Source organism: Sus scrofa, chromosome X, assembly GCF_054392235.1.
Source record: "Sus scrofa isolate SSC_HxYL_T2T_F1_AM1 chromosome X, Sscrofa_HxYL_maternal_Yorkshire_Landrace_v2.0, whole genome shotgun sequence".
Lineage (NCBI taxonomy): Eukaryota > Metazoa > Chordata > Mammalia > Artiodactyla > Suidae > Sus > Sus scrofa.
This window is the reverse complement of record NC_139401.1, coordinates 45,997,284-46,140,767: the sequence shown is the minus strand read 5'-3', so window position 1 is coordinate 46,140,767 and position 143,484 is coordinate 45,997,284. Positions and strand designations below refer to the sequence as shown.

At 42.4% G+C, this 143,484-nt stretch overlaps 2 protein-coding genes and 1 long non-coding RNA gene across 12 annotated transcripts; 1 reads left to right on the top strand and 2 right to left on the bottom strand.

Moving 5' to 3' along the window:
* Positions 1-30,620: 30,620 nt before the first annotated feature.
* SPACA5 (sperm acrosome associated 5) lies at positions 30,621-32,685 on the bottom strand. The gene is made up of 4 exons (NM_001177930.1): positions 32,541-32,685; positions 31,956-32,114; positions 30,824-30,902; positions 30,621-30,720 (listed from the first exon to the last, which is right to left on the bottom strand). The coding sequence occupies exons 1-4, from the start codon at positions 32,683-32,685 to the stop codon at positions 30,621-30,623; spliced, it is 483 nt and encodes a 160-aa protein (NP_001171401.1).
* A 3,441-nt stretch (positions 32,686-36,126) lies between these two features.
* On the top strand, positions 36,127-64,895 carry ZNF182 (zinc finger protein 182). 9 transcript variants are annotated; one of them, XM_085007806.1, is made up of 6 exons: positions 36,127-36,252; positions 37,576-37,598; positions 40,653-40,658; positions 56,299-56,425; positions 56,743-56,838; positions 62,000-64,882. In XM_085007806.1, exons 2-6 carry the CDS (start codon positions 37,584-37,586, stop codon positions 63,628-63,630), a joined length of 1,875 nt encoding a protein of 624 aa, XP_084863932.1. In that variant the 5' UTR covers positions 36,127-36,252; positions 37,576-37,583; the 3' UTR covers positions 63,631-64,882. The 9 variants fall into 9 exon arrangements, with proteins under 9 accessions (XP_084863932.1, XP_084863928.1, XP_013846338.1 ...); XM_085007802.1 differs by lacking the exons at positions 36,127-36,252; positions 40,653-40,658 and adding an exon at positions 36,461-36,646 and having other exon boundaries at positions 37,540-37,598; positions 56,746-56,838; positions 62,003-64,895; XM_013990884.3 differs by lacking the exons at positions 36,127-36,252; positions 40,653-40,658 and adding an exon at positions 36,461-36,646 and having other exon boundaries at positions 37,540-37,598; positions 56,746-56,838; positions 62,000-64,895.
* Positions 64,896-100,782: 35,887 nt separating this feature from the next.
* Positions 100,783-119,562, bottom strand: LOC106508228 (uncharacterized). 2 transcript variants are annotated; one of them, XR_014835336.1, is made up of 4 exons: positions 119,437-119,562; positions 118,276-118,405; positions 102,525-104,666; positions 100,783-101,685 (listed from the first exon to the last, which is right to left on the bottom strand). It is a non-coding gene; the product is annotated as an uncharacterized LOC106508228 (long non-coding RNA). The 2 variants fall into 2 exon arrangements; XR_002340752.2 differs by lacking the exon at positions 100,783-101,685 and adding an exon at positions 118,877-119,040 and having other exon boundaries at positions 102,859-104,666.
* Positions 119,563-143,484: the final 23,922 nt, after the last annotated feature.

Genomic DNA, 143,484 nt, shown 5'->3' with positions numbered 1-143,484 from the left:
AAATTATATAAAGTTGCTAGAAATTTCTCATTGTGTTCACTGTGATATATTTCTGTTTATTAGAGTCCTCATGCCACTTTGCTTTACCTTAGGTAGCAATAACACCTTTTTTTTTTTTTTTTTGGCTGCGCCTGTGAGCATGTGGAAATTCCTGGGCCAGGGATCAAACCTGTGCCACAGCAGTGATCCAAGCCACTGCAGTGACATGTCAGATCCTTAACCTGCTGTAACACAAGGGAGCGCCATTTTTTCTTTTTGGGGGGCCACACCTGTGACATGCAGAAGTTCCCTGGCCAGGGAGCGAACCTGAGCCACAGCAATGACAACACCGGATCCTTAACCCACTGAGCCATGAGGGAACTCCCAGAAACTTATGAATGTAAGTCCTATCCTAGTGAGAAAGCAGAAGCGATAGCCTCCTTTAGTTTATCTACTGTTTGTTGTAGCTCAGGTCTTCACTCAAAGTGGAAGACTTAGGGGTGACTCAATCGATAGCGTCTAGCAAATGTGTTGGCACCAGAATCCAAACTTTTCTACCAGATGTTGGGCCTCCTTGCCGGTGTGGGAGGTTGGGGCACTAGGAGCTTTTATTTTACTGGAGCGGGGAGAGTTTGCCCTTTTTTAATTTTAATTTTTATTTTTATTTTGTCTTTTTGCTTTTTCTAGGGCCACTCATGCAGCATATGGAGGTTCCCAGGCTAGGGGTCGAATAGGAGCTGTAGCCGCCGGCCTACACCACAGCCACGGCCACGTGAGATCCTTAACCCACTGAGCGAGGCCAGGGATCGAACCCGCAACCTCATGGTTCCTAGCCAGATTCATTAACCACTGCGCCACGATGGGAACTCCTGCCCTTCTTTGTTCTGAATGTGGCCCCTCAATTTAACAGACTGGTGGAGGTCTTGTACCTCCTGGGGGGGGGGGTGCAGTTGCCCATTCCCTCTCAGTGAGGAGTTCACCACCCATCCCTCAGTGCTTTGCCCAGATCTGGTACTGTGGCGCAATTAGCATCCACACCAGTAATGGACTGTTAACTGGTTCCCAGTGGGTGGCGCCCACCAATAGTATAAAAGCCTTAGTTTTGTTCCATAAGGTCACCGGCTGACTGAGCTGGTCTGGTCATGGGAACAGGGATCATCTCCAAGGGAACCACCAAGAAAGAAATATCTTGTAGCAAATCTGGGCCAATTTGAATAGTTAAGTGGGTAATTTCCCTTTTCATTCATTGTCCCTCTCGAGCCAGTCACCTCCTTTGGGGGGAGGGTCCCTTTAAAGGGTGACACTCCCCTGGATTAGGGAGGTGTGAGCACCCCTGTCCAACAGCGCCAGCCAGTGAGCTTATGTTTTGGAGCCCAAACTACAGTTAATGTGATGCAAGGGCAACTGCCTTCCAGATGAGTCCCTGCTTCTGTGGCTGCTGGATCCCTAGATGCGGGCTGTCCTGCCTGCTGGTAGAGATGAGAGGCACATACTGAAGATGAAGCCGCCTCTGAAGAGGAAGTCTCTGCAGCTCCTAATCTAACCCTAGTAAGTAGTACCATTCCTCTACTGATTTATCAGAGGACATCCAATGTGGGACCTTCTTGTCCCTAATGGTTCAATATGACCCATGATGGTTAAGTTAATGTGTCAGTTTGACTGGGTCACAAGTGCCAAGACATTCAGTCAAACATTATTCTGGGTGTGCCCATGAAGTTCTGGATGAGGTGAACATTTTTTCTTCCTTCTTTTCTTTTTAGGGCTGCAGCTGCAGCATATGGAGGTTCCTGGGCTAGGGGTCGAATCGGAGCTGCAGCTGCCAGCCTACGCCACAGCCACAGCAATGCAGGATCTGAGCTGCATCTGCAAGCTACACTGAAGCTTGTGGCAATGCTGGATCCTTAACCCACTGAACGAGGCCAGGGATCAGACCTACAGAGACAATGTTGGGTCCTTAACCCACTGAGCCACAAGGGGAACTCTGAGGTGAACATTTTTTTTTTTTTTTTGTATTTTCAGGGCCATACCCACAGCATATGGAAGTTCTCAGGCTAGGGGTCAAATTGGAGCTGTAGCTGCCAGCCTACATCACAGCCACAGCAGCGTAGGATCCAAGCTGTATCTGCAACCTACACCGAAGCTCACCGCAACACCAGATCCTTAACCCACCGAGTGAGGTCAGGGATCAAACCTGCGTCCTCATGGATCCTAGTCGAGTTTGTTATTGCTGAGCCACGATGGGAACTCCCGAGGTGAACATTTGAATTGGTAGACTGAGTAAAGTAGATCGCCCTCCCCAATGGAGTGGGTCTCATCCAATCAGCTGAAGCCTGAATAGAACAAAAAGGTGAAGCTCCCCAGTAAGAGGGAATGTCCCCTTGCCTGACTACTTTGAGCTGGAACTTTGGTTTTCCTGTTTGGGGACTCAAACTGACACACTGGCTTCTCCCAGGCCTGTAGCCAGCGAGTCTTTGAACCGGGACTACCTCCCTGGCTCCCCTGGGGCTCTAGCTTGAGGACTGCAGGTCTTGGGACTTGCCAGGATAACCCCGTGAGCCAATTCCTTACAACACATCTCTTTTTATATATACATCTTGTCCGTTCTGCTTCACTGGAGAATTCTGACTAATATATAACCTGTCTTGTTTTCTCAGAGTTCACGCTTAAGCAGAGGCCAAGCCGTAGGTTTGTTTGGCTTAGGAGCAGGGGCGGCTTTGCACTTGATCGTAATTTTGATTTAGGCTAGGTGGCCTCACCGCTTGGTTCTCCCTTTTGTGGTTTGTCTTTTGTGAGTTTCTGTTAAATTCAGGGCAGCTATGGCTTTGGAACTGTTTTTGCATTAACCATCATTGCCAGAACAGAGGACGTAGCTTTGTCAGGAGCCCCTCTGAGAAACAACTCTGTGGACTCAGGACTCAGTTCGCCCTCCTCCCCCTTGCGCAGTCATCCTGCTACACACCATCTGTTTCCTGATAAGCCCACTCCAGCATCCCTAGCTGAGGGAAGAGATCTTTGGCCTCAGCGGGTGTTTTCCGTTGACAGTCCACCCAGGTGATCATGAGCCATAAAAATCCATGTCAACAAGGTATATGTGAACCAGCATCCGAAGCTGCCTCAGGGGGTCCTTCCCGCCTTCTCCACTAATCGTGCAGGATCCCCTAGCAGGGAACCCATTTTTCCATCCCATTCCGTGGCACCAACTGTTTAACTCCAGCCCCTGCTAGGTAGAGCTCGATCTCTGCCTGATACATTCTATAGAGCCAGGCATTCCCTTTTGCACTTGGTTCCCTGGCTCTCTCCTTAAAGAGGGACTGGACCTCTGGGCGAGAGAGGATGTGTCTTCTCCCTTAAGTGAAAACTGGTCCCTCTTTCTGGACCTTCTCCTCTTATCTCTTCTGTCTTTTTAAAAAGATTTTTCAGAACATTTTAAGTAAAATAAATAGAACCAAACAGAGACTAAACAAGTGAAACCAGGGAATGTTGAATACATATATAACTTTGCCTTTCTGTCTTTTTTACTCTGCGGCTGGTTCTGTGTGGTGGATAGTCTCCACCGTGCTGGCAGTGTGCTGCCTGGGCCACTAGAGGGCGCCAGTCCTCTTCTCCAGGGCCCTTCCCTCCATCTCGTCTTCCAGTGTGTAAGCTCCTGCTTCCACTCCAGGCTGTCTCCTGGTAAGAAATCGCCAAGAGGAAGTTTATCCTTTTTTAAAAAACTTTTTTATTTTATTTTTTTAGGGCCGCACCCACGGCATATGGAAGTTCCCAGGCTAGTGGTCTAATTAGAGCTGCAGCCTCAGGCCTACACCATAGCCACAGCAATGCAGGATCCAAGCTGTGTCTGTGACCTACGCTACCGCCAGAGCAATGCTGGATCTTTAACCCACTGAGTGAGGCCAGCGATTGAACCCAATTCCTCATGGATAGTAGTCGGGTTCATTACCATTGAGCCACGACGAGAGCTCCAAGAGTAAGTTTAGCAGTATAGCCCCCTGTTTGGGAGTCTGAGCAGGAGGTGTCGGGGGCGGGGGGGGGCAGTATTTGTCACTTTAAGTAATGCTTTAGCTGCCTCAGTCCAAGGATTGGGTGTCGGGATACCCCTCCAGGGAAGGGCTAGAATCATGCCACCTGTAACAGCAGAGCTGAGTGTGACGGCATCAGAGTCAGGCTGTTTGCAAAGGTACCTCCCCCAACTGCATTTAGGGGACTAAACTTGGCTTTATGCCTCTGCCTTGTAGTCTTGTTTAGCTGCCATAATGGTTCCTTAGTAACAAGGATGTCCTCCTCTCCTCTCAGAGTATTCCCCAATCACTGGCCAGTGTCAGGGAGCTCCTCCCATCATAGCTCATTATGGGGCCAGGGGTAGCCCCGCTTCAGTCCAGGAGAGTGTACCCCTCCCCTTTTTCTGTGCAGGCCCACAGGTGTTACAGTGGTGGTGGGCATCTGACTTCCTATCCCATGCAGCTGGGCCCTTTGATTCTCCTAAATCGGTTCCAGTGGCATATGTTCACTCAAATACCGATGCTATCGCTTGGCCAAGGTATTGAAGCACAAGGAGATAACCCCCATAATGTAATACAGTGTACAGCAGTGCCATGCCAAACTGACACAGTGACATTCCAAATTTTCAATCCCAACCGTTTGAGTCCATGCAGAATTTTTGCTGATTGATGGTTCTGCCGACTGGGTGACCCCTATATCTATTTCCTAATCATCCCTTCTCTTCATCCCTAAATTCTTCCCTTCTCATTGCTGCTTGCCGGGGTTTGAGATATTTGGGGGGGTTGATGGAGAAAAAATGTATGACCACAAGGTGGCAGTAGCACATAAAGCTTTACTGGGTTTGCAGGCAGGGGAAGTGCCCCACCACAAGAGCCTGTTCAGAGGCTATGGCCAAGGGTCACTATTAAGAAGAGGAGGGCAAAGCACCTGCTGGAGGCTGGGGGTTTAAGAGAGGGAGCTTATGTGTCTAGGTGATGTCACTCAGCAGCAAAGTGAGTGCCTTTGAAGGGCAGCAGCAACTGGGATTTTTTATAGCCCTTGGGCTTAGTTTATCTATTGCCAGCAGATGTAGGGTGAGGTTTCATGGGGTATGCAAGGCAGGTAGGCTCTAAATGATGGAAAATCTGCTTGTTTGGGCAGTTTATAAAATGATTGGATGTGTAGAAATCTAAGTTTGGCACAAGCAGACTTTTGAGCTATTGGGTCTCAACAATCTAGGGGCCAATGCACAAAGGCTATTATTATTATTATTGTTGTTGTTTTAGGGCCACAACCATGGCATATGGAAGTTCCCAGGCTAGGGGTTGAATCGGAGCTGTAGTTGCTGGCCACAGCCACAGCCACAGCCGCAACAACGCAGGATCCTTAACCCACTGAGCGAAGCCAGGGATCGAACCCACTTCGTCATGGATATTAGTTGGGTTTGTTACGGCTAAGGCACAATGGGAACTCCCACAAAGGCTATCTCTGACCTAGCTATATAACAGGCGAAAGTACAGTCCATCTCATTAGGGGTCTTAGTAATTCTGACATAAAGGTTTATTTATTTATCTATTTAATTTTTCCTTTTTTTTTTTGTCTTTTTGCTATTTCTTTGGGCTGCTCCCGTGGCATATGGAGGTTCCCAGGCTAGGGGTCTAATCGGAGCCGTAGCCGCCAGCCTACACTAGAGCCACAGCAACGCAGGATCCGAGCCGTGTCTGCAACCTACACACCACAGCTCATGGCAATGTTGGCTCGTTAACCCACTGAGCAAGGGCAGGGACTGAACCCGCAACCTCATGGTTCCTAGTCAGATTCGTTAACCACTGTGCCACAATGGGAACTCCTCTTTTTTCTTTACTTTTTGGCTGCACCTGCAGCACATGGAAATTCATGGGCCAGGGATCGAATCCAAGCCACAGCTTCAACCTACACCACAGCTTCGACCTATGCTACAGCTGCAGCAATGCTGGATCCTTAATCCACCGTGCCAGGCCAGGATCGAACCCATGCTGCCGCAGAGGCCCCATGGGACCTTCACCCACTGTGCCATAGCGGGAACTCCCTGCTGTAAAGGTTTAAAGGTATACTTACAGTTTCTCATTTAGGGATCATCCCTATTTCTGGCACTTGCCGTTGTAGTCCTGGTCTCGGGACCCCTGCCTCAGGTAGGAAAGAAGAAAGTGGAGGAGATGCAAGGGAAGAATTGTGTAGTGGGAACGACATCTTCCCTGCCCTTTCTGCCTCAGACCTCACAGAGAAATGGAGGAATCTATCTAGTGGGGACTCTGCCTTGGCCTATGTCACGTTAAATGTGAGCGTACACGCATGCAGGGGTGTAAGCCAGCTCTTCAGGCTTTATCTCTCCCACTTTAGACACCTTCCTGTTCCAATTCTCCATCTAACCAGTACTCTGAGGTTTATGTCCAACATGATGTATTCATTTAATGTCATGGGGTTTTTTTTGTTTGTTTGTTTTTTGTTTTTTTTTTTGCTCATTTTTGGACACTCGGAGCTGTGAAGTGTGTTCTTTGGTTTGAAAAAGAAATGTAACTCTTTGGTCCCAGCTGCTACACTAGCTTCTATTCCCATCCTTTTCTAGTATTTTCTAGTGTTCTGAGTATTCGCATCTGCAGAGTATGCAAAGCCCAGTGCGGAGTGGGCTATTCCTCTCAAGATTCATTTATAAAAGAAATGATAATTATGAGCTGATAGAGGTGGTAGCTAATATTAGAGTGGTAATCAGATTGCAATATACAAACTATCAAAACAAAGCATTGTCCTCCTTAAAACTTACATAAATATTATGTGTCAATTATATCTCAATTAAAAAAAACATTTGGGAGTTCCTGTTGTGGTTCAGTGGTATCAAACTCAACTAGTATCCATGAGTACGTGGGTTCGATCCCTGGCCTCGCTCAGTGGGTTAAGCATTCAGTGTTGCCGTGAGCTGTGGTGTAGGTCGCAGACGTAGCTCGGATCTGGCATTGCTGTGGCTGGGGCATAGGCTGGCGGCTGTAGCTCCTGTTAGACCCCTAGCCTGAGAACGTCCATGTGCCATGGGTGTGGCCCTAAAAGATAACAACAAACAAGTAAACCAAAAAACCAAACAAACAAAATACAAAACCCCAAAACAAAAAACCACATTTGTAGCCTTCTGGAACTACCAGTGCTAGTCTATATAGGCTACTTGCCAGCTATGTGTGGGGCCTTCCCCCAGGGATCTGCCCCATAGTCACCTGAAGTCTCTGCCTCTTTTGCCAGACAGGCCAGTTCTTGTTGACATTTTGCGTTGCAGTGGGTGCGGGAGGAGTATGCCAGTGATCAGCTCGTCTCGGCATTGCTGTTTCTTTCATTTCATGGACCCAGGTGACTACCTCAAGCCTGCACTTGACGCTATCCACTTGCCAAATTTGTTGCCTCCTGGGAAGGGGTTCTTCTGATGGGCATCATCACGTTCTACATTACGACACTATTGTGCTTCTCATAGGGCTGTGCCCCCTATGGGGATCGCTTTAATAGTCCAATTTTCTTTTCTTTTTTGTCTTTTTAGGGCCGTCCCCATGGCGTATGGATGTTCCCAGGCTAGGGGTCCAATCAGAGCTACAGCTGCCGGCCTACACCACAGCCACAGCAATGCCAGATCTGAGCTGCGTCTGCGACCTACACTACAGCTCACGGCAATGCCCGATCCTGAACCCACTGAGCAAGGCCAGGGATCGAACCCGCGTCCTCATGGATACTAGTCAGGTTTGTTAACCGCTGAGCCACGACGGGAGCTCCAGTCCAATTTTCTGTTGCTCATCTTCCTGACCATATGGCCAGGCTATTGGCCATGACCCATTGATGGGTAAAAACTCAAATATGGTGGCTCTTATCTTGGTGCAATGCTCAATTATTGCAAAGAAAATAGCATGCAATTCAGACCACTGAAGTGATTTGTTCTCGTCTTCTTCAATCCAAGTTTTTGTAAGAGTCAGTTGTAGTGGAGTAGCCTTCCAAACAGGATGTTATGTGTCCACCTTGGAACTGCCACCTGTAAACTAAGTAGCCTTCTAATATTCAATAGAGAGCTCTTCATAAGACACCACACTTGTGGTAATAGGATTTGGCAGCTCCTCAGGTGAATCCACAGTCAGCCCTAAGGAAGAGTCTGCCTGCTTGTAAATACAATTTCTTGCATTCCCCGGTAACATGTTCCTATAGAAACCATTTCCATTTTATTATGAAACTCTTCTGGGCACTGCTTTCCCTCTAGCAGTGTTTTCTCCGACATTATCCAAGACATTATGAGCATTTCATATTTCAAGATTTTTTTTCTCTCTATGGCCGCACCTGCTGCATATGAAAGTTCCCAGGCCAGGGGTTGAACCAGAGCTTCAGCTGAGCCCTGTGCCACAGCTATGGCAATAGCAGATCTGAGCTGCATCTGCAAACTATGCTGCAGCTTATGGCAACATGGGTTCCTTAACGCACTGAGTGAGGCCAGGTATAGAACCTGCATCTTCACAGAGACAATGTTGGGTCCTTAACCCGTTGAGCCACAGTGGGAACTCCTCAAGATTTTTTTTTCTTTTTTGGCTGCCCTGCAGCATATGGAGTTCCCACGCCAGGGATCAGATCAGAGCTGCAGTTACGACCTTCACCACTGCTGTGGCAACAGTGGATCCTTAACCCATTGTGCCAGGCTGGGGATCGAACCTATGTCCTAGTGCTCCAGAGATACCGCCAATCCCATTGCACCACAGTGGGAACTCTTCCTCAAGATTATTTTATGTCCTTCAGTCATAGGGACACTTTCAATTAATGCATGCTAGCAAGGTAGTAATTGTCTCTCAGCTGGTATCTACTGTACTTGCCGTGTCTGGACATTTTCTGGTCCAAAATCCTAGTGTTCACCACTGGGTAGCACTCATGGACTTTCCCCATAAGCTCCAGTCTATCTCTTTTTGTTCAGTAGGTATTCCATACTATTTCAAATTAACAACCTATGTGGGCTCTGACAAGTCTATAAGTTTCCATTTAGCGTGTTCAATTACTGCTGGCTGGAGGGTGAACTTACATGCCTTCTGTTTTACAATACTAGGTAGGAGAAGTGTTCCCCACATCACCCCAATAATACATTCAGGTAAGGGAGATGCAACCACTTTACATAAAGCCCACTCACACATTTTAATTTTGATACAAACTTTCATATCAACTATTTCATCCCCATATCCTTCCAATCTAACTAAAGCCCCTGTTAGGATTTTACCATCAGATTTTGGAATAACTGTGCATTGGTCTCCCATGTCAAGGAGTCCCAGAAAGTTTCTTTTCTACTCGGCCTTGTTAGCTCATTTTATTCCCACATGTGCATATGGCCTTGGGTCTGCAAGCCTTGGATTGCTTCAAGGGAACTTGTGGCTCCTTCATCAATCCTCATCTTGATTAATTTGCCAAACCATCACCCCCAGCAACTCAGGGTCAGTTTTCCCATTTGTTAACTTTGCCTTCTGGCTTTTTAAAGTCTGCCAAACTAAGAATAGAGTGAATTTGTGTTTTTTTTAATTTTTTTTTATTTTCCCACTGTACAGCAAGGGGATCAAGTTATCCTTACATGTATACATTACAATTACATTTTTCCCCCACCCTTTCTTCTGTTGCAACATGAGTATATAGACAAAGTTCTCAATGCTATTCAGCAGGATCTCCTTGTAAATCTATTCTAAGTTGTGTCTGATAAGCCCAAGCTCCCGATCCCTCCCACTCCCTCCCTCTCCCATCAGGCAGCCACAAGTCTTTTCTCCAAGTCCATGATTTTCTTTTCTGAGGAGATGTTCATTTGTGCTGGATATTAGATTCCAGTTATAAGTGGTATCATATGGTATTTGTCTTTGTCTTTCTGACTCATTTCACTCAGGATGAGATTCTCTAGTTCCATCCATGTTGCTGCAAATGGCATTATGTCATTCTTTTTTATGGCTGAGTAGTATTCCATTGTGTATATATACCACGTCTTCCGAATCCAATCATCTGTCAATGGACATTTTGGTTGTTTCCATGTCCTGGCTATTGTGAATAGTGCTGCAATGAACATGTGGGTGCACGTGTCTCTTTTAAGTAGAGTTTTGTCTGGATAGATGCCCAAGAGTGGGATTGCGGGGTCATATGGAAGTTCTATGTATAGATTTCTAAGGTATCTCCAAACTGTTCTCCATAGTGGCTGTACCAGTTTACATTCCCACCAACAGTGCAGGAGGGTTCCCTTTTCTCCACAGCCCCTCCAGCACTTGTTATTTGTGGACTTATTAATGATGGCCATTCTGACTGGTGTGAGGTGGTATCTCATGGTAGTTTTGATTTGCGTTTCTCTTATAATCAGCGATGTTGAGCATTTTTTCATGTGTTTGCTGGCCATCTGTATCTCTTCCTTGGAGAAATGTCTATTCAGGTCTTTTGCCCATTTTTCCATTGATTGATTGGCTTTTTTGCTGTTGGGTTGTATAAGTTGTTTATATATTCTAGAGATTAAGCCCTTGTCAGTTGCATCATTTGAAACTATTTTCTCCCATTCTGTAAGTTGTCTAGAGTGAATTTGTTGAGAGCACTTCAGTGTTAGGGGACCAGCAGAAAGTCCCACTGGTCCACCTAATCTCTAATAGACCTGCATTAATGGTTGGATTTTTGGCCACATCAATGTCTTTTTATTAATCCCATTTCTTAATAACTATTTATTTATTTATTTGTCTTTTGTCTTTTGAGGGCCACACCTGCTGCATATGGAGGTTCCCTGGCTAGGGGTCGAATCAGAGCTACAGCTGCCAGCCTACACCACAGCCCCAGCAACATCAGATCTGAGCCTCAGCTCACAGCAACGCCAGATCCTTAACCCACTGAGTGAGGCCAGGGATCGAACCTGCAACCTCATGGTTCCTGGTTGGATTCATTTCCACTGCACCATGATGGAAACTCCCCATTTCTTAATAACTATTTAAAGACTTGCATATAAAGATGTATATAAAGATACTTGCCCAACCTGCTTGGACAAGTCCCTTGACTCTCCCTATTGTAGTTTCCCATTCTTTTGTGGATCACTCTAATTTTCTTAGCATCTGTAAGATCCATAAAGGGAAGCTAATGATACTGATTCACAAAACGAGGTAATTCCTGATTATGACTTTGTATGAATTGTTATGTTATGAATTTGTTAAATAGAGGACTGGGGATCTGAATGGAGAGTCTAGGTGCAACAATGAAATTGAAATAAGGAGGTTTATTATTCCTGGAGGAGGCACACCTTGATGGGCCACATGGGGAGGTCAAGACAGGATGCAGGTGGAGAGAGAGGTAGGATCTGGGGAACATGCCTTTATTAGTGTCTATGGGTAGAGTGCTTTAGTGTTCCCAGGCTAAGTCTGGATTGGTCAATTCAAACCAAAAAGAATAGGGTTTTGTAAGTTCCACAGGGTTTTATCTAAGGGGTGCACAAGGGGAAGGTCATAGGAGGCGAGAAGACTGCTTATCACAAGGGCTATTGAGGAATTCATATCAGGAACTTACATTTACTTGTGATTCTGTGGGCTGTTATCTAGTATGCATGCATGCATGAGTAGGCCAGTGTCATTTTAAGACTCCTGCTGGCTGCTTGGCCCAAACAAAATGGATGTTGAGGTAGCAAGACCATGGAGCAGCCTAACTAAATTCTCAACACTTCTCCACAATATACCCCCCTGGTTTCATTAGTTTCTTGCTTTTGCCCCCCTGTCACCTGCACTACATTCTTAGTGACCAGAGGTTGTAGAGATAGTATTCTGTCATATTTCCCCCCTTTGGTAGTGGCTCTGAGGCTAGCGGTCATAGCTTAGACTAGCTGAAATCTGAGGTTTGCACAGTGTCAGAATCTTTCCCAACCTTCTACTTTCATTTTAGCTATTAAAGATTGTATATTTAGCTTGTTTCTGGTTATTTAGTGTATCCTTGTATATCAGGTGTGATGGTTATTTGTATGTGACAACTTGACTGAATCACTGGGTGCCTACATATTTGGCTAAACATTATTTCTGGGCGTATCTGTGAGAGTGTTTCCAGATGAGATTAGTATTTGGATCAGCAGACTGAGTAAAGCAGAGTTCCATCCCCAGTGTGAGTGGGCCTAAGCAATCTGTTGAGGGCGTGACTAGAGCAAAATGGTAGAGGATGTGGGAATCTGTTTTCCTTGCCTGACTAAGCTGAGACCTTGGTCTCCTCCCTTTGGAGTGGGACTTACACCATTGGTGCTTCTGGTTCTCTGGTTCTTGGACTGGAATTTATACCACCAGCTTTTCTCAATCTCTAGCATATCGTGGGACTTCTCAGCCTCTGTATTTGCATGAGCCAATTCCTTGTAATAAATAGTGTGTGTGTGCGCATGCGTGTATTTGGTTCTTTTTTATTGTTGTTGTCTTTTTAGGGCTGCACCTGTTGCATATGGAAGTTCCTGAGCTAGGGGTGGAATTGGAGCTGTAGCTGTAGCCCACACCACAGCCACAGCGACACTGGATCTGAACTGCATCTGCAACCTACACTGCAGCTTGCCGCAACACTGGATCCTTAATCCACTGAGCGAGGCCAGGCATTGAACCCTCATCATCACAGAGACAAGGTCAGGTCCTTAACCCGCTGAGCCACAAAGGGAACTCCTATTTAGTTCTTTTGGTTCTGTTTCTCTGGAGAACTCTAGTACGTCCAGGGAGGCAGTTTTTCAGGAGGTAGTTCTGTCATTTCTAAATTCTATTGGTAACTTTTACCTTTAGTAACTGATCACAGCACAGCTGCTGTTTTATACCATGGGTGACTTGGAGGCTATTCAGGCATCAAAACTTCATCAATTCCCATCCACTCATCCCTCCTTTTCCCAAACAATACTTTTGCCATGTTTCAGTGAGTCAAGGTCATTCTAGTGAATATCACTTCTGATGTCAAATATGGGGCCTGCAGGAACACTCTCAGTTTGATGATTCACTGGAAGGACTCACAGAACTCAGAAATGTGGTTATACTCCTGATTATGGTTTACTACAGCAAAAGAACACAGATTAAAATCAGCAAAGGAAAAAATTCATAAGTCAGAGCCCAGAGGTAACCAGGCCCTAGCTCCCAGTTATCTTCTACCAGTGGTGTTGCATGATCCACACTCAATTTTTCCAGCAATGATGTGTAACATATATAATGTATTGCCAGCCAGAGAAGCATACTGGAACATTGGTATCCAGGATTTTTATTGGGGTCGGTCATATAGGCATCCTGTTCTGCTGAGGCTACCCCCCATGCCACAGCTTTCCTTTGCCCAGGAGAGGCTGATTATGTTCGCAGGGAAGCATGGCTCACCTTAACTACTTAGTTTCCAGACTTCCAGAGGTCAAACCAATACAATGTGGCCCAAAGCCCCAGACATACAAAAAATGTACATACACCATAAATCAGGTTGTTAGCATAAAATATCTGATGTGGCCCAAGATCTCCGGTCCACAAAGATGCTCTTATCAGGAAAGATATTCCAAGAACCCAGATGTTATCTCTTAGGAGCTGGTTAAAGGTCAGTCCTGAAGATGTTTGGGAAGCACAGGCCTGCTGCATTAAGTCTTTACTACACAGGATAAACAGACATCTCAGTAGGGACATTTTCTACTTCTGTTTAGAAAGGACTCAAGGGGAAGAATAGAGCATTGAGAGACCAGAGTGGCAAGCATCTTTATATTGGAAGGTGTAAAAATTTTGTTGCCCTCATGTGATCCAGCAATTCTATTTATCTTTCTAGAGCTTCATCCTTAGACAATAGTCATGGATATTCACAGAGATTTAACTTCAGGAAACTTCACCACCAATTTGTTTTTAACACCAGGAAATCCCAATTTCTTTTTCCTAATAACCTAGACTCCAACCATGGGTATTGGAGAAAGAAGTGATACCTTCAATGTGTGTAATGCTAGAGGATCGTTAAAAGCAATACTAAAGATGATTAAGATACTCATGAGACATGGAAACCAAATGAAACAAATGGGTTGAAGATTGAGGTCTAAAATAGATGAAAAATTGGTTGTGGAATAGTTTTAACAGGACCAAGTTCAAGGTAAGGCCAGAGGGACTGTATCGGTGCAATAGTAAACAAGGGCTTGGGTTCTGTTTCAGGTCTGAAAGACATGGATGTTATAATATTTAGCAAAGATTCACATTCAAGGTTAGACCAGAAGGGCATTGGTGGTGAACATCTTATTAGAAGCCTAGGTTTTAGATCAAAGAGAAAGGAACATTGATGGTGAAATGGTTAAAAGAGGCCCAGGTTTAAGATCAGAGCCAAGAGACACTGAGGGTGGAGGAGTTAATAGACAGAAAAAATTGAATCCTAAACTAGGGAGTCATTGATGCTACAGGTTAACAGTGGTCTAATTTTAAGGTCTAACACAGAGGAACACTGATGATGGAATAGTTAACAGTAGCCCAGGATTTGATATCTAGATAAGAGAGTCATAGACTATTGAGTTAACAAGAGGCATAATTTAGATACATGGATTCTATTTGTAGAAGCATTAATAATAAAAGAGCTAACAGAGGCTTAGGATCAACATCAGCTCATAGGGACATTGATGGTGGAAGAGTTAACAGAGAGATTGGCTTTATGTCTAAAAAGAAGAGGTCTTTTACTGAAGTAATTAACAGAGTTTTGGATTTAAGTTTAAAGTGGAGGGTCTTTGATGGTAGAAGAGTTGAGAGGAACCCAGATTTAAGATTAGACTAGAGGAGCACTTGAACTGAGTCCCCCTAAACCTGAGTTCCCCTGCTGAGTTTATTTTATCTTACTTTATGTGGGTTTTTGTTTTGTTTTGTTTTGTTTTTTGTTTTTTGCTTTTTTAGGGCCGCACCTGTGGCATATGGAGGTTCCAGGCCAGGGGTCTAATCGGAGCCACAGCTGCCAGCCTACACCACAGCCACAGCAACTCAGGATCCTAGCTGTGTCTGCGACCTACATCACATCACAGCACATGGCAATCCTGGATCCCCACCCACTGAGCAAGGCCAGGGATTGAACCCGCATCCTCATGGATACTAGTCGGATTCATTTCTGCTGCACCACAATGGGAACTCCCCCTGCTGAATTTATGATTAACCTCTCTATTAAAATTTTGTTCTCATTCTTGTCCCACCCCTATTCCCCTCAGGATAGAGGAGTGTCAAAGAAAGGGGGGATTGAAACTGAGCAGGACCCTGAAGGACCCTCCCAGCTACCAAAGCACCTCTGTGTCCCCTGTTTCTTGTTTGTAGAAAGAGACTTTAGTTTCCTAGACCTTCCCTGAGTCCCAAAGAGCAGACTCAAGCAGTTACTAATCAGGGAATTGAGGGAATGCAGAAACAAAGGAGGAGCAGTGAGTGACAAAATATAGAGTCCTAGTTCCTACTCAAGGGATATACATAACATCTGACACATATATTTGAGTTGTTTGGCAGGAACTAAGATGTCCCCATCCCCAACCCAGGTGGAGGATAGTGACTACATGCTGAGCACAAGCACTAGACCCTAGACTGGTCGGAACCAGAAGGTTGATGATTTAGATTCCTGAAACATCACTGCTACCTCACCACCAACAACCAATTGGAAGAAAGTCCCTGAGCTGATCCCATACCACACAACACCCACCCCTAATGGTGCCTTAAAAAGCCTTCTCTGCAAGCCATCAAGGAGTTCAGGTCTTTTGAGCATGAGCTACCCCTTCTCCTTGCTTGGCATCTGCAATTAATGCTGTCCTTTCTTTCACCATAGCCTGATGTCAGGGAATTGGCTATGCTGTACAGAAGGTGGATGAGGAGTTCCCATCGTGGCTCAGTGGTTAACGAATCTGACTAGGAACCATGAGGTTGCAGATTCAATCCCTGGCCTTACTCAGTGGGTTAAGGATCCGGCATTGCTGTGAGCTGTGGTGTAGGTCGCAGACTCGGCTCGGATCCTGAGTTGCTGTGGCTCTGGTGTAGGCCGGTGGCTACAGCTCTGATTAGACCCCTAAACCGGGAACCTCCATGTGCCACGGGAGTGGCCCAAGAAATGGCAAAAAGACCAAAAAAAAAAACAAAAAAAACAAAAAAAAAAGAAAAAGAAAAAGAAAAAGAAAAAAAAGAAGGTGGATGGATGACACACATGTAGTTTGATAGCACATTGATGGTTGAAAATATGAGCCTTGATTTGAAGTCTAACCAAATAGAACTTTATAGTGAAATTTGTTCCATATGTCCAGGAACAAGATCCAGACCAGAGGACTATTGATGGCAGAAGAATTCACAAAGACACAGATTTGATTTAAGAACTCCAGGCCGTTACTATTGAAAAAGTTAACGGAGTCCTAGAAGGTCAGTGATGGGAACTGCTAACAGTTGTGGCATATTGTTATATTAATGTATTCCAGTGAGTCATGCCTCCTGGTGTCCCTGCTCTTGGTTTTGTTTTGTTTTTAAATATAATAAGTAGAAAGGGTTTATTTAGTAAATAAAACTTGGCTATTCATGTTGGAAAAAATCTGTATATCACATTACTAAAAACTCTATTCAATATGGATAATGCTTTCAATGTAAAATATGAAGAAATATTCAGGAGACTATACATAAAATATAGGAGTACAGGATACATCTTCCTAAGAAAAGAAACCTAACATTAACTAAAAGGAAAGCAGATATATTCAACTATATAAAAGTTTAAAATGTTTGCATGTCGAAAGGTACTTTAGAGCAAATGTACAAATGATAGATTTTTTTTTTGTCTTTTTAGGGCCGCACCCACAGCACATGGAGGTTCCCAGGCTAGGGGTCCAATTGGAGCTATAGCCGCTGGCCTATGCCACAGCCACAGCAATGCAGGATCTGAGCCACATCTGCGACCTACACCACAGCTTATGGTAATGCCAGATCCTTAACCCACTGAGAGAGGCCAGGGATCGAACCTGCATCCTTATGGATACTAGTTGAGTTTGTTAACCACTGAGCCATGACAGGAACTCCTACAAAAGATAGACTTAAAGTAAGGAGACAGGAGTTCCCATTGTGGTTCAGCAGTAATGAATCCAACTAGTATTCATGAGGATTTGGGTTCGATCCCTGGCCTTGCTCAGTGGCTTAAGGATCCAGCATTGCTGTGAGCTGCAGTGTAGGTCACAGACACAGTTCAGATCTAGCATTGCTTTGGCTGTGGTAGTCTGACAGCTGTAGCTCAGATTAGGCCCCGAGCCTGGGAACTTCCATATGCTACAAGTGTGGCCCCAGAAAGCAGGGGAAAAAAAGTAAGCAGACAAAAGATATTTTTTCCTGTTTATTTTATTTTATTTATTTTTAATGTAATTTTATTGGAGTCTTGACTTACAATGTTATGTTAGTTTCAGGTGAACAGCAAAGTGAATCAATCATGCATATAAATATATCCATTCTATTTTCCCATATAGGTTATTGCAAACTATTGGATAGATTTTCCTGTGCTATACAGCAGGTTCTCACTAATCATCTATTTTATACAGTATTGTGTATATGTTATTCCTACCCTCCCAATTTTTCTCTCCTCCCAACTGTTTCACCTATGGTAGCCATAAGATTGGTTTTGAAATGTTTGAGTTTGTTTCTATTTTATAAATAAGTTCTTTTGTATCATTTTTATTAGATTCCACATATAGGTGATATCATATGATATTTATCTTTCTCTGTCTGACATATTTCACTTAGTATGATAATCTCTATGTCCATCCATGTTGCTGCAAATGGTGTTATTTCATTCTTTTTTATGGCTGAGTAATATTCCATTGTATACATGTACCACATCTTCTATGTCTTGGCTATTGTAATAGTGCTGCAGTGAACATTGGGGTGCATGCATCTTTTCAAATTAGAGTTTTCTCTGGATATATGCCCAAGAGTGGGATTGGTAGATCATATGGTAGTTCTATGTTTAGTTTTTTAATGAACCTCCATACTGTCCTTTATAGTGGTGGCACCAATCCCTGCCTTGTGTAGTCCTCTGAAGAGGCCCAGAACTGAGATTGGATCCAGCAGCATAAATAATGGAAAAGTTAATAAATATCCAAGTTTACGGTCTGTCCAGGGGAACATTAATGTTGGAACCATTAACAAGTGCCCAAATTGACAATAGAAACAGAGAAACGTTGGTGGTGGAAGAGAGCTCAGAGACCCAGGCTTTGAGATTTAGACCAAAGAGCCATTGATGGTGGAAGAGTTAAAAGTTTCCTAAACTTGCCATCAAAGCAGAGGGGCACAGGAGTTCCCATCGTGGCTCAGGAGTTAGTGAACCTGACTAGCATCCATGAGGATTCGGGTTTGATCCCTGGCCTAGCTCAGCGGGTTAAGGATCTGGCATTGCTGTGAGCTGTGGTGTAGGTTGTAGATGTGGCTTGGATCCCATGTTGCAGTGGCTCTGGTGTAGGCCGGCAGCTACAGCTCAAATTGGACCCCTAGCCTGGGAACCTCTGTATGCTGTGGGTGCGGTCCTAAAAAGACAAAAAGACAAAAAAAAAAAAAAAAAAAGCAGAGAGGCTCAGTGGGGGAAATATTAACAAAGGCATAGTGTTGTGGGCAGCAACCAGTTGGCCACCAAGGTTGCGACGAAGGAATTCACCAGTCAGGTCAGAGTAGAGAAATACAGATGTATTGAGTACACTGAAAGGAAACAGCAGGCAGAGCAACATAAGGAGAGCTGTCTGCCCCGCGATAGTAGTTTGGGCTATTTTTATAAGAGAACTGGGTTTGAACTGCCCATTCTGGTCCCATCATACAAATAAGGGATTGAAACATGGTGGTTTTGGTTGGCTGATATTTGAGACTGCTCATTGGTTGGTTCAAGGTTAACACAAATGGCTTTTGTCATATAAGATGGGTTCCACATCTAGGATTTGATATCTAGATTAGAGAATATTTGGTGATGCAATGTTAGCAAAAGGGTTTAAGAGATAGACTAGAGGGGATGGGTAGCAAAATAACAACTAGAATAGGAAGTCTGAACAGATGGATATTCACAGTGAAGAAGTTAACAGAGGCCTTTCTTGATTTCAAAGCAGAGAAGCATTGATGAGGGAATCGCCAAGGGCCCAGGATTTGAGGCCAAGACCCAAGGGTATTGATTGTTTTGTATTGCACTAATGTTGTAGAGTTAATGAGGATAGTTTCAAAGTCTAGGTGGAGTAGTTTAGAGGCTGACTTTGAGGTCAATCTAGAGTATCAGAGATACTGGAAGACTTAATGGAGACATTAATTTTCATTACAGTGCAGAGGGGAATTGAGGTAATAGACCTAAGGACAAGATCTTAAAAAGAAGGAAACTGATGGTAGTTGACTTAACAGAGATCCGAATTGGAGATAGTTTAGGGAGACATTGATGATAGAGAACCTGTTTGATGCTTGGGGTTTGGTATCCAAACCAAAGTGAAACTGATGTTGGGGTATTTAACACAGGGCCAGATATAATGTTAGCGCAGAGGTGTATTGATGGTATATTGTTAACAGTAGTCTGGATTCGGGATTTACACCAGAAGAGCTCTTATGATGGAAGAGTCCATAAAGGGCTGGAATTAATATAAGACCGGAAAACTATTAATGGCACAATATTTAACAGAGACTTGGGTTCAAGTTTAGACCAGAAAGGTGTTGATGATGAAAGTGTTAACTGGGGTATAGTTGGGATGTCAGATCCATTGGTGTTAAAATAGATAAGAGGGTCTCAGATTTATAGTCAGGAACACAAAACAGATCATGGTGGAATAGTTTGTAGAAGTCAAGATTCATGGTTAAAGCAAAGGGATTTAGAAAGTGGCTCTTTGGTGTGGCAGAACCTACCCCCACCTGTCATTCTTTTTTTTTTTTTTTTTGTCTTTTTGCTATTTCTTGGGCCGCTCCTGCAGCATATGGAGGTTCCCAGGCTAGGGGTCGAATTGGAGCTGTAGCTGCCGGCCTACACCAGAGCTGCAGCAACGTGGGATCCGAGCGGAGTCTGCAACCTACACCACAGCTCGCGGCAACGCTGGATCGTTAACCCACTGAGCAAGGGCAGGGACCGAACCCACAACCTCATGGTTCCTAGTCGGATTCGTTAACCACTGCGCCACGATGGGAACTCCACCTGTCATTCTTGACCCAAGCATTACCACCTGCAGCCCTCCTATTGGCTTCAATGCTGGTATAATTTCTCCCAGCCTCATATTGACAAAGCCTGTCCCTGCCCATCTCTTACAACCCGAGAGTCACTGCCCTCTAGGCTTTCTATTGGTCCATCAATGGTGACAAATTGTGCCCCCAGTCTGTTGTTCATAGCCCTAGCATTACTATTTCCATTGAGTCTTCAATGCCAGCAGAACTTGACCTGGCCTGTCACTCACAGTCCCAGCATTACCATTCTTTATGTCTCTTATTGGCCCTTAGATCCAGTGTCACCTCCCTACAAACCTCCCATTGGGACTTCTCTCTCTCTCTCGTTTTTTTGGCAGCATGTGGAAATTCCTGGACCAAGGATCAAACCTGTGCCACAGCAGTGATCTGAGCCACTGCAATGACAATGCCAGGTCCTTAACCTACTGTGCCACAAGGGAACTCCCCCATTGGGCCTTCATTCGGATAAAGCCTGCCTCTGCCTGTTACTTACAGCCCCTGTGTCCGCCTCCAGAATTTCCATTTGTTCTTCAGTGCTGGCAGGGCCCACCTCACCTGAACTTCAAACCCCAAACCTGCCAGCCTTCATATCTACCATTGACTCTTCAGTGCTGATAGAGCCAGCCTTCACTTGTCACTTGCAGCCCCAGGGTTATTACCACCCTCCAGGACTCCCATTGACCCTTTCATTTGGCCAGGACCCTTCCCAGTCTATCAGTTGAAGCACCAGCATTACCACTTTCCAGGCCTCCCATTGGCTTTTCAGTGTGACAGAGACCATCCCAGGCTGTCATTCACAATACCAGTATCACATTCTCACTGCCTTCTGAGCCACTCATGACTATTAAGTGGGGCAGGGTCAAATCCTGTTTGTCATGGATAGTCCAAGCATTATTGTTCCCTAAGCCTTCCATTGTATTCCTAGTGTCTATCCTAGCCTGTCACTTTCAGCCTAATGTCACTGCCCAGGTTTCCCATTTTGGCCCATCGAATGGGTACAGTTCACCTATGCCTGTCACTACAGGGTTAATATTCTCTCAGCCTCCCACTAGCTCCTCTGAGATCTGCCAAAGCCAGTCTTTGCCTGTTACATACAATCTTACTGCTCCAGTAACCTGAAAGTCTCTGACAGAATTAACAGAAGTCAGAACAGATTCAAGAACTCACTTGATCAATACTGATGGTGGAAAAGTGGACTCATAATTTGAGACCCATATACTTTGATAACAAAAGAATGAACAAAGTCACAGTTTCGTGATCCATAGCAGAGAGTCATTGATTGTGAAATGGTTGTATGAGACCAAAATTTGGTGCTCAGGCTTGCACTGGTGATAGAAATATTAAGAAAAGCCTGGGCTCTTTGCATAATTTAGAGGGGTAGTTACTGGGGGAATATAAACAATACCAAAGATACAGTTTTGGCCTTAGGGATATTGATGGTGTAAGAGTTAACAGATTCATGAGTCTGAGAAACAGAGAAACATTTTTTTGGGGGGCTGCACCTGTGGCATATGGAGGTTCCCAGGCTAGGGGTTGAATCCGAGCTACAGCTGCCAGCCTACACCACAGCCACAGCAACGCGGGATCAGAGCCGCATCTGCCACCTGTACCACAGCTCTCGGCAATGCTGGATCCTTAACCCACTGAGCAAGGGCAGGGATTGGACCTGCATCCTCATGGATACTAGTTGGGTTTGTTAACCACTGAGCCATGATGAGAACTCCAGAAACAGAAACATTGATGGCAGAAGAATTGATGGCTAACTTGATTTAAGATCCAGATCAGATGGGCATCGATATTGGGAAAGTTAGCAGGGGCCTTGTTTCTTTGTCACATGTGATAAATTAAGAAATTATTTTAAAAACAGAAACAGGAGTCCCCGTCGTGGCTCAGTGGTTAACCAATCCGACTAGGAACCGTGAGGTTGCGGGTTCGATCCCTGGCCTTGCTTAGTGGGTTAACGATCCGGCGTTGCCGTGAGCTGTGGTATAGGTCACAGACGTGGCTAGGATCCTGAGTTGCTGTGGCTCTGCCGTAGGTCAGCAGCTACAGCTCTGATTCGACCCCTAGCCTGGGAACCTCCATATGCCACGGGAAGTAGCCCTAGAAAAGGCAAAAAGACTAAATAATAATAATAAAATTAAAAAATAAAAACAGAAACAAATTCACAGATTTCAGAACCAATCTATGGTTATCATAGGTGAAACCATTGGGGGGAGGGAGGAATTGGGAGGGTGGAAATACCACGTACACATTATTGTATAAAATAGATGATTGTTTTTGTCTATTTGTCTTTTTAGGGCCACACCTGTGGCATATGGAAGTTCCCAGGCTAGGGGTCCAATTGGAGCTTTGGCTGCCGGCCTATGCCAGAGCCACAGCAACACCAGATCCAAGCCCCGTCTGCGACCTACACCACAGCTCATGGCGATGCTGGATTCCCCAACCCACTGAGCAAAGTCAGAGATCGAATCTGCAACCTCATCGTTCCTAGTCGGATTCATTTCCTCCGCACCAAGACGGGAACTCCTAAAATAAATGATTAACAAGAACCTACAGTAGAGCACAGGGAAATCTACTCAATAGTTTGTAATAACCTATATGGAAAAAAAGAATGGATATGTTTATATGTCTGATTCACTTTGCTGTTCACCTGAAACTAATACAACAGTATAAATCAACTATACTCCAATAAAATTAAACTTAAAAAAAATCACCACAGGGAGCTCCTGTCATGGCGCAGTGGAAATGAATCCAGCTAGTATCCATGAGGATGCAGCTTTGAGCCCTGGCCTTGCTCAGTGGGTCAGAGATCCGGCATTGCCATGATCTGTGGTGTAGCTTGCAGACACGGCTCAGATCCCCTGTTGCTGTGGCTGCGGTGTAGTCCGGCAGCTGTAGCTCCAATTGGACCCCTAGCCTGGGAACCTCCATATGCCATGGGTGTGGCCCTAAAAAGCAAAAAAAAAAAAAAAAAAAAAAAAATCACCACAATAGGAGTTCCCTGGTGGCTCAGTGGGTTAAGGATCCGGTATTGTTACTGCTGTGGCTTGGGTCGCTGATGTGGTGCAGGTTTGATCCCTGGCCCCCGGAACTTCTGTATGCTACAGGCACAGCCGAAAAAAAATTGCCACAAAACTTTGCAGCTTTTCCCATTCTTACATTGGGCTGGCCTTGTACTTACTTTGAATAGTAGAATGGGGCAGAAGTGATGTTATGCTTGTTACAGCCCAGATCTCAAGAGTTTCAGATTTGTAGTTTCTGCCTTCACTGTTGTAGAACTCTTCCTCCATCGTGTGGCAAAAACCCAGGGCAGAAATCCCAATGGAGAGGAGCAGCCCAGCCATTCTAGCCATCCTAGCCATCCTAGGTGATGCCCCAGGCATGTGAGAGAGGCCTTCGTTGGACCTTCCAGCTGCATGTCTGACCCCAGGGGAGAATAGCAGAGGAATCACCAGTCAAGCCTCATAATCCTTAAAAATGATAAATGGTTGGAGTTTCCTGATGGCCTAGCAGTTAAGGATCCGGCGTTGTCACTGCTATGGCTTGGGTTCGATCCCTGGCCCAGAAACGTCTGCATGCTGTGGGCATGGCCAGAAAAAAAAAAAAAGCTTGTTTTGTTGTTGTTTTTTCTTTCTTTCTTTTTTTTTTTTTTTTGGTCTTTTGCCATTTCTAGGGCTGCTCCTGCGGCATATAGAGGTTCCCAGGCTAGGGGTCGAATCAGAGCTATAGCTGCCAGCCTACACCACAGCCACAGCAACACGGGATCCAAGCCTTGTCTGCAACCTACACCACAGCTCACGGCAACACCAGATCCTTAACCCACTGAGCAAGGACAGGGATCGAACCTGCAACCTCATGGTTCCTAGTTGAATTCGTTAACCACTGAGCCACGACGGGAACTCCTTGAGTCACTAAGTTTTGTGGTCATTTGTTACATAGCATTAGATAACTGAAATCTCATATTAGAGGAGGTTTAATGGTGGGATAGTGATCAGGGGACCAGGACAAGCCAGGGTCCATTGATGGTCCAGAAAGGCATCAGTGATGCAATAGCTAATAAAGCTCAGGTTTGATTTCAAGACCGCAGGGGCAATGATTGTGGGTGAGTTAACATACATCCAGGGTAAATTTCAACTGAATAAACACTGACAGTAGAATAAAGAGTCCAAAGTTCAAATTCAGACCAGAGGAGCACTGATGGTAGAGCAGTTAGGAAAGTCCCAGGATTCAAGATCTCCACCAGTGAGATATTGATGTGGAAAACATAACGGTAGCCCTGGTTCAAGGTGAAATCCAAAGGACTTTGATGGTGAAAGAATGAATAGAAACCTAGTTTCAAGGTCATTCCCAAGAGATTTTATCTTATTTTTAAAAATTATAGTTGACTAACAGTGTTGTATTAGTTTCAGATATATAGCAAAGTGATTCCGTCATATATATATATATATTTTTCAGATTATTTTCCATTATAGGTTATTAGAAGATATTAAACATAGTTCCGGAGTTCCCATCATGGCGCAGCAGAAACGAATCTTTCTAGGAACTGTAAGGTTGTGGGTTTATCTGGCCTTGCTCAGTGGGTGAAGGATCTGGTGTTGCCGTGAGCTGTGGTGTAGGTTGCAGACAAGGCTTGGATCTGGCGTTGCAGTTGCTCTGGCGTAGGCTGGCAACCACAGCTCTGATTAGCCCCCTAGCCTAGGAACCTCCATATGCCATGGGTATGGCTCTAAAAGGACAAAAGACAAAAAATATATATATAGTTCCATGTATTATACAATAAATCCTTGTTGCTTATCTATTTTATGAGTAGCAGTATATATATGTTAATCCCATACTTCTAATTTCTGTCTCTCCACTCTCCCTCTCCCCTTTAGTAACCATAAGTTTGTTTTCTATGTCCGTGAGTCTGTTTCTGAGGAGCTAAAGATTCTTAACCACTCTCAGAATAAGGCGTCTGTATTTTCATTTCCTATGCGATTATTAAAATGTACCTTTCTAATTACTTTGAAGCCTTGAAGTCCACACAGATGGGCCCAAGTCATTATATCATTTCCCATTACAACATATGCTGTTACTAAACCAGATATGACTACCTCTGAAGAAGACAGGACTTTGGATCATAGAGAAATCCCAAGTTCAAGCTGTACAGGCAAATAAGAAATGAATAGGTGGGAGATGATGCGAGTAAGACCCCATTGGGTCAGGGAGGATTAGACATCTCTTAAAGCTCAGAAATATTATCCTAACGCATGTGGGCTTTTTTTTTTTTTTTTTTTTTTTTACTACAAATTGGTAATTTTGTGAGTTACCATCTCATGGTAATCTTGGAAGGGGATGTCGAGGAACTGGGCTTTTCCTTCTTCTCTTGGTCACCTCAGTTATTTTCAGCCTCCCTGAAAAGCCCTTTCTATTCTATTTTGAGTTCTGTCCCTCTAAATCCTAGATCTACTACCATTTCAAAAGTCCTTTTTTCCCACTCCATGGCTGCCTAAACCTATTTTCACTTTCTTGCCTCAATCTTAAACAGTCAATTTCTTTCTTTTCTTTCTTTCTTTCTTTTTTTTTTTTTTGTCTTTTCTAGGGCTGCACCTGCACCATATGGAGGTTCCCAGGCTAGGGGGTCTAATCGGAGCTGTAGCCACCAGCCTACACCACAGCCACAGCAACGCAAGATCCAAGCCACGTCTGCGACCTACACCACAGTTCACAGCAACGCCAGATCCTTAACCCACTGAGCAAGGCCAGGGACTGAACCCACAACCTCATGGTTCCTAGTCAGATTCATTAACCACTGAGCCACAACGGGAACTCCCATAAACAGTCGATTTCTTAAACAAAGTCACTTATAGTTATTGTTACTCTCCTTTTCCAATTTCTATTAGAGCAATTTGTGCTTTTCCCTCCTCAAGCTCAGGATATAGGATACACATGGTCTTTGAATTTCTTTGCGAGCGGTATCTAGACTGAAAAGAAAATAAAAACCCTTGGAGTTCCCATTGTGGTGCAGTGGTTAATGAATCCGACTAGGAACCATGAGGTTGTGGGTTCAATCCCTGGCCTCACTCAGTGGGTTAGGGATCTGGCGTTGCCGTGAACTGTGGTGTAGGTCGCAGATGCGGCTCGGATCCTGCGTTGCTTTGTCTGTGGCGTAGGCCGGCGGCTACAGCTCCGATTAGACCTCTAGCCTGGGAACCTCCATATGCCGCGAGTGCGGCCCTAGAAAAGGCAAACACACACACACACACACACACACACACACACACACACACACACACACACAAAACAAACCCTACAGAGGTCTGTTTCTGACTAAGGTGTATTCACAGGGTGTGGCTTCTCATTCTTCTTTCTAAAAGTCCAGCAAGTTGACCCACTGGAGAGGCACAAGAGAAATCAAAACAGATACCTGAGGCAAGCTATATTCATTAATGAGAAAAAATTGACCAAGGAGGGAGGTCAGGAATGTAAGAGATTAAGAAACCCACCTCCTCAGAGCACAAAGGTGGTTTCTTCATGACACACTCCGTGTATATATGACTCATATTAGAAAAGTGTTCAAGACAATTCAAGTTTACTCTGTCATAATAGAGGCTTTGCAGCTTAGAAATGTTAATGAATGTAATGGATGTGGGAAATTATTAATTCATGGCAGGCTTGAGAAAAATAATGGAATGAAAACTGATGATCATTATGTGGGTGGGAAAGCTCATAAGCGTAACCCTTTTTTTGTTCAGCATAGTATATAACTCAAGCTGGTGAGAAACTCTATGAATTTCCTAAGTATAGAACAACTCAGCAAGAATTCACTCCTTATTGCTCATCAGATCACTCATGTAGGACAGAAACCCTATGAAGGAAGGTACAGAGTTCAGAAATGCGTTTAACAAGAAGGCACACCTTAGTGTACATCAGAGAACGCACATAGGCGACAAACCCTTTGAATGTAATGAATGCGGTAACTCCTTCAGAGAGAAATCAACAATGCATGGACATCAAAGAACTCATCCAGAACAGAAACCTTATGTGTGTTCAGACTGCAGAAGAGCCTTCTTCCTTAAGCTCAGTCTAAGTGCTCATCAGAGAACTCATGCAGGGGAAAAAACTGATGGATTTATGTGGGAAAGTCATCTCCCGGAAGTCATATCTAATGTTGCATCAGAGAGCGCAAACAGGAGAGAAAGTTGAGAAATCCTATGAATGCAATGAAGGTGATAAAGCTTTCTTCCTGAAGTCATATCTCACTGTTCATCAGAGAGTTCACACAGAGGAGAAACCCTGTGAGTGTACTATATGTGAGAAAGCTTTCTCCTAGAAATCATATCTCGTTATGCATCAAAAAAGTCACCCAGGAGAGAAACCCTATAGATGTGGTAAGTGTAGTAGAACCTTCAGAGAAAAGTCAAAACTCACTGGACACTGGAAAACTCATGTAGGAGAGAAACCCTATGGCTGTCCTGAGTACAAGAAAAACCTTCCAGGAGTTCCCACTGTGGCTCAGTGGGTTAAGAACCCAACTAGTATCTAAGAGGTTGTGGGTTCTATCCCTGGCCCCGCTCAGTGGGTTAAGGATCCAGCATTGCCATGAGCTGTGGTGTAGGTCAAAGATGAGGCTCAGATCCCATGTTGCTGTGGCTGTGGTATAGTCCGGCAGCTGAAGCTCCAATTGGACCCCTAGCCTGGGAACTTCCATATGCAAGGATGGCTGTAGAAGGCAAAACAAACAAACAAACAGCAAAAAAAAAAAAAAAAAAAAAAAAAAACCAACAAAAAAAACAACCCTTCTTCCAGAAGTTGAAGCTCATCATGGAGTAAAGAAATCAGAGAAAAGGGAAGCTTTGCAAAAGAACTAAAAATGGAAAAATCCTTCTCAGAAAAGTCAAAGAAAAAGAAAGAGTTGAGGTGAGAGTGTTATGCTTTAGCTAAGGTGGTCAGGGAAGGTCTTTCTAAGAATGAGGAGCCAGACATACTAGGGGTAAGAACATTACAAGCAGAAGAAAGAGTAAGAGTCAAGGTCTTGGTGCGAAAAGAACTTGGTCTCCATACTGGTTCTCATGGGTATATGGTGAATGACTATTTTACATCAGAGAGGTTGTTCAAGCTTGCAATTCTTTGAAATTCTAAATATACAAGAGCCAAACGTCATGGTAAATCTGGGCACAGATATCAAGAGAAACCCAGTTTAATTGATTTCAATAAATATAGACATGATATTAAGGGAAATATTCCAGATTTAATGCCAAAATCTCATAGAAAAAAACCCAACACAGTTTATTATAAAAAATAGCTGTTTTGACATCTCTAGTAATGGAGAACAAGTGCCATCTACCAAAAAAAGTTTATCAGAGTTCCTGTTGTGGCTCAGTGGAAACGAATCTGACTAGTATCCATGAGGATGCATGCTCAATCCCTGGCCTCACTTGGTGGGCGGGGGATCTGGCATTGCTGTGAGCTGTGGTATAGGTCACAGACCTAGCTTGGATCCCATGTTGCTGTGGCTGTGATGTAGGCTGGCAGCCGTAGCTCTGATTGGACCCCTAGCCTGGGAACTTCCATATGCTGCATGTGTGGCCCGAAAAAGGAAAAAAAAAGAGTTTATTAAATGATTAAAATTAGAGATTTAAAATAACTACTAAATGAATAATGATGATAAATATAAGTGTGGTAAATTATTAGAAGGGATGCATAATCAGAAAACTGTAAAGGATACAACACCAGGACATCAAATCCAATTTTCAGAAGTAGCAACAGCTGATAATGCCAGTATTTCTGGCCCACCCTGTTCTATGGTCAAGATTTTGGCTTTTTCTCTGTGTGAGACTTCCTGCTGGCTGAGCTTGATCATGCAATCTTCCCAGAAACACTATGAATGATCTGATTGGCATTTAGGAGATCTGCTTTTTTTTCCCTTTCCCTTCTGTGCCATGGCATGTGGAAGTTCCCAGTCTAGGGATTGACCTGAACAACATAGCAGTGACCCGAGCCACAGCAGTGACAATATCGGATCCTTAAACTTTACCCCCCTGGGAACTCCTAGGAAATCTGCTTTTTACTTAAATCCACCAGTTTATTTCTGATGCTTTTGATGAATAACTATTCCTCCAGAAATTGGTACCCAGAGTGATGGTACCTTTTATGGACCCTCAGGGAAATGTGAGATTTGGTTATCTAGGCTGGTTGGGGCTGAAGGCAGGGGAAACACAGGTGGCATTTAAGGAAGGGGGCTCCAGTATTCCTTGGCATGTAGTGGCTTTCATGATCACCTGTGCTTATCTGGGATAAAATAAACACTGAAAACAAGGCTTTGCGTAGTTGAAGGACTCCCACTGCCACACACACCAAAAAGTACAAAGGACGTGAGGACTGCTTCCTCACCAGGGTGGCTGCTTTCAGTGGGGCTGGCCAGCACAAAGAGGAAGATCGGCAAGTTCAAATTCCTAAATTCTCTGCTCAAGCCATAGACTGAGACTCAAGTAAAAAAAAAAAAAAAAAAAAAAAAAAAAAAGGATTACCTTGTGCAGCCATTGAATTCCTGGCCTAAATTTCCAGTTTGTCACTTGAAACTTTGGTTACAGATTGTGAAAGATGTTGGGGGCTAAGAGTTAGAATGGTAATGTGTGGGAGGATGTAGCAGAAGAATACTTTACCCCCCCCCTTTTTTTTTTGGCTTTTTAGGGCCACACCAGTGGCATATGGAAGTTCCCAGGCTGGGGTGGAATTGGAGCTGCAGCTGCTGGTCTACGCCACAGCCACAGCAACGCAGGATGCGAGCCACGTCTGCAACCTACACCACAGCTCACGGCAACTCCGGATCCTTAACCCACTGAGCAGGGCCAGGAATCGAAACTGCATCCTCATGGATGCTAGTCGGGTTTGTTACCACTGAGCCACAATGGGAACTCCAAATACTTTAAACTCTTAATTCCCAATGAGCTTCCTGTGTAAGCTGTAACCAATTCCATTATCCCTCGAAGAGACTGCATCTGCCTTAATTAAAGTCCCTGTAGTTAGCACAACAGAGAATGATACTTTTCAAAGGAAGCCAATTTTCCTACCTCCTCATCCCTTCTATCTCCAGACCTAGAATCGCTTTGAGTACCAAGCACTTTATGTGCTTTGCAAACATTAATTCATTCAATTCTCCTAACAACCTCGTGAAATACTTACTCCCCCTACATCATCATTTTGCAGATGAAGAAACTGAGGCACAAAGAAATTAAGTGCCTCACTCGAGACAACCTAGCTAGTAAGTGGTACAGATGGTATCTGAACCCAGGAGAACTTATGCTCTTAATCACTACATCATCCTCCACTCCTACCCCAAATTATCTTGTGTCCCCTGATTAGAGCTTTGAATATGTGAAGGGAGGGATTGAATCGGGTTACCTTCAAGCATTGGAAAAATGAAGTGAGTCAGACCTCAGGGGTCTCTTGCATTCTTTATAGTATCATACTTTATTAAATCCACAAGAGAAAGAACAAAAAGGAAAAGAAAATTTCTATCACTGAGAATCTTAGTCATGAATGAATTCTTTTGGGGTCAGGTTTTACATTCAAATGACACCCCTTGAGCCATTCAGATAAGTCATGGCCAGAACAGTGCTGGCTCCAAGAATCCCTGGGAAAGGAAAGGAGAGAGGGAGGATGAAGTGGACAGGCTGATAGAATGGCAGTGCCACTATCCCGGTTGCCCAGGGTCCCAGCCATTCCTGTACACTTACCAGGCATTCATACCTTCCTGTGAGGACACTACCTGCTGGGCACACATGATGTCATCAAGAATATGGCGGTTGAGCAGTTCTGGGGAAGGAGAGGGACATAGCGATCTGGTATATTTGGGACAGGGCGACAGTGTATGAAAGGCCCAGGGGTTCTGGGTTCCTTAGGGCCTGAATAACTTCTATATTGTCTGATTCTGGATGACCCTGATGCACTTATCAGCTGGATATGAATTACCTCAACTGCCATGTTGGCTGGTTCTGTACAGCCTTAGCTCATTGACTAATCCTGTGTGATCTTGATTGTCATGTTGGCTGGTTATGAATAATCTCAACTACCCTACTGGCTGGTCCTGAACAACCTCAAACTCCATGTTGGGCCAGTTCTGGGTGACTTCAATGGTCATTTTTGTGTGGTTATGAATGATCTCAACTGCAATGGCTGTTGGCTGCTTGGGAAGCCACTCAACTGCAAGGCTGGTCAGTCCTGGGGGCTTCAAACACTATGTTGTCAGGTCCTGGATAACCTCAATACCAATTTTGACTGGTTACAAGCGACCTCAGTCTCCACGTTGGCTAGTCCTGTTCAATCTCAGCTACCATGGTGCCTAGTCCTAGATGACCTCTATTCTAGGTGAGGTTTGGGAGCTTTGAGTCCTCCTGACCTAGACGACATCTCAGTGTGGTCTGGTTAAGGATACAAGATGTTGTTTCTAACAGCCCAGGCAACTCTGCTCCTTCCCTTATCATTTTTCTGATTGTTACTTAAGATTGTAGCTTTGTGAGTTCCCATTGTGGTGCAGTGGAAATGAATCTGACTTGGAACCATGAGGTTGCGGGTTCGATCCCTGGCCTTGCTCAGTGGGTTAAGGATCCAGCGTTGCCGTGAGCTGTGGTCTAGGTCGCAGACACGGCTCGGATCCTGTGTTGCTGTGGTTGTGGTGTAGGCCAGCAGCAACAGCTCCGATTAGATTCCTAGCCTGGGAATCTCCATATGCCACAGGTGTGGCCCTAAAAGGACAAAAAGACAAAACAAAACAAAACAAAAAAAGATTGTAGCTTAGACAGTCTTGCTCTCTCTGTGCTGGGGAGTGGGGCCAGGCAGAGCTTCAAGATGTCCCCAGTGCTGCCTCACCATGACACTCCATGTGACAGAGGTTCTGGGTGGGTGTAACACCATTGTCACACCACCAGGCGGAGTTCAGTTGGAAAATGCCATATTCACTGCTGCCATCAGGATTGTGGTTCACAAAGGAGGTGTCAAAGCCACTCTCATAGTGCGCCATGCACAGCCCTGGGGCAGGGAGAGAGAGGGGAGGTAGCAGATAGTCATGAGTCCTGGGAATAGGGGAGGGTGGATGTGGGGGCAGGGATGGTTTTCATCTCAGTCGTAGGGGTGATGACCTTGGTTTGGTGGAGGTGTTGATGTTGGGGATTGTGATGAGATACCAGTAATGGTGGTGGTGATGGTATGCATGGTGATAACAGCAGTGATGCCATTGATGGTAATGGTGGTGGTGGTAGTAGACATGAGGGTAAAGAGTTGTGAAGGAAATGATGAGAAAGATAAGACTAGAGTTAAACTACACATCACAGTTGGGGTGGGGGGCGAGAGGATTGTTCCCTAGCCTGGGGAGGGGACAGATGGCAAGAGGGACCTGGGTCTGAGTGTGGTGGGTGGCTCAGGGTGTGGGTAGGACTTGGGGTAACAGAATCTCACAGTCTCCAGTGGTGTAGCCCTTGAAGCCATCGAGGCCCGCCTTCTCCAGCTTCGTTGCCAGCTCACAGCGTTCATAAATCTTGGCATCCACAGTGGCAGCCATTAGCATGGTGAGGGTCACCACCACAGAGCCCCAGGCTTTCATTATGACAGCCCTCCTAACTGACTTCTTTGCTCCAGACTCACCCTGCGGTGTTCAATACTCTGGTCATTCTGGAACTCTGGGTGCTATGAGCAAAGATCTAAGTGATAGGTTCTGGAACACAGAAGGAAGGGGGTTGGGCACCTCACCATCTTCCCTTAAAGACACACACAAAGAAAAAGAAAGATTCTGTATACACAGAGGCTGAATGAGACAAAGACAGGGAGAAACCTAGAGATGACAGAAAGGGACACAGGGGAAAGAGGAGCTGGGGACACACAAAGGCCAGACAAGATTGAGATACTAAGCCTCATACCTGGCCCATGTTCCGCTACATTCCTTAACACTGTCCCACTCTAGTCCCATTCACCATGCTCTAACCCTTTTGATTACCTTCATTTCCGTTCACTCTGCCCCTCATCACCTCCATCCTACCCACTACACTCTGCTGAGTAGTCAGTGCTACCACCTGAGATTCCTCCTGCTCTGTAAAATATGGCCACCTTGCCGTCAACCCCTGCCCCAAATTACCTCCATTTATATATTCTCAGCAACCCCTTCACCTCTCTTCACTTAGCATGCTCTGTTCCACCCTCGTTTACTGGAATCTGCCCCACGTTACCTCCATTCAATCAGATTCTGCCTCACATTGCATATTACACAAGATATATTACATATACATGTTCACTCTACTGCCTTTTTACCCCCATTCTCATTCTACCTTTTATTCCCCCGTCCACTTACACTGCCTCACACCCACTTATATTTGGTCTCACTGGGCCTCGTGTTACTGCCATTCAATAACCCTCTACTTGCCATGACTCAAGCTCGCTCACATCGTAGTTCTCCTTCACCTCCATTCAGTCCCACTCCGACTCACATTTCCTATTTTCATCTTCAATTCCTGACACCTCATCAAAGGACTCCCATCTACTCTCATGTGGTCCATCCTTCAGCTTTGTTCATTGACTCTGGGCCTCATTCCCTTGTGCCCTTTCTTCACTTCTCTCAAGGGCTGCCCCCCTCCCCCATATTACCGGCATTTCCTGGGACTGTATTACTCTCAAACACTCATTCAAGGTACCCACACATACTCCACGCTTGGTCACCTCCGTTCTTTCTCAAATCTTCTCTTCATTTGCCTCCATTTACTCTCACTCTGCCTCATGCTATGTCCTACATTTGCAGTCACACCCAATGTAATCCCTGTTTCCACTTATCTCTCCCATTCTGCTCCTGATTCCCGTCCAGTTGCTCCCACTCTGCCCTATGGGACTCTCTTTCTTTCTTTTATTTATTTATTTATTTATTTATTTATTTATTTTGCTTTTTAGGGCCGCACCCACGGCATATGGAGGTTCCCAGGCTAGGGGTCCAATCGGAGCCTCAGCTGCCGGCCTACACCACAGCCACAGCCACGCTGGCTCCGAGCCACGTCTGTGACCTACATCACAGCTCATGGCAATGCCTGATCCTTAACCCACTGAGCGAGGCTGGGGATTGAAACTGAAACCTCATGTATCCTAGTTGGATTCGTTTCTGCTGCGCCAAGACAGGAACTCCCCATGCGACTCTCATTCCATCACACTCTGCCTCAGATTTACCACTTTTTGCTCACATTGGGCCCCATTTCTCTCACTTTACTCGCTTTGGGCAACGTGTCCCTCCTCCCCTCTCCCCTGGCCTCACAATTACTCACCGTCTCCCATTCTCACTCTGTCCAATGTTACCTCCATTTACATACACGCTTCAGCTCATTCACCTGGGCTGATGCCTACTGGGATCTCTGCACATTCCAGGCAATGCCTTGCATTACCCCCATCTAATCCCATTCTGTCCTTCATGCACCTCTGGTCAATCTCCTCCTTCACAGTATCCCCACTCAAACAAACGAGACTCGATTCAAGTATTCACATTCAACCACGTGTTCATTTCCCTTCCCTTGTGTTCTGTCCCTTGTGCCCCCCCTTCTTCCTTCAGTGCCTCACATCTCACATTACCTTCGTTCACTTCTACTTTCCCCCTAAATTTGCCTCTCTTTACTCATACTGTACCCCCTAAACCATCATTCATTTACACTCTAATCCTTAGTACTCATACCAACTTGCACACTAATGCTTTATCAACCTCATTCACATTCGCCAACTTTCATTGCCCCAATCAACTCACAATCTGCTCCCATTTCCACTTTTTGCCATTTAGACTGTGCCTCATTTCCCCATCATTTACTCAGTCTCATTCATAATCTTATTAATTCAAAATCAAATGCATTGGAATTCCCTGGTAGCCTCGTGGTTAGGTATCCAGCATTGTCACTGCTGTGGCTTGGATCACCGCTGTGGCACAGGTTTGCTCTCTGGCCGGGGAACTTCTGCATGCCACAGGCACTCAAAAAAAAAAAAAAAAATCAAATGCATAGTCATTTACTCACTCTGCTCCACACTCCCCACATTCACTCCACTCTACTGCTCATTCACCTCCCTGACATCACCCTTTGTCTCTCCCCAATTTGTCCTTCATGCACCGTTATTCACCTGCCCCCCCATCCCATGTGTCTCCCATTTAGTGACACATTGGCCAAGACAGAAAAGTCTGCTGTATCATTGAGGAGTCAGTTTGGCTGCACATACCAACACCACCCTAAATGCCAATGGCTTCAAGAGGATGGAAGGGGATTCCTCTCTTGGAGGCAGGAAGTTCGAGGCTAGAGTGGCCCTCCACCACAAATCTCTGCTTCAGATATTTGTGTGGCTGGTTCCTTTTGGTCAGCGTAACTGTCACCCCTGACAAAAGGAGATTGTCCCTGCTCATCCTGAGAAAACAACCTGTCAGCCACTACTTAACACATCCCCATCATCCCAGGGTGTGTGTGTGTGTGTGTGTCCATCCTCTAAGTCGCCGTTTATTTATTCTTCAGCCTCTTGTTTGTCTGCACACCGTCCTTCAAAAGCTAGGCTGTAAACTTCCAGCCTTAGCCACTGGATGGAGCTAGTGAACTAAGAAGCCAACCTCCTAGCCTTTGTGCTTGTAGAGCAATTCTACCATGCACCCCCATTTCCTATTCAATTACACCTGCGAACCCGAAGCTGCCCTCGCCCTCCAGGTTCAAAAGATCAAATTTCCGCCCGCTAGCATTTTCCTTAATTGGGCACGTCTCCTTCCCGCCGTAAGGAAACAGGTTTTTGGAGTCTTAGGAATGACGGCCTCCACCGATCAAAGTAAACACCTGTTCTACACCAGCACCCGCAAGGGGAAGACACGCAGTGGGCGCGGCCATCGCTTCAGAACAGTGACGTCACCGGAGCGGCCATCTTCCCTCTGCGCCTGCGCTGCTGCCCCACCGCGTTCGCGTCGGGCGAGAGCGAGGTGGGTGTGCCCCCATGTTGACTATTGGCGGACGCAGGCTCAAAGCCCCCACTGAGCTTGCGCATACCCGGTCGCTGCAGCGCTGTGGCTGCGGAGCCCGAGTTGTCCCAAAGCGGAAGTGCTTCTCGGGGCCAGTTCTTGTAACGGTCTCCTCTGCAGCGAGCAGAAAATCTGTTGTCGAGAGAGAGGTTGAGGGGGCGAGTGGTAGGAGTGATGGGCTGAGTGATGGGGAGTTCTGGGGGAACAATGCAGCCGGTTTGTAGGGGTCGTGGACGTGGGAGGTTGTGGGATTAGTGATGGTGGACCGAGAGGTCAGCGAATGAGGATCTGTGGGTTCCGTGGCAGACAAAGTTAGGGGGCTAGTCAGGGTTGAATGGTGCTTATTAAACGTTGACTTTTACACATTTTCCAGCACAGTGACCTGCGCTAAGGGTTCATTCGCACCCCTCAAGCTCCTCCTTAGGCGTCCCCGCCTCTCCCTCTGTCCCTTTCCCTTTGCCCAAGCCCCGAGGTAGGGGCCTGGTGTGAATGCTCCAGCTGAAGTGAATCTGCACCCGAAGGCTTCCTTCTGGCTCCTGGGCAAGACGGCCCCAGTGAGGTGAGGAGAAGCAAGAAGAGGCACCTGAGAGAACTCACCTGAGAGCTTGGGGCTCGGGAGGGCTGGGCAGGATCTGGTGGTGTGGGGTCTGGGGGCGGGGATGGGGCTTAAAACGCATGGGAATAATAGTTGTAAAGTTCAGTTTCTTTTGACATTTAACAAATAACACATTCGAATTATAGATTGATTAGAAAATAGAGGAAAAGAAAATTCAAAGGAACTAATTTTATCCCCTCTTACATTTAAATGTCCGTTCTTAGACATTTGTAGTGTGTATAAGGGGCGTGCATTTTTAAACATTTAACATACGGTTTTCAAATGGGTTCCTGCAGTTTTATAACCTGCCCTTTTTTTATTTAGAAGTTACTGTGATTCAGCCTAAAAGTTTATTCTCTAACGTTTAAAAACCTTGTAATTTAGATGTATGTACAGAAAAGTACACAGATAATTGTACGGTACCATACTTTTTTTTTTTAATAACCACATAGAATTTAATCCCTTGTATTTCCTTGTTAATCCCATGTTATGGGTCATTTAGGATTGTTTAAATTTGGCATCGTTAAAAGTCAATGCTGAGATGAAGGTACTTCAGAGAAATTATGACACATTATTTCATAATGGAAAATACCTAGAAATACAACTTGTGAGTCAGAACACAAGTATTTTTAGAAAAAAAAAACAAAACCCTTTTGTGTTAGATGGTCACATGAGGAAAAGACTCAAGTATACACAAGTGGTTGTTAAAACCACATGTCCAAACTGTGGAGGTTGCCCAAACTTACACAGAGAGGCCTCACACCCAGTTGGTGTGAGAGGATTTCTAGGCAGATAATTCTGGGCATTGGAAGCCTGATGGAGTCTCTCATATGCTCTACACTTCTCCACTCTTCTAGCTCAATCCTCACACATCTCTGACTTTTCCCAAGAAGAGCAGGAAATGGCCGAACCCCAGGTAAGTATGTTGTCTGTTCCTTCTGTTCTGCCCTGGACGCGATGAGCACTGTAGGACTCTCAGACGTAGAATAGGAAATTATTTGCAAATAAGCATTAAAATCAGGGGTAATGAGAGCCAGCAGCAAGGCCAAATTTGAATGTAGACGCAAAAAAGACTTAGGGCGGAACTGCTAGTTACGCATTATAACATTAGTTGAGTTGCAAATTTCTCTTTGAGCCTCTGGCAGCCAGAGGTAATCTGGCTCCCTTAACTCAGGAGGGAGAGAACACACAAAGTCAAGTCATCTGGCAAGTAAAACTTTTGGGGCAATTGCCTTTCAGGGCTTTTCTTTGCTGAATCTTTGTGTGGATGGTTGAATTGTCTTCAGTCACAACCTGATGACAAATGCAGCCTCTGGTCTCCTGCAGGTATTTCTTAGAGCCTTCCTCAGTGAGCTGGAGCCATAATGTCAAGACGGAATGTGGGAATGAAATGGGGAACTTGCTTGTCTTTTAAATGATTTTCCTCAAGTAATTTTCTCAGTTGGACTTTGGATTCTCATTTGGTCAAGAGACAAAGTATGGCAGGCACCCACAGCCCACCATCTTTTTTTTTTTTTTCTTTCACTTAAAAATTTTTTTATTTTTAAAATTTGTGTACAGTAACATTGATTTTTGTGGTCCAGGCTGATAAACATTAACACCTGTGTAGACTGTCACGCCTAATCTATAGAATAGAGAATAGTTTCATCACACCGAAAAAGGGCCTTATGCAACCCCCTATAGTCATATCCTCCCCTAACTGTAACCTCAGGCAACCACAGATGTTTTGTATCAGAGTTGTATCTTTGCAAGAATGTCATATAAATGGAATCATACAGTATGTAGCTTTTTTAAAAAAATTATTCTTTTGCAGTAATTGACATGCAGTTGTAAAAATAATACAGAGAAATCTCATGTATCTTTGATTCAATTTCCATCAATGGTAACATCTTGCAAAATTATAACACAATGTCACAACCAGGATATTCACATGATGTGTTCAGACACAGTTCAATCATCTGTTCTCCACCCACCCCCACCCTGTTCCTAGACCTCTAGCAATTACTGATCTAGTCTCTATTTCTAGAATTTTGTCATTTCAAGAATGTGATAACATCAAATCACATAAAGTCTGTAACCTACTGGAACTGGATTTTTTTTTTTCTACTCAGTGCGATTCCCTAGAGATTCAGCCAAGTTGTGTGTGTCAGTAGTTCTTTCCTTTTTATTGCTGACTGGCTTTTCATTTTGTAGATGTACTGCAGCTTATTTATCCATTCTCTTGTTGAAAGACATGCGAATTATTTTCGGTGTTTGGCAGTTATGAGCAGAGATACTTTAAACATTCATGGACATATGCGTTCAGTTCTCTAGAGTAAATAGTGGATTGCTAGGTCATGTGGTAAGTGTATGGTTTAACTCTTTAGGAATCTGCCAAATTGTTCTCCAGGATGGTTGAATTATTTTTCATTTCCACCAGAAATGTGTAAGAATTCCAATCGCTTCACATTTTTGCCAGTACTTAGTACTGTCAGTATAGCTGACTCTTAAAAAACCCTCAGGTTGGGGGCACCAACCCTCCTAGTAGTTGGAAGTCCACCTATAGTTGGCCCTCTGTATCTGTGGTCCCAACTAACTGCAGATCGTGTAGTACGGGATTATGCATTTATTGAAAAAAATCCACGTGCAGGTGAACCCGTGCAGTTCAAAGCGATGCTCTTCCATGGTCAACTGCATTTTTAATTTCATACATTCTAGTGGTATAGTGCTATCTCTTGGATGGTTTTAATTTGCATTTCCCTAATGGCTAATGATGTTGAATATCTTTTACTTTTTGCATATCCTCTTTGGTGAGTGTCCAATCAAGGCTTCTGCCCCTTTTTAAATTGCATTGTATGTTTTCTCACTACTGAGTTTTGTGAGTTCTTTATGTATTCTGTGTACAAGAGCTTTGTCAGACACGTGGTTTGTAAATATTTTCTCCAGGTGTGTGGCTTGTCTTTCAGTTCATAGTGTTGGTCATAGAGAAAGAATTTTTAATTTTGAAAATGTCCCACATGTAAACTATTTCCTTTATGGGTTGTGCTTTCGATGTTAGATCTAAGAACTCTTTGACTACCCTAGGTGAGATTGAAAACCTCTAGCCTCCTATGTAGAGAAAAACCCAGTTCTTTTCTACTGTATCACTCCTGTGAGTCTTTAACTCACACTCTTCACTTCTGGTACTTCTGGTCACCAAATGTGTGGAGGTCTTCTCCCACAACGAGCAATTCTCTGACACCAGCTGGGTGTTCTGCAGCTTAATTCTGATACTGTCTACCTGGAGATTGTGTCAGATCTCACAGGTTAAGGGGTTCAGTTCCCTACAATTGCCCCACCTCCCAACGTAAATGCCAGTCAAAAGCCTATCACCTGTGCTTCTGACCAACCCGCTGTGGATCTGAGGTTTCAACAACCTGCTTTTTGGGTTCGCTTCATTTGCTAGAGTGGCTCACAGAACTCAGGGAAACACTAGGACATGATAAAGGATACAGGTGAACATGCAGGTGGAAGAGATGTGGAGGGGCAAGGTATAGGGGAAGAGGCTTGGAGCTTCCATTCCCTCTCCAGGTCCAGGTGTGTCACTCTCCTACCACCTGCATGTTTACCAATTCAGAAGCTCTCTGAACCCGGTCCTATTGAGTTTCTATGGAGACTGCTTCACGCAGGCATGACTGATGCACTCATTGGCCCACTGGCTTTTGATTCAAACTCCAGCCCTTCTCCCCTTCCCCAGAAGTTGGGGGTGGGACCACAAGTTCCAAACCTCTAATCAGGTGGTTGATTCTCCTGGCAGCCGGCCCCCACTCCTTAGGTGGGGTCCTAAAGTCAGGTCATTAGTATAACAGAAGACACCTGTATTGCACGCTTCACTTAAACTCCAAGGGTTTCAGGAGCTCTCTGCCAGCAGTTGGGAGCTAAAATCAATTAGTATGTTTGTTGGAGTTCCCGCTGTGGCACAAGGGATCAGCAGTGTCTCTGGAGTGCTGAGATGCAAGTTTGATCCCCAGCCGGCAAAGTAGGTTAAGGACCCGGCATTGCTGAAGCTGTGGTGTAGGTCACAACTGCAGCTTGGATCTGATCCCTTGGCCCTAGGAACTCTATGCCATGGGGTGGTCAAAAATGGAAAAAAAAATATTATAAATCACAATATCACACTAGGTCATGACAATTTTTTCCCATTCTCTACGTTTTTATCGTTTTAGATTTACATTTAGACCTAAGAGCCATTTCGCATTAGTTTTTATGTGAGGTGTTAGGATTAGGCTGAGGTTTATAATTTAGCAAATGGACTTCTATTTGTTCTAACCTCATTTGTTGAAAGGACCATCTTTTCTCCATTGAAGTGATTTTTATGGTCTTGTCAAACGTCAGTTGGCCATGTTTGTGGGGTCTCTTTCTGGACTGTTCTTTTGTTGTCTTGATCTATGTATCTAATCCTCTGCCAGTACCACACCGTCTTCATTACTGCAGCTTTACGGTAAGTTTTGAAACCAAGTAGTGTGATTTCTTCAACTTAATTCCACTTTTTCTAAATTGTTTGGCTATTCTTACTCTTTTGCCTTTGTATTTGTATATACATTTCAGAATAATCTTGTTGACATATCTAAAAATGATCTTGCCATGATTTCGATAGGAATTGAGTTAGTCCTATAGATTACTTTGGGAAGAATTGACATCATTATTTTGTTGCATCTTCTAGTCCGTGAACAAGCTATGTCTCTCCATTTATTTAGAACTTTTATTGATTTCATCAATATTTTGTAATTTTCAACATAGAGATCCTATTCATGTGTATTAGTCTGCTCAGGCTGCCATAATAAAATGTCACAGACTGAGTAGCTTAAACAACAAATTAATTTTCTCACAGTTCTGGAGGCTGGAAGTCCCAGATCAGGGTTGGTTTCTGGTGAAGCCTCTCTTCCTGGCTTGTAGACGGCTGCCTTCTCACTGTCCTCACATGGTCTTTCCTTTGTGCCTCTGCAGAGAGGGACCTCTGGTGTTTCTTCCTATTTTTAGGAGAATACCAGTCCTATTGAATTGGGCCCCAATCTTATGACCTCATTTAGCCTAATTACCTTCTAAAAGTCCCATCTCCAAATACAGTCACCCTGGGGGTTTGGGCATCAACTTAGGAATTTGAGGGGTAACATAATTCATTCCGTAACAACATGGCATGTTTCATTTTTTAAGCCATTGAAAATGGTTTTGTTGTTAAAATTTCAATTTCAAGGAGTTCCCGTTGTGGCTCAGTGGTAACAAATCTGACTAGTATCCATGAGGATTCAGGTTCCATCCCTGGGCTTGCTCAGTGGGTTAAGGATCTGGCGTTGCCTGGAGCTGTGGTGTAACTTGCAGACACGGCTCGGATCTAGCATTGCTGTGGCTGTCGTGTAGGCTGGCAGCTACCCCTCCGATTTGACCCTTAGCCTGAGAACTTCCATATGCCACAGGTGTGGCCCAAAAAAGACAAAAATAAATAAATTTCAATTTCAAGTATTCATTGCTAGTATATAGATGTATGATTGGTTTTTGTTGTTGACCTTTGCTATGGTCTGGATGTTTGTGTGCATCCAAAATTCACATGTTGGAATTCTAATGCCCAAGGTAAGTGATGGTGTTAGGAAGTGGGGATTCCTCTTACTTATTTATAGTAATATAGAATTTTTATTTTTATGGATTTTAATTTTTTCAGTGGATTTTTAAAAAAGATACAGTGTATTTTTTTATTACTCAGTGAATTTTATTATAGTTGTACAACAATCAACACAATTTTATAGCATTTCCATCCCAGATTTTCAGTGGTTATAATCCATTACTGTCATTGTTTATTTTGATGCTTAGTTGTCCCTGAGTTATCCAGTGGAAGCCCCTTTAAGCTGACTTTTCTTGTCCTTTTGTCACAGCCTGATAATTTTCTGAGCACTTCCTTAGTTTCCAACATAGTAAGATGTATCAGCCCTTTTTTTCTTTCCCTGCCCCAGGCCTAATCAGCCATTTCTCCAAGGAGCACTGGTTCCTCTTAGTAAATAATTATATATAGAAATCAAAATCTGGGTGCTAAGTATGTTCATTGCTGTTGGGGTGTCATTACTTCTAAGGCCTTTCAGAGAACAAAGCTCTGTGTATATGTCTGCATATGTATATGTGTACATATGCACACACATATAGACACATACACACATACCTTGAATTCATACAAATATCCAAGGAATCTTCCTAGGCCCCTCTCATTCCATATCCGTATCTCCCTTCATCAACAGTGAGCACTGGCTCCTGGTGTCAATATATTGACTCGTTTGCTCAGTCTTAAAATGTACAGAAAGTAGAATCAGAATTCCTGCACCCACACTTGTGAAAAACCAATGTATTGAGTACAGTACATGATTTATTTGCATGTCTTTTATACTGAGGATACGTAAGTAAAGTACCCTGTTCAGAAGTTATTTGGATTAGTTTTTCTTTTTGATTTTTTTTCCTATCGAGGGTGCTTATGTTATTTACTTGGTATATAGTTAGGTTCATTTTTTTCTGTTTGCATTCCATTTTAGGTTTTATTTCTTTCCATTTTTGTTGATTTAGTTTTATTCTTATATATGTAAAATGTTAATATGATTCGAAGAGACACAACTATTCATACATGTACACACAGAATTGTCATTTCTCCCCTGAACCTTCCACCCCATTCTCATTCTACCTTGGCGATAACAAATCTTGTTAGCTATCTTGGTAGAAGCGGACAAAGGTATATTTTAAAAATTTCCTTTTTCTCATCTAAAATACGATACAAATGAACATATCTATGAAACAGAAACAGACTTGTGGTTGTCAAGGGGGAGGGGGCTGGGAGGAAGGAAGGATTGGGAGTTTGGGATTAGCAGATGTAAGCTATTATATATATTATGGATAAACAACAAGGTCCTACTGTATAGCACAGGAGACTATAGTCAATATCCTGTGACATATCATAATGGAGAAGAATATGAAGAAGAATATGTATAACTGAATCACTTTGCTGTACAGTGCTGTGGGCAATGGCCACAGCCAGGACCAAAGGCAGCAGAGGCTAACAAGGCAGGGGGTGGGGGATAGGGGAGCAGTTCAACATTTGCCTGGCAGCATCCCCACAGGTGCAAAGTCCAGGGCACTAGAGAGACTTGGAGTCTTGTCCGTCTGCCCTTCCAGAGCGATTCTATCACCCCAAAAGGAGACCTGGTCTCCGTTAGGAGTCGCTCCCATCCCAGCCTCTGACAACAACTAATCTGCTTTTCTGTCTCTGGATTTGCCTGTTCTGGACATTTCTTGTAAATGGGATCATATACTGTGTCTGTGATATATTTTGTGTCTTGCTGTAGTTGCAACCTATGCCACAGCTTCAGCAATGCCGGGTTCTTAACCCACTTTGCCGGCTGGGGATCAAACTTGCATCTCAGCACTCCAGAGACACTGCCGATCCCTTGTGCCACAGTGGGAACTCCAACAAACATACTAATTGATTTTAGCTCCCAACTGCTGGCAGAGAGCTCCTGAAACCCTTGGAGTTTAAGTGAAGAGTGCAATACAGGTGTCTTCTGTTATACTAATGACCTGACTTTAGGACCCCACCTAAGGAGTGGGGGCCGGCTGCCAGGAGAATCAACCACCTGATTAGAGGTTTGGAACTTGTGGTCCCACCCCCATCTTCTGGGGAAGAGGAGAAGGGCTGGAGTTTGAATCAAAAGCCAGTGAGCCAATGAGTGCATCAGTCATGCCTGCGTGAAGGAGTCTCCATAGAAACTCAATAGGACCGGGTTCGGAGAGCTTCTGAATTGGTAAACACATGCAGGTGGTAGGAGAGTGATGCACCTGGACCTGGAGAGGGAATGGAAGCTCTATGCTTCTATAGGCTTGCTTTTTGGCCCAGCATGGGATCTATTGTGTATAATGTTCCATGTGTACTTGAAAAGAATGTGTATTCTGCTGCTTTAAGATGGAATATTCCATAAATAACAATCAAGTCCTTCTGGTCTAATGTGTCATTTATGGCCTACATTTCCTTATTAATTTTCTGTTTGGATGATCTGTTTGTTGATGTAACGAGAGGTGTTAAAAGTCCCCTACTATTATTGTGTTGCTGTCAATTCTTTTATGGCTGTTAGCATTTGCCTTATATATTGAGGTGATCCTATGTTGGGTGCGTATATATTTACAATTGGTATATCTTCTTAGATTGATCCCATGATCCTTATGTAATGTCTGTCTCTTAACAGTCTTTAAGTTCTATTTTGTCTGATAAGAGTATTGCTACTCCAGCTTTCTTTTGATTTCCAGTTGCATGGGATACATTTTTCCATCCCCTCACTTTCAGTCTATATGTGTCCCTTGATCCGAAGTGGGTTTTTTTGTAGACAGCATATATGTAGGTCTTGTTTTTGTATCTGTTCAGCCAGCCTGTGTCTTTTGGTTGGAGCATTTAATCTGTCTACACTTAAGGTAATTACTGCTATGTTCTTAATACCATTTTGTTAATTATTTTGGATTTGTTTTTGTAGTCTTTTTATTCCCTTCCTCTTTTGTCCTTTTCTCTTGTTAGTGTCGTGTTTGGATTGCTTTTTCTTAGGTGTGTGTATCTAGTGTAGATTTTTGGCTTGCAGTTACCATGAGGTTTTGATGGAGCACTCTAAAGCCAAAGCCGGGTTCCCTCCTCCCAATGCCAGACCCCAAGGCTGGGGAACCTGATATGGGGCTCAGAACTCTTGCCCCTGTGGGAGAACCACTGTGATATTATTTTCCAGTTCGTGGTCACCCACCTGGCAGGTATGGGATTTGATTATACCATGAATGTGCCCCTCCTACTTTCTCACTGTGGCTGCTTCTTTGTCTTTGGATGTAGAAGATCTTTTTTTTTTTTTTTTTTTGGTAGGTTCCAGTGTTTTTTTGTTGATGGTTGTTCAGCAGTTAGTTGTGATTTTGGTGTTTTCATGAGAGGAGGTGAGCTCAAGTCCTTCTACTCTGCCATCTGTCTCCAAGCTGCAACCACCATTCTCCTGTGTATGAATTTTGGTTGTTTCCAGTATTGTGCAATTAAGAATAATGACAAAATGAAATATATTATGCATATGTCGTCTCCTTTTTGTACAGATATATCTTCTATGTAAATTCCCACAAGTGGTATTGCTGGGTCAAGGGGTTAATTTTGGTTTGTTGGATATTGCCACATTCCCTTCAATAAAGGTCATGCTGTTGCACATGACCACTACTAATATATATGATAGTACCTGTTTCTCTATGGCTGCACCAACAGAGTATATTGTCTGGTTTTTAAATTTTTTCCAATCTGCTAGGTAAGAAATGATATCTCTCTATAGTTTTAATAGGCATTTCTATTATTATAAACAACGTTGAATGTAATTTCATATATATATAAACCATTTTTATATTTCTTGTTTATTGTCTTATTTTTTTTGCCTAATTTTCTATCAGGTATTCTTTTTTCCCCTCCATTTTTTTTTTTTTATCTCTCTCTCTTTTTTTTTTTTTAGGGCTGCACCCACGGCATATGGAGGTTCCCAGGCTAGGGGTCTAATTGGAGCTACAGCTGCTGGCCTACACCACAGCCACAGCCACAGCCACAGCAACGTGGGATCTGAGCCTTGTCTGTGATCTCCACCACAGCTCATGGCAATGCCGGATCCTTCACCCACTGAGCGAGGCCAGGGATCTAACCCACAACCTCATGGTTCCTAGTCGGATTCGTTTCTGCTGCGCCATGACGGGAATTCCCTTCCCCTTGATTTTTTTTTTTTTTTTTTTTTTTGTCTTTTGTCTTTTGTCTTTTTTTTTTGTTGTTGTTGTTGCTATTTCTTGGGCCGCTCCCGCGGCATATGGAGGTTCCCAGGCTAGGGGTTGAATCGGAGCTGTAGCCACCGGCCTACGCCAGAGCCACAGCAACGCGGGATCCCAGCCGCGTCTGCAACCTACACCACAGCTCACGGCAACGCCGGATCGTCAACCCACTGAGCAAGGGCAGGGATCGAACCCGCAACCTCATGGTTCCTAGTCGGATTCGTTAACCACTGCGCCACGGCGGGAACTCCCCCCTTGACATTTTAAGAGTTCTTTATATATTAAGGATATTATCTCTATTTGTGATATATGTTGTAACAAATCCCCCCCACCCCAGTTTGTCATTTGTCTTTGGACTAGCCAAAGTATTTTTTTTTTTTTGTGGTTGTATTTATTAATCTTTTATTAAAACATCTGGACTTTATTTATAGAAAGTTTTTCCCTCCATCCAGGTTATGCAGACATTCACCCCTTCATTCTTCTAGTAGTTTGTTTGGTTTCAGTTTTTTACATGTATTCCCCTTATCCATTTGGTGTTTATTCTTGTGTCTGTAATAAGGTTTGGATCCGATTTAGCTTTTTCCAAATGGTTCTCCAGTTGACCCAGCACAATTTATTAAAAAGTGGGTCTTTACCCTGTGCTTTGAGAGAACGCATGTATCAAAGTATGTGTTGGTATCTGGTAGGCACTCCATCCCTCACAGTTTTTCTTTTCCAGAGTTTTTCTAGCTATTGTTGTACATTTATTTTTTGATAGGATCTTTAGTACTACCTTGTTTAGCACCATTAAAAACCTTGTTTTAGGAGTTCCCGTCGTGGCGCAGTGGTTAACGAATCCGACTAGGAACCATGAGGTTGCGGGTTCCATCCCTGCCCTTGCTCAGTGGGTTAACGATCCGGCGTTGCCGTGAGCTGTGGTGGAGGTCAAAGATGCGGCTTGGATCCTACATGGCTGTGGTATAGGCCAGCAGCTGTAGCTCCAATTCCACCCCTAGACTGGGAGCCTCCATCTGCTGCAGGTGTGGCCCTAAAAAGACAAAAGACCAAAAACACCTTGTTTTTTAAATTGGGATCACATTGAATTTATAAATCAAGGGTAACTACATCTTTGTGACTTTGTGTCATTCTATCTAGGAAGAGTTAAGACAACTGTGAAGTTAGAGGGAACTGTCCCAATAAGAGACCACCCTCACTTCTGACACCAAATACAAGTTTGGGGGTCCCCAGTATCACACTTAGGTTTAACACTTCACTTAAGGAATTCACAGAACTCACTGAAATCTGTTATATTCATGCTAATGGCTTGTTACAGGGAGGGGACACAGATTCACTTTCTGTCCCCAGAGTCAGGATGCGTGACTTTGTGCAGCATTGATGTGTGACAGTACACATGGAGTTCTGTTAAACAGGGAAGCTCTTATGAGCCTTGGTGTTCAGAGGATTTTTTTTGTTTTTTTGTTTTTTTAATTATGGCTCCATTTTATAGGCATGATTGTCCATGTTGCTGCTATCTGTCCCTAGCCGCTCTGGGAGAGATCAAACTCTTCCCCCCCCCCCCCCTCCGCTAAATTATGTGGTTGGTCTTTCTGGTGTGGCCAGACCCCCACCCTAAGTCACATCATTATGCTAACCATGGTGACCTAAGGCTCCTATGCAGAACATCCTGCTGCCCTTCCTTCCTTCCTTCCTCCCATTCCAGTCCATCTTTTTGTCCATCGTCTCTTCTTTCCTTCCATTCTTCCATTCCAATTTGCCTTTGCTCTTAACTTCCTTCCTCCTTTCCCTTCCCTTCCTGCCATTCCTTCCATTCTAAATCCATCTTTCCCTCCTTCCTTCTTTCCTTATCTGTCCATCCATCCATCCATCTTTGGTTATTTTAAGGAGATTACTATCTATTCTAGTTTTTTTTTTTTTTTTAAATCAAGATTGGGTATTGGGAGTTCCCGTTGTGGTGCAGTGGAAGCGAATCTGACTAGGAACCATGAGGTTGCAGGTTCGATCCCTGGCTTCGCTCAGTGGGTTAAGGATCTGGCGTTGTATAAACTGTGGTGTAGGTCGAAGATGCGGCTCAGATCCCACCTTGCTGTGGCTGTGGCGTAGGCTGGTGGCTGTAAGCTCTGATTGGACCCCTATCCTGGGAACTTCCATATGCTGCGGGTGTGGCCCTAGAAAAGACAAAAAAAAAAGATTGGGTATTGAATTGTTTCAATATTTTTGTATCAGCTTTTCTTATATTAAGCGTATAAGTTTTCTCTTTAGGTCTATTTAATGGTGATTTATGTTAATGAATCTTCTAATATTGAACTGTCATTGCATATCTGGAATAGATTGTAGTTGGTCATCAAGAATTATTGCCTTAATACGGATCTATTCTCTTTGCTTATCCAGTTGACCCTTGAATCACGTGGGTTTGAACTGTTTGAGTCCTCTTACATGCAGGTGTTTTTCGATAGTAAATACTACACAGTCCATGTTTGGTTGAATCTACAGACGTGGAAGAAATACTGATATGGGGGACTGACTGTAAGTTATACATGGATTAACACCCATGTTGTTCGAGGATCAGCTGTGTTTAGGATTTTTGCCCTGTTGTTCGTAAGTGAGATTAGCCTGCATGTTCCTATTTTGTACAGTCTTAGGTTAGTTGATGTGTTAACTTTATAGTCAATTCATGTAAGAATTTGAAAGCTTTTCATTTTTCTATGCTCAGGAATAATTGGAGCAATTAAGAGTCTTCTCAGTTCTTTTGTGAGCCTGAGTTTTGTCCTAGGCATATGTGTGCCTTTCTAAATTCCCCTGTACATGGGTGCTTTCGAATGTCCTAATTGCCCAAAGAATATCTCCTCGCATTTCCTCTCAGGCCTTAGGCAGTCTGTTGTCTGTCTAGACTGTAATCTTTTGCCCCAGGCATCAGTGGGTTCTTTGTTTGCTTTGCAGCCTTTTCGATCAGTGTCTACAGCTCTGAGTTGAGAGGCGAAAGAGCAAGGAACATCTTGCGTTCATCTTTCTGGTAGCCTGTCAGCAGGTTAGAACAGACCCACACTAATTTGTGAATAAGGTCTGCTCTGCTTCCTCTAGAACTAGGGTCTGGGGTCCCACACAGGGAATACTGGCTGATGCTGTTGCTTTAAGACTGCTGGTGCTGAAAAAATGTTCAACATCGCTGATTATAAGAGAAATGCAAATCAAAACTACCATGAGATACCACCTCATACCAGTCAGAATGGCCATCATTAATAAGTCCACAAATAACAAGTGCTGGAGGGGCTGTGGAGAAAAGGGAACCCTCCTGCACTGCTGGTGGGAATGTAAACTGGTACAGCCACTATGGAGAACAGTTTGGAGATACCTTAGAAATGTATACATAGAACTTCCATATGACCCTGCAATCCCACTCTTGGGCATCTATCCGGACAAAGCTCTACTTAAAAGAGACACTTGCACCTGCATGTTCATTGCAGCCCTATTCACAATAGCCAGGACGTGGAAACAACCCAAATGTCCATCGACAGATGATTGGATTCGGAAGATGTGGTATATATACACAATAGAATACGACTCAGCCATAAAAAAGAATGACATAATGCCATTTGCAGCAACATGGATGGAACTAGAGAATCTCATACTGAGTGAAATGAGCCAGAAAGACAAAGACAAATACCATATGATATCACTTATATCTGGAATCTAGTATCCAGCACAAATGAACATCTCCTCAGAAAAGAAAATCATGGACTTGGAGAAGAGACTTGTGGCTGCCTGATGGGGGGGGGGGAGTGGGAGGGATCGGGAGCTTGGGCTTATCAGACACAACTTAGAATAGATTTACAATGAGACCCTGCTGAGTAGCATTGAGAACTATGTCTAGATACTCATATTACAACAGAACAAAGGGTGGGGGAAAAAATGTATACATGTAAGGATAACTTGATCCCCTTGCTGTACAGTGGGAGAGAAAAAGAAAATGCTGGTGCTCTTTGGGAGTTCCCGTCGTGGCTCAGTGGTTAACAAATCCGACTAGGAACCATGAGGTTACAGGTTCGATCCCTGGCCTTGCTCAGTGGGTTAAGGATCCAGTGTTGTTGCTGTGAGCTGTGGTGTAGGTTGCAGATGCGGCTCGGGTCCCGCGTTGCTGTGTCTCTGGCCTAGGCTGGTGGCTACAACAGCTCCAATTCGACCCCTAGCCTGGGAACCTCCATATGCTGCGGGAGTGGCCCTAGAATAGGCAAAAAGACCAAAAAAAAAAAAAAAAAAAAAAAAAAAAAAAAAGACTGCTGGCGCTCAGGAGAGAGGCAAGTAATGATGCAATGATGTTTTCCTCATGTCTTTAAGTTGCCTTTCTCTTGATTCCATGTGGTTGCTGCAGTCCTTTGCTTCCCAGAATTCTGACAAAGTTGCTTCTGACAGTTTCGGCTTGTTTTGTAATTTTTATTTTTGGAGTGGCGTTGGGAGAGGAGCTAAGGGCTGCGAGCTGCCTGCTCTGTCATTTTGCCGATGTCATTGTGGGATGAATTTCTTATCACTTGAGCTATTTTCTCATTTTCTGTTGTTCTCAAACTTTGAGTGGATGTTTTCCTCTATTTGAGGACAGTGTTGGAGGCTGGGGTGACTTGCCTGATTCTTGGCTCAAGAGCTCCCTCTTTAGTCAGGGAGGCAAAGTGCAGTTTCCTTAATGGTCAATTTCCTTTTGGTGCGGTGGAGGGCCACTGGGTGTATTCTGACTTATTTTAGTTTGTTTAGGTCATTCTTTGTCTCACATGACCTTCACTTTCTCCCTCTGGCTTTTTCCCTTCACAACCCAATTTCCACATGGTTCTTCCTCATTGTTTTTTACCCAATGTTCCCTTTGAGGCAGTGATTTTTTTGGGAGACTGCAATCTTGGGTCACACACTCCTCCTTATAGCTGGTGCTCTGATAGAGCAGGCCCATTTTTCAGTATTTTTATACTTTCAGTATATTTTCTCTCTTTAAACATGGTTTCAACTCATTCTTAGGTTCCCTGCTCCCTTCTCTGTTCTCTTGATTGTTTTTTTTAGACCTTTCCTGCACTCCCAGAAAGGTTTGTGGTAGTAGCTTGAAAGCCAGCTGAGCTGGAATTTGCTATTTTATTTATTTTGTCTTTTTAGGGCCGCACCTGCCCTAAAAAGGGTCCCAGGCTAGGGGTCCCAGGCTAGGGGTCCAATCGGAGCTGTACCTACTGGCCTACCCCACAGTCACAGCAATGCTGGATCCCAGCTGCGTCTGCGACCTACCCCACAGCTCACAGCAATGCCAGATCCTTAACCCACTGAGTGAGGCCAGGGATCAAACCCGCATCCTTGTGGATACTAGTCGGGTTCATGAACTGCTGAGCCACGATGGGAACTCTTGCTATTTATTTTTCACTTATAGATCATTAGGATATGTAGTAGTCTATACTTAAGATATAGGTTATATGTAGTTTTATTCTTCATATTGACCTGTATAGTTTTTTGGAGGCTGTGTGGAGAGATTGGATTTACACAGGTGCAGTTATTCTAAATTACCTGAGGCTCTTTAATTTTTTTACATTTAAATTTAAAAAATTAAGGTATCATCTGTACGTAGTAAAACAGACCCTCTGCATTATACAGTTTTGCAACTTCTCACAAACTGCACGTTTTGATACCACCACAATAAAGCTCTAGAACAGTTCTATCACCTTCCAATACAGTTGATCCTTGGACGATTCAGGGGTCAGTAATGCTGACTCCCCGCACAGTTGAAAATTTGCATGTAACTTTGGACTCCACCTAAATTTAACTCCTAATGGCCTAGTGTTGACTGGAAGCTTTATCAATAATATAGTCATTTAACACATATTTTGTATGTTATATGTCTTAATACTGTATTCTTACAACAAAGTAAGCTAGAGAAAAAAATGTCATTAAGAAAATCATAAGGAGAAAATACATTTTAGGTACTATACTATATTTACTGATACCATACATTTATGTTGTCCGTTTACAAGATGAATCATCTGTCAGCACGTGTATCAGTTTGTCTTATATGATACAAAACACTGTAGATGTTAATACAGATTAACATTAGCCATAAAAAATGAAAAGAGAGAGAGTTCCCATTGTGGTGCAGCAGAAACGAATCCAACTAGGAACCATGAGGTTGTGGGTTCAATTCCTGGCCTCACTCAGTGGGTTAAGGATCCCATGTTGCCATGAGCTGTGGTGGAGGTCACAGACGCGGCTCAGATCTGATGTTGCTGTGAGCTGTGGTACAGGCCGGCAACTACAGCTCCAATTCAACCCCTAGCCTGGAACCTTCATATGCCACAGGTGAGGCCCTAAAGAGTAAAAAAAAAAAAAAAATGTAGTGTGAAAAACAAATTCATATTTATTTACAGGTATAACAATTCATGCATTAATAATGAAGAAGCAGCAATATGATTGCTTTTCAGTAGCCTAGTTTGCTACAATTGCTTTATGGTAGCCTACTCTATACACTAATGAATGGATCATTATAAAATTTTGTGGCATACAGTATTCCAACATTGTTACTTTTTTAAAAAACCCACTTACCTGTGATGATAGGCTGATACTCAAGTTTCTCCAGTTATTAGAGTGGCATACTGTAAATATAGTAATACAGTAATATAATTCTTTAAAAGCAAAGTTATAAAACAGTACGAAAACTTAACACGTTTTAAATTTTATGTCTCACCTTATGCCTATGTAAGGATAGAATAGTATCTATGTATATTTTATGCATTCATGACATACCTAACCTTTTCTTACTATTTTCTGTATTTCTAGACTATGCAGTTCATCTGTGAGCTTTTTTAAATTGTTGCAAATTTCCAAATAAATTTTTTTTTTTTTTTGCCATTTTGTCTTTTTAGGGCCGCTCCTGTGGCATATGGAGGTTCCCAGGCGAGGGGTCGAATCGGAGCTGTAGCCGCCGGCCTACACCACAGCCACAGCCATGCAGGATCCGAGCCGTGTCTGCAACCTACACCACAGCTCACAGCAACACCGGATCCTTAACCCACTGAGTGGGGCCAGGGATTGAACCCGTAACCTCATGGTTCCTAGTCGGGTTAACCACTGAGCCGCAATGAGAACTCCAGCATGTAGCTTTTTGGGTTGGCTTCTTTCACTTAGCATAACACATCTGAGATTCATCCATGTTGTTGCATGTATCATTAGTTCTTTTATTATTATCCTTGACTCGTATTACATTGTATAAATTAGTTTGCTGATCCATTCACTGGTTTAAAAACATTTGTGTTTGTTCCAGATTTTGGTGATTACAAATATCGCTACTATATGAATGTTCATGTTCAAGAGACAGATTCACAGACCTCAAAACTGTGGTTACCAAAGAGGAAACGTGGTGGTGGTGGGGGGGGGTGGATTGGGAGTTTAGGATTGGCCCGTGTACAGTGTTGTATTTGGAATGGATGGTCAGCGGGGACCTGCGGGATAGCACAGTATTCTGTGACAACCTATATGGGAAAAGAATCTGAAAAAGAATGGATATGTGTACATGTATACCTGAATCACTTTGCTGTACAGCAGAAATGAACACACACACACACACACAAAAAATGTTCACGTTCAGGTTTTTGGGGTTTGTACAAGTTTTCATTCCATTTCAGTAAATACGCCTGTGAGGGGGATCGCAGGTGCTATGGGAGTATATGCTTAGCTTCCTCCGAAGCTGGAAAGCTTTTCTAAAGTGGCGGTGCCATTTTGCATTCCTGTCTGTGATAAATGAGGGTTCCAGCTGTTCCACATCATCACCAGCACTTGGCATTTTCTGTCTTTGCCCCCTTCTAATAGGTATGTGGGGATAGCCCATTGTGGTTTTGGTTTGCAGTTTCCTCCTGGCTAATGATGTTCAGCACCTTTGCATGTGCTTATTTGCCATTTATATCTCTTTGGTGAAGTATGTCTCTTTTGCCTTTTTTTGTAGTTTTGAGAGTTCTAGTTCTTGTAGATTCTCAGTACAACTTATTTGTCAGATATGTGATTTGCAAATATTTTCTCCCATTCCATGGCCTTTTATTCTTTTAACAGTGTCTTTTGATATCCCATCAAAGAAATACTTGACTAACCTAAGGTTAAAAAGATGTTCTCCTATATTTTCTTCTAAAAATTATACAGATTTAGATTTTACATTTAGGTTTGTGATCCATTTGGAGTTAATTTTTAGATATGCTGGAGGTATGGATTGAAGTTATTTTTTTGCACGGAGAGATTCAATTGTTCCAACCCTATCTGTTGAAATAGGAACGCCCATTTTCCATTGAAGTGCCTTTGCACTTATCAAAAATAATTTTTAAATATGAAAATATAAAGTACATTTAAATATACCATACATGAAGTGTGGGCTTTAAGTGTACAGCTTGATGAATTATCACAAAGTCAATACCCTGTGGAGCCACCCCCAGGTCAAGATTAAAACATAATCAGGACCTTCAAATCCTGCCTCATACCTTCTTCCAATCAAAAGCAGCTGCAAAGGTAATCACTCTCCTGACTTCTAACATCATGGCTGTTCTCTTGCTGTATATAAATAGAATGATGCAGTATGTGCTCTTTTGTGTCTGGGTTCTTTTGCTCATCAGTACCTCTCTGAGATCCAGCTGTGTTGGCTCTGCAGTTGCAGTTCATTCTTTTTCATCACCGCATAGTATTCCATTGAAAGACTGGGCCACAATTTACCTATTGGATTGCTGAGTTGGGTTTTCCCCACAGCTTAGTATGAGAAATAGTGCTGCCTGTGAACATCCTTGTACTTGTTTCCTAGAGCACATGTGCATGATTTTCTCTAAGGTGTGTACCTAGGAGTCGAACTGCTGGGTCACAGTGTTGGCAGAGCATTAACTTTAGTAAATCATGCCAAACTGTCTCCTCAAAAAGTTATGCAAGTTTTAATATTCCTACTAACAGTGTGCGAGCGTCCCCATTTCAATACAATCCTACGGTATTTTTCTTGGTCTCGCAATGTGGCTTAAATTTTAATTTACCCGAGGGCTAATGGGGTTGAGTACAGTTTCTTTTTCATAGAGCATATGTCCATATGTTTATTTTTTCTTTTTAGTGAAGTAGCTAGTCACATCTCTTGTCTATTTTTCTGTGTTTGTATTTTTCTTTTGATTTGTAGGGGTTATTTTATATGTTCTAGATAAGAGCCCTTTATCATTTTTGAAAGATAGAGATCATCTCCCCATCTATAGCTTGCCTTTTTACTGTTGTACTTTTAATCTTGTAATATTTATAAGTCTTTTCCTTTATGAGTAGTGCTTTTCATGTCTTGTTTTTTAAATTTTCCCCTACCCCAAGCCTATGAAAACATTCTCCTTTATTATTTTCCAGGCACTTCATTGTGTTACCTTTCACATTAGATTACAATTTACCCATAGCTGATTTTGTGTATGGTAAGGATTAGGGGTTAAATGTCATTTTCCCCCAATGGGAAATGTTTTTTGGAAAATATCATCCTCTCCCCACTGTTTTGCAGTTTCCACTTTATCATAACTCAGGTGTTCTTGCATATTTGGATTCCCTGTTTAATTCTGCTGGACTGCTTATCCATCTATCCTTGTGCTAATACCACATTGTCTGGCATTTTTCATTATTTAATGCAATAGTTTCTCTACCATGATTTGTGATTCTGCCCCCCGCCCCCCGCCGCTGCAGCAGGTCCCTAACATGCTAGGCATCCTGTATGAAGCCATCATCGTGAACTGAGAACCCAGTCAGAAGTTGTATCCATCCATCCTTATCACCCCGTGGTCAGCATTTTAGAATAAACGAATGTGCCATTCCAGGGACTCATGACATTTGAGGATGTGGCTGTGGATTTCACCCAGGAGGAGTGGCAGTACCTAAACCCTCTGCAGAGGACCCTGTACAGAGATGTGATGCTGGAGACCTACAGCAACCTGGTCTCTGTGGGTAAGAATGGCTTCCTCGGGTAATTTTGCTGTTCGTGATTATCATGTCTGATAGAAGGCGTTTCCTTTCTCCATCTGGGAAACTTGCCAAAGGCCTCTGAACTAACTGAAGAGTTTGATGTTGAATTCCAGGGATCAGAGTTCCTCTCCACCACCCTTTGCTTTCCTGACAAGGTGTGTGTGAACCCAAAACCCAGGCGAATTGGGTTGACTACCATTGTATCAAGTGATGCATCCCTTGTGCTGCCCCCAAATGCCACTTTGCTTCTTCTCAGAGGGTCTCAAGACCAGGGAGGTATTGCTCTTATTTCTCATCAGCAGGGCAGCATGTTACCAAACCAACTCTCATCCTCAAATTGGAGGTAGAAGAGCCGTGCCTGGCAGAAGGGAAAATCCCAGTTTGGAACTTTCCAGGTAAGTGGGCTTGACCCAAGCCATGGGGACATGAGGTCCCAGCTTGTCAGTCAGGGGCTTTGAAAGCCTCTGAAAAGGCTTTGAGGAATATCTTGAGAATGGTGGTGGCCCTTTGATGTTGGAGGATGGGGACGTGAACAGCTTAGACTGACACCCCCCGCCCCAGTCCTATATTTACCAGATCACTCTCCTTAAGTTGGTGCTAACCCATAAGTTTGTGCACCCATTTTCCGGTATATAGGTGGCTTGTACATGCCAGTCCCTTGGCCCCAAGCCCTGCCACTTCCATCATTCTCATTTCCCACTGCCTCATCTGAAGCCAGGCTCATCATGTTAAGTCATAGGCCGGGGTGCTAATGCTCTAATTCTGGATTGGAGACTACCTGATTGCATTCAGCTTGGATTTTTCTATCCCGTTTCGCTCTCCTAAAGCATCTTGATTATCTCTTTAAAAATTATTCAGGAGTTCCCACTAGTGGGTTAACATCTGCCTTGTCTCTGTGGAGGCACCCGTTCAATCCCTGGCCTGGCACAGTGGGTTAAGGATCTGGTGGTGCCGCAGCTTTGGTATAGGTCGCACCTCTGGCTCAGAATTGATCCCTGGCCCAGGGAACTTCCATATGCCATGGGGGTGGCTGAAAAATTAAAAAAAAAAACAAAACAGATAATTCACATACAATATAATTCACTCTTTTGAACTGTACGAATTCAGTGATTTTTAGTATATTCATAGAATCGTGCAACCGTCACTATTACCTAGTTTTAGGACGTTATTATCACCCCTTAAAGAAACCCCTGTCCCTTATAAGTCACTCTCCATTCTGCATCCCCTGGCAACCACTAATCTACTTTCTGTCTCAATCATTTTGCCCTTTCTGGACATTTCATACAAATGGAACCCTACGAAATATGGAATTTTATGTCTGGTTTCTTTCAATTGGCATGTTTTTTTAAAGTTCATCCATATCATAGCATGTGTCATTCCTTTTTATGGTGTAATGGTATTTCATTGTACGTATATTCCACATTTTGTTTATCCATTCATCTGTTGATAAGCATTTAGGTTATTTCTACTTTTGGGCTATTATAGATAATGTTGCTATGAACATTCATGTAGAAGTTTTGAAATTATGTTTTCATTTCTTTTGAGTACAAACATAGGGGTAGCATTGTTAGACCATGTGATAACGTGTACTTAACATTTTGTGGAACTGCCAAAGTGTGTGACTATCCTGTTCCTTAAAATTTTTTGCCCAGTGGTTTTAACTTCCTCTGATGATTCTTGCCTGAATCAATTATTACGAAGGTGGTTGGGAAAATGGTGAATTTTCTATCATTCCCTCTACATTTGTAGGTTGGCACTTACCTGTAAAGAACTTTCCCTTACCCCATCTCCACTAATTAATTAATTCATAAATTTTAGTATCAGTATAGACTCATAGATTTTTATTTTTCCATGTGTTACATATAATTCATTACTGTCATTATTCATTTTCATGTTCAGATTGTCCTCAGTTTGGCTAATAGGAGTCTCTTCAGGCTGGCTCCTCTGTCTTTTGATGTCTCCATCATTCTTTGAGCACTTTCAAGCACAAAAATATGCTCTGGTTCACCTTATACTTTCCCCATTTCAGACCTGGAATGAGCAGCTTCTCCAAAGATCTCTGATTCCTTTTAGTGGAGAGTGGTACATAGGAATCAGGAGCTAGGAGCTGAGTGCATTCATAGCTACTTGGATCCTTTCTTAAAATGATTCCCTTCTATCTGTCTTTCTCTTTTTTATGTATTTCTTTTTTTTTTTTTTTGTCTTTCTGTCTTCCTAGGGCCGTACCAGTGGCATATGGAGGTTCCCAGGCTAGGGGTCGAATCGGAGCTATAGCCGCTGGCCTACGCCAGAGCCACAGCAGGGGAGGATCCGAGCCGCGTCTGCGACCGACACCACAGCTCACCGCAACGCCAGATCCTTAACCCACTGAGCAAGGGCAGGGATCGAACCTGCAACCTCATGGTTCCCAGTCAGATTCGTTAACCACTGCGCCACCACGGGAACTCCCCCCCCCCCTTTTTTTTAATGAATCGGTATTTAGAGCTTGACACTTGATTAGAGTCATTTTTTTTTTTCCTTTTCTTTTAGCAAGATGACCTCCTGGCTAGTGTAACGTAATCCCATATCAGGAGGCATGTAATGCATGGTTTTCTCTTTTCTGTTATGAGTCATTGATGATGACTTCTTAGATCCATTACTTCTTTAATGGTTGCAAAATGGTGATATTCTTCCATTCCTTCTTCATACTTCTATGAAGAAGGAGTGCCCTCCATCTATTACAGTTTACCCTTGAACAACATGGGTTTGAGCTGCACAGGTCCAGTCCACTTACAGGTGTTTTTCAGTAGTAAATACTATCATACTACATGACCTGTGGTTGGTTGAATCCATGGATGTGACCTGCAGACTCAGGAGGAACTATATACATGGAGGGCCAACTATTAAGTTATAACTGGGTTTTTGACTGCACAGAGGGTCAGTATCCCTAACCCCTGCATTATTCGAGGATCAGCTGTGTTTTGTTATGTATGAGCTACATATGTTTTTTCCGTTTATTGGTTTTCAAAACAAAGAGTTGATTTTGTAGCATCATTCAGGGGTGACTAATGTGTTTTTTTTTTTTTTCAGTACAATTTGTGGACTTCTGGATTTAAACACTTTATATTTTGATCCATTACCTTATCCTCATTATAAATCTAATTGCTCCATCCCTGACCAGTGGAAATCCCTTCAAGCTGGGTCCCAAGGCTTTGGTAGCTTCCTTGCTTTCTGTTATTACAAGATGTTCCAGGTTCAGTTTATATACGTTCTGTCTCTCCCTTGGAACCAGTCATTTCTTCAAGGAGCCTTGGCTTTTTTTTGGTGGCAAATGTTTTGTGATCACAATTTGGATGTTAGGGAATTGTTTCTAGGCCTTTTCATTGACATAGCCAGAAACTATGTACAAAAAAAAGATTTTTAAGAGAAAATACATCATGTTTTCAAATTGCTATTTCCAAATCAAATTCTGAACTTAAAAAGTTTTAATCAGTCATAATCTGATGGTAGTATTGTTAGTATTATTCCGAGAATGCTGAATGTGTATAGTGGGTTGAGTCAGTTGAAGTAATTATGTTGGTGCTATTGAGAATCAAGACTTTTTAGCATGGTTATTGGGAAATACAGATGAGGGGATATTTATTATTATTATTAGGGAATCCTATATTTGTTTCCTTGCCTAGAAAAACGGTAGCCTACTTTGCACATTTTTATTCACTTTTTTTTCAGTTAATTCAAGAATGTGTTAAATATATGGAGATAGTCCTTATTACTTTTATAGTACTGTAGTGACTCTTACTCATAATAGTAGTAGCTATTATTGTAGTAGTAGTGGTGGTTCTAGTAAACATTTGAAGTGCTGTGTAGCCCTGTTATAATTAATTTAATCCTATCAACATACATTTGGATGGGTATTGTTATAATTCCTATTTGTTAGGTGTGAAAGTAAGGTATAAATAGATTAGATGACATGCATAAGGCCATAGAGTAAGTTAAAGTCTGATCCAGGATTTGATTCTGGGCTAGAGAACTTATGACCCTAGCCACACGTGCTAGGCTGCTGCCTAACACCTAAGGAGGTCCATGTTCGGTAGCTCATTGGTAGAGTTTGGGTCCCATCAAATTTATTTTGTAAAAGCTTTTCCTGTGATTACGATGTTTATTCACAGTTAAAAACTATTGCTTTACTGGCTGCATGATCCATTTTAAAATTCCTTTATTACTCTTAAATGTTATTAAACTTGGGTGGTAATATGAGTAGTTATTGTATTCTTTCAACTTTTCTGTATGTTTGAAATTTTTCACATAAAATTTTAGAAATAGGTGAAAGGAAAATTAAACCACAAAAAGTAAAAATTCAGTATATGTGCAAAAAGTATTTACCATATTTTACTGACCAAGATACCACTGATTTTAAGACACACCCATAGGAAAGAAAATGTGCCACCAATTAATGACATGTCATTGATTGTAAGGTGCATCTGGATTCAGAGGTGTTAGAATGTGGAATGATATGCATATTGTAGTTGATGAAATACAGTATATTAAAGGCAAGGATTTGCAATTTTAACTGTGTAACTGAGTGGAACAGATAACTGATTACTTAAAGTCATGTAGAGGAAGATCAGAGTAAGTTTTTTTGCAAAGACAGAACTGCTTCTTAAAAAATTTTTTTCATGTTTGTGTGTGTGTGTTTGTCTTTTCTAGGGCTTCACCTGCGGCATATGGAAGTTCGCAGGCTAGGGGTCGAATCAGAGCTGTAGCCGCTGGCCTACACCACAGCCACAGCAACACGAGATCCGAGCCGTGTCTGCAACCTACAACACAGCTCATGGCAATGCCAGATCCTTAACCCACTGAGTGAGGCCAGGGATCGAACCTGCAACCTCATGGTTCCTAGTCAGATTCATTAACCACTGAGCCATGACGGGAACTCCTAAAAAATTTTTTTATTATAGTTGGTTTACAACTGAACTGCTTCTTGAATGTTATCTAGATTCTTAATACAGCAAAATATGGAAGACTGGCTATGCAGGTTATGGAACATGAGGAAGGGTTTGAGTTAATGATAGACACAGTTTTTAGTAGAAATAGTGTAAACAGGAGCTGAAGGTGGCATTGACGAACTATGAATGCAAACTTGAATGAATACAAAGGTGAATCCAGACTGGGCAAAGATCTTTAGGTTTATTTTTGTAAGGCTAATTATTCTAGATCTTTCTCTCATTTACTGAGCATGTAGATTTCAGTATTGTTGTAAGAGTCCACGAGTCATACTGTTGCATTTCTACCCAGGTGGAAATAGTATATAAGTCAGGTACAGTTAAGACTTCATAGGATAAATGAAGATAAAAGATGATAAGTTGTCTCCAGAGTGATGTAAAAGTAGAGGTAGGTTTTTGGTAACAAAAAGGCTAGGTGATGAGAATTTAGTAAGAGAACAGGATTGATAGTTCTTTCTCCAGGAACTCTGATAAAATGGGAGAACAGTATTAGCTTTCATTTGGCAGGGCATTTCTAAAGAAGGTCCATTCCATAATGTCAAAATATAAAGATGGTTTATTTACTTCTTTCTAGAAGAAGCCTGCCAGGTTGATGAACAGATTGAGAGACAGCATGAGGACGACCAAGATAAATATCTGTTACAAATTGGACTCCCAGACAAGAAAACAGTCATCACTAAGAGTGGCCATGACTATAATGAATTTGGAAGCATACTTCATCTGAGTACAAACTTTGTTGCCTCAATACAAATACCCTATAAACACGAGTCATTTGGACATAATATGGTAGATAACTTAGACTTATTTAATAGAAGTTCTGTAGGAAAGAAACACGATAATGGATGTGCAAAATTATTCTTCCATACGGAGTATGAGAAAACAACTCCTGGAGTGAAAGCCTATGGATATAAAGATTATGGGAAGACCCTCAGGCAAAAGAAAGGTCTTAGTCTACATCAGAGAATTAAAAATGGAGAGAAACCCTTTGAATGTACTGCCTGTAGGAAAACCTTCAGTAAGAAGTCACACCTCATTGTACATTGGAGAACTCATACAGGAGAGAAACCCTTTGGATGTACGGAATGTGGAAAAGCCTTTAGCCAAAAATCTCAGCTCATTATACACCTGAGAACTCATACAGGAGAGCGACCATTTGAGTGTCCAGAATGTGGAAAAGCCTTCAGAGAAAAGTCCACTGTCATTATACATTACAGGACTCATACAGGAGAGAAACCTTATGAGTGTAATGAGTGTGGGAAAGCTTTCACTCAGAAGTCAAACCTCATTGTCCATCAGAAAACCCACACAGGAGAGAAAACTTACGAATGTACCAAGTGTGGGGAATCTTTCATACAGAAGCTTGATCTAATTATACATCATAGTACTCATACAGGAAAGAAGCCTCACGAATGTAATGAGTGTAAGAAAACTTTCAGTGATAAATCAACTCTCATCATACATCAAAGAACTCACACGGGAGAGAAACCTCACAAATGTACTGAATGTGGGAAGTCTTTCAATGAGAAGTCAACTCTCATTGTGCATCAGCGAACTCATACAGGAGAGAAACCTTATGAATGCGATGTGTGCGGGAAAACCTTCACCCAAAAGTCAAACCTTGGTGTACATCAGAGAACTCATTCAGGTGAGAAACCCTTTGAATGTAATGAATGTGAGAAAGCATTCTCTCAGAAATCCTATCTCATGCTACACCAGAGAGGTCATACAGGAGAGAAGCCCTATGAATGCAATGAATGTGAAAAAGCATTTTCCCAGAAATCATATCTCATCATACATCAAAGGACGCATACAGAAGAAAAACCCTATAAATGTAACGAATGCGGCAAAGCCTTCAGGGAAAAGTCGAAGCTCATTATACATCAGAGAATTCATACAGGAGAGAAACCCTATGAATGTCCTGTATGTTGGAAAGCTTTCAGCCAGAAGTCACAGCTCATAATACACCAGCGAACACACACAGGAGAGAAACCCTATGCATGCACTGAGTGTGGCAAGGCCTTCAGGGAAAAATCAACATTCACTGTACACCAGAGAACTCACACTGGAGAGAAACCCTATAAGTGTACAGAATGTGGGAAAGCCTTTACCCAAAAATCAAATCTTATTGTACATCAGAGAACACACACAGGAAAGAAAGCTCATGGGAAAGGCCATACCCGGAAGTCCAAGCTCATTGCACATTAGAGAGTGAGTCCGTGGTGCAGTTATGTTTACTGAAGGCAAATTTCGTCAATAAAACATTTAAAAAGTATGTTATGACTTCTGGCTTAAAGAGGGGGGTCAGCCTTTTTTCATCTCAGGCTTCACCCAAAAGCTACAAGGAGAAAAGGGGCAGAATTGTAAATCTCTGTATCTGAAACCCTGCTGAGAGGGCTACTAGAGGCTGAAGAAATCAAGCCACCAGTGCAAGGAGATTTCAAAGGAAAGAGAGTGGTCAAGGCTGCAGACGTGAGACTGGAAAGGGCGCTTCGCCAAGTTTTAGGCTGTGTCTTGAGTGCAAGACCATAAAGATACATAACAATTGTAACGGAGGCCAGGAACAGGTGGGATGTTTCCTAGACTCATTTGGAGTCTCATGAGAGACAGGCAGGGGCCTCGACGAGGCATTGCTCAGACAAGCCGTGTTTGCAGAAAGTATTCTGTACTCATGAGAGGAGCAGTTGGCAGGGCCTGGGGAAAGAGAAGGGAGTGTTCTTAGGAGGAACCCAGCAGCTGCCCCTATTGACTGACTCCGCAGAAGTCAAGTCAGAAAGAACTACCAAATGGAAAACAAATCCAACTGTTAAGAAAACCCCTCTGATCTGCCTAGAATGTGGCCCCGATTCTTCCCCTGCATGAACTTCCAGCAAACAGCAAGTCCAGGAAAAACTCTTATTCAATGAGGGATCATTCCAAAGTAGTCAAAACCACAAACGAACATGGCTTCTGAGCCAGCGAATTCACTTCTAGGAATGTATATACTCATGCATGTACAAAATGACAAACACATGGAAGTATTCGATGATGCACTGTTTGTAAAAACAAAAGATTGGAAACTTTCCACGTGGCTCCTAAAGTCCTGGAATGTTCATAAGCAACCTTTTAGGTAGACAAAAAGGACTAAATCTATAAAGAGAATTTGGACACCATTTGTGTAGTGATGTGGGAGGATCTCCAACATTATTCTTAGGTGAGAAGAGCAAGTGCAAGATAGTGAGGCTTATAGGCAACCATTTGTATTTAAAAAGGAGAACAGATGGTAAGTACATAATTGAGTGTATGTGCATAAATTATCTCTGGAAAGTTACGTGAGAAGCTGGGAACCCTGATTACCTCTGGGAAGTGGAAGCGGGTGGCTGGGGGTGGGGGAGGAATTGGGAGGGGGACACCTGTATATCCTTTGATAGCTTTTGAAAATTGTACTCTGTGGATGTCCTACCTTTTCAAAAAAATAAAACTTTAAAAATTAATTTTGTTCTATTATTATTTTTTGTCTTTTTGCCTTTTCTAGGGCTGCACCCACGGCACATAGAGGTTCCCAGGTTAGGGGTCTAATTGGAGTTGTAGCCACCAGCCTACGCCAGAGCCACAGCAACACCAGATCTGAGCCATGTCTGTGACCTACACCACAGCTCATGGCAACGCCAGATCCTTAACCCACTGAGCAAGGCCAGGGATCGAACCGGCAACCTCATGGTTCCTAGTCGGATTGGTTAACCACTGAGCCATGATGGGAACTCCTGTTCTATTACTATTAGAATGAAGTCAGAGTCTAGATAAAAGATCTCACAACATTTAGTGGAGATGCGCTCAGTGTGGAGTTTAATTTTTTTAGAGTGAATAAATTGAATCAGCGGTCTGACAAAACAGATACCCAGTCAATTCCAAAGGCACGTGAACTTTTTTTTTTTTTTGATTTTTTTAAAGGGCCACACCCCATGGCATACAGAAGTTTCCAGGCTAGGGGTGGAGTTGAAGCTGCAGCTGAGGTCTACGCCATAGCCATAGCAATGCGGGATCTGAGCCACATCTGCAATCTACACCACAGCTCATGTCAATGTTGGATCCTTAACCCACTGAGTGGGACCAGGGATAGAATCTGCATCCTCATGGATACTAGTTAGGTTTGTTACCACTGAGCCACAACGGAGACTTCTGACATGAGCATGATTTTGAGGGTGCAAAATAAAGTGACTCTCAGATCAGCTGGGACCACGTTATGTAAATCTACAATGAGACTGAAACATTTCTAAATTAGTATGCACAGTGACATATGTGAAAATATCATGTACTAAAGCCCACCAGTGCCTTTCCACATCTTAAAACAATGCGGAAATCATTAAATCATTCCTGTGTGTATATGCTTTCTTATAAATAAGACATATAAAGCATAAATCCACAGAGAGACTGAGTAACTTGACTGCCAAGTCACTTTCTGGTGACGATCTTTAGGTGAGAGACATTGAAAGCTGTGGTCTTTTTGTCTTTTCTAGGGCCGCTCCCACGGCATATGGAGGTTCCCAGGCGAGGGGTCCAATCGGAGCTGTAGCCACTGGCCTACACCACAGCCACAGCAACGCCAGATCCGAGCTGTGTCTGCGACCTACACCACAGCTCATGGCAACTCTGGATCCTTCACCCACTTGAACAAGGCCAGGGATCGAACCCACAACCTCATGGTTCCTATTCAGATTCGTTAACCACTGCGCCGCAATGGGAACTCCTGAAAACTGGTCTTAATGGATACAGCTAAAGACTATGAATAGTACTTTTGCTCCAGAAGGAGAGGTCCCATAGTGTGAACAACCATATTTGTAGCCCTCACACTACTGTGGTTTTTCACGGAGGCCATCTCTGTGGTTGAACTGAGCAAATCAAGCCATGTATTTGGACTTAACAAAACAGGTGAGTGAGTCAGACCTGAAACTCTGCCTGTGCCCTCCCAGGCCTTGTTTTTTCCCCTCAGTTAGCCTGCAAGAAAATGAACAGTGGGCTGACTTTATGAACTATGGATGTTGGACATGCCATGTTGAGTACCTTTCCAGGGAGAAGGAAGCTTAGCAAAGGAATATGGGGCCAATGTCTTGGCTATTGTACACAGTGCTGCAATGAATGTTGGGGTGCATGTATCTTTTTGAATGAAGGTTTTCTTCCTTGCCCCTAGTCTGCTGAGAGGACACCTGAGGGTGCTAGAAATGAGACATTTCATGTACCTGCTGATAGAGAATACTCCTGAGGTTTTAGGCCCATCAGAGGTCACCCTGAAATGGGCTATGGACAGATCTTGACATTTCAGGTTGATCTTGGATTCCTGCTTCCTGGGACCCAGATGGCAATCTGTGGGACCATGTGGGTAAGTGGAGATGAGTGAGGCAGGGACCCAAAGGGGAAGGGGTGGGAATGAACAGCAGGATGTGGCTAAATAGTCTGGAGTTGTGGGAGAAAGACTAGGGTGATGAAGGGATGAGTGTGGGATTGGGGTGATGATGAACAGAGTGGGGGTGAACAGGAGAGAGCAGGGAGAAATAAAGCTAACTTTTTTTTTTTTTTTTTTTTGCTTTTCAGGAGCACACCCACGGCAGATGGAGGTTCCCAGGCTAGGGGTTGAATTGGAGCTAGAGCTTCCGGCCTACGTCAGAGCCACAGCAACGCCAGATCCGAGCCACATCTGTGACCTACACCACAGCTCATGGCAATGCTGGATCCTTAACCACTGAGCGAGGCCAGGGATCGAACCTGCAACCTCATGGTTCCTAGGCGGAATCATTTCTGCTGGGCCGTGACGGGAACTGCAGAAGTAAGCAGCTGAGTTGCTGGAGAAGAGACAGTTCAGCGTAAATTATGAGCAATGCCAGGGAGAGTGCGACTGAGTAGTTTGAGGGGACAGAGGGTGGAGGTTGGAAATGTGGGCAGGGTGGAGTAAATTGGGAGTGATAGGACGCACAATGGGAATGATGGTGAATGAGGCAGAATGAAGAGCGGCTAGGTGTGTTGCAAACTGTGGCTGAGCCTTAGCGGAAAGAGCAAGAGTGTAGGTAGGCAACATGGGGCAGACCCCCAGACCTGAGGAGTGCTGGGCCATCTGTGCCATGAGTGAGAAGAATATGGAGCTGAGCTGTAGGGTCTTAGAGGCTCAGTGATGCAGGATCCCCTGCTGCTGGTGAGCAGGAGTTGGTGGGGACTGTGCGTGATGGAGGTGGGAGGCTGTCTCAAAAAGCAGCTACCCCAGGCCCTAAGGTGACCACAGGTATATGTGATGGGAAGAGCTTGTGGTCTGGACAGTGCTCCTTGTTAACACGCAGAGGGTGAGGCCCTCTGATAGGTATATCCCTGCTACGTTCGCCAAATCAGCTCTGTTGTTCCCATAGACCAGCCTTGAGTCCCACCCGACTATTATTTATGCCGGTTACTAAGTTGGCTCTATTGCCATACTAAAACCTGTCAGATTACATGATGATTTTTCAGTTTGTTCCCATGGACACTCAAGACTATCCTGGGATGTCTAAGATCAGCCTTGTGACCTTTTTTTTTTTAACTTTGAAAATTTACTTTTTATTGTATATTGGAGTATATTTACAATGTTGTGTTAGTTTCAGGTGTGGGGCAAAGTGATTTTAGTGATACATATACATATATCCATTCTTTCTCAGATTCTTTTCTGATATAGGTTATTAAAGAATACTAAGTAGAGTTCCTTGTGCTATATAGTAGGTCCTGGTTGACCATTTTACATGTAGTAGTGGGTATATGTTAAACCCAAACTCCTAATTTATCCCTCCCCCCACTTTTCCCCTTTGGTAACCAAGTGTGTTTTCTAAGTCTGTGAGTCTGTTGCTATTTTAGAAATAAGTTCATTTGTATCTTTTTAAAAAAATTACTGTTTATTTTTTGCCTTTTCTAGGGCCGTTCCCGCAGAATATGGAGGTTCCCCAGCTAGGGGTCTAATCAGAACTGTACCCGCCGGCCTACACCAGAGCCACAGCAACTTGGGATCCGAGCCGCGTCTGCAACCTACACCTCAGCTCACGGCAACGCCGGATCCTTAACCCACTGAGCAAGGCCAGGGATTGAACCTGCAACCTCATGGTTTGTAGTTGGATTCGTTAACCACTGAGCCACGACGGGAACTCCTCTTTTTTTAGATTCCACATATAAGTGATATATAACATTTGTCTTTCTATGTCTGACTTAATTAATATGGTGATCTCTAGGTCTATCCATGTTCCTACAAATGGAATTTATTTTATTATGGTTCAGTAATATTCCATGGTGTGTATGTGTATATATAGATGTGTGTTATCCATTCCTCTGACAGTGGATATTTAGTTTGCTTCAATGTTTTGGCCATTGTAAATAGTGCTGCAATGAACATTGGGTGCATGTATCTTTTTGAATGATAGTTTTCTCCAGATATATACCCAGGAGTGGGATTACTGGATCCTATGGTACTTCTATTTTTTTTAGTTTTAAAAGGAACCTTCATAATGTTCTGCATCTGGTTGTACCAAATTTACATTCCCACCAACAGCACAGGGAGGGTTCCCTTTTCTCCACACCCTCTCCGGCTTTTATTGTTTGTAGACTTCTTGAGGATGGCCATTCTGACTGGTGTGAGAATGTAGGTTTTTTTTAATTTTTATTTTATTTTATACTGGAGTATAATTGATTTTCAGTGTTGTGTTAGTTTGAGATGTATAGAAATGTGATTCAGTTATACAAATATCCATTCTTTTTCAGATTATTTCTCCATGTAGGTTATTACAGAGTATTGAGTAGAGCACCCTGTGCTATACACTAAGTAGGTATTGATGATTTAAATTTTTTTTTGTTTTGTTTTGCTTTTTAGGGCCGCACCTGAGGCATATGGAGGTTCCTAGGCTAGGGGCAGATTCAGAGCTACAGCTGCTGGCCTACGCCACAGCCACGCAGGATCCTTAACCCACTGAGCAACGCCAGGGATCAAACCCGAAACCTCATGGTTCCTAGTCAGATTCATTTCTGTTTACCACAACAGGAACTCCTAATTTTTTAAAATTATAGTTGATTTACAATGTTCTGTCAATTTCTGCTGTAAAGTGATCCAGTTTATTTACATATATTTTTTTCTCACATTATCCTCCATCATGTTTCATCACAAATGATTAGATATAATTCCCTGTGCTAGAAAGCAGGATCTCTCATTGCTTGTACACTCCAAATGCTATAGTTTGCATATACTAACCCCAAACACCCAGTCCATCCCACTCCCTCCCCTTCCCCCTTGTCCATGAGTTTGTTCCTTTTCTATAGATAGTTTTATGTGTGCCATATATTAGATTCCAGATAAAAGTGATATCATATGATATTTGTCTTTCTCTGACTTACTTCACTTAGTGTGATAATCTCTAGTTCCATCCATGTTGCTGCAAATGGCATTATTTTGTCCTTTTATGGTTGCATAGTATTCCATTGTGTATATATACCACATCTTCTTAATCCATTCATCTGTCGATGGACATTTAGGTTGTTTCCATGTCTTGGCTATTGTGAATAGTGTTGCAATGAACATAAAATGTATGAATCTTTTTCAATGAGAGTTTTGTCTGGATATATATGCCCAAGAGTGGGATTGCTGGATCATATGGTAGTTCTATATTTAGTTTTCTGAGGTTCCTCCATACTGTTTTCCATAGTGGTTGTACCAATTTGTATTCCCACCAGAAGTGTAGGAGGGTTCCCTTTTCTCCACAACCTCTCTAGCATTTATTATTAGCTGACTTGTTAATGATGGCCATTCTGACCAGTGCGAGATGGGTACCTCATTGTAGTTTTGATTTGCATTTCTCTACTAATTAGTGATGTTGAGCATTTTTTCATGTGCCTATTGGTCATCTGTTATCTTTTCTTTGGAAAAATGTCTCTTCAGATATTCTGCCCATTTTTCAATTAGGGTGTTGGTTTTGTTTTGTTTTTGCTGTTGAGTTGTGTGAGTTGTTGGTATATTTTAGAGATTAAGCCCTTGTCGGTTGCATCATTTGAAACTATTTTCTCCCATTCCATAGGGTGTTGTGTTTTTTCTTTTTATGGTTTCCTTTGCTGTGCAAAAGCTTGTTTGATTAGGTCCCATTGGCTTATTTATTTTTGCTTTTTTCTTGTTTTTTTTTTTTTTTTTTGTGGGTTTTTTGGTCTTTTTTGCCTTTTCTTGAGCCGCTCCCTCGGCATAACGAGGTTCCCAGGCTAGGGGTCGAATCTGAGCTGTAGCCGCTTGTCTACGCCAGAGCCACAGCAACGCGGGATTGGAGCCGCCTCTGCGACCTACACCACAGCTCACAGCAACGCCGGATCCTTAACCCACTGAGCAAGGGCAGGGATCGCACCCAAAACCTCATGGTTCCTAGTCGGATTTGTTAACCACTGCGCCACGACGGGAACTCCTGTTTTTTTTTTTTTTTTTTTTTTTTTTTTAAGGGCTGCACTGCGGAATATGGAAGTTCCCAGGCTAGGGGTTGAATTGGAGCTACAGCTGCTGGCCTACACCACAGTCTCAGCAACACGGGATTCAAGCTGCGTCTGCAGCCTACACCAAGGATCATGGCAACACACGATCCTTAACCCACTGAGTGAGGCCAAGAATCGAACCTCCCACCTCATGGATACTAGTCAGGTTTGTTAACTGCTGAGCCATGAAGGGAACTCCTATTTTTATTTCTATTGCTTTGGGAGACTGACCTAAGAAAACAGTTATATACCATTTATGTCAGAGAATGTTTTACCTGTGTTCTCTTCTAGGAGTCTGAGGGTGTCTTGTCTTATGTTTAAGTCTTTAAGCCATTTTGAGTTTATTTTTGTGCATGGTGTGACGGTATTTTCATTGATTTATATGCAGCTGTCCAGGTTTCCCAGCACCACTTACTGAAAAGACTGTCTTTTCCCCATTTTATATTCTTGCCTCCTTTGTCAAAGGTTAATTAACCATAGGTGACTGGGTGTTGTTCTTGGATTCTCTATTCTGTACCATTGGTCTGTGTGTTTTTGTACCAGTACCACACTGTCTTGATTACTGTACCTTTGTAATATTGTCTGAAGTCTGGGAGCGTTATGCCTCCTGCTTGGTTTTTGTTTCTCAGAATTGCTTTGGCAATCCTGGGTCTTTTGTGGTTCCATATAAATGTTTGGATTGTTTGTTCTAGTTCTGTGAAAAATGTCATGGGTACTTTGATAGGGATTGCATTGAATCTGAAGAATGCTTTGGGTGGTATGGCCATTTTTACAATATTAATTCTTCCAATCCAGGAGCATGGGATAGCTTTCCATTTCTTTGAATCCTCTTACATTTTTTTGATTAATGCTTTATAGTTCTCAGCATAGAAGTCTCTCACCTCCGTCATCAGGTTTATTCCTAGGCATTTAATTTTTTGGTATGCAATTTTAAAAGGTATTGTATTTTTTTTGGTCTTTTGTCTTTTTAGGGCCACACCCACAGCATATGGAGGTTTCCGGGCCAGGGGTCGAATCAGAGCTGTAGTTGCCGGCCTATGCCACAGCCACAGGCACAGGGTATCTGAGCTACGTCTGTGACCTCCACCACAGCTCATGGCAATTCCAGATCCTTAACCCACTGAGCAAGGCCAGGGATCAAACCCACATCCTCATGGATACTAGTCGGGTTCGTTGACCACTGAGAACTTGTATCTTTATATTCCTTTTCTAATATTTCATTGTTAGTATACAGAAAGAAATACAACCAATTTATATCTTGCTACTTTGCTGAATTCATTGATCAGTTAGAGTAGTTTTTGTGTAGAATCCTGAGGGTTTTCTATATAGAGGATCATGTCATCTGCATACAATGAGAATTTTACCTCTTCTCTTCCAGTTTGGATGCCTTTGTTTGTCTGATTGCTATGGCTAGGACTTGCAATACTATGTTGAATAAAACTGATGAGAGTGATCATCCTTGTCTTGTTCCAAATTTTAGTGGGAAGGCTTTCAGCTTTTCTCCATTGAGTATTATATTGGCTGTGGGTTAATGGCTTTTATTATGTTAAGGTATGTTCCCTTTATTCCCACTTTGGTAAGAGTTTTTATCATCAATGATTGTTGGATTTTGTCAGATGCTTTCTCTGCATCTGTTGAGATGATCATGTGGTTTTTGACTTTTCTTTTGTTAATGTGGTATATAATGTGGATTGATTTGCATAGGTTGAACCATCCTTGTGCACTTGGGATGATTCCAACTTGTTCGTGGTGTATGATCTTTTTTTTATATGTTGAGAATCTTTGTGTCTATATTCATCAAAGATATTGGCCTATAGTTTTCTTTTTTGGTACTATCCTTGTCTGATTTTGCTATTAGGGTGATGGTGGTGTCATAGAATGTCTTTGGGAGTGTTTCTTCTTCAACCTTTTGGAAAATTTAAGAAGGATGGATATAAGTTCTTCTTTGTATGTTTGGTAGAATTTTCCTGTGAAGACATCTGGTCCTGGACTTTTGATTGTAGGGAGTGTTTTATGATATATTCAATTTTGTTTCTAGTGATCAGTCTGTTCAGTTGATCTCTTTCTTCTTGATTCAGTTTTGGTGGGCTGTATGTCTCTAGAAAGTTGTCCATTTCTTCTAGGTTGTCAAATTTGTGCCATATAACTGTTCATAGTATTATAAGATGTGGTGCTTTTTTTTTTTTTGTATTTCTTCAGTATCCATTGAAATTTCTCCTTTTTCATTTATTCCGTTTGAGTTCTCTCTTCTTGCTGAGTCCGGCCAGAGATGTGTCATTTTCGTTTACCCTCTCAAAGAACCAGCTCTTGGTTTTATGGATTTTTTTCTATTGTTTTTTTAATCTCTATTTTATTGATTTCCTGTTCTTGATGATTTCCTTCCTTCTGCTGACTTTAGTTTTTGTTTGTTCTTCTTCAAATTCTTTTAGGTGTTAGGTTAAGTTGTTGATTTGAGATTTTTCTTATTTTTCGAGGAAGTCTTGTATCACTATGAACTTCCTGCTAGCAACAGCTTTTGCAGCATCTCATAGGTTTTGAATGGTTGTGTTTTCATTGTCATTTGTCTTGAGATATTTTTTTTTTTGTCTTTTTACTATTTCTTGGGCCTCTCCCATAGCATATGGAGGTTCCCAGGCTAGGGGTTGAATCAGAGCTGTAGCCTCTGGCCTACGCCAGAGCCACAGCAACGCGGGCCACATCTGCAACCCACACCACAGCTCACGGCAACACCAGATCGTTAACCCACTGAGCAAGGCCAGAGACCGAACCCGCAACCTCATGGTTCCTAGTCGGACTCGTTAACCACTGCGCCACCACGGGAACTCCTTGAGGTATTTTTTAACTTTTTGGTTTCCTCATTGACCCATTGGTTTTTAAGTAGCATGTTGTTTAGTCTCTATGTAGTTAGTTTTTTTTAAATCATTTCTTTTCCTGTGGTTGATTTCTAGTTTCATGCCATTGTGGTCAGAGAAGATACCTGAAATAATTTCTATACTTAAGAGTTTGTTGAGGTTAGTTTTGTGCTCTACCTAGTATGTAGCATGTGGTCAATCCTTGAGAATGTATATTCTGATTTTTTTTGGATGTAATGTCTTGAAAATTTCAATTAAGTCTAACTTTTCTATTGTGTCATTTAGGATCTCTGCTGTGTTATTGATTTACTGTCTAGAGGATCTTTCCAGTGATGTGAGTGGGGTGTTAATGTCCCCTACTATTACTGTATTCCCATCATTTTCTCCTTTTTTGTCTGTTAGTATTTGTTGTATGTATTTTGGTGCTCCTATATTAGGGGCATATATATTGGCAGGTGTAATATCCTCTTGAATCCATCTTTTTATCATTAACTAGTGTCCTTCTTTGTCTTTCTTCATGACCTTTGTTTTAAAGTCTATTTGGTCTGATCTGCTTTGTCTTTTCAGTTCCCGTGAAATATCTTTTTCCATCTCCTCCCTTTCAATTCACATGTGTCCTTTGCAGTAAGGTGAGTCTCCTGTAGGCAACATATTGTAGGCCTTTTTTTTTTTTTATCCTGTATGCCGATGTCTTTTGATTGGAGCATTCAGTCCATTGACATTTAAGGTAATTATTGATAAATATGTATCCATTGCCATTTTAAACCTTGTTTTCCAGTTGATTCTACTTTTGTCCCTTGTTCTTTTCCTTTTTTTTTTTTTGGTTGGATGATTTTAATTTATGCTCGTGTCTTTTTATATTTTGTGGATGTGTTGTTTAGTTTTGATTTGTGATTGCCCTGTTTTTCACATTTTTTCACGTTAACTCCTTCCTATATTTGCTTCCTTTAGATTGATAGTCATATAGGCAAAAAGAGTCTAGATTTTCTTACTCTCCTTCCCTCATTTTATGATTTTGATGTCTTTTTTAAACATCTTCATGTTTTTATCCTTTTGCTATTCCTTGTGTTTATCATTGCTTTTACAATAGGTTTTTTTTTTTTCTTTTAGATCTGTGTTCTGGCTTATTTAAGTGACTACTTTCCAACTGTGATTTCTTCCATCCTATTTCTTCTTACTTCTTTCATATTTAAAGGAGAACTTCCAGTTTTTCTTTTAGAATGGATTTAGTATTACTGTATTCTTTTAGTTTTAGAATGGGTTTAGTATTACTGTATTGTTTTAGTTTTTGTTGGAGAAATTATTTTTCTCCTTGTATTTTAAATAATAATCTTGCTGGGTAGAGTATTTTAGGCCACAAATGTTTCCCTTTTAGAATTTGAATATATTGTGCCTGTAGTGTTTCTATAGTAAAATCAGCTGATAGCCCCATGGGGGTCCCCTTATAATTAACTTTTTTCTCTGGCTGTGTTTAGTATCCTCTCCTTATTTTTACGTTTTGCCATTTTTGTTATGTGTCTAGGTGTAAATCTGTTTGGGTTTAACTTGTTTGGGGCCCTCTGTGTTTCCTAGATCTTGATATCTGTTTCCTTTAGATTTGGAAAGTTTTCAGCCATATTTTCTTCAAATATATTTTCAATCTTTTTTTTTTCTCCTTCTGTAATCCCTATTATGCATAGGTTGGCCCACTTTATATATTCTCATAGATCTTATATTGATTTCATGTTTTTTCATTTGGTTTTTCTGTCTGCTGTGCTGATTGGGTGATTTCCATTGTTCTATCTTCCAAGTCACTTATTCGTTCCTCTGCATTATTCATTCTCTTCTTCAGTGCCTTTAACTCAGTTTGCGTCTCTGCAACAGAATTTTCTAATTTTTTCTTGGCTCCTCCTTATATTTTCTCATTCCTTTCTAAAGTAATCTGCGTTACTGTTTATATCTGCTCTTAATTCCTTCAGTATTTTCACTATCTCCTTCTTGAACTCAGTGTCTATTAGACTGCAGAGGTCTGTTTCATTGTTTTTTTCTTCAGGTGATTTCTCCTGTTCTTTGAACTGGGAATGGTTCCTGAGCTTCTTCATTTTGCTTATTATGTTTTTCTTATTTTGTGGGTTTAGGGCAACCAACTACTGTAGTCTTGGATGGCTATTTATATGAGAGAGTGCCCCTGGGTATTTTATGAGGGCTTACTATTTATCTTTTGGTGTGAGGGTTTGGATGCTTCCTGTCCCTTTCCTCACTGTGTGCAGGCTGTTACCCCCTTGATAGGATGCTGTGTGTGCTTCCAGGGAGATGGAGGCAGTGGGCAGGGCTAGTAGCCAGTGCCTGGTTGCTGGGTCCGTGACAGTAGCAAAGACCTGCAGGAAGGTGGCACAGGTTCCTCCTAGTTGCAAGGCTCTGGGAAGTGGCAGTGAGCCTCAGGCAGTTTTAGGCAGCACCTGGAGAATTTGGCATTGGCAGGGTGTGTGCATTCCCAGGGAAGTGAAAGCAATAATAGGTGGTGTTCAGTTGCAGTGCTCTCCTCTTTGCTGACATCTAAGGTGGCTGGGGCCACAGATTGTGCCTGTTCACAGACCTCTAGTGGTGGCTGGCCATGCTCACCTCCGGAGTCTGAAATGACTGAATTTGCCCCCACCTCCTGTAGACCATGCAAGAAATGCCCCATCATGCTTAGCCTGCACAGGAGGTGCTGCTACCCATAGCTGGTGCAAGAGGGGCCATCACCCCATAGCCTGTGCAAGAGGCACCTTGCTGCCTGTAGCCCTGCCTCTGAGAATCCACATGTATGTAGATAAAGTATTCCTATGGTAGTCTGCCCCCTCCTCCTCTTGCCCTCTCCAACAATGGTGCCTTGCTTCTCTTCTGCAGGCCCAGACCTCCTCCTGGGTTCTCTTGGCTGTGGCGCTCTGCTCCCCAGCCCTTGGTGCACTGCACCCTAGCTCCCTCAGGCTGTCTTCATACAGCCAACCCTCATCCTCTCCCTGGAACTGACCTCCAGAGCCTGAGTCTCAGCGTCCAGCCCCTACCTGAGCATCTCAGGCTGTGGTGTCTGAGGACAGTGGTACCAGTAGTTTGCACAGCTCGCACACTGCTTTGCCCTCCTCAGTTTGGCTGCTGCACTTTTCTCTGAGGCTTTGCGGTCCCACCATCTTGGCTGATCTCCCTGTCAGCGAGGTGGCTTCCCAGGGTGTGGGTTCCTTTCCTCTTCCACAATTCCCTCTCAGGTATGCTGGTCCCATCCTGATTCCTTCCTCTCTCTCTCTCTTTTTTCCTTTTGTTTTACTCAGTTATGTGGAGGGTTTCTTGCTGGTTTTGGAGGTTTAAGGTCTTCTGCCAGTATTCAGTAGATGTTCTATGTGAATCGTTCTACATATAGATGGGTTGTTTGTTGGAGAATGTGAGCACTACATCTTACTCCTCCACCATCTTGATCCCACTCCCAGAAAATGAAAGTTTAAAATGACATAACTTATAATTGCAACAAGAAATTTAAAAACAACAACTAGGAATAATGTTTTTTCTAACTTTTGGCTGCACCCATGGCACACAGAAGTTCCCAGTCCAGAGATCAAACCATGCCACAGCAGTGACCTGAACTGTGGCAGTGACAACACTGGATACTTAACCCATTGAGCCACAAGGGAGCTCCCAACTAGGAATAAGTTTAACAAAATATATATGAGACCTCTGTGGAGAAAATTACAAAACATTATTGAAGGAATGTAAGGGCATACATATATGTATATAGCATTTATTAGAATACTAAATATTATAAAGATATCGATCTCCTCATTGATCTTTACAATCCCCTCATTAATCTCTACATTCACTGTATTCCCAGAAGGCTTTCTGGAGAAATTGACAGATTCTAAAATATAGATAGAAATGCAAAGGACTTAGACTATCCCAGATAATTGTGAAGAACAAAACTGGAGGACTCAAGAGTTCCCATTGTGGCTCAATGGGTTAAGAACCTGACTAGTATCCATGAGGAAGCAGCTTCAATCCCTGGCCTTGCTCAGTGGGCTAAACGATCTGGCATTGCTGCAAGCTGTGGTTTAGGTCACAGATGCAATTCGGATCTGGCACTGCTATGGCTGTGTAGGTCAGCAGCTGCAACTCCAATTTGACCCCTAGCCTGGGAACTTCCATATGTTGCTGGTATGGCCCTAAAAAAAAAACAAAAACAAAAACCAAATGGGAGGACTCATAACCTGATTTTGAGACTTACTATAAACCTACAATAATTAAGACAGTGAAGTGCTGGCATAAGGACAGGCAAGTAAATAAACAAAACAGAATAAACAATCTAGAAATAGATCTACACATATATTACTAGTTGAACTACAATGAAGGCCACAATAAAATTCAGTGGGGAAATGATAGCCTTTTGGGATAAATGGTGGTGGAGCAACTGAATATCCATTTGGAAAATGAATTATCTTGATCATTATCTTCACATTATAAAAATTAAAGATTGTTATATAAATAATCCAGAGATGGCACCTGTACATTGGCCTTTTGTTTTTTTCTTCACAGTAGACTAAGACCACTACTTCAAAGCCTGCCTGTACAAAACTCAAATTTTCACATGTCCAACTGCTTTAAATCTAGCCAAAATAATATTTTTAGCTCTTTAGAGTCTACCTGCTTTGCACATCCTATGAAACTGTACCCAACATTTGATAGCCATGGATAAGTTAAACCTTGGGACCATAAAGGATCCTAATCGGCTGCGGTCCCTCAGAGCTCTCTGACACAGACTCCCTGTCTTGCTACTGAATGACATCACCTAGACACATTACCCATTCTCTAATTCCCCTCTCTGGAGGACTCTCCTATTATGAGGGACTTTGATCTCATGTAACCCGTTCCAGCTCTGCCAAAACAAAAACCAAAAACTGTTGAGCAATACATTTTGTGATCATGTCTTTTCTTGAATCATTTCCCAAATCCTCAAACTCACTACGAGGTGATAAGGATGGGACTTTGGTGATGATCAAGGAATTAGCATGTCTATCCAGTCAGTAGGACATTCAGTTGGCACATTGGTCCTGGATGGCGTCAAGTGGTGGGGGTTCAAATCTGAAATACCTCTGTTAGTTTGGCATGGTATTACTCTTTGCAATTGCTCTATATTTTCTGTGGTCTTCCCCTGTGCCTCATTCGCCTGGCTAAGCAGTAATGCCAGTATTTGAATGAACCCTCCCTAGTAACATGACTACAGATACCATCACTGAGCCTGGTACTCCTCTTCCCACCTCTACTGAGAGCAACACACATTCTGGCTAAGCCAGACTCTAAGACATGGTTTGTGATTCACAGGTGCCTTCTTTTAATACTGTAGATCAACTTTTACTTCAAATCAAATGAAGATATTAGCAACTAGTACCACCAATTAGAGCAAATGGTTCATGATCTATGTCTCATTTAAAGCATACCCAGAGATAGTGGGTACAGGATGCTCATGAATGGCATGATCAAAGTAAAGATACTGTATTTTAAAGCAAATACCAACAAGCCCTGTGGGATTTCAGAGATAATATGATACTTCTGACTAATATCTAGGATGATGATAAGTGTAAACTCTGCCATGAATGGATAAAGAAGACGAGGTAATAAATACACAATAAAATACTCAGCCATGAAAAAAATAAAATTTTGCCATTTCCAGCAACATGGATGGACTTGGAAGGCATTATGCTAAGTGAAATAAGTCACAGAAAGGCAAAAATACTGTATTGTATCACTTATATGTGGAATCTAAAAATGCAACAAACTAGTGAATATAACAAAAGCAGATTTACAGATACAGAGAACTAACCAGTGGATAGAAGGAATGGGGATGGGGCAGAGAGGGGTAGGTACAAACTGTTGGTTGTAATATAGGCTCAAGGATGTACTGTGCAACAAGGGGAATATGGCCAGTATTTTATAGTAAGTATAAATGGAAAGTAACCTTTAAAAACTGTATAAAAAATAGTGTTTAAAAGAAAAAATGTAAGCAACCTCTGCCCTAAATGTAAACCCTGCCAACAATGTAGGCCCTTAAAACTACTAGTATCTTTTCCTATTAATTATAATGATCTATTGGAGTTCCCATCATGGCACAGAGGAAGTGAATCTGACTGGGAACCATGAAGCTGTGGGTTCAATCCCTGGCCCCACTCAGTGGGTTAAGGATCTGGTGTTGCCGTGAGCTTTGGTGTAGGTCACAGACGTGGCTCGGATCCTGTGTTGCTGAGGCTGTGGCACAGGCCGGCGGCTACGGTTCTGACTGGACCCCTAGCCTGGGAACCTCCATATGCCATGGGTACGGCCCTAAAAGGACAAAAAGACAAAGAAATATTATAATGATCCATTTACTGAAGCAGAAAATTATACTCACCAGTGGTTAAGGGCACTTTACTATGGATTTCCTCCCTGGCCACTAATCAATACATACAAGGAAAGCAACATATACTACATCTTAGCCAGCCCAAGGCATGTCTAAAATGAGAGAATTTATTACCAGCTTGGGAACCTCTCCCCAACCTACCCTCACAGTGATGGCAAGCTGTGATATCACACTTAATGGAAGCAGGCTCAGCAACATCTGCAACACTGAATGCCATAGTGAACAAGCTGAGTTCCTGGGTGTTACAGCAAAAATTCTCACAAAACCTACATATATATGATCCCATGGTGAAATCTCCCCCTCCTTACAAGGGAATCCCTCCACCCAAATTGACAACTACTTGCTTACAGCTTTACAACATTTGCTGGGCCTACCAAGACCACAAGTAACAAGGCGTCAGAAATCTTTGAGGAAAATTGCCACCCATTGTTCATCTTCTTGTGGGTCCTTAAAAAACGTACAGAACCCCACCTTAGAGGAGATAGAAATAATCAGAAGATCAAAGACTTAACACTGTAAATCAACTACAATAAAATTTAAAAAAAAGATCAGAGGCAAAGCTACCCTGGGGGGAAATTTATTAGGGGAGTCACATCATCTTTTCCCAAGGGGCTACCACCAGAGCTGCCCTGGAAAAGTTTCCCCTGTAATGAAAGCAACAGAATAGGAAGTCTCCCACTGAAACACAGCAAAGTTGTGATAAACTGAGATGGAAATGGGCCAAATTATAATACGATGAATGTCTACTGTTGTAAGTAATTTGGTTCCCCTGTGAGAATCCCATATGTGAATGCCCAATAGTTCAGGATCTAATTTGGTTTATGTCTAAATTAACTGTTTTGTCTTTTTAGTCCTGCACCCACAGCATGTGGAAGTTCCTAGGCTAGGGCTTGAATGAGAGCTATAGCCGATGGCCTATGCCACAGCAATGCAGGATCTGACCCGAATCTTTGACCTACACCACAGATTGTGGCAACGCTGGATCCTTACCTCACTGAGCAAGGCCAGGGATCAAACCCACCTTCTCATGGATACTAGTCGGGTTCAATAACCACTGAGCTATGGCGGGAACTCCCGAACTTTTTTTTTTTTTTTTGTCTTTTGTCTTTTCAGGGCCGCACCTGTGGCATATGGAAGTTCCCAGGCTAGGGGTCAAATCGGAGCTCCAGCTGCTGGCCTACACCACAGCCACAGCAACGCTGGATCCGAGCCACATCTGCAACCTACACCACAGCTCACGGCAACACTGGATCCTTAACCCACTGAGCAAGGCCAGGGATCGAACCTGAAATCTCATGGTTCCTATTTGGATTCGTTTCTGCTGACCCATGATGGGAACTCCCGAACTTTTTTTTTTTTTTTCAACTGCAGAGAGCATCTGTGGACTCACACTGATGCTATTTACTTTTGGAAATCAGCGAAACTCAAGCACCAATGCCCACCCATCAGGAAAAGTAGGAACAGAGAGTGGGAACAAGATGGCAGAGGAGTAAGATGTGGCACTCACCTACCAAAAAACACATTAAAAAAAATCCATCCACATGTAGAACAATTCATACAGAACATCTACTGAACACTGGCAAAAGAACTTAAACTTCCAAAAAGGGCAAGAAACCCTCCACGTAACTGAGCAGAACAAAAGGAAAAAGAGAGAGAGAAGGGGGTAAAATAGGAATCAGGATGGGATCAGCACTTCTGAGAGGGAGCTGTGAAAGAGGAAAGGAATTTGTGTCTTGGGAGGCCACATAACTGACAGGAAGATCATCCAGGACAGGGGGAATCTAAATGCCAGACTGAGGAGGGCAAAGCAGAGAGAGAGCTGCCCAGACCGTCAGTACCACCACCTGGGACACCACAGCCTGAGACACCCAGGTGGGAGCCAGGCACTGATATTCTGGCTTCAGATCTTAGTTCTGGGGTGAGGACTAGGGTTGGCAGTGTGGAGACAACCTGAGGGGCTATGGAGCAGCATGTCATGGGCTGAGGAGAGGAACACCACAGCTGAGGGAGTGTGGGATGAGGCCTGGGCCTGCCAGTGAAGCAAGGCACCACTGCTGGGGAGGGTAAGAGGAGGAGAGGCAGGAACCACCATAGGAACATCTTTCTCTGCGCACGTGTGGGCTCTCAGGTGGTGGGGCACCTCTTGCATGGGCTATGGGGGCAGGTGCAAACCACTGCAGCCACCTCGGAGTCCTGAGGTGGGTGTGCCCTGCCACCACTAAAGGTCCTGTGAACAGGCACCACCTGCAGCCTCAGTCACCTCAGGAGTCACTGCTACTGAGGGCCCTGCTACCAAGCACCTCCCCTTGCCCTCACCCCCTTGGGAATATACATCCCCAGGCCATTGATGCTTCCAAGGGCTCTGAGAACCACCCCCACCTCCCTGATGGTCACTGCCACTGCTCAAGGCCCTGCAACCAGGATCAGCCTGCCACCCCCACCTTCCCATGGGTTTTCACTACTGCTAAAGGTCCAGCAATCAGGCACTGCCCACAGGTGCTGCCCATTGCCCCCACCTCCCTGGAAACACACATAGGGCATACACCTGCACACACTGAGGAAAGACACAGCAAGCATCCAAACCAAAAGCAGCCCTCATGCCAAAAAAAAGTTAGCCATCACAAGCTACCCAGGAATGCCTATAAATAGGAGCTCTATAAATAATTGTTTTTCCTAAACTCACAGAATAAGAAAAATATAAGTAATATTGAAAAACACAGGAACCATTCCCCTGAAGAAGCAAATAATGAAACAGACCTTTGCAGTCTATCAGAGTTCAAAAAGGAGGATGTGGGTTTGATCCCTGGCCCTGCTCAGTGGATTCAGGATCTGGCATTGCTGTGAGCTGCAATGCAATTTGCAGACACGGCTCGGATCTGGCATTGCTGTAACTATGGCATAGGACAGCAGCTCCGATTTGACCCCTAGCTTGGGAACTTACATATGCTGCGGGTGAGACCCTAAAAAGAAAAGAAAAGAAAAAAGGAATTAGAAAGAAGGAGTCAAGAAAAATTAGAAAATTCATTTGCAGAGACAAAAGCTGAGTTAAAGGCATGAAGAACAGAATGAATAATGCAAAGGAATGAATAAATGACATGAAAGATAGAATAATGGAAAGTACCCAATCAGGACAGCCAACAGAAAACCAAATAAAAAAATATTAAAAGCAATATAAGAGGTCTGTGGGATAATACAAAGCATGCCAATCTACCTGTAATAGGGATTCTAGAAGGTGAAGAAAAAGAAAAGGGGATTAAAAATATATTTGAAGAAATTATGGCTGAAAATTTTCCAAATCTAAAGGATACTGATATCAAGATACAGGAAGCACAGAGGGCCCCAAACAAGTTGAACCCAAACAGATCTACACCTAGACATATTATATCAAAAATGGCAAAAATTAAAGATAAGGAGAAGATTCTAAATACAGCCAGAGAAAAACAACAAGTTAATTATAAGAGAACCCCCATAAGGCCATCAGCTGACTTCTCTATATAAACACTACAGGCCAGAAGATAGTGGCAAGATACATTCAAAGTTCTAAAAGGGAAAAATTTGCAGCTTAGAATACTCTATCTAGCGAGATTATCATTTAAAATAGAAGGAGAAATAAAGAATTTCTCAAACAAAAAAAGAATACAGGAGTATTAAACCCATTCTAAAAGAAATATTGAAAGGACTCCTCTAAATAGGAAAGAAGTAAGAAGATATAGGATGGAGGATATCACAATTGGAAAGTAACCACTTAAATAAGCCAGTATACAGATCTAAAAGAAAATAAAAAACCTATTTGTGAAAGCAATGATAAATACAAGTAATAGCAAAAGGATAAACATAAAAGTGTAACAAAGGACATCAAAATCACAAAATGTGGGGAAGGAGAGTAAGAAAATCTAGACTCTTTTTAGAATGTGTGAGCCTATATGACTATCGGTCTAAAGCAAGCAGATATAGGAAACAGTTAACATATGTGAAAAACAGGGCAACCACAAATCAAAACTAAATATTCACAAAATACAAAAAGAAGAGGACACAAGCATGAATTAAAAGGAAATCATCAAACCAAAAAAAAAAAGAAAAGAAAAGAAAAAGAAAGGAACAAGGGACAAAAGTCAAATCAACTGGAAAACAAAGTTTAAAATGGCAATGAATACATCATTATCAATAATTACCTTAAATGTCAATGCACTGAATGTTCCATTTATTTTTTTTAAAAACAGACTTTAAAATAGACTCCATTTACCAAAAAAATAAAAAAACAGACTCCATTTAAGATGGAGTCCATTTTAAATAAATGGAGTCTATTTAAAACAGACTTTAAATCAAAGGCCACAAAGAAAGACAAAGAAGGACACACCATTTAATGATAAAAGGTTGGATTCAAGAGGAGAATATTACACTCATCGATATATATGCCCCAAATATAGGAGTACCCAAATACATACAACAAATACTAACAGACATAAAAGGAGAAAGTGATAGATAATAATAACAGTACAAGGCTTTAACACTTCACTCACATCGATGGACAAATCCTCTAGATAGAAAATCAATAAGGCATCAGAGATCCTAAATGACACAATAGAAAGTTAGACTTAATTGATATTTTCAGGTATTACATCCCCCAAAACCAGAGTATATATTCTTTTCAAGTGCACATGGAACATTTTCAAGGATTGACCACATACTGGGGCATGAAACTAACCTCAACAAATTTAAGAGTACAGAAATTATATCAAGCATCTTCTCTGACCACAATGGCATGAAAATAGAAATCTACTACAGGAAAAGAAATGATAAAAAAACTGATTACATGGAGACTAAAGAACATGCTACTAAAAAACCAATGGGTCAATGAGGAAATCAAAAAGGAAATTTAAAAAATACGTTGTGACAAACGACAATGAAAATGCAACCATTCAAAATCCATGGGATGCTGCAAAAGGTGTTGTTAGCTAGAAGTTCATAGTGATACAAGACTTCCTCAAAAAGGAAGAAAAATCTCAATTCAACAACCTAACCTAACAGCTAAAAGAATTAGGAGAAGAACAAACAAAACCTAAAGTCAGCAGAAGGAAGGAAATCATAAAGAACAGAGAAGAAATCAATAAAACAGAGATCCAAAAACAATAGAAAAAAATCCATAAAACCAAGAGCTGGTTCTTTGAAAGGGTAAACAAAATTGACAAACCTCTGACCAGACTCACCAAGGAGAGGGGACTCAAACAATATAAGAAATGAAAAGGAGAAATACCAACGGATACTATAGAAATACAAAAAAAAAAAAAAAAAAACCCAAAAAAACAAAAAACAAACAAAAAAACCCCAAAAGTGTAAGAGAATACTATGAACAATTATATGCCACCAAATCTGACAACCTAGAAGAAATGAACAACTTTCTAGAGACATACAGCCCACCAAAACTGAATCAAGAAGAAACAGATCAATTGAACAGAACGATCACTAGAAATGAAATTAAGTATGTAATAACAACACTCCCTACAAACAAAAGTCCAGGACCAGATGGCTTCACAGGGGAATTCTACCAAACATACAAAGAGGAACTTATACCCATCCTTCTTAAACTTTTCCAAAAGATTGAAGAAGGAACACTCCCAAAGACATTTATTGAAGCCACCATCACCCTAATAACAAAACCAGACAAAGTTACTACCAAATTGGTCAATGAATTCAGCATAGTAGCAGGATACAAGATGAACATTTATAAATTGGTTGCATTTCTGTATACTAACAATGAAATATTAGAAAAGGAATATAAAAATATAATACCTTTTAAAATTGCATCCCCAAAATTTAAATACCTAGGAATAAACCTGATGATGGAGGTGAAAGACTTATATGCTGAGAACTATAAAACATTAATCAAGGAAATTAAAGAGGATTCAAAGAAATGGAAAGATATCCCATGCTTCTGGGTTGGGAAAATTACTATTATAAAAATGGCCATACCACCCAAAGCAATCTACAGATTCAATGAAATCCCTATCAAAGTACCCATGAAATTTTTCACAGAACTAGAACAAACAATCCAAAAATTTATATGGAACCATAAAAGACCCAGAATTGCCAAAGCAATCCTGAGGAACAAAAAGCAGGAGGCATAACTCTCCCAGACTTCAGCCAACGTTATCAAGACAGTGTGTTACTGGTTCCAAAACAGACATACAGACCAATGGAACAGAATGGAAAACCAGAAATAAACCTAGACACCTATGGTCAATTAATCTTTAACAAAGGAGGCAAGAACATAAAATGGGAAAAAGACAGTCTTTTCAGCAAATGATGCTGGGAAAACTGGACAGCTGCATGTAAATCAAAGAATGTGGAACACACCCTCACACCATACACAAAAATAAACTCAAAATGCCTTAAAGACTTAAATGTAAGACAAGATACCATCAAACTCTTAGAAGAGCACAAAGGCAAAACATTCTCTGACATCAACCTTACAAATGTTTTCTTAGGTCAGTTTCCCAAAGAATAGATATAAAAACAAAAATAAACCAATGAGACCTAGTCAAACTGACAAGCTTTTGCACATCAAAGGAAACCATTAAAAAACCCCCAAAGAGACAACCTACAGAATGGGAGAAAATAGTTGCAAAGGATGCAAATGACAAGGGCTTAATCTCCAAAATATACAAATAACTCATCTAACTCAACAATGAAAAAAACTTCTAATCAAAAAATGGGCAGAAGACCTAAATAGACATTTCTCCAAAGAAGACATACAGATGGCCAACAGGCACATGAAAAAATGCTTGACATCAGTAATTATTAGAGAAATGCAAATCAAAACTACTATGAGGTACTACCTCACATTGGTCAAAATGCCCATCATTAATAAGTCTACAAAAAACAAATGCTGGAGAGGCTGTGGAGAAAAGGGAACCCTCCTACACTGTTGGTGGGAATGTAATCTGGTACAACCACTATGGAGAACAGTATGGAGGTACCTCAGAAAACTAAATATAGAACTACCATAGGACCCAGCAATCCCACTCCTGGGCATATATCTGGACAAAACATTCATTGAAAAAGATACATGCACCTCTATGTTCATCACAGCACTATTCACAATGGCTGAGACATGGCAACAACCTAAATGTCCATAGACAGATGAATGGATTAAGATGTGTTACATATATACAATGGAATACTATGCAACCATAAAAGGACAAAATAATGCCATTTGCAGCAACATGATTTCAACTAGATATTCTCATACTAAGTGAAGTAAGTCAGAAAGAGAAAGACAAATACCATATGATATCACTTGTATGTGGAATATAAAATATTGCACAAATGAACCTATATATAAAACAGAAATAGACTCACAGACAGAATAGACTTGTGGTTGCCAAGAGGGAGGGGGGAAGAAGTAGGATGGACTGGGAGTTTGGGGTTAGTAGACGCAAACTATTATATTTAGGATGGATAAGCAATGATGTCCTACTCTATAGCACAAGAAGCTCTATCCAGTCTCTTGTGATAGACCATGATGGAAGGTAATATAAGAAAGGGAATATGTATATATATATATATATATATGATATATGTATGACTGGGTCACTTTGCTATACTGCAGAAATTGGTACAACATTGTAAATCAATTATACTTTAAAAAAAATAAAAAAATAAAAATAAAAATAAATAAATAAAAAAAAAATAAATAAAAAGGATGAAGATACTATTGCCCAGCAACCTAAACTTTCATATAGCCCTATCCACAGCCACATACAAGGTGATAAGTTTACTGGGCTTGCTTCTGCCAACCTGATTTTAGTATACATAGCATAATACTCTACCTGGCCAAGCTCCTTCATAAACTTCACTTACCAAGATAAGCATATTACTCTAGCCATGGATATCCAACAACAACATCAAGAGGTTAATCTCATGAAAATCTATGGCTAACTGTGGGCTGAGTCCATAACCAATGGAGTTGGCCAAGGTGCTGAATGCAAGGTGGCTAACATGCAGGCTTGTTTGACTAGATAAACTATAATTATCCTCCTTTTAACACCCCCTGGAATCTCACTGTGCCACACAAAGTTACCTTCGGAGGAACATAGAAAATACAGGCAACAGAGGGAGACTGGTGAGCCCATCATAAGCTTCTCCTCATCCAACATGGGACAGTATTTATGTCCTTGGGTTTGGCTAAAAATTCCAGCAGATTTTTCCTCAGAAGAACTCATTAAGGACTTGCCTCGACAAATCATGCCAGCCACCACTCCCTATCACTGTAAATGAGCTTTTCACATAGTACCTCTTGTACTCACCACTCTAGGATCACTAGTAGTTTTGAAACTGAGTAGGGCCCTGTGGGGATACTGAGCTTTTACAAAAGCCTTTCTGTGTCCCCCATTTCTTGTCTGTAGGAAATAGGCCTTTCAGCCTCCATGACCTTCCCTGAGTTTCAAAGTTCAGGTTCAAACAGTTGCTAGTCAGGGAAGGGAGGGGATGCAGAGAAAAGGGGAGAAGAGTCAGGAAACAATGGTGCAGCCTTGGGGCAGGGTCCTGGTTCCTTCTCAAGGAATATATATATAACAATATCTTTGAGTTCTTCTGAAGAACTAAAACCCTTAACAAATGGAAGATGTTAATTACTTGATGAAGCATTTTTTTTGTCTTTTTTTTTTTTTTTTTTTTTTTTTTTTTTTTTTAGGGCTGCACCCTCGGCATGTGGAGGTTCCCAGGCTAGGGGTCGACTGGGAGCTGTAGCTGCTGGCCTACACCACAGCCACAGCAATGCCAGATCCGAGCCATGCCTGTGACCTGCACCACACCTCACGGGGTAAAGCTGGACCCTTAACCCACTGATCAAGGCCAGGGATCAAACCTGCATCCTCATGGATACTAGTCAGATTAGTTTCCAAGGAGCCATGATGGGAACTCCTTGATGAAGCATTTTTCATTCCAGAAAGAATGCAGACCACAAGAACCAGTTCTGGAGCCAATAAATACCAACTCTGAAGAAGAATCCACTTGTATCTGTGGCCCTATTTTCATTCCTAAACTATAAAACCACTTCCTAATCTCTCCCAAAGGAGGACATAGTATTCAGGGCATTAGCTTGCTGTGGCCTCCTTTGCCTGGCAAAGCAAAGCAATTTTTTTTCTCCTTTGCCCAAAACTCTGTTATCACACTTCTATTTGGCATTAGTGGACGGAGGCCAAGTTTCAGCAACAGTGCGGGGGCAGCAGAAACAGTATACAGTTAGGGCATCACCTAACAATGAGAAGACCACAGAGTGCTAGTCCAAACAAATTAAATAGTCCAAGGACTGGAACTCTTGGTCTCATCTTAAGTTTAGTGACTATGGTGTTAGAAAACCACATAGCCCTAAATTACTGACTGATTACTTGGCTGGGGGTGGGGGTGGGGGTGGGGTCTTGCATACTTGCCAATACATCATGCTGCATGTGGGTAGATAATACTAAGTTTTATTGAAAGTCAGGGTTATACACTATAGAGCCCATAATACCACTCTGCTGACTAAAGAAATTGAAATCCTCTAAACAAATCAAAATATTCTTCTTTTCTGATTGATTCTCCTGGCTTTCCCCACTAAATTGGCAGACTGACTGTGAAGGGGCTTTGAAATCTTAGTTTATGCCTTTATAGAATTTTGGGTCTTAAGGATGCTTTATGCTGGCCTCAAACTCATGTGTTATGAAATAACATACAACTTAGGTTATACAACAACGTGGACCCAGGGGATGGAGTGTTACATAAATGAGCCAAGGATGGCCCCTGTATATTGACTGGCTCTATGTTGTTTACTTTTTTATAGCAGGCTGGTACCATTAGCTCAAAAGTTGCTGGCACCAAACTCAAATTTTTACACATGCATTTGTTTTTAAATATAACCCCAATAAGTAGACTTTTAGCCATTTAGAACCTGGCTGCTTTGTAAACCCCATAAAACTGCAGGTGACATTTGCTAGCCATAGATAAGATAAATCCTAGGTCTATAAAGACCCCAAACCAAAACACTGCTGCTCTTTAGTGCTCTGACACAGAGACTCCCCATCTTGACACATAAGTCTCCTCTCAGATACACATCGCCTTGGATTTCACTTATCTTCCTCCCCTCCTGAGTGGTGTGGTCCCTGGACGGTCTTTTGCCATGAGGATATCCCATTGCCTATCCCCTTTCAAAGCATTATTTTAAAGCTGGTTGTATGCTACTGCCACTTTGTGGCCACATCTTTTTCCTTGATCAATCTGAAATCTCTTGAACTCACTATAAATATCCAATAAATCAATTAACGAGAAACACCATATTAATAGAATAAAAAACAAAACCATATGGTCATCAACTGCACAGACACAGAAAAAGCATTTACCAGATTTCAACACTTTCATGATAAGAACCTTAAGCTAGGAATAGAGGGAAGTTTTCTCAGTCTTATAAATGGTGACTTCAAAAAAACTACAGATGTTATCATACTAGTGAAAGACTGTTTTAAGCCTAAGATTAGGAAAAAAGGCAAGAATATCTGTTCTCCCCACTTCTATTCAACATTGCTAGAGATTCCAGCCAGTGCAATAAGGCAAGGAAAACATATTAAAGGCATATATATTTAAAAGGAAGAAGTAAAATTATTTTTATTCACAGACAACATGATCTTATATGTAGAAACTCCTGAGTAACCTACAATGAAAAATATGTACTAGAACTGATAAGCGAGTCTAGCAGGGTCACAGCATACAGGATCAATACACAAAATCAATTGCATTCTACATATTAGCAACAATCTAAGAAAGAAAACATAAAAGTAATTACTTCATAATAGTATGAAAAAGAAAAATACTTAGAAATAAACTTTGAGAAAAGAATTGCAACACCTGTACAATGAAAATTACAAGACATTACTGATAGAAATTAAAGAGGATCTTTAACAAAATCCAGAGATACACTATGCTTATGGACTGGAAGACTCAATTTTTTTGTCTTTTTGCCATTTCTAGGGCCGCTTCTGTGGCATATGGAGGTTCCCAGGCTGGGGGTCTAATCGGAGCTGTAGCCACCGGCCTACACCAGGGCCACAGAAACGGGGGGGTCCATGCTGCGTCTGCAACCTACACCACAGCTCACGGCAATGCTGGATCCTTAACCCACTGAGCAAGGTCAGGGATTGAACCCGCAACCTCATGGTTCCTAGTCGGATTCATTAACCACTGAGCCACGATGGGAACTCTGAAGACTCAATATTTTTAAGATGTCAAATCTCCCCAAGGTGATTTATAGATTCAATGCAATCCCTATAAAAAATCCCTGCAAGTTTTAAAGAATTTGACAAACTGATTATGAAATGTATGTGGAAATGAAAAAAGCATAGAACAGTCAAAATAATTTTGAAAAAGAACAAAGTTGGAGAACTTACATTACTTGATTCCAAAACTTAATATAAAGCTGCAATTACCAAGACTTATGCTTTTAGCATAAGTGTAGATATGTAGCTTATAGGAACAGAATAGAATCTAAAAATAAACCCTCAGAGGAGGATCAAGATGGCAGAGGAGTAAGATGTCACACTCACCTTCTCCCACAAGCACATCAAAAAAACACATCTACATGTAGAACAATTTGCACAAAACATCTACTGAATGCTGGAAGAAGATCTTTTTTTTTTTTTTTTTTTAATTTTCCCACTGTACAGCAAGGGGGTCAGGTTATCCTTACATGTATACATTACAATTACAGTTTTTCCCCCACCCTTTCTTCTGTTGCAACATGAGTATCTAGACAAAGTTCTCAATGCTATTCAGCAGGATCTCCTTGTACATCTATTCTAAGTTGTGTCTGATAAGCCCAAGCTCCCGATCCCTCCCACTCCCTCCCCCTCCCATCAGGCAACCACAAGTCTCTTCTCCAAGTCCATGATTTTCTTTTCTGAGGAGATGTTCATTTGTGCTGGATATTAGATTCCAGTTATAAGTGATATCATATGGTATTTGAATGAGCCAGAAAAACAAAGAAGATCTTTAAATCGCCAAAAAAGGGCAAGAAACCCTCAGCATAACTGGGTAGAACAAAAGAAAAAGAGAGAGAGAGAGAGAGAGAGAGAGAGAGAGAGAGAGAGAGAGAAGGAATCAGGATGGGACTGGCATTCATAAGAAGGAGGTGTGAAAGAGAAAAGGAACCCACACCCTGGGAAGCCACCTAACTGATGGGGAGATCAGCCAAGATGGAGGGACCTCAAAGTAACCAAGAAAAGCACAGCAGCTGGACTGAGGAGGGCAAAGCAGAGCGAGAGCCACACAGATCATCTGCACCACCAACATGGACACCACAAACTGAGATGCTCAGGCGGGGCTGGGTGCTGATACTCAGGCTTGGAGGTCAGTTCCAGGGAGAGGACTAGGATTAGCTGTGTGGAGAGAGCCTGAGGGGCTAGGGAGTGGTGTGCCATGGGCTGGGGAGTGGAACACCACAGCTGAGAGAACCCGGGAGAAGGTCTGTGCCCACAGGAAAAGCAAGGAGCCATTATTGGGGAGGGCACACACTACCACTGCCAAATGCTCTGGGTATGTCCTAAATCTGCCTAAGGCACATTACCACTTTCCAGGGGCCTGCAAATAGGAGTAGCCTGTGCCACCTTCCTGCAGATCCTTGCTACTGTCAAGAGCCCAGCAACCAGGCACTGGATAGTAGCCCTACCCATGGCCTCCTTCTCCCTGGAAAAACACTCAGCACCCTGAGGATAACAGCCTGCTAACAGCAAAGAAAGAGATAGCAAATATACAAACTCCCACACCAAACATAAATAGTACCCCCTCAGAAAATACAAAGGGGTGCTCTTGCATAGAAATAGCCCTCCAAGACTATAGTTTGGTTTCCCTAAACTCACTGACAGAGAAAACTATAAGCAAGATAAAGAAGCTCAGGAACCATTCCCAGTTAAAAGAACAGGAGAATTCACCTAAAGCTGCAAACAATGAAACAGACCTCTGCAGCCTAATAGACACTGAGTTCAAAAGGGAGATGGCGAAAATACTGAAGGAATTAAGGGCAAACATGAAGGAATTAAGAGCGGATATAAACAGTAATGCAGATTACTTTAGAAAGGAACTAGAAAATATAAGGACAAACCAAGAAAAACTAGAAAATTCATTTGCAGAGATGCAAACTGAGTTAAAGGCACTAAAGACCAGAATGAATAATGCAGAGGAATGAATTAGTGACATGCAAGATAGAATAATGGAAATCACCCAATCAGGACAGCAGACGGAAAACCAAATGAAAAAACATGAAAGCAATATGAGAGATCTATGATAATATAGAGCAGGCCAACCTATGCATAATAGGAATTTCAGAAGGAAAAGAAAAAGAAAATGGGATTGAAAATATATTTGAAGAAATTATGGCTGAAAACTTTCCAAATCTAAAGAAAATAGATATCAAGATACAGGAAGCATGGAGGGTCAAAAACAAGCTGAACCCAAACAGGCCCACACCCAGACATATTATAATAAAAATGGCAAAAGTTAAAGAGAGGATTCTAAAGTCAGCAAGAGAAACACAAGGCATTAATTATAAGGGAACCCCCATAAGGCTATCAGCTGATTTTACTACAGAAACACTACAGGCCAGAAGAGAGTGGCAAGACATACTCAAAGTTATAAAAGGGAAAAATTTGTAGCCTAGAATACTCTACCCAGCAGGAATATCATTTAAAATAGAAGAAGAAATAAAGAATTTCTCCAACAAACAAAAGCTGAAAGACTACAGCAATACTAAACCCATTCTAAGAGAAATACTGAGGAGGTCGAGTCATGGCTCAGCAGTTAATGAACCTGATTAGCATCCATGAAGACGTGGGTTCAATCCCTGGTCTCAATCGGTAGGTTAAGGATCTGGCGTTGCTGTGAGCTGTGGTGTAGGTGGAAGACATGGCTCAGATCTGGCATTGCTATGGCTGTGGCATAGGCTTGTGGCTGTAACTCTGATTAGACCCCTAGCCTGGGAACCTCCATATGCTGTGGGTGTGGCCCTAAAAAGACAATAAATAAATAAATAAATAAATAAATAAATAAATAAATAAAATTTAAAAAATAAAAGAAATACTGAAAGGGCTTCTCTAAGTAAAAAAGATGTAAGAAGAAATAGATGGAGGACATCACAATTGGAAAGCAATCACTTAAATAAGCCAGTATACAGATCTAAAAGGGGGGAAAAACCCTACTATAAAAGTGAACATAAACACAAGGAACAGAAAATGGACAAACATGAAAATTTTTAAAAAGGACTTCAAAATCATAGAATGTGGGGAAGAAAAGTAAGAAAATCTAGACTCTTTTTTTTATTGCTTTTTTTTTTTTTTTTTTTTTTTGTCTTTTTGCTATTTCTTGGGCCGCTCCCACGGCACATGGAGATTCCCAGGCTAGGGGTCCAATAGACTCTTTTTTTTTAAAATAAAGTGTTTGAGTCTATATGACTATCAGGCTAAAGCAAGCAGACATAAGAAGGGGTTAACATACTTCAAAAACAGGGCAGCCACAAATCAAAACCAAACATTACACTGACAAAAACTAAAAAGAAAAGTACAAAAGCATGAAATAAATGTAAAGCATCCAACCACAAAAAGAAAGGAACAAAGGAGAAACATACAATCAACTGGAAAACAAGGTTTAAAATGGCAATAAATACATATCTATCAATAATCACCTTAAATGTCAATGGACTGAATGCTCCAATCAAAAGACACAGAGTGGCAGATTGGATAAAAAAGCAAAAGCCTACAAGATGCTGTCTACAAGAGACTCACCTTAAGGCAAAGGACACCTATAGACTGAAAGTGAGGGGATGGGAAAAGATACTTCATGCCAATGGACAAGACAGTAAAGCAGGAGTGGCAATACTCATATCAGACAATACAGACTTTAAAATGAAGGCCATAAAGAAAGATAAAGAAGGACAGTGTTTAATGATAAAAGAACCCATTCATGAGGAGTATATTACAATCGTCAATATATATGCCCCTAATATGGGAGCACCCCCCCCACACACACAAATACTAACAGACATAAAAGGAGAAACTGATGGGAACACCCACTCACATCAATGGAGAGATCCTCTAGACAGAAAATCAATAAGGCAACAGAGATCCTAAATGACAAAGCAGAAAAGTTAGATTTCATTGACATTTTCAGGACATTATACCCGCCCCCCCCAAAATCAGAATACACATTCTTTTCAAGTGCACATTGAACATTCTCAAGGACTGACCACATACTGGGGCACAAAACTAACCTCAACAAATTTAAGAGTACAGAAATTATATCAAGCATCTTCTCTGACACAATGGCATGAAAGTAGAAATAAACCACAGGAAAAACTAACTACAAGAAGACTAAACAACATGCTACTAAAAAACCAATGGGTCAATGAGGAAATCAAAAAGGAAATTAAAAAATACCTTGAGACAAATGACAATGAAGAAACAACCATTCAAAACCTACAGTATGCCACAAAAGCAGTACTCAGAGGGAAATTCATAGCAAAACAGGCCTTCCTCAAAGGAAGAAAAATCTCAAATTGACAACTTAACCCACCTCCTAAATGAATTAGAAAAATGAGAACAAACAAAACCTAAGGTCAGCAGAAGGAAGGAAATCAATGATCAGAGAGGAAATCAATGAAACAGAGATTCAAAAAACAATAGAAAAAAATCAATAAAACCAAGACCTGGTTCTTTGAAAAGGTAAACAAAATTGACAAACCTCTGGCCAGACTCACCAAGAAGAGGAGAGAAAAAAATAAAATAAAATAGGAAATGAAAAAGGAGAAATCACAACAGATACTACAGAAATACAAAAAAAAAATGAGAATACTATGAATAATTATATGCTAACAAATATGACAACCTAGAAGAAATGGACAACTTTCTAGAGACAGCCTGCCAAAACTGAATCAAGAAGAAATACATCAACTGAACAGACCAATCACTAGAAATGAAATTGAAAATGTAATAAAAACACAAGTCCAGGACTAGATGGCTTCACAGGCGAATTCTACCAAACATACAAAAGGAACTTATACCCATCCTTCTTAAATTTTTCCAAAAGGCTGACAAAGAAGGAACATTCCCAAGGCCATTCCATGAAGCCACCATCACCCTAATACCAAAACCAGATAAAGATACTACCAAAAAAGAAAATTATAGGCCAATGTCTTTGATGAGTATAGACACAAAAATTCTCAACAAAACTTTAGCCAACCGAATCTAGCAACATATAAAAAAGATCATACACCATGACCAAGTGGGATTCATCCCAGGTTCACAAGGATGGTTCAACATATGCAAATCAATCAACAGCATACACCACATTAACAAAAGAAAAGTCAAAAACCACATAATCATTTCAATAGATGCAGAAAAAGCATTTGACAAAGTCCAACAGCCATTCATGATAAAAACTCTTACCAAAGTGGGTATAGAGGGAACATACCTTAACATAATAAAAACCATTTATGACAAACCCACAGCAAATATAATAGTCTATGGAGAAGAGCTGAAAGCCTTCCTGCTAAAATATGGAACAAGACAAGAATGCCCACTCTCATCACTTTTATTTAACATAGTATTGGAAGTCCTAGCCATAGCAATCAGACAAACAAAAGAAATAAAAGGAATCCATATTGGAAGAGAAGAGGTAAAATTCTCACTCTATGCAGTTGACATGATACTATATATACAGAAAACCCTAAGGACTCCACATAAAAACTACTCAAACTGATCAATGAATTCGGCACAGCAGCAGGATACAAGATTAACAATCAGAAATCAGTTGCATTTCTGTATGCCAACAATGAAATATTAGAAAAGGAATACAAAAATGCAATACCTGTTAAAATCACACTCCCAAAAATTAAATACCTGGGAATAAACCTGACCAAGGATGTGGAAGACTTATATGCTGAGAACTATAAAATATTAATCAAGGAAATTACAGAGAATTCAAAAAAATGAAAAGATATCCCATGCTCCTGGATTGGAAGAATTAACATTGTTAAAATGGCCATACTATCCAGAGCAAACTAAAGATTCAATGCAATTTTTATCAAAGTACCCATGAAATTTTTCACAGAACTAGAACAAACCAAAAATTTATATGGAACCATAAAAGACCCAGAATTGCTAAAGCAGTTCTGAGGAACAAAAACCAAGCAGGAGGCATCACTCTCCCAGACTTCAGGCAATATTACACAGCCACAGTCATCAAGACAGTGTGGTCCTGGTACAAAAACAGACACACAGACCAACGGAACAAAATATAGAACCCAGAAATAAATCTAGATACCTACGGTTAATTAATCTTCCACAAGGAGGCAAGAATATATAATGGGAAAATGTCTTTTCAGCAAGTGGTGCTGGGAAAACTGGAGAGCTGCCTGCAAATCAACGAATCTGGAACACACCCTCACACCATACACAAAAATAAGCTCAGAATGGCTTAAAGACAGATGTAAGACAAGACACCATCAAGCTCCTTGAAGAGAACATAGGCAAAACATTCTCTGACATCAATCTTACAAATGTTTTCTTAGGTCAGTTTCCCAAGGCAACAGAAACAAAAGCAAAAATAAACCAATGGGTCCTAATCAAACTGACAAGCATTTGAACAGCAAAGGAAACCACAAAAAACCCCAAAAAGACAACTTACAGAATGGGAGAAAATAGTTTCAAACAATGCAACTGATAAGGGCTTAATCTCTAAAACATACAAACAACTTATAAAACTCAACAGCAAAAAGCCAACAACCCAACTGAAAAATGGGCAAAAGACCTGAATAGACATTTCTCCAAAGAAGATATACAGATGGTTAACATGCACATGAAAAAATGGAGTTCCTGTCATTGTGCAGTGGAAATGAATCCGACTAGGAACCATTAGGTAGTGGGTTTGAGTTAAGGATCTGGCGTTGCTCTGAGCTGTGGTGTAGCTCGAAGACATGGCTTGGATACAGCACTGCTGTGGCTGTGGTGTAGGCTGGCAGCTGTAGCTCCGATTAGACCCCTAGCCTGGGAACCTCCACATGCCGCGGTGCGGCCCTAAAAAGACAAAAGACCAAAAAACAAACAAAAAATGCTCAACATCACTGATTATTAGTGAAATGCAAATCGAAACTACTATGAGGTACTACCTCACACCAGTCAGAAAGGCCATCATTAATAAGTCCACAAATAACAAACACTGGAGAGGGTGTGTGGAAAGGGAACCCTTCAACACTGTTGGTGGGAATGTAAATTGGTACAACCACTATGGAAAACAGTATAGAGGTACCTCAGAAAACTAAATATAGAACTACCATAGGACCCAGCAATCTCACTCCTGGGCATATGTCTGGATAAAACATTCATTGAAAAAGATACATGCACCTCTATGTTCATCACAGCACTATTCACAATGGCCGAGACATGGCAACAACCTAAATGTCCATCGACAGATGAATGGATTAAGAAGATGTGTTACATATACACAGTGGAATACTATGCAACCATAAACAAGAACAAACAATGCCATTTGCAGCAACATGGATGGAACTAGAGACTCATAACCAAGTGAAGTAACTCAGAAAGACAAATACCAAATGATATCACTTATATATGGAATCTAATATACGGCACAAATAAACCTCTACACAGAAAAGAAACTCATGGACTGGGAGAACAGACTTGTGGTTGCCAAGGGGGAGGGGGAAGGAGTAGGCTGGACTGGGAACCTGGGGTTAATAGAGGCAAATGACTGAATTTGGAATGGATAAGCAATGAGATCCTGTTGTATAGCATTGGGAACTATATCTAGCCACTTGTGATGGAGCATGATGGAGGATAATGTGAGAAAAAGAATGTATATATGTATGTGTGACTGGGCCACTTCGCTATACAGTAGAAAATTGACAGAACACTGTAAACCAACTATAATGGAAAAAATAAAAATCATTAAAGAAAAAAGCCCAAAAAACAAAAATAAGCCCTCGTCTTTTTGGTCATCTGATTTTTAACAAAGATGCCAAGGCAATTCAATGGTGAAAGGACAATCTTTTCAACAAATGGTCCTGGAACATGGCTATCCACATGCAAAACAAAATGACTTTAGACTCATATGTCACACCATGCATAACTCAAAATGGATTATAGATGTAAGAGGTAACCCTAAATAAAACTTTCAAAAGAAAACACAGGAGAAAATTCTTGTGACCGTGGCTTATATAAAGATTTCTACAATCCATACAAGATGATGAATTGGACTCCAATGAAATTAAAAAGTTGTTTCTTCAAAAGACATCATTAATAAAATGAAAAGTCAAGCCACGGACTGTGAGGAAATATATGCAAATCACACACTGCAGAGAGGAATCATATCCTGAACATGCAAAGAACCTTATAGTGCATTGGGTTAAATGCATTTTTTTAACCAAATTTTAAAAATGGACAAATGATTTAAAGAGACATCTCACCAAAAGAAGACATATGAATTAACAAGTGCATGAAAAGAAGATCATTAGTCATTTCTCTAAAATGCAAATTAAAATCACAATTGAGATACCATTTTATACGCTACAATTAAAATGACTGGCCATAGCAAATATATATAGAATTATAGAAATATAGAAATATAGAATTCCTGGAAATCCCATAATTGGTGGGAATATAAAATGGTGCAGCTACTTTGGAAAACAATTTGCCAGTTTCTCACGAAATTAAACATATACTCACCATACTACCAAGAAACTCCACTCCTAGATATCTGCCCAAGAGAAATGAAAACACATGTCCAGGAGTTCCCCTTGTGGTTTAGCGGAAACGAATCTGACTAGTATCCTAGTATCTGACTAGGTTGCAAATGCAGCTCAGATCTGCTGTTGCTGTGGCTGTGGCATAGGCTGCCACCTCTGGCTCTGATTGGACCCCTGGCCTGGGAACATCCATATGCCACAGACGCAACCCTAAAAAAAAATTAATTAAAAAATTAAAAAAAAAACCCACACGTTCATACAAAGACCTGGATGTGAAAGTTCACAGCAGCATTATTTATAATAGCCAAAATTAGAAACATTCCAAATGTCCATCAACTAGTGAATGAGTAATATGGCATATCCAAACAATGAACCTCAAAAATATTCTTCCAGAGTTCCTGTCATGGCTCATCAGAAATCAATCTAACTAGTATCCCTGAGGATGCAGGTTCGATCCCGGGCCTCGCTCAGTGGTTTAAGGATCCGGTGTTGCTATGAGCTCTGGTGTAGGTCACAGATGTGGCTCGGATCCTGCATTGCTGTGGTTGTGGTGTAGGCTGGCAGCTACAGCTCCGAGTTTACTCCTAGCCTGGGAACCTCCATATGCTGTGGGCACGGCCCTGAAAAGACAAAAAAAAAAAAAAAAAAATTCTGCTGAGTGAAAAGAAGCCAGACTCAAAAGAGTATACATACAGTTGACCCTTGAACAATGCAGGGGGATTAGGGGAACCCACTGTCCATACGGTTGAAAATCTGAGCATAACTAATAGCTATTCACGTCCATGATTCCTCATTCTCCTTGGTTCTGCATATTTGGATTCAACCAACTGTGGGATCTTGTAATCATTACACTATTTATTGTTTTGTTTTTTTTTTTTGCATTGAATTTTCCCATTTGTATTTTTTTCTTTTTTTTAATTACTCAAATGAATTTATCACCTCTGTAGTTGTATAATGATCGTCACAATCCAATTTCACAGGATTTCCATCCCACAACCCAAGCACATCCCCCCACCCTCCAAACTGTCTCCTCTAGAGACCATAAGTTTTTCAATGTCTGTGAGTCAAGTCAGCATCCGTTCTGCAAAGAAGTTCAGTCTGTCCTTTTTTCAGATTCCACATGTCAGTGAAAGCATTTGATGCTGGTTACAGTATTTACTGTCGAAAAAAAATCTGTACATACGTGAATCCACACAGTTCAACCCTGCGTTGTTCAAGGGTCAATTGTATATATAAATATTGTATGATTACGTTTATGTGAAATTTCCAGCAAAGGTAAATCTATAGAGGCAGAAAATGAATAGATCAATGGAGGCCTGGATCTGGGGCCATCATAAAGACTGCGAACTAGTACAAGGGAACTTGCTGGTAGGGTAGAAGTGTTCTTAAACTGGTGATGGCTGCACAAATTTACCAACCTTCATTGAACTGTACACTTACAACAGGCGAATTGTATGGTATGTAAATTGCAACTTCAATACAGGGTTACATTTTTTCTTTGACTTTTCAAAACTGCACTCTGGTCATGAGAGTGAAGGTCTCATTCCAAAGAGATTCACAGTGAAGTTTCTAAGGATGAAGGGTCACAGTGTCTGCAACTCATTCTCCAAAAGTTTTAAAAAAATCAGATTGAGATGAAGAGAGAAAAAGCAAATGGGGCAGAATCAAAAATTGGTGAATGCGAGGGCGTTCCCATTGTGGCTCAGCAGGTTACAAACCTAGGTAGTATCTATGAGGATGCGGGTTGGATCCCTGGCCTCGCTCAGTGGGTTAAGGAGGCGGCGTTGCCGTGAGCTGTGGTGTAGGTTGCAGACGCAGCTCAGATCCTGTGTTGCTGTGGTTGTGGCGTATAGGCTGGCAGCTGTAGCTCCAATTCGACTCCTGGCCTGGGAACTTCCCAATGCTGCAGATGCGGCCCTAAAAAGCAAAAAAAAAACCAAAAAAAAAAGTGAATGTGGATAAAGGTTATATTGTATTTTTCGGTAGGTTTGATTTTTTTTTTTTTTAGAAAGTTAAAGAAATTAATTGAAAATCATGTATTTGCATGAAAGCTTCTTGTGACCCACAGTTTCTCTATGAAGTCAGAGAATTTAGGATGTCAGTCTGTGTTCAATCTCTACTTCACCCTGTGTTATTGACTGGGACCCGAAGAGAGGGAGCAGGCAAAGGGAGATTTTAGAAAGCTGCTTTCAGAGTTCCCGCTGTGTTGCACTGGGTTAAGGATCTGACTGCAGTGGCTTGAGTCACAGTGGAGGTGCAGTTTTGATCCCTGGCCCAGTGCAGTGGGTTAATGGATCTGGCACTGCTGCAGCTGCTGCATAGGTGATAGCTGTGACTCAGATTAAATCCCTGGACCAGGAATTTCTGTTATGTCGTGAATGTTGAACATAATTTTTTTTGTCTTTTTGCCATTTCTAGGGCTGCTCCTGCGGCATATGGAGGTTCCCAGGCTAGGGGTCCGATTGGAGCTGTAGCCGCTGGCCTACACCAGAGCCACAGCAACACAGGATCTGAGCCACGTCTGCAACCACACCACAGCTCACGGCAACGCCAGATCCTTAACCCACTGAGCAAGGCCAGGGATCAAACCTGCAACCTCATGGTTCCTGGTCGGATTTGTTAACCACTCAGCTACAATGGGAACTCCCACAATTTTTTTTTTTTAAAGAAAGCAAGCTGCCTTCACAAAATATTCTATGAAAGCTCCTGTACATTCCCATGTGGAAAATGGAACCTGGGTAGCATAGGTGAAAAAGAGGAATCCTATTTTGCTAGACCAGGGTCCACGGACTATGTATGGTCCTTAAACCAAATCCAGCCCCACCACCTGTTTTTGTGAAGCCTGTGAGCTAAGAATGCTAATTTTTAGTGATTGGAAAAGATATCAAAAGAAGATTTTTTTGACATGTGAAAATTTTATGAAATTCAAATTTTAGTTCCCATAAATAAAGTTTTATTAGAACACAGCCAGGCCCATCACTTTACAAATGTTCTAAGAGCTGCCTTTCCACTACATCAGCAGAATTGAGAAGTTGTGACAGAGATCATACGTGGCCCATAAAGCATAAAATATCTACTCGCCAGCACTCCACAGAAAAAGCTTGCTGACTCCTACACTGGGCCACATGAAACACGCGGAGTTCCTATAGCTCAGCAGTTCTCAGCTGGGGACAGTTTCACCCCCTCAGGCCACTGGACATTTGGCAATGCCTGGAGACATTTTGGTTGTCACAACTCAGTGGGATGGTACTATATCTAGTCGGGGATGTGGAGATTCTAGAGAGAGAGGGAGAGAGAGATTAGAAATAGAGTTCCCTGGGCTCAGCAGGTTAAGGATCTGGTGTGGTCACTGCAGCAGCTCGGGTTGCTACTGTGGTGCGGGTTTGATCCCTGGCCCAGGAACTTCCACATGCCATGGGCACAGCCAAAAAAGACAGGCAGATGACACAGATAGATAGCGAGAGAGGTAGGTAGGTAGATAGAAAGACAGACAGATAGACAGGGAAAGAGAGATACGATGACTAATATCCTGTAATGCACAGGTCATCCCCACAGCAAAGACTGATCCAGACCCAGATGCCAATAGCGCTGGGGTTGGGAACACTGGTCCAAAGGACACAGACACAGTGACACGTTTAGGGCTAGATATCATGGCCTCACCCTGAATAAACTAAAGATTTCACTCCTGCCTTTGACCCCACCTCCGTGTCCAGTCTCTACATCCCTATGCCCACCTGCCCCCCTGCCAGGCATGTTCCCAGTAGGCCATGCACATAGCTCTGGCAGGTCCCCGTCAGCGTCCTCCCCTCCCATCCTTGCTGCCATGCCAGGCAGCCCTCTGTGATCTCATTTAATTCCATACCTCACCGTGCTCCCATCCTCGTCAATGCTCAGGCTGGTTCCGCTCAGTCTGCCCTCCTGTTTCTCCATCATTCCTCAGGCCCGGGCCAGGAGGGTCTCAGTGACAAGCCCATTTCCAAGGCCGGGAGGGGCAGAAGCTGCACCTCACACCGCAGTGATGGACCCACTCCCACCTCTTGTCCTAGGGGGTCCTTGCATGCTTGGGGCTGAGCCATCTGACTCAGGGGTACGGTATTCATGGATCTGTCCACTTCTGTCATCACCCTCCACCTAGAACCCTGGGGCTGAAAGCGAGATGGGTGGGGTCATTGGGCAAGTGGGTGCCTCACAATGGCCTGCTAGGTCTGCCTTTGGAGCTAGAGTCACCCACGTGAATCCCACCTCAGATGCTTGCAATATGTGGAAACTTGGACACCTCATCCCTAGGTCTCGCCATGACTCGATTTCCCAACTTGCAAGAAGGGAAGAGCAATCACACCCACTGATGTGGGATGGTTGTAAGGATTATAAATACCCAGGATCATTTTTCCTACAATATGATAATAAGCAGGGAGTCCAGAGGAAAGTCTGAGATCAAGGGGTCGGCAGGGTTGCTTTCATTCTTCTGCTTCTCCCTCTGGCCTGTAGATGGCCACCTTCTCCCTGTGTCTCCACGTGGTCTTTCTTCCATGTGTGCACATGTCTGTGTCCAAATTTCATCTTCCCACAAGGGTACCAGTTGTACCAAATGAGGCCCTGCCCGTAGGACCTCATTTCATCTTAATTCCTCTTTCAAGACAACATCTCCAATAAGGTCACTTCTGAGGTTCCCGGGGGTGAATTTTGAAGGGATGGATTTCAGCCCATAACAATCAAGGAAAGATTTGAAGAACTGTTCCTGATTAAGGGAATAGAAAAGAGACATGGTGGGAGTTCCCGTCATGGCGCAGTGGTTAATGAATCCGACTAGGAACCATGAGGTTGCGGGTTCGGTCCCTGCCCTTGCTCAGTGGGTTAACGATCCGGCGTTGCCGTGAGCTGTGGTGTAGGTTGCAGACGCGGCTCGGATCCCGCGTTGCTGTGGCTCTGGTGTAGGCCGGTGGCTACAGCTCTGATTTGACCCCTAGCCTGGGAACCTCCATATGCCGAAGGAGCGGCCCAAGAAATAGCAAAAAGACAAAAAAAAAAAAAAAAGAGAGACATGGTGGCTAATCCAACATGTGATCTTAGATTGGATCCAGGACTGGAACTGGTGAAAACAAATGAGATAATACTATGGGGGTATTGATATTTCCTTTCCTTTCCACCCCATTCCATTCCTTCTTTTTAGGGCCATACCCACAGCATATGGAAGTTCCCAGGCTAGAGGTTGAATTGGAGTGGCAGCTGCTGGCCCACACCACAGCCGCAGCAATGCAGGATCTGAGCAGCATCTGCAACCCACACCACAGCTCACGGCAATGTCAGATCCTTAACCCACTGAGCGAGGCCAGGGACCGAACCTACACCCTCATGTCATGGATGCTAGTTGGGTTCATTACTGCTGAGCCACAACAGGCACCCCAAATAACTACTGCACCATATTGGTGGTCGTTATGGACTGAATGTGTCTCTCACCCAATTCACGTGTTGAAGCTCTAACCCCTCAGTGTGGCTATATTTGGAGATGGGACCTCTGAGGAAGTAATTAAGGTTCGATGACATCATAAGGGTGCAGCCCTGATCGGATAGGATGAGCATCCTTACACTAATATCAGTGAGCACTCTTGAACTCTCATTCTCTGTGTGCATCCACCCAGGAAAGGGCATGCGAGGACACAGTGAGAAGACAGCCATTTATAAGCCAGGAAAGGAGCTCTTGTCACAAATGGAATCAGCCAGACTTCCAGTCTCCAAAACTGGGAGAGGATACGTTTCTATTGCTTAAGTCACCCAGTCTGTGGTATTCTGCTATGGTGGCCCGAGCTGACTAAGACAGTGGTTATGTAGGAGAATGTACTTGTCCTTGGGAAATTCACACAAAGTATTGAGGGGCATGGAGGCATCATGTCTGCAACTTCCCCTAAAGTAGGTCAGAACAAAATAATGTCTGTATGTGTAGTAATGTGTATATATATAGAGGATGGAGGGAGAGAGGGAGGGAGAATCATAAAGCAAATATGGCAAAACATGAACAATTGTTGGATCTGGTTGAAGGGGATTCTCTGTGTTACTCATGGAAATTCTCTCTCAGTTGGAAATGATGTCTAAATAAAAGGTTTAAAAAATTAACTGGTCCCTGGGAGGGGGGGTGTGGGATCATTAGGAATTTGAGGAGGATTTTCGACCAATCATATTTATGGAATCTTTCTTTTTTTTTTTTTTTTTTTTTTTTTTTTTTTTGTCTTTTTGCCTTTTCTAGGGCCGCTCCCATGGCTTATGGAGGTTCCCAAGCCAGGGGTTGAATCGGAGCTGTAGCCACCGGCCTACGCCAGAGCCACAGCAACGTGGGATCCGAGCCGCATCTGCAACCTACACCACAGCTCACGGCAATGCCGGATCCCCAACCCACTGAGAGAGGCCAGGGATTGAACCTGCAACCTCATGGTTCCTAGTCGGATTCGTTAACCACTGTGCCATGATGGGAACTCCTATGGAATCTTTCTAATCTGTCTGGTTAGGGTCACTTTATTGAAGACTATTTCCTCACCCGGGCACCATATTGGTCCCTCGTCCCCACACTCTGAGCCACCTTGTCTTCCTTCACCCTCTCCGTAGTCTTGTCCAGAGGACAAAGCAGCTTGTCATTATTCTCAAGATGAGTCTGTCGCAGTTGAGAGCGGGCTACCTGCTACCTCCCGGCCTGCAGGCCACTGCAACAAAATCCATCAAGGGCACTAGAAAGCAGTTCCTTGTTTCCCAGAGGCCTGAAGCATTGAGACATCTCCCTTTTCTTTGTGTGACACGGAGCACAGGTCCCTAAGCACCCTCACTCAGAACTTGACAATGACCCTGGGCACTTCCTCTCCTCGCCTCCTCCCTCCATCCTGACCAAACAAAAAGGCCAGTGCCCTGACCACACTCTGAGACCCCCTGTCCATCACATCTGGTTTCCTTTTCATGGGAAGGCAGACTCCAGAGTCTCTAACAACCTCCAGAATAGCTGGGGGCTGGGGGCTGGGGGCGGGGAATGGGATGTGCTCAGGGTTCCTCTGGGAGAACCCCGGCAGTCCCCAGCAGCAGGCCAGCTGTTGGCCTCCTTGTCACTGTCAAATGTCTCTGCTGATGAGGGTGAAGGGGCACTTTCTCCTGCTCCTGGAACTCAGAGGGCCTCTTAGGGCCTATTCTCTGAGGGGTCATCCAGCCCTGCTGCTTTCCCCTGCCCCCTCATGGTCCATGAAACCTCTTCTGCCCAATCCCTGTCAGAAGAGTGTGCTCTCAGCCCTTCCTGTCTGTCTGCAGTGGAATTAGCTTCTCCAGATTCTGGTGGAGTTTCCCCTTCTTGCATCCCCCTTCTCAGCTGCTGTGAGCCCCCACTTCCTCAGGTCCCCACCCTGAGCAGCGTCTGGGTGTGCTCAGCACTTTTGAGCCAAGCACTGGGTCCTGTGCTGGGCGTGAGGGGTCCCCTCTGGCCCTAGGGAGTTGAGAGGCTGCAGTGCAAAAGAGTGCCTTCTTTGACACAGTTTCCCCATGTGCCAGGAGCCCAGTCTCTGCCAGTGGGAACTTTGCCCTGGGACCCAGATGGGCCATGGCCCAGTCTCACAATGCCACAGAGGAGGGCAGTGCTGCCCAGATACCCTCCATCCACAGAGGGCTCACCACCCACCCTGGACTCTTATGGGAGGGAACAGGGACCTCTAGCTCGTTTGTGTGGAACTCAAGCCGCAGCATATTAGCTCAAACACAAACCCTGAAGCCGATGCTCCCAAAAGGCCTGGCTCTCTCCTGATAAAGAAGTAACCTGTCCTAGAAAGCTCTCCTTTTCTTGGTAAAGGGATGGCTTACTCAAGCAGACCCTTATCAGGCATGAGGAGAGTTTCAGACCCCTGTCTAATCAGTAAAGCCGCACTGCCCTTTCCCTTACTCTCTGGATATGAGAAGCAGCCAATTTCCATTGGGGTTGGCCTTCCCTGACCACCAGGAAGGCATCCCACTGCACTAGCAGCATTTCTTAATAAACTCTTCCTTCTCTTCACCTTGCTATGAGCCCGGAAATTCTTCTTCTGACCTGCACCAGGACCATGGCAGTCTGAACCAAAGCATCTGAGGTCTCTTCATTACAAGAGTTCCACCTCCACCCTCACTCCTCCCCTGTTCCAGGGCTAGCAGCCTCAGGCCACATGGCCCTCTTGACCAGAGCAGATTTTTATCTTCTTGGTGCTTCCTTGAATTAAACTCATTTGGTGATGAGGGTGTCTTTCACATTAGGGCTTTTTTGAAAAAAATATATAAAATCATAATTGATTTACAATGTTCTGTCATTTTCTGCTGTATAGCAAAGTGACCCGGTCATACATATATATATACCCATTTTTTCTCACATTATTCCACATTAGTTTTATTATTTTTTTTTTTTTTTTAGGGCTACACCCACAGTATATGGAAGTTCCCAGGCTAGGGGTCAAATCAGAGCTACGGCTGTCAGCCTACACTACACCCACAGCAACTCAGGATGTGAGATGCATCTGTGACCTCCACCACAGCTCATGGCAGCGCTGGATCCTTAACTCACCGAGTGAGGCCAAGGATTGAACCCACATCCTCATGGATACTAGTTAGGTCTGTTACCGCTGAGCCACAATGGGAACTCCCACATTAGGATTTTAAGATCCTACAGAATAAACTGAAGTTTTTTTTTGGCTGTACCCACAGCATGTGGCAGTTCCCCAGCCAGGGATCGAACCCACACCACAGCAGCTACCCAAGCCACAGCAATGACAACACCGGGTCCTTAACATGTTGAGCCACAGGGGAACACCTAAAATTCATTTTAGGCCAGGCTGACTCTCTGCACTTAGCATAATCCCAGCACACCACAGGTGGCCAGAGATTTTCATTTCTGAATGTGTGGAAGAGGAAGGAAAGTGCCTACCTGGACCTCAAAGATTTCCAGTCACTCTGGCTTATTTCTCTGGGCCCTTTCCATACCTTATCTATGATTTCTGTGATCCTTAACAAGTTAGGACAGTGACATGTGCACCTCCCTTCAATGACTCTCTGATATATTCTAAGTAAGATTCTCACGCCTATGAAGGGGCCTCACCTGGGGCTTCCTGTCTTAAGTTTCATGGATCATATTGTTTTATTATTTTTTTTTCTTTTTAGGGCAGAACCTGTGGCATATGGAAGCTCCCAGGCTAGGGGTTGAATCGGAGCTACAGCTGAGGCCTACACCAAAGCCATAGCAATGCAGGATCTGAGCTGCCATCTGCAAACCACACCACAGCTCACGGCAATGCCAGATCCTTAACCCACTGAGCAAGGCCAGGGATTGAACACACATCCTCACAGAGACAACGTCAGGTCCTTAACCCGCTGAGCCACGACAGGAGCTACACTATGGCTCATCTTAGATGAGCATCCCTTGTGCAAGCACAGCCCACACTTTCACAACTCCTCACCCTTGTCTATGTCAAGCCTCCTTCCTAGAATCTCCTGGTCTCTGAAGTCAGTCTACTGAATCCTGCTCGTTCTCTAAGAACCAGTTCAACATCACACAGCCTGAGCTCCACATCATGAGGCTCATCTCCATCTATCAGGTACTAGTCATATTCTGCTTGAAATCATTGGGATTATTTTTACCTTGTCTCCCCTGTGAGATATGATGGATTCACCTATTCTCAGAGCACTGATCAATGGCTTGCCTATTATTCTTAAACAACTTGGAATAAGAACCACCAGTGTCTATCACTCAGTCAATAGGTGCAGACACAGAGCCATAGGACTTACATGCTTCCTGTCATTTAATGCACACAGCTCCCCTGTGAGGATGGCAGGTAAAATCAGAGAGAGTCACAGGGTCTTGGAAAGAGTCCCGTAGAAGGATCTTCCCCCAGGGACCCACCTCCTTGACTGTGACCACCGTCCTTCCTCCAATGGACCAATAACATCTGCTGCAGTGACTCTGCCCAGAGCACAGAAAGGAAGTAACTGTGGGCAGAGGCTCTTCTGGGTCCCTCTGGCCCTGTTTACCACACCAGCACTGAGAATGATGGGTTCTCTGAAGCGGCAGCTTCAGTGACTCTTATGTGGCAGAGTAGCCTCCTATAGGAATTGCCCTTTTCCAGCTGAGAACCAGACTGGCCTGGGTGAACAAGGGCAGAACCAGAAGGGGGTGCTGTCGCTCTGGCCTGGGCCCTCATCAGGATGCCGGGGGCACGTCAGGGAGAGCAGGCAACCTAAGACTCCAACCCAATGACAGGGAGCCCACTTTTCGGGACATGGGTCTGTACATTAGTGTGAGACAAAACAGGCACTGAACACACGAAGGGTTGTTGGTTGCGTACTTTGAAAAGTTCTAGTGTGTAGTTAAAAAATCTTGCCCCTTCTCATATTTCTTTGTATGACTGGGGTAGACGCTGGTGGGTCCCTTTATGGGCCAGTGCATTGCCCCTCCTCCAGGGCTAGTGTTAACTGCTAAGGGTTCACGCTGTCCTTCCTTCAGAGAATTGCCTTGGTCAACAGAAGTCATCCGGCCCCACATGTCTTACCCCTCAAAGAGCCCCATCCCAAGGGTGGGGGTAACCCACGGACAATGACTGACTAATAGCGCGTTCCCAAGGACTGGCCCCCCTGCCTTAAGTCAGACCAACTCTCTGGCATCCTCCATGCTTTAGAGCTCCCTGTGGGATCAGGCTGAGGCCACCCTTCTACTCAAACCACACACCTGCTAGGCTTCTTCCTGGGACCCATCCTGCTTTCCTCACCCCTGTGCCCATTTCCCTCAGAGCTCTCCCTCCTCAGATCACCCGAAGAAGAATTTGCTTCTAGTGAACCAGCCTAAAACGGTAAGCAAGCAACTGTGGTGTGCCTTTCAGAAACTCTTCAAGGCTCCATGTCAATGTGCAGGTGTATGTTTGCATGATGTGTGCGAATAAAATAGGGCCCGTGTTTCTAGAAGAGCCTGGCTTCATCTCTCCACATTCTGTACTACATGGGCATCTGCTCCAGCCACGTTGCCTGGGAATCGCCAGATAAACTCTCATGTCAGTGCCTTTGCAGTTGCTGTCCCCCCGACGGAAATCCTTTTCCTCCAGGTACCTGCCTGACTCATTCCCTCATCTCCCTCAGGTGTTTGCTCAAATGTCTCTTTCTGTTGAGACCCCCACCACTTACGAGGACCCCCCCTCACACACCTTCTCTCTGCCCCCTCCCTGCTATAGATTTGTTCATAATGAGAACCACCCTTGAGTATACTAAGTATTTGTTTCTGTTGTTTATTGTATGCCTCTTTCCACCCCCTCCCACCCCCAGTAGAAAATAAAGTCAGTGAGAGCAGGGGGGTTTATCGGCTTTGTTCACAGCTATATCTTGAGCACATAGAAAAGTCTCTGGCATATAATAAACACTCCAGAAATCTTTTCTTTTTCTTTTCTTTTGCTTTGTAGGGCCACACCTGCGGCATATGGAGGTTCCCAGGCTAGGGGTCCCATCGGAGCTGCAGCTGCAGGCCTACACCACAGCCCCAGCAATGTGAGATCTGAGCTGCATCTGCAACCTACACCACAGATCACAGCAATGCTGGATCCTTAATCCACTGAATGAGGCCAGGGATGGAACCCGCAGCCTCATGGATCCTAGTCAGGTTCATTAACCGCTGAGCCACAAAGGGAACGCCCAAGAAATCATTTTTGACTACACCAGGTTTCCTCCCACAAACCAAGGCCATCTCTCTCTGTGTATACGGTACTGATGGCATGCCCTTGCTTTTGATCTATCCCTGTTAAGCCTAAATTACACTAGAAACTTTATTTGCAGTATAAAAATTTTCAGTGAAATACGAACTTCTGGAGTTCCCATCGTGGCTCAGCAATTAACAAAGCTGACTACCACCCATGAGGATGCTGGTTCAATCCCTGTCCTTGCTCAGTGGGTTAAGGACTTGGCATTGCTGTGAGCTGTGGCGTAGGTCGCAGACACGGCTCGGACACCATGTGGCTGTGGCTGTGGTGTAGACCGGCAGCTACAGCTCCGGTTTGACTCCTAGCCTGGGAACCTCCATATGCCGTGGGTGCAGCCCTAAAAAGACAAAAAAAAAAAAAAAAAGAAATAAGATTTTCTCCATACATTAGACCCTAGTAACCACTGCCCTCTAGAACAGACAGAATAAAATCTGAAATATCCATTTGTAAGGAGGAGTTGATTTCTTTCCATTAGTCTGTGAAGGAATTTACCTCCTTTAATATGTCACACACCAGAGCCTTCAGGGTTTATCGAACTCAGGGAGGATAATTCCTTGGTGTGGAGGGGCGGTTGAACAAATGGTCCTGACTCAGTCTTCCAAAATGTACCTTCCCCTCCTTGGGGTACTCCATGCCACAACCACGATGTTAAAAACAGTTTTTGAAATAAAGGATGGGATAATCCAGGTAACTCTGCAATTGTCCCCATTCCTGGCCCATCTCGTAGGCACACACATCTCACAAGCAAAAAGAACTCAAAGGGTGGCCACCCCAGGCCTCCCGAGAACCGTAGTAAAACTGTGGCTCACAGAGCAGAGTGGACAGCGCTGGGGGACACCGAGTTCTGCTATAATGAGCATATTTATAATGTGTGAGTGTGTGAGTGTGAGCAGAGAGCAGGATGTGGGAAATAGACACCAAATGACCCAGTGGCCAGCTCCTGAGAGGCAGCAGGGACGAGAAGAATGGCAAGAATGCTGCTCTTCTCTCTGGGCACCTGTGTGTTGGTTCGCCTCTGTTGTCTGTGTTCACATCGCCTCTTTGCGGATGACTTTGAACCAAGCTCTCCAGCTTGAGGGACTCAAGGGAACATGAAATGCAGCATAACTGAAGCCTGAGCTCATTATCTTAGGTGCCATCACTTTCTCAGGCCCCCATACTCAGTCTTGAACTGCACCCTCCCTTTCCCCACCAGTCAATCAGTGGCCGGGACCCATCCACTCTGCCTGCGCCTCTGCCCTCAAGTCCATCCTCCCAGTTATGACTTCTTTTTTAATGATTTTTATTTTTTCCATTATAATTGATTGTGTTCTGTCAGTTTTCTACTGTATAGCAAAGTGACCCAGTCTCTCTCTCTCTCTCACACACACAAACACACACACACTCTTTCTCTCACACTATCCTCCATCATGTTCCATCACAAGTGACTAGATATAGTTCCCTGTGCTATACAGCAGGATCTCATTGCTTATCCATTCCAAATGCAATAGTTTGCATCTACTAACCCCAAACTCCCAGTCCATTCCATTCCCTCCCCCTCGGCAACCACGAGTCTGTTCTCCAAGTCCATGAGTTTCTTTAATGTGGAAAGGTTCATTTGTGCCGTATATTAGATTCCAGATACAAGTGATGTAACATGGTATTTCTCTTTCTCTTTCTGACTTACTTCACTTAGTATGAGAGTCTAGTCCATCCATGTTGCTGCCAGTTATGACTTCTGCCTCCATCACCCTGATTGCCCTCCGCACAGTGCTGCTCCAGACTCCTGGCCCTGCCAGCTCCCACGAACGACTCCAGATTTCTAAGGCGAAGCTTTGGGCCCATCCCTCAACTGCTCAGAAACCTCTAATGGCTCCACAGGGTCTGCTGCACACAACCCAACCCAAATTCAGCCTAGTCACCAAAAGACAGCCCTATGCATCCTCATCCACCATCACATAGATGGTGCTCTGCTGACCTTTGAGACATTTGCCTGGATTAACACTTAGTTGTAATAGTAATCAGAAGGGTAGGGAGCCAACATTTGCTGAGGACCCACTACATTTTAAGCAATGAGTTAGGTGTCTATTAGTGCTACTTCCTTTTGATATTCATTTAGCATGTTTGTGTCTGTCAATGGAAAAGGGAACATAGTGAAAACTGTTATAGTAAAAGCTCCTGTAACACAAAACCATCAACTAACATCTCTGTGTATCTATGTGATAAGCGCAATGAGCACTGTTGAAAATAAAGAGCATCGGATGGTAACCGATTCCCGAGTGCACTTCGTTTTGAAGAACAATGAACTCGATCTCCATAGTCATATATGATTTTATAATTTCAGGCATGACTACATATGCCAGACAGATCCCGTGTGAGGTGTATTTTATGATTCTCTATGCCACACAATATCCAATAATTTTATTAAGTAAAATATTCTATTGACCAGAAAAATCTCACTCCCTGATGCTTTTGGGTACCAGCCACATACTGTGTACCTTCACTATGACATTGCGGCACTTGGCTAAGTATGGTCTTTTTTTTTTCCTTTTTAGGGCTACCTCTGCAGGATATGGAAGTTCCTAGGCTAGGGGTCGAATCAGAGCTGTAGCTGCCAGCCTATGCCACAGCCACAGCAACACCAGATCCTTAACACACTGAGCGAGGCCAGGGATCAAACCCACATCCTCGTGGATCCTAGTCAGGATCGTTAACTGCTAAGCCACGAAGGGAACTCCATTTTTAAAAATATGGTCTTTTAAAGAGGAATGCACCAAGGAAAACATACCCACAAGATTAAACACCCAGGTTTACAGCTGGGATCCCTGGAGGCCTCTATCCTGGAACTAGAGCCAATCTAGAGGCTGCCTGAGTCTCACAAACACTGCAAGTCAGCCTTGAACAGTTCAGCTTCTGACTGGTTAAGGTGATATGCCCCTATTTTGGTTGCTTGCCTGAGGATAGAGTGAATCCTCTATGGAGGAAGATATCAATTTCAAAAGCCTCTAAAATTTCTCATATATAATTTCCAGCATTCACTGAAAAATTACCATGCATATCAAGAAGCTTTACCAAGAGAAAAAACACAATAGACACCAACCTTCAATAGACCACAATTTTGGACTTATTAGACACTGACTTTAAAATACCAAGAAATTAATATATTCAAGTTAAGATATGGTAAAATGAAGAATGTCACCAGGCATTCTATGAAAAAAAAAAAAAAAACCCCACACACAGACGGTCTATAGCTAAAAATTATAGTAAGTGAAAGTAAGAACTCAATAGAGTTTTAGTAGCAGATTGGAAACAGGTGAAGCATGGATTAGTGAACCAGAAGACAATAGAAAAAATATGACTGAATTACAAAGACCTAAAACAATGGAAAAGAGACTCAGGGCACATGGTTAAAAAAAAAATCTCAAAGATGGAGTCATAGAAAGGGAGGGTGCCAAGTGTTGGTGAGGGTGTGGGACAGCAGAACTCTCTTGCTCTGCTAGAGGGGATGTAAAACTGTACAGCCACTTTGGAAAATAGCTGCTTCAAAACCTAACAATACATCTACCATATGGTCCAGCCATTCAGCTTCTATGTATATACCACACAGAAATGTGTACATGTGTGCACTAAATAGCATGTATTGGAATGTCCAGATCAGCTTTACTGATAATTGATAACAGCCAAAAAAACCTTTTTTTTTTTTTTGCTTTTTAGGGCCATACCCCATGGCAAATGGAAGTTCCCAGGCTAGGGGTCGAATCAGAGCTGTAACTGCTAGCCTATGCCACAGCCACAGGCAACGCAGGATCCAAGCCTCGTCTGCAACCTACACCACAGCTCACGGCAACACCAGAGCCTTAACCCATTGAGTGAGGCCAGGGATCAAACCAGCAACCTCATGGTTCCTAGTTGGATTCATTTCCGCTGTGCCACAACGGGAACTCCCAGCCAAAAAAAAAATTTCTTTTTTTTTGAAAAAGGTGGATCAGCTGTAGAATGAATAAAGGATCTGTGGTACATCTAGAGAACGGAATGCCAGAAAGTGATGAAAAAGAGTGAATTACAAGGAGCTGCAGCAATGCAAGTGAATCTCATAAAGATAATGATGGCTAGAAGGCTGACCAAAAGAGCACATACCACGTGATCCCATTTAACTAAAGTTCAAACACAGACAAAACTAATGTAGCTTGAGCGAAGCTGGGATGGCAATTAGCTTTGCGAGTAGGGGTAGTTACCGGGAGGAGCTGGTGGTAAAGGAGCAACTCCTGACACATGAGAGCTGGCTGGATACTCACAGCTGGGCTTCGGTGTTTCCTTGTTGAGCCAGAACAATTTCACAGAAGAAAAACATCAAATGAAATCACTCTGTGACTGATGGATCAAGACAAAGTCTGTACTCATGTCTGACTACCCATGAAAACAGGAACATTGTCCAAGCCACACGAATCATTAAACACCCGCCTTTCCTAGCTGACATGAAAAGACTGCCGCTTCTTTACAAATTACAGTTTTAGTCTGTCTTCTTCCTCCCACCGTACAGATAAGTTTTCAGATACCCCAGCTTCCTGGCAGCATCCATCCCAGAGCAAAGTCTTTCTTCGTTAATTCTCCCCCAAGTCACCTAACAGACCCACATCCTGCAAGTCTTTTCTTTTTCCTTCCTTCCTTCCTTTCGCTTTTTATGGCCACAGTCATGGCACGTGGAAGTTCCCAGACTAGGAGTCGAATTGGAGCTGTAGCCACTGGCCTGCACCACAGCCATGCCAGATCCAAGCTGTGTCTGCAACCTACACCGCAGCTCACAGCAAGGCCGGATCCTTAACCCACTGAGCAGGGCCAGGGGTTGAACCTGCGTCCCTATGCATACTAGTCAGATTTGTTACCGCTGAGCCACAGTGGGAATGCTCCTGTAAGTCTTTTCTCCTGAGACCCTGCTCCATGTGCATTCCCCCCTCACTGCAGTGAATAATAAATCGCATTTGTTTAACCACAGGTGTGTCCCTGGTGGTCTTTGGTGGGAGGGCTTTGGCACTGGTCATGCGCTACTGTTCCTTAAAACAAATGGTGGTTACATAGATGTCTTCGCTTTGTGAAATTCATCATGCTATGCATTTGTGATTTGTGTCCAAATCACAAGGAACAAAAAAGTACAACAGATCTTCCTGGTAAGTTACTCACTGTATTAAATAAAAGCATCCTAATTAAAAAAATTATATAATGAATACTGTACTATTGAGCATCCATATAACAAACCTTTTGTTTGTGTCTTTTTGGCTGTGCCCACAGCATGTGTTAGTTCCCAGGACAGAGATCAAACCTGAGTCACAGCAGTGACAATGCCAGATCCTTAACAGCCAGGCCACTAGGGAACTCCTAACAAACCTTTTTTGAACTCCTTTTATGTCCCTGGGGTTTTCCTGGGTGTTTGGGGATACAGAAATGCAGGATACACATTTCCTAATATCCCAGGTAGCTCAGACATCTAAATGCTGCAAAGCTGTGGAAAGGCTGTAAGTTTTGAAAGGAGCACTGTCTTTCAGGCTGATCTGGAAAAGGCATTTCCAGGTGGACACATCAGGAGGGACAGGGCACAGGTGCTAGATAAATGTGGCAGGTAACTGCAAATACCTGGGAATGAGAGGCGACTGGCATGGGGGGTGTGAGTGAGCTAACAGGTCACAGACTGGGGCCAAGGCAGATTGGGGAACAAGGATGAGTTTGTCTGCTCCCACGTTTGTCACGGGGAGAGCTGGTGGCATCTTGGGCAGGACAGTTCTGTGTTGGGCAGATCTATCCCACATCCTGCAGGATGTTTCATCTCCCCACCTCCACCTGATGAATGACTTTAGTCCTGCCCAGTCTTGTGACAATTGAAAGTGCCTCTTCACATTTCCAAAGCAGTACAGGTACACACCACGGGGAGTTAGAAAAGGCACTCCTGGGTCACTGGGAATGTTTAACTTCTTGATCTCAGGGGTGGTTACAAGACTGCACTCATTTTCAAAATTCATTAAGCTGTATGCATCAGATGTGTATGATTTCCTGGACAAAATGTTCGATTTTGATGAATAAGTTTATTAAAAAAAAAACAACTATGGGCTGCACCTTAAAGGAAGATATACAGAGGAAAATTTATAATCTTAAACAAATATACTGGGAACATTAATAACATATTAGCTAAGTGTCCTCCTCAAGAGGCTATAAATAGGAGTTCCCTGGTGGCCTAGTGATTAAGGACCCGGCATTGTCACTGCTACGGTGCAGGTTCCATCCCTCACTCAGAAACTTCTGTATGCTGCAGGCACAGCCAAAAATAAAGGAAGCTATAAACAGAACAACAAAATGATTTTAAATAGGAAAAAGGTGAATGAAAGTAAAAGATATTTTCTAAAAATATATATTTGATACATAAACACCCCTAAAAAAAGAAAAGGATCTATAGGCCACTCCAATCTGATTAAGATAAACAGAATCAGGACTGAGAAAGAGAACAGACTTAAATTCAGAGGAGATTTTTAAAGCATGAGAACACAGTGTGACTCTTCCAATTAAATGGGGTGGACTGACCATAAGCATTTAAGTCAGGTTTTTCCTAAGACACAAAAATATCAGCTGTAAACACACATTTGTTTTAATGTATAAACTCACCACGTGCACAAAAGGACTAGAGAGGAGCTGTCACGAGAGCACAGTAGGTTTCTGGAAAGCAGCCGAAGGAGTAGGCAGAGTTCCAGCTGAGGAGACCAGTGAAAATCAGCCTCTTGGCCGAGTGGAATTCCTGAAGGGCACATAAGGTGATAATTGGTATACTGGGGGCTCAGTGTGGATCTGAGGTGCCTCAGGGTGACCTGATAGTGATAACAGAAACCTGGGGTCAAAGGCCTGGTTTAGACGCCCAGAAGACATTGTTAATAGTATTTTGGAAGTTTTAGCTGAAAGTCAAGAAAATGAAGTGTACAGATTTGGAGGGAGTCTGGTGCTGCTCTGTGCATCCCAGATAATTGAGGAGAAATCACTATTAATACTGTTATGAAGGTTTAGGGATGGGAAATAAAGAAATGGAATAAGTGCCATCGTGTTAGAGGAAGTGCTCAATGCCCCTATTTTCTGGGTTCAGGAGAGGTCCCCAAATGAAATAACTCATGTAAATATTCGGCGTCCAGACCCTGCTCTGGTCTGAATCCAGCCTGAGAGGGGCCTATTTACTGTGGCCTTAGGTATCATGGTAGTATCACCAGGTCCGGCTGACCTTGTAATTCATGTGGGGCTTGTTCTTGTGCAGTCCCCATAGCCAGGTCACCACGTTCACAACTGCAGCAAGAAGTGCCACAGCGTCAAGATGGGTCTAATGCTGTTAGGTCACCCCCACCATCCCGGGGGGACTTGGAGGACAGACGACTCACAAGCAGGAGGCTGTGGACACAGGACGGGGCAGCAGTCAGCAGAGAGGCCCAGCACCTGAAAGTGTTTCAAGCACCGCCCTGCTTGGAATGATAAAATGAGGTTGATGGTAGTACCCACCTGGTACCTTGTCAGGACAAGAAGATGAGCTGAAAGAAGTAAAGCGCTTAGCACAGTGCCAGCACAGAAGGGCAGAATACTAACGGTTGTTATTGCTGTTAGCACGTGTCTTTCACTCCCTAATCAGGATGCCCTTTTCTCACCTTAGAAAACTCATCCCTCCTCTTTAGTCCGCTCACAGCCTAGCTCCAAACGCTCTGCACCAGTCACGGGCACATTTTCACCCCCATGTCGTCAAACGAAGAAACTGAGGCACGGAGAGGATATGGACAAAGTGCTCAAACTTACACAGGTCACAAACGTTGGGTCTGTCCAAAGCTTGAACTTCTAAAGCCTAGGTAACGCTGCCACCGCCGCCGCCAACTCACCTGCGAAGCAGCCCTCTCCCCGAAAGACACACCCACAAGAAAGCCCAAGTTAAGGCTGGATTCTAGTCCACCTATAACGTGCCAAAAGAAGCCGTGGTGGGCGGGGCTACGTACGCCCCGCCCCACGTAGACCGGCCCACACGCCCCGCCCACTATAAGAACTACCCCACAGCCCAGGCCTCTACGAATGAAGTCCCTTATGCCCCGCCCATTACGTAAACGCCCCGCCCATTACGTAAACGCCCCGCCCGGCCCGCCCACGCCAAAGAATGCTCAGAGGTAACTTTTGCCGGAGTGAACGTACCCGGTGCCGGTTAATTGGACCCGAGCAGGGGGCCCAAGTTTAGCCTTCCTAGTCCAGCGAATGGATTCACCCCTGAGACTCCCACGCCTCAGAATACCTGAGCACCATCTTTATTACTCCTCCAGGGATGGAGCGAGCCTGAGGGAAAACAGACTGACCAGTGGGGAGAAGGTCTTTACAAAATTAGATGGGATTGCGGAGAACTCTAGCATGCGAGTAGAGCTGGGAGGAAAAGAAACGGGCCAATGGAGGGGGTTGTGTACGGAGCCTCTGAGGAGCATGCCTTGCATGGGGTCGGGGCTCAGTGCATTTCCAATGGAGACGGAGAGGCGGGAGGCACAGGTGGAATCCTAGGTGGGAATGAAGCATAGAGAACATGCAGGATCGGGACGGGGTGCAAGCCTACGTATGTAATGGCAGGAATAGCACAGCAGTTGGAAATAGATGGAAACAGAAAAGTGCATCTGGGGGTCATTATCGATAAGAAAATGGTAACAGAAAAAGTATGTTTTTATGGCATTTTACAGCTGCTTTATGACTTTGGGAGAAACAATATTTCCTGTTAACTTGCAGTTGTCTTTGTGCCTGTCACACAGCCTGATTAACAGCAGGGCTGCCTTTTTCTTTCTCATTCTGAGCTGATTTTCACTCTTTGTGTCCCAGAGAAGTTTTTACTCTTTCACTCCCCCCTTTAGCCAAGGGCAGGTGAGGTCAACCATAGAACATTATTCTGCGAAGTTCACATCTTCATCATTGTCCGGATTCCATTGATCTAAAGATGATTTGAAGAACACAATCTGTAGTTGGACAGATGTCCATTCTTCACATTCCTTCAGTAGCACCTTAGTGCTGCATCATCAGAAAGGACAGTGGCTGCACAGTAGCATTTAGGACTCTGGAGGTCCCACATTTGAACACTGTAGCACAAACACTAGGAGAATGATTATAGCAAGAATGTGTAGTACAGTCATAAACCAAGAGCCAAGTTTATCCAAGTTAAAGGGAAAGAGAAGATCCCATTCTTAATCTGAAGAGTATGCAGAAGCAGATATTGGTACACTAGCAAAACTACCAAGTATATTGATTGTTCATTTCTCTGATATTTTTAGTAATCCCAGAGACCCTATTGGAATATAGGTACAACATTCTTCCACCTTGAGAGGCCAATGTTATATCTAGATTAGAGTGGCTATATGCTCAACCCACTGCTTGTCTTGTTTCACGAACCTCTTCTGCAAGGAGTTCTATGGCCTTAATGACCTTGTCTAGTTTTTCTGCTATTCTTTAAATGGCAGCATGTAGGATTTCATTATTTTTCTGGCCTCTTACAAAGCATTCAAAGAAGAGACTTGGCAACCAAAGAAGGCAGTCCAAGATTTCTCTTAAGAAGTAGTTAAGGCTTTTGAACTCAAATCAAGGTCCAGTCTCTCTCACTATTGAACAAATTATCTAAAGACTTCTTTCTCTGAAAAGGAAACTTAATGGCCTTAAAGAGGCCCTAGGTGATATCAGGGGCTATTATGAAGGCAGGCATTAGTTTATCAAGATAACAGATCCTCTGCAATTTGCAATTAATAGTCAGTAGGCATTTATGTCACAAATCTAATACAGTTCCATCAGGGGCCACCAGTGATCTGTCTTTGGTCAAAATAACCCCTATGGGATTGTCAAACAGTATTGTAAGTTTTGCACCATTTGACAAGAGTGGTCCAATGCCAAGCATTAACAATTTTAATAATAGAGACCATCAAGTAGATCTAAATCAAAAGAACTAGAGGCTGCACCTATATAATAAGCCTTTTTTGGGGTAAGTTGTGTATATGTGAGACAGCCTCACTGCTGTGTCTAGGACTTCCAATACTATGTTGAATAAAACTGGCGAGAGTGAGTGTCCTTGTTTTATTCTTAATCTCAGAGGAAATGCTTTCAGTGTTTCACTATTGAGTATGATGTTGGCTGTGGATTTGTCATACATGGCCTTTACTGAGGTGTGCTCCCTCTCTACCCACTTCGTTGAGAGTTTTTTTTTTTTATCATAAATGGATGTTGAATTTTGTCAGAAGCTTTTTCTGCATCTATTGAGATGGTCATTGGATTTTTATTCTTCAGTTTGTAATGTGGTGTATTACACTGATTGACTTGCAAATATTTAACCATCCTTGCATCCCTTAGATAAATCCCACTTGATCATGGTGTATGATCCTTTCAATGTATTGTTGGATTCAGCTTGCTAGTATTTTGTTGAGGATTTTTACAGCTATGTTCATCAATGATACTTACCTGTAATTTTCTTTTTTTGTGGTATCTTTGGTTTTGGTATCAAAGTGATGCTTGGCTGTGTAGAATGAGTTTTGAAGCATTCCTTCCTTTTAAATTTTTTGAGTAGTTTGAGAACGTTAGTTGTTAGATAGTTGTTAGCGCCTCTCTAAATGTTTGGTAGAATTCACCTGTGAAGCCATTTGATACTGGATTTTTGTTTGTTGGGAGCTTTTTAAAACAACTGATTCAATTAGATTCCACATATTAGTGATCTCATATGATACAGTAGAACTGACAAAACAGAAACAGACTTAAAGATTCAAAACCAAACTTAATGTTTACCAAAGGGGAACGGTTGAGGGGGAAGGATAAATTAGGGAGTTGGAATTGATTATATACACACTACTATAATATAGAATAGATGAGTAATGGGGACCTACTCTGGAAATTTACTCACTACTGTGTGGTAACTTATACGGGAGAAGAATCTGAGAATGAATGGATACATATATATGTATAACTGATTTACTTTGCTATATGCCTGAAATTTATACAACTTTTTAAGACACTATATTCCAATACAAGTTAAAAAAATAAAATAAATTACTGATTCAGTTTCATTACTGGTAATTGGTCTGTATAAGAATGTAAAAGAATGAAATTAGAACACTTCCTAACACCATACACAAAAATAAACAAAATGGATTAAAGACATAGATATAAGACCAGATACTATAAAACTCTTAGAGGAAAACATAGGCTAAACATTCTGACATAAAACAACAGCAACACCTTCTCAGATCCACCTCTTAGAGTAATGACAATAAAAACAAAAATAAACAAATGGGACTTAATTAAACTTAAAAGTTTTTGCACAGCAAAGGAAACCCTAAACAAAACAAAATGACAACCCAGAGAATGGGAGAAAATATTTGCAAATGGATCGACTGACAAGGGATTAATCTCCAAAATTTATAAACACCTTCTGCAGCTCAATACCAGAAAAACAAACCACCCCATCAAAAAATGGGCAGAAGATCTAAACAGACGATTCTCCAAAGAAGACATACAGATGGCCAAAAAACATATGAAAAGATGTTCAACATCACTCATTGAGAAATGCAAATCAAAACCACTGTGAGGTTACCTTACACAGGCCAGAACGGCTATCATCAAAAAGTCTACAAACAGTAAGTGCTGGAGAGGGTGTGGAGAAAGAGGAACCCTATTACACTGTTGGTGGGATTGTAAATTGATGCAACCACTGTGGAAAAGAGTACAGAGATCCCTCAGAAAATTGACAATAGAATTACCATTTGATCCAGCAATCCCACTCTTGGGCATCTATCCAGAGAAAACCATGACTCAAAAAGACACAGGTACTCCAATGTTCATTGCAGCACTATTTGCAATAGCCAAGACATGGAAACAAACTAAATGTCCATCAACAGAGGAGTGGATAAAGAAGATGTGGTACATACACACAATGGAATATTACTTAGCCATTAAAAGGAAGAAATAATGGCATTTTTAGCAACATGGATGGACCTAGAAATTATCATGCTAAGTGAAGTCAGTCAGACAATGAGACACAAACATCAAATGCTATCACTTACATGTGGAATCTGAAAAAAGGACAGACTGAACTTCTTTGCAGAACAGATACTGACTCAGACTTTGAAAAACTTATGGTTCCCAAATGAGACAGGTTGGGTGTTGGGGGAATGCATTGAAGGTTTGGGATGGAAATACTGTAAAATTTGGTTGTGATGATTGTTGTACACCTATAAATATAAAAAATTTCATTAAATAATAAAAAATTAAAATAACTGATTCAGTTTCATTACTGGTAATTGGTCTGTTCACTCTTTTTTTGCTTTTTAGGGCTTCACTTGCAGCACACAGAGGTTCCCAAGCTAGGGGTCCAATCGGAGCTACAGCTGCCAGCCTATACCACAGCCACAGCAATGCCAGATCGAAGCCGAATCTATGAGCTACACCACAGCTCATGGCAGTACTGGATCCTTAACCCACTGAGTGAGGCCAGGGATTGAACCCACAACCTCATGGTTCCTAGTTGGATTCATTTCCGCTGCACCACGACGGGAACTCCAGTCTGTTCACATTCATAACTTATTAATTTGGACCCGAGTCTCTTTTCTTCTTGATGAGTCTGGCTAAAAGTTTATTGATTTTGTTTATCTTTTCAAAGAATCAGCTCTTAGTTTCATTGATCTTTTCTATTTTTAAAATCTCTATTTCATTTATTTCTGCTTTGATCTTTATGATTTCTTTCCTTCTACTAACCTTTATTTTGTTTGTTCTTCTTTTTCTAGTTCCTTTAGGTGTAATGTTATGTTGTTTATTTGAGATTTTTCTTATTTCCTGAGGTGGGCTTGTATCGCTATAAACTTCCCTCTTAGAACTGCTTTTGCTGTGATCCATACATTTTTGGATCATTGTGTTTTCCATTTTTTTTGTTTCCAGGTATTTTTTTTATTTCTTCAGTGACCCATTGGTGGTTTAGTAGCATATTGTTTAGCCTCCAGGTATTTGTGTTTTTTTGCAGTTTTTTTTCTTTGTAGTTAATTTCTAGTCTCATAGCCTTGTAGTTGGAAAAGATATTTAGAATGTTTTTAATTTTCTTAAATTTACTGAGACTTGTTTTGTGCATGTGATCTATCCTGGAGAATGTTCCACATGCACTTGGAAAGAATGTGTGTTCTGCTGCTTTTGGGTGGAATGTTCTATGTGTGTGTGTGTGTGTATATATATATATATATATAAAGTCCATTTGGCCTAATACGGTTTTTTTTTTTTTTTTTTGGCCTAATGTGTTTTTTAAAGCTGGTGTTTCCTTATTGATTTTCCGTCTGGATGATCTGTCCCTTGATATAAGTGGGGTGTTTAACTCCCCTACAATTACTGTGTAATTGTCAAGTTCCCCCCTTTTGTCTGTTAATATTTTGCTTTATGCATCTAGGTGCTCCTATGTTGGGTGCATATATAATTGTTATATCTTCTTCTTTGGGTGATTCTTTGATCATTATGTAATGGCTTTCTTTTCTCTTGTTAAGAGTCTCTGTTTTAAATCTATTTTGTCTGGCATAAGTATTGCTACCCTGGCTTTCTTTTAATTTCCATTTGAATGGAATACCTTTTTCAATTCCCCTCAATTTCAGTGTGTGTCTTTAGATCTGAAGTGAGTCTCATGTAGGCAGTATATATATATGAGCCTTATTTTTTTATCCATTCTTCCATTCTATGTCTTTTGATTAGAACATTTAATCCATTTACTTTTTTTTTTTCTTTTTAGGGCCACACCCATGGCATATGGAGGTTCCCAGGCTAGAGGTTGAATCGGAGCTATAGCCGCCAGCCTATGCCACAGCCACGGCAATGCAGGATCTGAGACTCATCTGCAACCTATACCACAGCTCACAGCAACGCCGGATCCTTAACCCACTGAGTGAGACCAGGGATCAAACTCACAACCTCGTGGTTACTAGTCAAGATTCATTTCTACTGCACCACAACAGGAACTCCATTTACATTTAAAGTAATTATTGATAGGTATGTACTTACTACCTTAAATTTTTTTTTGTCTTTTGTCTATTTAGGGCCACACCTGCCGCACATGGAGGTTCCCAGGCTAGGGACTGAATCAGAGCTACAGCTTCCGGCCTACACCACAGCCACAGCAACGCCAGATCCGAGCCATGTCTGTGACCTACACCACAGTTCACGGCAACACCAGATCCTTAACCCACTGAGCGAGGCCAGAGATTGGACCCACAACCTCATAGTTCCTAGTCGGATTCATTTCTGCTGTGCCATGATGGAACATTGCCATTTTGGTAGTTGTTTTTGGAATTTTTTTTTGTTCCTTTCTCCTTTTGCTCTTTTCCCTTGAGATTTAATGACTATCTTTACTGTTTAGTGTTTAGAAGTCCTGGGGTTAGTGCTGGTTCACTGGTAGGCAGAGATGAGTTCTAGGGTGGATGGTTGTGGGGCTAGAGTTCCTGGATCTAGTGTCAGTCTGCTGGCAGGTGGGGCCAGTTCCTGACATGGCTGGCTGCGAGTTCTGGGGTGTCCCAAAGTTGGGGCTGGCCCACTGGTGAGTGGCCTGGATATCAGGATAGCTGGCTGAGGAATCCAGGATATCTCGGAGCTGGTGTCAGCCTACTGGTGGTGGGGGATCAGGACCCAGTGGATCCCATGGCTAATGCCAGCTCATTGGTAGCTGGAGCCAATCCTGGCCTCTTTGGCTGCAGGGCCCTGGGGGGGGGGGGGCAGCATCTCAAAGCTGGTGTGAGCCTGCAGGGGGAGGGATTGGATCCCAGAGCCACTGCCTGAAGGGCCCAAGGTATCCCAGTGCTGAAGTTGGCCCACCGGTGGCATTGCTGGGGCCTGAGGGTCCTGAGGCTGGTGCTAGCCTGCTAGTGTATTTTTTGTGTCCTCACAAGGCAAGGTAGTTTCTAGAGCTGCAATTGTCCTGGGGCTGGTGTCTGCCCACCAGTGGGTAAAACTCTGTCCTGGGACTAGTGCCTGCATACCTGTGAGTGAGGCTGGTTTCACGGCTGGATCTAGCCTAGTGGTGGGTAGAGCTGAGTCTTGGGGTTCCTGGCTGCAGAGTTCTGGGGGGGTCCCAGTTCTAGTGCCTGTATACTGGTGTGGGGTCAGATCTGGTGGACAGGGTTGTGTCCAGGGGTGGCTGTGGGCTCAGGGGTCTTTAAGGCAGTCTGCTTGCTGTTGGGTGGGGCTGTGTCCCCACCTGCCTAGTTGCTTGCTGAGGCATCCCAGTACTAGTGCCTATAGGCTGGTGGGCAGGGGTGGGGATGGGTCCCAAGGCTAATAATCTAGAGGGAAATTTCCAAAGTGGCGCTTGCCAGCACCAGTGTCCATGTGCTAGAACAAGTTCCCCCAAATGGCTGCCACCTGTGTTTATATCCCCAGCATGAGCTGAAGTTGTCTCCTGCCTCTCCAGGAAGCTCTCTTAAGATCAGCAAATAGGTCTGCCTCAGGCTCCTTTCAAGTTAGACTGCTTCTCCCCTGGGTCCCGGAGTGTGTGAGACTTTGTGTACATCCTTTAATAGTGGAGTCTCTATTTCCCATAGCTCTCTGGCTCTCTTGAAAGAAAGCCCTGCTGGTCTTCAAAGCTGAATGATGTGGGGGCTCGTCTTCCTGGTGTAGGACCCCAGGGCTGGCAAGCTCAACGTGGGGCTCAGACCTCTCACTCCTTGGGGAGAACTTCTGTAATTATTCTCCCATTTGTGGGTTGTCCACCCAGGGATATGGGTCTTGACTATACAATAACTCCTCCCCTCATACCCGCGACCTACACCACAGCTCATGGCAATGCCCAATCATTAACCCACTGAGCGAGGCCAGGAATTGAACCCGCATCCTCATGGATTCTAGTCAGTTTCATAACCTGCTGAGCCATAATGGGAACTCCTGAATAGTGCTTCTTTGAATGTTTATGTACAAGCTTTTGTTTGAACACTTACTTTCAACTCCTCTGCATCTATACCTAGAAGTGGAAGTAATGAGTCATATGATAATTCTATGTTTAACTTATTGAGGAACCACCAAACTATTTTCCACAGAGGTGGTTCAGTATTACATTCCCATAAACAGTTCAAGAGAGTTCCAGTTTCTCCATACCCATGCCAACATTTCAGAAACTATAACTTCTTTCAGAAAAAAAAAAGAGGGAGTACTTCCCAACCCATTTTATTAGGCAGTATTACCCAAATACCAAAACCAGAAAGTGGCATGCCATAAAAATAAAACTGAAGACCTATGTCCTTCATGAACATGACACAAAAATCTTCATTAAAATATTAGTTATATGTATAAATATGTCTATTTTACATATTTATATAAAAATATACAAGAAAGAAATCACACACACACATATGTATCTAACATATCACAACAATGAGTGGTTCATGCCAGGAGTGCAAGGCAAGCCATATAATTATCTTAGTAGATGCAGAGAAAGCATTTGATAAAATTAAATACTCATTTATGATAAAAACTCAAAGCAAACTAGGAACAGAATGGAAATTCCTTAACCTAAGAAATGGCATCTACAAAACCCCTACAATTTACATCATACTGAATGGTGAGAAATTGCATGCTTTCTAAGATCAGAAACAAGGCAAGGATGTCTTCTCTGACCACTCCTATTCAATATTCTACTTAAGTCCTAGATAGTGCCATCAGATAAGAAAAAGGGATAAAGGGCACTCAAATTGTAAAGTAAGAAATAAAATTCTATTTTCAGACAACATTGTCTATGTAGATAAAAATTTTAAATCTAGAAAAAATCTAGCATTAGCAAATTTAGTAAGATTTCAGGATACACTATCAAATACATAAGTCAATTATATCCATACACCAGCTATGAACAATTGGGATTTGAAATTTTAAAATATAACACACATAACACTACCACAAAGATGAACTAATTATGTACATATCTAACAAAATATGTACAGGATCTGCATACTGAAAAGTAAAAAACATCAATGAGATAAATAAAATACCTAAATAAATGGAAAGATAGACTAGACTTATGGATTTTTATAAGACCTACTATAATTAAGATGCCAATTCTTAATTAAATCTAATTAAGAATTGGCATCTAATCTATAGATACAATGTAATTCTAATCAAATTCCCAGCAAGCCCTTTTAAAAGGCTAATTCTTTTTTTATTTTTTTTATTTTTTTTTATTTTCCCACTGTACAGCAAGGGGGTCAGGTTATCCTTACATGTATACATTGCAGTTACAGTTTTTTCCCCCACCTTTCTTCTGTTGCGACATGAGTATCTAGACATAGTTCTCAATGCTATTCAGCAGGATCTCCTTGTAAATCTATTCTAGGTTGTGTCTGATAAGCCCAAGCTCCCGATCCCTCCCACTCCCTCCCCCTCCCATCAGGCAACCACAAGTCTCTTCTCCAAGTCCATGATTTTCTTTTCTGAGGAGATGTTCATTTGTGCTGGATATTAGATTCCAGTTATAAGTGATATCATATGGTATTTGCCTTTGTCTTTCTGGCTCATTTCACTCAGGATGAGATTCTCTAGTTCCATCCATGTTGCTGCAAATGGCATTATGTCATTCTTTTTTTATGGCTGAGTAGTATTCCATTGTGTATATATATACCACATCTTTCGAATCCAATCATCTGTCGATGGACATTTGGGTTGTTTCCATGTCCTGGCTATTGTGAATAGTGCTGCAATGAACATGCAGTGCATGTGTCTTAAAAGGCTAATTCTAAAATTGATATTGTATAGTAGAGGAGCAAAAATAGCCAAAACAATTCTGAAAAAACAAAGTTGGATTTGCACTACCCTATCTCAAGGCTCACTATAGAACTACAGTTATCAAGACACTATGGTAATGATAAAAATGCAGAAATACAGATCAATGGAACAGAATAGAGAACCCCAAAATTGGCCCATACAAATGGAATCAACTGTTTTTTTCTTTTCTGCTAGAGAAAGAAGTACAAATAAGCAAAGGCTGGGAGAAGGCTAAAGAAACCCTGCAGTACTAGGTTCAAGTCAGAAATATCAGTATGAGCTCACGTTTATTTTAAAATATATACAGATAAAGAAATAAAAATAAATATGTTTGTATACATTGGTAGACTACATACATGTATTTCCTAACTCTTTGACACTCCTCGCAGTGACTCACCAGTAGCAATGAACATACATAATGCCAAGAGCTTGGTTTCTAAATGCCACTTTCCAACAAAAGCAACCAGATCTCGGAGAAATTAATAGCTGATTCTAGGTCTGGAGCAGGTACATGACAAGATGAGCCCAAATCATCTTATAGTCCTAGCAAGTGAGGAAGGGCCCTCCTCCACAGTAAAATGATGGGACCATGTTCAAGGGACTCAGGAGCCAACTTGAAAGACCAAACAATGGCCAAACCTGTTAAAATTTGTGCTACATAACACATAATGTAATGCTGGATTATAATACAAAGAATTTTATTTTATTCCATTCATCCATAATGATATAAAAAATGATTGAATGGGTAAATAAATAAATGAGGGGGAAAGGACAAATCTTCCTTTTGAGGAATCCCAATTAATAAATGTAGAAGCAATGAAAGAAACAGAAAATCACTATTAGAACAAAACAGTGGTAGTTGCTGAAGGCAAGATCCATTGATAAATGCTAAAATTACTGGATGAAACTTTAAGGAAAAAGTGGATATTTGCATAACCTCAAAGTAATTCCCTTGTAGTTTTAACATATGACCACAAAGTCTTTGATGCTCCTTCATCCAGAAGGTGGAGCTTAATCCACTTCCCTTCAGTATGAGGAATTTGACTCAATGAAGAGTATGGAAAGAGGAAAAACAGTAACTTTACAACAGAAAAACATGGGAGAGATACCACCATAAAAAGTGACCAAGGTTAATATCAGTAGTAATAAGTCATGTTCATATAATCAGTCCCCTAAAATAATGCAATGAGAATGGCACATAATCTCTGTAATATCCATCCCCCATATCCATAACCTCAATCTGGTCATGATAAAACATCAGAAAATGCAAATTGAGGGACATTTATACAAGACTGCTTGTCATGTCTACAAGACTATTCTTCAAAACTCTCAAGGTCATGAAAAACAAAGAAAGATGAACAAATTGTCACAGGTTGGAGGAGACTAAGGAAATATGGCAATTCAAAGCAATGTGCTAAACTACACTGGATCCTGGAACAGAAAAATATCAATATTCAGTTAAGGGTAAACCTTGCCCAAAGAAAAGGCCCTTTCCCCAGCTCCTAGGAGGTAAGCTCTAAGTCCCTAGAATGTCCTGCCTGATAACAGCATCTATTACCTAGGAACCTTGAGCCATGTTGGATAGTCTATACCAACAACGTGATTTATGGTAGGCTCAGGAAGGGCTGGAGACTATATATGTGTGTGTGTGTGATGAGAAAATACGTATTTGCTAAAACTGATGAAAAGGAAAAATGAAGTGGCTATTATAAGAATCTTACCATGATAGAGTCATTTCATAATGAAAAAAAGGGTGTACTCAACAAGTGGACATAACAGTCCCAAATGATATATACCTAATAACAGAGCTTCAAGATAGACAAAGCATCAGCTGGTATCAGCTGGTATAATTGAAAGGGGAAACAGAAGCACAATGTTAGTTGGAGATTTCAATACCTCTCCCTCAACATCTGATAGAATAGTCATAAAATCAGTAAGGCCACAGAAGACTTGAAACATACTACCAAAAATCTTAACTCATATTTATAGATTTTCCATGCAACAATAGCAAAATACTATTCTTTAAGGTGTGCATGAAACTTACCAAGACAGATCATATTCTGGGCCATAACAGAAGTCTCAATTAATTTATAAGTATTGAAATCACACAAAGTATATTCTCTGATCACAATGCAATCAAATTATAAATCACAACTGAAAGTTGTGTGGAAAATTCTAAAATATCTGGATACTGTAACACACATCTAAATAACACATGAGACAAAGATTGAGTTAGGAAGTATTTTGAACTGAATGAATATGTAAGAATAACATGGCAATAGTATGTGAGATGCTACTGAATGAGTGCTTAGAGGGTTATTTTCATCACTACAGCTTTATACTACAAAAGAAGAAAAGTCTCAAATCAAATACTCAGCTTAACTATAAGAAACTAGAAAAAGAAGAGCAAATTTAACTGAAAGTAAGCAAAGAAAGGAAATAATAAAGAAAAGAACATAAATCAATAAAATTGAAGACAGAAAAACAATAGACAAAAATCAATCACCCCAAAGCTGGATATTTGAGATAACCAACGAAATTGATAAATCTCTAGCCAAACTGACCAGAAGAAAAAGAAGAGACATTACCAGTATCAACAATGGGAGAAGGGGATATCACTTCAGATCCCACAGATTTTTTTTTTTTTTTTTTTTTTTTTTTGCTTTTTAGGGCCACACCCATGGCATATGGAGGTTCCCAGGCTAGGGGCCAAATCAGAGCTACAATTGCCTGCCTACACCACAGCCACAGCAACGCAGGATCCGAGCTGTTTCTGTGAACTACACCACAGCTCACGGCAACGCCAGATCCTTAATCCAATGAGCAAGGCCAGGGATCGAACCCTCAACTTCATGGTTCCTAGTTGGATTCATTTCCGCTGCGCTACGATGGGAACTCCCCCAGATTTTTTAAAAAAGGAATATCATGATGAACATCATTTTGCTCCTAAATTAGACAACTTATGTGAAATAGACAAATTCTTTGAAAAATACAAACTACTAAAGCTCAATGAAGAAAAAGGTAACTTGAATATTCTTATAACTATTAAAGAAAGTGAATTTTTAGTTAAAAACCCTTTTACATGAGATATAATTGACATTTAACATTGTGTTAAGTTTAAAGTATACAATGTATTGATTTGATACACTTATACATTGGAACATGATTACCACAAGAGCATTAGCTAATATCTCTTATCACTTTTTTTTTTTTTTTTTTAGGGCTGCACCTGCAGCATATGGAAGTTCCCAGGCCAGGGGTCAAATAGAAGCTGCAGCTGCCAGTCTATGCCACAGCCACAGCCATGTCAGATCTGAGCCACGTCTGTGACCTACACCATAGTTCATGGCAATGCCAGGTCCTTAACCCACTGAGCGAGGCCAGGGATCAAACCCACATCCTCACGGATACTAGCTGGGTTCGTTACTGCTGAGCTTCAATGGGAACTCCTACATAATTATTTTTTGTGGTGAGAACATTTAAGATCTAGTTTCTCAGTATAGTTCAAATATATAATATAGTATTGTTAACTATAGTCACAATGCTGTGTATTAGATACCTAGAATTTATCCATCTTCTAGCTGAAAGTTTGTACCCTTTAACTAACTCTCCCCATTGTCTCACTCCGCCAGTCCCTGGTAACCACCATTCTACTCTATGAATTTGGCTTTTTAAGATCCTATATGTAAGTGATATTGTATAATACTTGTCTTTCTCTGTCTGACTTATCTCACTTAGCATAATGCCCTTAAGTTTCCTCCATGTTGTCACAAATGGTAGGATTTACTTCTTTCTCATGGATAATATCCAACTGATACATACACCACATCTTTTATAAAAGAATTCCAGTACCAGATGGCTTCACTGGAAAATTCTACCAAATATTAAAGGAAGACATAACACCATTTCTACACCAACTCTTCCAGAGGGACCACTTCTCAAGTCATTCTATGTCCTTGGCATTACCCTGATACATAAAGCAAAGAAAATACAAGGAAACTAAAAACCAATATTCCAAATAAGGATACATGCAAAAATTCTTAACAAAATTGAATCCAGTGGTATTTAAAAGTGAAAATGCATCATGACTAAGTGAAGTTTAATTCCATAAATGCTAAATTTAACTATCAAAAATCAATATAGGAAGTTCTCTTAAGGTGCAGCAGGTTAAGGATCTGGTGTTGTCATTGCAGTGGCTTGGGTCACTGCTGGGCACAGGCTTGATCCCTGACCTGGGAATTTCCATATGCCACGGGCACAGCCAAAAACAAAATCAATATGATCAATGTAATTCATCAGATTAACTAAAAAAGACAAGACATATGATCATATCAATAGTTGGAGAAAAAAGTTTTGACAAAATCCAACATCTATTCCTGAAAAAAACTATCAACAAATTAGGAATAGAGGTGACTTTCTCAACCTGATAAAGAGCATATATGAAAAACCCACAGCTAACATCATACTCAATAAGTGAAAGACTAAATGTTTTCTTCCTAAAAATCAAGAAAGAAAAAGGCAAAGATATCCATTCTGATCACTTCTATTCAACACTGTACTGTAGGTTCCAGTCAGTACAATAAGACAAGAAAATAAATAAAAGGAACCTATAACAGAAAAGAAGAAGGAAAGCTATCATTTCTCACAGATGAGATGACTGTCTATGCATAAAACTATACAGTATCAAAAATAGCTACTAGAACTAATAAGTGGGCTTAGCAAGATTATGCGATACAAGGTCAACATGTGAAAGTCAGTTGTGGAGTTCCCATTGAGGTTGAGGGGGAACGAACCTGACCAGTATCCATGAGGACACAGGATCAATCCCTGGCCCTGCTCAGTGGCTTAAGGATCTGGCATTGCCGTGAGCCATGGTGTAGGTCTCAGACTTGGCTTGGATCCTGCATTGCTGTGGTGTGGCATAGGCTGGCAGCTGTAGCTCCAATTCGACCCCTAGACTGGGAACTTCCATATGCTGCTAGTGTGGCCCTAAAAAGAAAAAAGAGAAAAAAAAGTCAATTATATTTCTGTATCCTAGCAAATAATTACTGGAAATTGAAATTTTAAAATAACTAATACCGGAGTTCCCATTGTGGTGCAGGGGAAACGAATCCAACTAGGAACCATGAGGTTGGGGGTTCAGTCTCTGGCCTCGATCATTGGGTTAAGGATCCGGTGTTGCCATGAGCTGTGGTGTAGGTTGAAGACATAGCTTGAATCCCATGTTGCTGTGGCTGTGGCATAAGCCAGCAGCTGCAGCTCCAATTTGAGCCCTAGCTTGGGAACCTCCATATGCCATGTGCAAGGCCCTTAAAAGCAAAATAAATAAATAAATACATAAATAAATAAATAAATAAAATAACTAATACCATTTAAAATAACATAGACATGTGAAATACTTAGGGATAAATTTGACAAAATGTATAAAACTTGCATACTAAAAAAACTACAAAACACTTCTGAGAGAAATTAAAGAACTAAATAAATGGAAAGATATGTCCTATTTATGAATCTGAAAATTCAATATTGTTAATATTTCAATTATTTCCAAATGGATCTATAGATCTATTCCCAATCAAAACCTAATCAGGTTTTTTTTATAGTAAACAACAAACTGATTCCAAAAATCACATGGAAATTAAAAAGACCTAGAATAGCCAAAACAATTGTGGAAAAGAAGAGTGAAGTTGGAGGACTTAAACAAACTGACTTCAAGACTTATTGTGTAGTTACAATAATCAGTAATGCTACAGTAATACAGAAGCTATAGCAATGCCAATAGTGGTGCTGGCAGTAAGACAGACAAACAGAAAATCAGAACTGAAGTACTTCCAGAAATACAACCAATCAACTGATTTTTTACAGAAATGACAAGGCAATTCAATGGAGAAAGGATAATTTTTTTTTTTTAAACAAATGGTTCTGGAACAACCAGGCAGCCATATGCAAAACAAAATGAACCTAAATCCCTTCCTGAGACCATATACAAAATTAAATCAAATGGCTAGCAGAACTAAATGTAAGAACCAATGTTATGAAATATCTAGAAGAAAGCATAGGGCAAAATCTTAGTGACCTTGAGTTTTGCAAAAAAATTCCTAACCATGACTCAAAAAGCATGAACTGTAAAAGAAAGTATAAAGGAACTGGATTTACTAAAATTAAAACTGTTTAATTCCCTGGTGGTCTAGTGGTTAGGATTCTGCGCTTTCATCACTGCAGCCTGAGTTCAATCCCTGGTCTGAGATTCCCACATCAAGCCTCTGCACAGTGCAGCAAAAATAAAAAAAGGTATTGGAGTTCCCACTGTGGAGCAGTCAGATAAGGTTCTGGCATTGCTCCAACTGTGGTGTAGATCGCAGCTGTGGCATGGATTCAATCTCTCCCCAGGAACTTCCATATGCTGTGGGTGCAGCCAAACAAACAAACAAACAAACAACCCTTTATGTTATTCAGATGAAAAGGTAAACTTGGGAGAAAAATGTTTTCGAAATATATATCCAGCAAAGGACTTATATCTAGGATATATAAAGAACCCTTAAAATTGGACAAAATATTTTAAAAGATACACCAACCAAGATGATATACAGATTGTAAATAAGCACAAGAGGCTCTACTGCATTAGTTATCAGGAAAGTATAAATTAAAACCACAGTGAGGAGTTCCTGTTGTGGCGCAGCAGAAACGAATCCGACTAGGAACCATGAGGTTGTGGGTTCGATCTCTGGCCTCGCTCAGTGGGTTAAGGATCTGGCATTGCCGTGAGCTGTGGTGTAGGCCAGCAGCTGTAGCTCCAATTAGACCCCTATCCTGGGAACCTCCATATGCTGCAGGTGTGGCACTAAAAAGCAAAAAAAAACAAACAAACAAACAAACAAACAAACAAACAAACAAACAAAAAACCCACAGTGAGATACCACTCCACGCCTATGAAAATGGATGAAATTAAAATGAATAATCGTACCCAGTGAGGGCAAAGATATGAAGCAAATGGAACACATATACTGCTGGGGGAAATGTAAAATGATACACCGCCTTGGAAAACAGTTTGGCAACTTCTTAAATAGCTAAATATGCACTCAACATATGTTCAGACTATTCAATTCCAGGTCATTACGTAAGAGAAATGAAAGCTATGTCCACACAGACTTGTATTCAAATGTTCATATCAGTTTTATTGTAATAGCCCAAAACCAGAAACAACACAGATTTTTATCAACACATGAATGGATACACAAATTTGGTACATCTATACAATGAAATACCACCTAGCAGTAAAGAGTAATTAATAGAGATACATGTTAACAGCAAAAATGAATCACGAAATAATTATGCTGAACAAAAGAAGCCAAACAAAATGCAAATGCCTACAGTATGATTCCGTTTATATAAAATCATAGAAAAGGCAAACTAATTTGTAATGACAGAAAACAGATTGCCTGTGGATGGGGGGAAGGGTGTGGGGAGGGAGGGCTGGGTGACAAAGGGGCATAAGGAAACTTTTGGGGTAATGGATATATTCATTATTTTTACTGTAGTGATGGTTTTAAAGGTATATACATATATCAAAACTCATCAAATTGTACACGTTAAACAAGTTCTATTTACTATTTGCTATTACATCTCAATAAAGTCATAAAATATATTTTGGAGACAATGAGAGAAATTTGAAAATGGACTGATAATGAGATACCATATTAGATATCACTTGAGAATCAGGTTGATAATGATAATCCAATTATGGGGGAGAATGTCCTTATTTGTAGGAGATGGATGCTCAAGTATTTGAGTGTAATGGGGTTTTTTTGTATTTTTTTTTTTTTTGTCTTTTCAGGCCCGCACCCACAGCATATGGAGGCTCCCCAGCTAGGGGTTGAATTGGTGCTATAGCTGCCAGGCACAGCCACAGCCACAGCAACGCGGGATCCAAGTTGCGTCTGCGACCTACACCACAGCTCACGGCAACGCTGGATCCTTAACCCACTGAGCAAGGCCAGGGATTGAACCTGCAACCTCATGGATGTTAGTCGGGTTCGTTAACCACTGAGCCACGATGGGAACTGAGTGTGATGTTATAATGTCTATAACCTGCCATCAATTATTCAGGAAAAAATTTACATATACATTGTTGAATCCAGATGAAAGTTATGTGTTCATTGTACAGTTCCTTCAATGTTTCCACGTGATTGAAAAATGACATAATTAAAATGTGGGGAAAATACAATATCGTTACACTGATTTGTTGCATTAGGAAGAGAGACGTTATCTTTATTGTCCTAGAAAGTAAGCCAATCTTTTCTAGAAACATCTCCAAGGAGGGAGACATTCTCTATCTTTACTGTCCTGAAATATAAATAAATCTGAGCACACTGGCTGTTAATGTCAAGACATTAAGAAACAGGGAACTATATCCAATCTCTCGGACTAGAACATGATGCAAGATAGTATAAGAAAAAGAATGTGTATATATATACATATATATAACCCATATATATCTGGGTCACTTTGATGTACAGCAGAAATTAACACAACACTGTAAGTCAACTATACTCTAATTTAAAAATATGGAAATTCCACAAAAAAAGAAACAGGAGATTCATGGAGAATTATCTCTGAACAGGAGGCTAGAGCCAATTGCACACAACCAAAAAGAATAATGATAGGAAATGAATGCAGAGTGCTATGAAATGGATGGAGATGACAAAGACACTTTACATATGCATAACTGATGTCCCTGAAGAAGAGAAGAAACAGATCAGAAAAAAGTTACGCAAAATAAAACTTCCCTGAAATAAAAAGCATCAGGATTGCAACAGCAACTCAGTTAAAATTAGTGTACAAAAATCAAGACTAAGGCGTATGCTTCTAAAGAGCCTCCACTTCAAGCATAAAAAAAGAATCGTGTGGCAGAAATGTCTAAGAAAAAGAGAGAGCAGGTTAATTTCAAGACTTCTCAATGGCACCACACGATGTTATAAGCGCAATGTTCACCAAGTTCTTAGGAAAAGAAAGTGTAACTTTACAATCAGGGTTCAATTGGGGAAGTGGATTTGTGGTGTGTGTTACAGAATAAGGAATTTTTCTTATGAATTAGATCATGCACCATTGGGGGAGTGGCTGAGGAAGTAAAGGTATGCAAGGGGAAGTTGGAAGATTAGAGAAGTCACTAAACCAGCCCTTTTGAAACACTGGCATGGGTGCATAGGTCAGCGCTTGCAAGAAAACCTGAGAAGCACATCCGGCTGCTTATGTGAGACCATGAAGGGGGAGCTGATGGAGAAGCCTGTGAAGAGCTGTTGCCTTTGCAGGCTGTAGCCAGGCATCCAGTGGCAGGCCTGGGGCCACCGTTGGTTAGCAGGGCTGGGAGACAGAAAGGGCTAAACACAGAGTGGAAGAGAGGGAAAATGAAGACCTTCCGAGTATCTCTGGTTCTGTCCTTCCCTGCATCGCATCTCAACCTTTTGGAGCAATGGTTGCTCCTTCACTGTGACTTCCCAAATCTCATGCCATTTCTACTTTTGGCGAACTCTAACCTGGAGTCACAAGGGATTCTTGAAAACGCATTTCTCAGTATAACCTAGACAATAGCCGAGCAATGCAGCCCAATAACCATATATATGTGTGCGTGTGTATATATATACACACGCACACATATATACACACACACATACATATATATACACACATGTATGTATATATATACATTTTTTTCTATTGGAAAAGCTTTGCTTTTGTGGCTGCCCTGTGGCATATGGAGTTCCTGGGCCAAGGATCAGACCCAAGCTGCAGTTTCCATCTACACCACAGCTGCAGCAATGCCAGATCCTTTAATCCACTGTGCCGGGCTGGAGAGAGGACCTGCGTCCTGGTGCCGAAGGGACACTGCCAATCCCATGTGTTACAGCAGGAACTCCTATTGGAAAAGTTTCGAGGTGAAGTAACCTCACATGAGTTCAGAAATTCCTTCAAATCTGCTCAGGTGTTTTGTTTAGTTAAATTCACTTCTAGGAGCTCCCATTGTGGCTCAGCAGGTTAAGAACTGACTAGAATCCATGAGGATCTGGGTTCCATCCTTGGCCTCCCTCAGTGGGTTAAGGATCCGGCGTTGCTGTGAGCTATGCTGTAGGTTGCTGATGTGGTTCAGATCCTGCGTTGCTGTGGCTGTGGTGTAGGCTGGCAGCTGGAGCTCTGACTCGACCCCTAGCCTGGGAAACTCCATATGCTGTGAATGTAGCCCTAAAAAGCAAAAAAAAAAAAAAAAAAAAAAAAAAAAAAAAAAAGCAAAAGCAAAAATTCACTTCTAAAATACAGTCACCAAAGTTAATAACGGCCCCCTTGTCACAAAATCCAAGAACCAGTTTTCCATTCACATGTGACCTGACCTCTAGTCTGGACAGTCCCTCCCCTGAGATACTCCTTGGAAAACACTCTGTCCTCTGTGAGCCCCTTGCTTACCTGTTATGTCTTCACCTCTCGGGCTGCTTCTTCCCATTATCCTCTAAGGATGAATCCTTCTTGGCCCGGTCCTCAGATGCTGATAGTAAAAGTCTTGCTCCTAGATTTGCTTTTCTGGTTACTCCATACATTGTCTTTAGGTAGTTGGATGAGACTAAAATACCACAGATAAGCTTGCAAATCCCGCCCAAGCATCGAGAAAGGTAGGGGCAGGCTCAGGAAGTGGGGCATATCTAGTATTCATCAGGAACTTCTCCCCATGCATAGTTTGAAGTGCTTTCTACATATAAGTGCATTAACTTCCTCTTAGGAGTAACTGTGTACCCTCCCCCCAAAGACATGTTGAAATCCTGACCTCCAGAACCTTGGAATATGCACTTATTTGGAAGCAGAGTCTTTACAGAAGTAATCAGGTTAAAATGAGGCCACAAGGGTGGGCCTAATCCAATGTGACTGGTATCCTTATAAAAAAAGAAACAAAGGGAAAATTAGACACAGAGACAGACACGCAGAGGGAACGTGACATGAAGACACACTGGAAGAAAATGGTTGTGGGACTGGCGCGATGCGCCCATAAGCCAAGGAATGCCCGAGACCAACAGAAACTAGGAGAGAGGCATGCAACAATTCCTTCTCCAGCGCCTTCAGAGGAACTGCAGCCCTGCTAAAACTTTGACTTCAAACTCCTGGCCTCGAGAACTCTGAGACCATACATTTCTGTTGTTTTAAGCTGCTCAGTGTGTGGGACTTTATTATAGCAGCCCTAGGAAGTTTCTGTACTTCTCATGCCACACCTATGAGATCGCTATGAATGCAAACATCCTTTACAGCTGAAGAAATCAGGGCAGAGAGGTTAACTAATCTGTCCAAGGTCACGGAGAAGCCAAGAGGTGGAGCCAGGATTGAAACCCTGGCCCACTGGTCCCTGAGCCTCTCTACCTAACCACTCTGCAAAGTGCCTCTTGATGTTTGAACAGCATCGCTCCTAGTGACAAAAAAGTTGAAACGGGGGGTGTATAAATAAATATTAATATGCAGATGATTGAAAAATTCTTGCATACCCACCCCATGAACTATCATGCAACCATTCAAAAGGGTTACTGTTGAGTAATAAAGCAAGGAGCAGAGATGTCTGTGTGACATGATCCCGTATTTGAAAATCAAGGACAAAAACAATCCTTATATAGGCATGTAACATATGTATGTCTATATATGACCATGAGCACAGATTAAAACAAGAAAGTGCTCAGAGTAGTTAACTTGTATTGGTTATCCATTGGGGATAAACAGTGGAGGAAATTCAGTAAATAATAAATGTATTATGGAGTTCCCGTCGTGGCTCGGCGGAAACGAATCTGACTAGTATCCATGAGGATGCAGGTTGCAGACATGGCTCAGATCTGGCATTGCTGTGGCTTTCGGTGTAGGCCTAGTGGCTACAGCCCCGATTGGACCTCTAGCCTGGGAACCTCCATATGCCACGGGTGTGGCACTAAAAAGATAAAAAATTTTTAAAAATGTATTAAGTTTTTCCTGGGTAACATTCAAAATTTAGTGGCTTAAAAATCTACATTTTCATCCATGGTTCTGTAAGTTGTCTGGGATGGCTGGCAGAGCTTTTCTAGTCTGGGCCAGTATGTTACTAACCTATTATTATGTGACAAATTACCTAAAATTTCGCAGCTCAAAACAACAAACATTTATTATCTCATGGTTTCTGTGGATCAGGAATTCAGCTGAGGCTCAGAAAGGTGCTTCTGCCTCAAGGTTTCTCATGGGGATGCAGTCAGCTGGGCCTATGGTCTCATCAGGAGGCTGGACCAGGAGAATATGCTCCCAAACTCACTCAAGTGGGTCTCTCCATAGGGCTATCTCATGAGAGTGAGAGAGCATCCAAAATGGAAGCCGCAGTCTTTCTATAATCTTGAAAGTGACAATCCCATGACCTCTGCCTCATTCTATTCACTGGAATCAAGCCACTAAATCCAGCCCCAACTAAAGGGAATGGAATGACACAAGGGTATGAATCATGCAGGGTCATCTCAGGGGCTGCTGACCACAGTGAACATGACCATGGTAAGATGGACAGAATGGCTTCATTCACATGTCTAGCAGATAAAATCTAGTTGGTCTAGGGCACCTCAACTGGGATGGCGCATCTCTGCTCCATCACTGCTCTGGAAAGAGCTTATCTCCCATTCTTTTTTTTTTTTTTTTTTTTTTTAATGGCGGCACCTGGGGGCAGCCTGAAAGTTCCCAGGCTAGGGGTCGAATTGGAGCTGCAACTGCAGGCCTATACCACAGCCACAGCAACATGGGATCCAAGCCTCATCTGTGACCTATGCTGCAGCTTGTGGCAACACCAGATCCTTAACCCACTAAGTGAGACCAGGGATCGAACCCGAAACCTCACAGAGACCATGTTAGGTTCTCACTGAGCCACAATGGGAACTCCCCATTCTTATAATCAGAAAAAATATAGGTAATCTACAAAATCATAACTTTTCCTGAATTCATCAGAGAGCGAAGATCATGGAGCAACTAACTAGCCTGATACATAACGCAAATGCCTCAAGGAGACAGGAAGTCACCTATGGCAGAGCAGGGAGGGAGGTGGGTCCACCATACCAGCAGTAAGAATTCAGCAAGAATTTCAAATACATTTCTAGGAGTTCCCTTCGTGGCTCAGCGGTTAACGAACCCGACTAGGATCCATGAGGATGCAGGTTTGATCCCTGGCCTTGTTCAGTGGGTTGAGGATCCATTGTTTCCGTGAGCTGCGGTGTAGATCGCAGATGCGGCTCGGATCCTGTGTTGCTATGGCTGTGGCGTAGGCCTGCAGCTGTAGCTCTGATTTGACCCCTGGTGTGGGAACCCCCATATGATGTGGGGGCAGCCCTAAAAAGCAAAAAAAAAAAATTTTTTTAAAATACGTTTCTAAAGGCTGAGTATGGGACAGTGTGAGAATATAGGACCTCTGAGAGCTGGAGACCTAAGGGTAGTTGGCCCCCACTTGCAGGTTCTTCTCCATAGACCTCCACTGAATGCTTGCAAGAAGCATGGGGTAGGGTGGGAGACTGGAGAAAGTCTCTGTCAGTGCTGTGGGCCTGCAAGGGGACAGCTGCTGATACAGAAATGACACAGAGCCCTGATGAGATCCTACTCCCTTACAGAACAAAAGCCTGAAGTCCCTGGGGGAAGTGCATCAAAACCTGTTGCCCGCAGAGGAAGGGGAAAGGGAAAAAAACCCTTCCACTCATGGGGGAAGGCCAGGAAACCATGCTAGGCCCAGACCATTAAAGGCCTTATACCAATGGGGAGGGTGGAATCCCTGAAAAAGCTTCACCCTCAAGACCCAGGTATTCAGGGCCTGCCTAAGACTGAGGCTGGCTCAGGCCAACTCCTGCCTCCCCATTCATCAGATCACCACGACTCAGGTAATAATTGACATCTATGATGAAGGGTGGGGCAAGAGTATGAAGAGAGAGCCTAAGACACAGGCACACAGGAAAGGACTGAAGGCAAAGGTGGTGCAGGAATATTGAGAAAAATTGTCTGGACAACCAGTGCCTACCCTAAGCCCAAGGAAACACTAGAGAAATGTGAAGTCATTGGCACACTGCAGGT

Coding starts and splice junctions, on each gene's coding strand:
- SPACA5 (NM_001177930.1), bottom strand. CDS start 32,685: ATGAAAGCCTGGGGCTCTGTGGTGGTGACCCTCACCATGCTAATGGCT. Junction 32,115..32,540: donor GGGCTACACCACTGGAGACT/GTGAGATTCTGT, acceptor TCCCTGCCCCAG/GGCTGTGCATGGCGCACTAT. Junction 30,721..30,823: donor CAGGAAGGTATGAATGCCTG/GTAAGTGTACAG, acceptor TTCCTTTCCCAG/GGATTCTTGGAGCCAGCACT.
- ZNF182 (XM_085007806.1), top strand. Junction 56,426..56,742: donor CAGCAACCTGGTCTCTGTGG/GTAAGAATGGCT, acceptor ATTTCTCATCAG/CAGGGCAGCATGTTACCAAA. Junction 56,839..61,999: donor CCCAGTTTGGAACTTTCCAG/GTAAGTGGGCTT, acceptor ACTTCTTTCTAG/AAGAAGCCTGCCAGGTTGAT.